This window comes from Cuculus canorus, chromosome 2 (assembly GCF_017976375.1).
Source record: "Cuculus canorus isolate bCucCan1 chromosome 2, bCucCan1.pri, whole genome shotgun sequence".
Taxonomy (NCBI): domain Eukaryota; kingdom Metazoa; phylum Chordata; class Aves; order Cuculiformes; family Cuculidae; genus Cuculus; species Cuculus canorus.
In genome coordinates, this window is record NC_071402.1 from 90,762,847 (window position 1) to 90,902,340 (window position 139,494).

The 139,494-nt window shown below is 43.7% G+C and overlaps 1 protein-coding gene and 1 long non-coding RNA gene across 2 annotated transcripts; one reads left to right on the plus strand and one right to left on the minus strand.

Moving 5' to 3' along the window:
- Positions 1-13,366: 13,366 nt before the first annotated feature.
- Positions 13,367-89,509, minus strand: LOC128851227 (uncharacterized). Its single transcript, XR_008448497.1, has 3 exons — positions 89,429-89,509; positions 14,459-14,600; positions 13,367-13,439 (listed from the first exon to the last, which is right to left on the minus strand). It is a non-coding gene; the product is annotated as an uncharacterized LOC128851227 (long non-coding RNA).
- LY86 (lymphocyte antigen 86) lies at positions 51,386-77,441 on the plus strand. Its single transcript, XM_009564124.2, has 5 exons — positions 51,386-51,623; positions 65,420-65,506; positions 66,951-67,079; positions 74,062-74,114; positions 76,726-77,441. The coding sequence occupies exons 1-5, from the start codon at positions 51,503-51,505 to the stop codon at positions 76,819-76,821; spliced, it is 486 nt and encodes a 161-aa protein (XP_009562419.1). The 5' UTR covers positions 51,386-51,502; the 3' UTR covers positions 76,822-77,441.
- Positions 89,510-139,494: the final 49,985 nt, after the last annotated feature.

The following is a 139,494-nucleotide window of genomic DNA, read 5'->3' on the forward strand; positions in this document are numbered from 1 at the left end:
TACATGGATGTATCTGAAGTTAGTACTTGCAAGGAGTCATATGAAAAGGGAAAAAGCGCTGTTTGTAAAAAGAGAAGGCACACAGCCAAAGTGATGCATTCACTAAGGAAACAAAAAAGCTGACATCTCTAATACTCTGACAAAGGCTTCTGGGTTGCCTCTTCCATCAGTACCAGGAGCACCTCCACTTTTCTTCACATTCGTGATTAATTTCCACTTTGTTATTCTGTCAGGCTGAGAGCTGAAGCAGTAACAGCTCAAAGGCAGTGTTGTCTAAGGCAGCTTTGGTTGATTCCCTTACTGCCACCCTGTCCAGGCTCAGCAAGCCGTGCAAGGAACTATGCTGGAATGGCTTGTGTCAGTGGCTTGAGGAAGTGATAGTCAATTAGAATGCTATAGAACCCCCTTGAAAAGACTTTGAAATTCAGGTTAAAAGGAAAATGGATTCAATCTGGGATCAGGCCTAATGTTTGAGACCAAACTGGAGGACTCTGAAGATGATGAAGGGGAACTTTTCACACATGTACCTACCACCAAAGCAGCAGAGGAGAGAAGTCTAACTTTTCTCCGCTAGTTCCAGTGATGAAGATATTCATCTAGGACACTACAGACCAGTGTTCTCCTTTGTAATGAAATAGGAGCAGGACTGGATCTTCTTGAGAAAATTTCTCATGTGCTAGATGACTTTGAATCTCACTTGATTCCTTTCAACTAATATTTAAACTGGGCATCTCTGTTCCCAACTGAGAGCTCTGGCTGGTACAAAACCAAGTTATTCTCACTCTCTTGGCTCCGTGAGTATGTACTTTTTGCCAAAACCCCAAAATGGTTTTCCATCTCTGTTTTTATCCTCTCGGAACAATGTGAGATTTTTAGATGCCTACAACATTTGGGAAAACAGAATGGAATCTCTTCTGAGAAATGTACTATTTACTTCTTTCTGTATAGTTTCTTTAAATCAACAATTTTTATAACAGAGAGATCTCAGAAGGAAAGGAAATAAGATACATTCCTAGAAAACTGAAGCTGCGTCACCATAAATATCATAGGGAAAAATAATAAAACCTCTTGGGTACCCTTCCAACCAATTTACACAGTCCATCCCCTTAATGCCGAAGTTTAATATTTCTGCCATTAGACTGAGTCCCCAGGGTATGTCACAGTAAGCTTGAGTGAGCACATATGAGAACTGTTAGTAGGATAAATGGCCTTATGGTCTCACATATGCTTATTTTCTTGCTACTTTTCTACAGCACTTAAAAAAACAGTCTTGTCAGACACTAATCTCCATACTGGCACTGTTTTGTAGCATGTGGCTTTGAACTTGTGAGGCTACTTGTCAAGGAAGGTGCTCAAGTTCAGGAGTAAATTCAGTCTTAAGAAATCATATAACCAAAGAGAGAAAAAAAATGAACCAAAGACCCATTTTCAAGCAGACTGCAGAGGATAGCTCCTTCCCTTTCAGAAAGGCTAGGCATATAATGTCTACTCCTCAGTCTGAAGAAATAAAGTGTTGCAAATTCTAGCCCCCAAAAGTCAGGAGATGTCTGTGTAAACCTCAATTCATTCCCATGGATTCTATACTCCAGGATCAAATATACAGTATTTTCCCCCAGTTTCCAGCCTTGTTCAGCATATAGGACGAACACAAAGAGGGCATATTAAAGTGGTCTCTAGTCTAATAAGACACACAACTAAAGAAGTCTGGAGATGCGTGGTGCTTGCCATTGACATAAACCTGGAGACAAGCCAGTTTCACAAGTAGAAGGCATGAGGGATTGCCTTCCTGCATGCCCACACAGGAGCTGGAGGCTCCACAGTGCAGACCAAGAGCCCCTCTTCTTGCCTTAAATCCCCTCCTGCAAGGTTATTAAGAGAGTCTATCAGATCAGAAAGCAAAAACTGCCTATGCAGCAAGTCCTGTAGACTGGAAACCCCAGGGCTGATGGTAAAAGCATGAAAGGAATGCACAGGAAAGATATGGAAATGCTTTAGATTTTGCAGAGGAGTTTCTCTGGTTCAGGCCCAGAGATCCTCATCCTCAAACTGTGCAATGGAAAGAGAGGCTGAAAGTAAAAGGTGCCCACATGGAGAGACAGGCACAGTCAAAACACCTGGTGTGGGGACAAGGTATAATTCCAATAGAGGGTTTGACAGAGAGAATGAGTTTTCTCTCATATTGTTTTAAGGGGTGGGTTTGTAGTAATGGTAATTCTATACCACCCTGGAGAACAAGATTTTCACCCTTCTCTGGGCATAGCTTTCCTACATCACTGAGTCACCCAAGACTTTTCCTAAGCCAGCATCTTAAGTGTACCAATGTTTTATTTTACATGTGCCCAGTTTGGAACATTTCGTACATTGACAGAGCATAAGAATACCCACCTCCCACTGGAGGTCAATGGGCACTGTATTTTAAATCCAAATACTAGAAGAGAACAAATGTTAAGTACACTGGTCCTCCATATCCTCGATACAGAATCCAAAAGGATTGGGTACATCAGGCAGTAATGGCTGTAACACCTGTATCTCAGGGATTCATATACAGGATGGGGCTTGCACCTCTACACCTCATAGAGTGCTGGCTGCAGGCAGAAATCCACCTGTGTTCACCAGCAGCTTAGGAACTATGCTCAGAGTATTTGCAGTCCCTGAGGAAAGTCTGTATTCAGTGCAGGTTCAGAGGCAATGCAAAGGAGAATAAATGGAAATGAAAAAGCACCATCCATCTTGACCGAGGTGAGAAATCCAGAGTGAGAAAATACAGCATGTTTTAAAGCAAAGACACACATAACAGAGGAAAAGGATGAAGGGACAAATCAGGGGTTTGGACAGCTGAATTTAAATCAGGAACATGTAAACATTTAGCTTTCAGTGCAAAGACATACAAACACACACATACCTACATTGAAAATTGATCCAGACACCTCCTACTGCCACTAGATAGAAATATATATTCATATGCTACAAAATATGCAGCCCAGGTTACTCTAGCCTTAGCTTCTCTCCCCGATGGATATAATTCATACATGGTACACTTCAGTAGCCCTCGGCAGTGAATTAAAAATATTGTTTTATTTACAATTCTGTAGCAAATAATTCACTGTAGATATACGTCAAGATTTTCATTAAATATTCATCATTCATCGGTTTGCTCCTGCTGCCATAAGGCAGTGCAGTGGCAGTACCAGTGCTTAGCGTGCCTTAGAATTACTGAGAGTACCTTTCCCTCTGCAATAAGGCAATAAATCAGAACTTGTTTTCCAGGAATTTTTACTTTGAAAATCACTTGATTTCTGTTTAAAGCAGCACTTTGACCTAAAGCTCACCACCGGGTACTGAAGCTTCTTCGATGCTATAGTCATAAATAATAGTTTGCTCCTAGGATAGGTCATGCTCCAATCTGCAACACTCCAGAGGTTTTGCAGGTGCTATGTATGACCATCAGAGATATACAGACTCTTTCAGAGGAGACATCCTCTTGCTTGAGGAGCCACTTTGAGTGAGATACTCACTTCCTACTATAAAGCACTTGCACATTTAAAAGTGTGGCTCAGATTTGCATACCATAATCTCCGGTTTTGCAGATCAAATATGTTCCTTTTTATGTAAAAAAAAGTATGTACTTAAAAACATACACTGCCTCTCTCACTACTGAAGTATTAATAAATTCATACACATGTCAGACTTTGGAGAACAAGTCTTATGAGGAGCGGCTGAGAGAGCTGGGGTTGTTTAGCCTGGAGAAGAGGAGGCTGAGGGGAGACCTTATTACTCTCTACAACTACCTGAAAGGAGGTTGTGGAGAGGAGGGAGCTGGCCTCTTCTCCCAAGTGACAGGGGACAGGACTAGAGGGAATGGCCTGAAGCTCCGTCAGGGGAGGTTCAGGTTCGATATCAGAAAAAAATTCTTCACAGTAAGAGTCATTGGGTACTGGAACAGGCTGCCCAGGGAGGTGGTTGAGTCGCCTTCCCTGGAGGTGTTTAAGGAACGGGTGGATGAAGTGCTGAGGGACATGGTTTAGGGAGTGTTAGGAATGGTTGGACTCGATGATCCAATGGGTCCTTTCCAACCTTGTGATTCTGTGATTCTGTGATTCTGAGTCTCAGTGGAAGATAGTGCTTTTGTGCTTGATTTGGAGTTAACCACGTAGCTGGAGAGCCTGCAAACATTAGTGCCAAGTTTTAGTTATCCTACAGAGATATGTTTTCCAAAGTTTTTTTTTTTCTTGTGGGGTTTCCTCAGCCATGCCCCAAACCAGGGAGCTGAATATCATGGATCAGATATGAACAAGGTCTTACTTCAGCCATTTAAGTACAAGAACCTTGAAGCAGTCATATCTGAAATCTCACCACAGACAACAACATAGCCTCAGTGACCTGGATTTTTCACTTTATATCTGAAGAGTCATATGAGGATTATTACACAGAAGACAGAGCTCACTTGGTCAGCCAAAAACCTAAAGATTTGCACCTATAAAGATATTTAAAGATATATCTCAAAAAAACAGATGCATAAGATGGTTAAGGACAATATTGGCTTTAACATTGTCTTCTAGAACAGCAAAGGAGGAATCTTTGCGTTTTCTAACTACTAGGAGAAATCAACTTATAACACTGTATTTGCTACTCTCGGGTAATCTGACAACACTTTCTGCTGGTGAAACCACTATGGCAATGTCAGATGACTGTTTTGACAATAATTAAAGGAATCTGGGTTAAAAATGGTCAACATATTGCCCTGTATATATATCTCTACAATTCTGAGAAAAAAGGGAAGTGCTTAGAAAGATCATCACCTGAGCAAACCTTGCCTGGGATGATTGCTCCAAGCTAGTCACATAGCCCTGTGCTGCAGCCTGCAGCCAAGTGTAAAATCATAGAACACCAGGCTGGAAAGGACCTCAAGGATCATCTGGTCCAATGGCCCAACCTTTCTTGGCAAAAAATATGGTCTAGAGAAGATGGCCCAGCAATTTGTCCAGCTGGATCTTAAAAGTGTCCAACATTGAGGAATCCACCACTTCCCTGGGCAGATTATTAAAATCACTGATTGTTCTTATTGTGAAAAAAATTCCTCTTGTGTACAATCAAAATCTCCCAGTAGTAACTTGTACTCATTATCTCTTGTCTTTTCTATGTGACTCCTTGTAAAAAGGGAGTCTTTATCTTCCTTGTAACCACCCTTAAAATATTGGAATACAGTGACAAGGTCTCCCTAAATCTTCTTTTCTCAAGGCTGAACAAACTCACTTCTCTCAGCCTTTGCTTATGTGGTAGGCTTCAAAGTCTTTTGATCATTTTTGTGGCCCTTCTCTGGATTCTTTCCAACCTGCCTACATCTCTTTTGTACAGCAGGGACAAAAACTCAATGCACTGCTCCAGGTGTGGCCTAACAAGCACTGAGTAGAGTGGGATAATGACTTCCGTTCTCTCTGCTGGTGATACCTTTGTTGATGCCACCCAGAATACTGTTGGCTTTGTCTGCTGCAGCATACTGTTGGCTTTTCTCTGCTTCTCTTCACTCATACTGAGCTAGTTGTTCACCAGCACTTTCAGGTCCCTTTCCACAGAGCACTCACAACCAGATAGATTTCAACCTGTGCGTCCTAAAGCTGGGTTATGGTTCCCCAGGGGCAAGGACTTACATTTGTCCTTGATGAACGTCATGTGTTTCTTGTTAGCCCACCCTTCCAGCCTATCCAGGCCTTCCTGCAGGGTGACTTTCCCTTCCAAAGTGTCCACTTACCCACTCAGTTTGGTATCACCAGCAGACTCCATCAGGGTATGCTTGATCCCACCAGCCAGATCACTTATGAAGATACTAAACCACATTAGGCCCAATATTGATCCCTGGAGAACCCTACTTATGACAGGTTGCTAGTTTGAAAAGGAGCTATTTACTACCACCTTCTGGCTTTCAAACTCTCAAAGAAATGCTTTCCACTTTATTCCTGAAACCAATCAATATTGTAGTATCCACAATTATTTCTAATACAACTGCCTGAAGAATATACATATGCACTGGGTAAGATTTACCCAAACTCAACACCTTTCCAGTTGGAACATAATGTTTTTCTGCCCAGTCTGTTTATCTTTCTGCTTCAGCTTCCGAGTACACTGCTGGGATTGTACTTCTGTTTCACAAAGAGTCCTTACTGAAGGGAGAAATCATGAAATCAGATAGTGAAAGTTGGCCACATACTTTAGAAAACCACTCTGAACCGAATGCTTATGTTATGCAGAGGTTTCTGTTTCCAGAAACCATGAAGAGGTTTCCTTTAACTCTTGTTTTGCTACACAGTCCCAATACTGTCATTCCTGACAGACGCAACCATTTTGTAAAGGGGAATCAAATAGTTGACTTGGTCAATCATTGAGATTTATCAGCATGAATTGAGAGGCTCAAAGCAATAAAGAACCTGTCAGTCACAAGCAACACTGACTCCAGAACCTCAGCCCCATGTCCTTGGAGGCCTGAACTTTTATTAAAATTTCTTCACGTGACAAATTCTACATACTGCAATTGAAATTCACTATAAAATGTTCAAATAATACCCTTATCTCCATGCACTGGAAAATATAACCACCTTGCAGAACTATCAGAGTTCCAAACTACATTGTCACATCCCATCCATGGGAACACGAGGCACTTGTACAAAACCCAGTTCAGAGGACAGAAAAGGATGAGAAGTGTTATGGCATCCAGCCAGGCTGGACCACGAGCTGGTAGCAGGGACATACCAGAGACCCAGGTCCACAAACACTACAAATCTTGCACGATTTGAGCAAACCGCTATGGTTGGTAAGGGTTTTATATATATATATTCATCAAGAAAAAGCATCCCCTTAGTTCATGAACCCATACATTGCATCTCATCTCAGGCAGATCCTGCTGGCAGGAGGTAAATAGCCAGGCAGAAGCACCACTGAAAACAGCTGGCCCCAATCTCACACATCCTGATCCCTGCCCTGGCAGGAGCAGCAGACCTGATTTCCCGGAGTGCTGGCAGAGGCAGAGCAAGCAATGAAGACATGACCATTTTCCTATGCCCTTGGCAGGCTGTTGCTGCCCAAGGCAACAGCCTGTATCACCTATGCTCCCAGCTGGCTCTGTTTTGCAGTCAATTCTCTGTTATATCTTCAAATGACTCTATTAACACCTCAAAATAAGTCATTTGAGCCCCACCTAAGGTTCAGAGAGATTTTAACAGTTGTCTTGACTCATAGATCTGCAGACTAATTGCAAGTACCATCCAGGAAAATTAAAACCCACACACAATTGTGACAACTTTGATATTATTTCTTAGAACAGTGCCCACTTGAGTCATGCTTTAATTCAGTCATTAGTATTTTCATGGAAAAAAGCATATTTTTCCCCCAATCCCATTTCACAGAGTGGGAAGCACACAGGAAGGATTTATCTGACATAAAAATAAATTGCTGTTTGCATGTCAGAAAATGGTTGTGGAAAACAGAAAAACATCAATTATTCAGAGCAGCAAATAAATAAAAAGGGAATTTTTCCAATTTTTAAAAAGAAATAGGTTATCTGCAAGCAATGGCTCCATTTTTCCCCCCTCACAAAGCAATTGTTATATCCTCCTCTGTATGAGCATACTATCAAGTCTGACACACTGGTTTGATTACTGTGAGAATGGGCAAAACAATGGGCTTCTAAAGCCAAAGAGCCTTGGATTTGACCAGATGCCGATTCAACCTACAGAGAGATATTCCACTGTGTCTTTGAAAAGTTGCCCCATCCCCACCAAAAAAATATAGTCTTTCACGCTTTTTTCAGAGAAGGGAGGTTTTCCATTTTAATCAGTGACATGAAGATGTCAGCTCCACTATTAAACATTAACATGCCATTAACATGTGAGTTCAGGGCAATTATCGTCTTGATTATGACTAAATTCAATCTAAGACACCACAATGAGAAAGAAGCCCATACATCTCACTGTTAAATTATTTACATCACTGTTGCAGCCAGACACACCAGTTGGGCTGGGATGAGGTTGCTGCCATGCTGCCTGCAAGCTCAAGTTGTGAACATAGGTCAAGGTCTCTGCTCCTCTATCTTTTCCACCACTGTTTCCCATATGAGCTAGGATAAGCAAATGCCTACTGATATGCCAGGGTAGCTATTTCCAATCTTGCACCCCAGCCTTGCACAGCCACCATCAGAGGAGCAACAGTCTCCCTGCTCCCAAGACAGAATGAGCTCACTGCGGATTCAGCTCATTTTTTTTTTTTTTTATTCCAACAGATTTTAGTGAAGATTGGAAAAAATAGTGAGAGCAGATAATGAAAATGGTGTTTTGTGCAGAGAGTTCAGTATTAGTTTGACGGAGGGATAAAATAACAGACTGTGGATGGTGGGGTTTTCTGCTTCATCATCTATTTTTCTTAAGATGGCAAACAGCTAGCAAAGCGCTCATTAATGGATAGTGACAAGTAGTTTCCTGTGGTCTTAAAACAAACCATCAACTACAGAGAGTGTTTTCAGTTCTAGAGGCTAAAAAACACTCAATACCATTCAGCTGATTGCAGGTTTTCCAGATGATGAGGAATATAAGAAGTGAAAAATATACAAAAAGAGTAAAAGAGAGAGACTATTGTGCTTTCTCCAGACCAGTATGCTTCAAAATAGCTTTCAGCTGAGGCCTAGATATTCTGTGTCCCCGCAAAACAAATGTGTCTTCAAAGAGGCATATCTTGATCTTCATTTGACCTGACCATACTTGTTCAGCAGGTCAGTACAGGCTAAGGTCCCAGAAAGCAAAGCATGGAGTGGCAAGAAGGCCAGACTGTAGCTTTAATGGATACTGCCAAGAAAGTTCATTCTCATCACTTTTTCTTTCCACTGTAACCTTTATGCACTGACAGGTCAAGAAAGAGGAGACTCAAAAAGAGAAGACTGGCTACACAAAAATATCACTTATGAAAGGCAGGAAAGTTTTCTTCCACTAGAGTGGAAGAGAACACTCCATCCTCCTAAACCAGCTCATTTTTTCCTTCACTTGAAATTATCTTAGTGAGAAAACAGAAACTCAGCTCCTCACTGTAATAGGGAGAGAGGGAAACCAGTTGCACCACTGGAAACATACGAAATAACAGCAACCTAAAGCTGTATTACAAAACAGAGCATTCAACTTTATAGGTCTGGACTAAGAAACCTTCCTGGATGTCATTGCAGGAAATTTACAGGGTCTCAGGAAAAACACAGCTACTGTATCCAAAACGGTGACAGAAACATGCTTCCGAGCAGTGGCCACAGAGTGAACTATCTGGGTGTTCAAGTACATCTATACCTTTTATACAAGGAAATAGTGATTTGTAAATGGTGAGATGGAACTTCAACTGCAATGTGTTAAAACAAGATTAAAGACTAAGATAATGATAAGAACCCTTATCTCCCCATCACCCAGAGTCATTGAGATTAACCACTCAGATATGGCTACGCCTTAACAACTATGGGTGGGATTGATTTCATACCTCATGGATATGCGATGAGGTTCCAGGAGTAAGGTGCGTTTGTCACTTCTTGGAAAAAATATGAATATGAAAACACCTCTGTGCATATAAAGTTCTCTGAAATCACTGTTGGGTATAAGCACTCTGAGGACAAAGACCGAGTCTTCTCCAGCACTGTATAAAGTGTACCTGGCTTAATAGTTAAACTACTCTATTGAGTGTAAGTTCCTTTGTTTCACAAGAGATGTGAGATTTGGACAATGTGTCTCTGAAGAGCACAAGGTCGTACTCAAGCAAGCTCTGTACTACAAAATCTAGAGAGCATTTCCCACACAAGATCTAGTTCTGAGTTTTCCTTCATAAGTAGATTGCAACATATTACAGAACCAGTCTGAGAGGCCTCTGTGTTAAGCATTAGCTAGGGTCATACCATTCAAAAACAAACTTGGACAGCACATTTTTTTTGTACATCTATCCTGTAGCTCAGCATTAGAGCTGCCCAGCAGCCACAAGCCAGAACCCTAGGGATCAATATGGAACTTAGACATTTTTCAAAGTTTCATGGGGGTTGAATCCAGAGGTCCAGTTTAGAACCAACCTCTAGTCACCCATCCCCTTCTTAGAATCATAGGATCACCAGGTTGGAAAAGACCCCTGAGATCATCAAGTCCGTACTTATGTGCCACTGAACCATATCCGTAAGTACCTCTACCCGCCTTTTAAATACCTCCAGGGATGGTGACTCAACCGCCCCCATGGGCCGCCTGTTCCAGTGCCTGATGACCGTTTTGGTGAAAATTTTTTTCCTAATGTCCCACCTCCCCTAGCGCAAGTTGAGGCCATTCCCCCTTGTCCTGTCATGAAGAGACCAGCACCCAGCTCTCTACAACCACTGACACACACAGTACAACTGTAATCTAAACTACCATGAAGAGGGTTCAATACAAAAAGCTGTAAGCAAGCAAGCTTTTTCTGACAAGCGTAAAGTAGATATCTTCTTTTTAAACACACTACATTCAGCTCCAGCAGAACAACTGCCTTGCACCCACCCAGGGCACTCAGAGACAAAAGTCCTGCCCATATCACAGCCAAGTGCCACACAGCTGTTACTGACCATTACCAGCACAAAAGAGTGAGCATCACTCAGCCACGCTGGTGTTGGTGAACTCTGTATGAGGCAGCTCATCACTTATGAAACTATTGCAAGTTGCTCCCATGAAGCTACAGCAGGGACTAATTTTGTCTTTGCATGTGTATGCTTGTTAAATCTAGAGAAATTGTGAGAACTTATGAAATAAAGCAAAAAGTGGCTTTCTGCAAGTCAAAAGCTCTCTCCAGAAAACTGACTTCTCACGAAATGCTTGTTTACTTGAGCTGTTGTGTTTCCATTGCATGCTGAAACGATCTTCCCCATCCCAGCTGTGTGGTCATGCCATGACTGATAAAGTAAGACCTGTCAAGCCATTTCAGATTCAGACCACCCTTAATATTCACCCCAGCGGATATTGTGTTAGTTAGATAGACCAGTGGTTTCACAGCAACTGCATGGTTTATCTTACTATTGTATAACCACCGTGGCAACCACAAAGAAAATATTTCCATCCATATAGTTATTTGATACAAGCATTATCTTCATGTAGAAGGACAGTGGGGACCCATTTGAGACTACCCTGAAGCATGCTAACTACAACAAGTACCAACTCACTTTAATAGAAATTGTTCATACCTGCTATTTCTCACAGACAAGACTTATTGATATAAGTTTTGTAACCATATTATGGTGAGTTTACTCAAGAAAGAGATATAAGGACTCCTAATAATGTGACCTATGCATATCTTGGGTCAGATCCCAGGAAAAAAACCCGTCACTCCCTTTTCATGGATAAATTATGTGCTTAATTATCCAAATGTCAAACTGTGCTTGTAAATAACTAGGAAGGTCAGATCAAAGTGAATTAGACCTTTTAATGCCAGTTTCAGGAGCCAGTCCTTTCCATGGCTGACTTCCAAGTACATTACAGTTAGAACGCAATGTCACTTTTTGCAAGTTCCTTCTAAAAAGACTGCAAAAAAATAGGTGAACTCTTCTCCCCACTTGGAGCAGTTAAGGAGCCTGTGATGCCAAGGTCTGTGTTGTGCACTTGCAAGCAGAGAGGATTTCAATTCCGGGACTTCCCTATGTGAACATTTAATCCTACAGAGCAGGACATAACCAACTCACTCTCATTACGGAGAATTGTTCAGACTCCTCATGACCAACATGTTTATACTCAGAACAATCTCAACCCAGAGTAAACTCAACAGAGTATAGAACAGAGAATGGATTACGGCCTGGTCTTTCAACTATTAGTCACAGTAGGAAATTACTAGATCAATACTGGATTGCAAAGGGCTTCAGGCAGGGACCATGGGTCAAATTATCATGGCTAAAGGCAGAGACACACTAAACGAAATTCATAATGGAAGTATTAGAGTACAAGGGAGGCGCACTCTGAATCTGGCTTTCTGGTTTTTCATAGTATGTGGCTATAAACAGGATAGGTCCAGCTTCTCAGATTCAAAAGAATTCTATTGACTCCAGTGTGATTTGGATGGATTCCAAGGTGTTTATAAAAAACATTAACCAACAACAGAAAAACACGCACGTTTCCTGACTTCGTCTCCTGTTGGCACAATAGGCCTGGAAACAAGCTGGAGGAAAACCACTGGTCAGATGCATTGGTTTTGGCAACAGGGAGACAGCCTTGGTCTCCACCCTGGTGTAAGCCTAGGGAATTGAGACTGCTCTGTGCATGCAGCATGGTCGGAACAAGGAGCAACCAGGCAATCACTGGAGCAGTGATGAGATGCACTGTAGATCAGGGCTGCAAAAAATCCCCAGATCTTCCATATGCAGGTTTCACATTCACTTTGCTAGATACACTAGACATATGCAAACACCAAGAAGTCCATTATGCAGTAACAGGAAGGCTTCAACATGAAGCTTCCCAGCCCTAATAGCTTAATAGAAGATATAGCTTCCTTGCCTGGATAAAGTAAAGCCAACTAGTCCCACAACAAACAGCTTCACATCTCCAGAAATCATGGGTGCAGTTGCCTGTCTGCCTGATGTCATTCTTATTCTCTTCCCTCCTCCCAGGGAGGCATTACTCCCGATTATTCCATTAGCACAATTTTCTTCTGCTCTCTGCCAGAGCAGGTCACTACATGATGTTCTCCACATCTCTAATAGTCCACCAATTTTCTGTATAACTGTCTTATTCTCTCCAGGTTGTTCCTTGTTCCCACTGAACTCAAATGCCACACTTTTTAGCAGCAAAGATAGCAGGAGACCCCAGTTGCCCCAGCCCGAGCACTCTGCAATCCTAAAGAAGTAACCATTGAGATTTGCATGCCACCACAAAGAGGTGTACCCGTTGCCCCTGCAGAGCAGAATTGCTTTTGGCACCCTGAACAGGAACGGTGTCCGTATTATCTCTTCTCCAGTATGAGCACTGCTCCCCCCTCTCAGAAAGAGCAAATCAGGTCTCAGTGAACCCAAATGAAACATCCTGTTTCCCAGGTGCTACAAGCGGTCATATTACTGACTGAAGGGATTTCCTCATGACTGAAGTAAGAATAACACTAACTTCTACCATTTCAGGTGTAAATAGTTGCATCCTTTGCTTCCACCAAACCTCAAATCTCATTACAGATCTAAACGCTAATCCATGAGAAAAGCCCAAAACACTGAAACATGGCATGGAGATGTTACAGCTTTAATCCTTCATAGGATTAAATCATTTAAATTTTATAAGATAGAAGGGAAAATAAAGGATACACATGAAAAGACACCTGCCTCCATCACCTCATCAGTTCCATGAGTGTGTTTTCTAGTACTTTATTCTTACCTTTCTTTTTTAACTTTTCTAAGGATCTCAGGTGAGTCAAAGCATCCTTTACCCTCTCATGCATGAGAGAATCTGCAAAACATGTCACAGAAGTTACGTCTTTGAAGAACTTCACACAAAAAATACAGATTCTGCAGCAGCATTAAACATAAAATGCACAGCACAAACCTCGGGCTTTCCCCTAGAGTTGGCACCTTGCTTTTCTTGTCTCTGAACACACAAGCAACACTTGGATGTGTTTTGTGCACCCCTGTCATCCATCCTGCAGGAAAAAAAAAGATTAACTCAAAGGAGAAAGTGTTCATTTAACAAATTAATAACAGAAAGAAGGAACCTGGTGAGAATGCTAGCATCAGATATGGGAAAATAAGAAGCCAAAAGGGAAGTATTTTGCAAAATGCTTTTGGGTGTCCAGGAATAGTGAAGGAAAGTTGTGCAAGAATAAAAAGCAGGAAGAAACATGCAGTCCCTATGTGTGCTGTGAGAGGAAACAGATGATGGTAAAAAACACACACGCAAACTTCTGTCAAGAAGAAAGAGACTTGAACTCCTTTAATTTTTTAAAAAAACTTTTCATTTCCCCTTCCCACTATGAGTTTCCATATGTGTGTGCTAGATGACTCAGTCCAAAACCATAGACGTGTGTACTTACACTTCACATCTATGTATGTAACCCTTTTCTCATAGGTGCTGGACATACAACTTTCCCTAACTACAGGCAGAGATGCAGGTGTTTGTGGTCAGTAAAGTCACTGCTTTTCTAATTAAACTGAATGTGGTTGCTCACCTCTGAAAACTTAACCGAGGACCTTTCATTCCACCCTCAGCCCTCCCCTCCAATCAAATGGCTACAGTGAAGAGATTCTTCAGGGCAGAGTGTAGCGGTGAGGAAAAAAATAGTTGGATTTATCACACCTTTCTTCACTTTTTAATTAGGGAAAAATGAAGGAAAGACACTGGAAGAAAAATCAATTTGCTGCTCTTCATTTGGCTTTTTGTTTAGTGACAATTTGATTCCTAAGACCAAATTATCTCTGGGGAAATAATTTCACTTACTTCAAGGCAATTTCTTCAACTGATAAGTTTCTTACCTTTCTCCAGTCTGTGTGCTTCCCCTCTTTGTTCTCTGAAACTGAAAACATGTTTAATTTCAGGGCATTTCTCCATCAGCCCTTCAAACAAGATCTTCAAAGTGAGGAGTTTTTCTCAATATGACTAAGCTTCTCTCCATATCTATAACAAGTTTTAAAGAAAATTAGGAATTACTTTAGCTGCAAAACACTAGGGAAAAGAGATTTTTGAATATTCAGCATTATGATTAGAAGAAAGAGCAAGTGAGACACACTGACTGATTTGAAGTCTATGTGTTAGGGGAAAAAATGACCTTTCATCAAAGCCATAATTCATTCATACATTTCCTCACCTCCCACCTGGAAGCCAGTCATATCACTGGATATATTGTGCATCAGCACAATTAAGCATTCAAACCAAATCATGATAGAAAAATTGATGTTTATTTCTGTTATTATTTTCTTTACTTTTCCAGGGCTTTAACTTTATTTGGAACGTATATTGAAATAAATTCTGAGGATCCCGACTGTGGGTTTAGTTGAATATAAGCTGTTTGGAATATGTGTTCTACCTCTCATTTGCAGCCCTGGTATTTCTTTGTAAGACATCCCACTGGGAAGTAACCAGAAAACCATTTCCCTTTTTTTTTTTAAGTATCTTAAAAGTCACATAAGAAAGATGAAATGACCACCAATAGTTCCCAGGGGGAAGACTGGGAATAGAGGAGATTCATGAGCTGTTCTTAATGCATCAGCTTTTCCCACACATTCAAAATCCACATGAAAATTGGAACCTACACAGTAAAAGCCCTTATGAGCTCGTGCACCACTTAAAAATTTAAACAGTCCTCTAATGGAAAAAGATAACCTATTAAAGGCAACAGTGCCCATCTACCAACACAATGTTCGTGCTGCTTGGACTGCTGGTGCTCTCTGTTTTGTTGTTAAAGCCCTTTCTGCTTTTTTCTGTTTTGTAGCACCAACCAAGATGGAAGCCTAACAAAGGTGTCGTTTCCCAGGAGCGATCTCTACTTCCTCGTTTGCCTATACTGAGGGAACTGGGACACATCTGGATGTAACTGGTAGGAAATGGAGATGAAATGCTGATAGCATGGCAAGATTAAAGGGAGCTGATCCACTGGCATTGTCTGTCATACCTCTGCAGTCCTTTGCAATTTGTATTTGCTAATTCTATTTTCCACTTCCAACATGGGCAGTTCTCTTCTTAATATTTTCCTCTGACTAGCATCATCTCAAGGCTAACCATGGACCAATCACTATCAAAAAACCTCTGGAAACACAAAATCCACATCTTTCTTTACCCTGAGAAATCTCCTGAGGGAATACTCCCATCCACACCAAGGTGAGAAGCCCTCATCCTGATGAAATGTGGCTTGAGAGACAGCAGGAACACTCATCTCACCTGAACATTGAGGACAGTATTTCTGTGTGAACACATCCAGCTTTCACTTTTGAGGCAGGTTAGGAGTTCACGAACGGTGAGTTACTATGGCTCAAGTGATGAGTGACTCTGTCCTGGTGGAGAAGCAGCACAGGATGGCTGAGCCCATCCAATATTTTGCTGCCACTGTTGTAAAGGGGAAGATCTACACCCTCTACATCACCCTTAGGTGTGCTCTCTTGCCTACATTCCACCAGTCCTGGTGCTTGCTGGGAGCCTCTTGGGATTTTCAGAACACAGTGATCCAACAACAAATGATCTCAGAAAAAACAAGAGCAAGGCAAGGGAGGACAGGAAGAAAGAGGGCCTTTCCCCTTCTGAAGATGTAAGTTGATTTTAAGACTCAGCTATAACATGCAACTTCACCTTTGGGATCACACGGATATTGCCTCCCATCACTATGAAGGCATCCAAGCAGAATTGTGAGGAAGTAAGGGTAGAAATTCTTTGTATTGTACTCTGACGGAAAAAAGAAAATTGTATGTGAATAGAGCTGTCAAAACATACATTTTTGTTGAAGAAAATTGCAGGATGATTACATTAGTAGAGAGGATTTTTTTTTTTTTAATCTGCTTAACACTAATCACAAACAAACATTTGGCTCAAAGGATAGCCTTGCTAATGATTCAGTGCTCTGGTTCTTCCAGTGAGAGGAAGCACTGACATCCAGCATTTAGAGGCTGGATAACAAGCTGTTAACAGTAACTGGGAAAACTCCTAACCATTTTAGGGAGGAATAGAAAAGGGAAAAGGAAGGGGAAAGGCAAAGGAGAGAGAAAGGAATAGGCCATTATGCACCACAAAAATAGATCACAAATTTAATTTTTTTCTTCTTCATTCTTTTCAGATTGCTTTTCAAGTAAAAGACACGACTTTTAAAAAGCCTGTATCAGCACTGCTTTGCACTTTTAATAGGGACTTCTTAAAGACATTAACTTCAATGTGGCCCACAACCTTTTCCTATGGGGAAAGACATGAAATGGCTGTTCTGGCGGAGACCACCACTGTCACAGACAAACATCTCCCTCTTTAATCAAGCATAGGTGCATCTTCACCCAGGAGCAGTGCTCACAGGACTCCTGTTGTCAGTGTGACTGACTGGTGACGCATTGATGACCAATTGCTGCTACCACCACATCAGAGAAGTCCCCAGTAGTCATCCCTAACTGTGAAAAAGGCCTAGGAGGGTACATATTGCATCATCCAATAGTATACATCTACCCATACTTGGGGAAAAAATCAGCACAGTAACAGTTCAGAAACAGAGATGGGCGGCCAGAAGTTTCTCTCTGTATACTTGCTTCATGGATTTATATTGCTATATGATCTCCTGTATTTGTAGACCGAAAATGAGCTCTGCAACATTGCACAAAGTGCCTGTGGTGGCCTACAGGTATTTATTATTTACTGTGATCTCAGGAGGTCCATGCTAAAAGCAGCCCGGGAAAGCAGGCTATGTTTTATCCACCACATGACCCAGTTTCCAGCAGCTCTGTCACCAGTGACAGGGCTGAATAATGTTCAGTGAAGTAGGTGATGAGTTACATGAAACTAGCTTCCAGAGCAAATTAATTTCCACAGAGAGGCTCTGGCTACTTGAACTTTGTTTTTAAAAGCTGTGTTTTATTGCAGCCTAAGTTAATGAAGAAAGGTAGCTGACAGGCTGTTGTGCTGCCTGCATTATCTCTCAGTCAACTTCACTCCAGCAGCAGAAGCAGCAGCAGAATAGGAACATCACTGAAATGAACCTCGATTTGCACTTATTTTACTGTTTTTCTTCCTACTGCTGCAGATATTGCTCTACTATCGCCACGAGAAATAATCAAACCTACTTCTAATACAATATCATGCACATGGTATCTCTGCCAAGGTCATTCTTAAGCAGAACAGATTGAAAAAATACTGCACGCTCAGCCTTCTGCCTGGGAACCCAGGTAGGGGATAATATCTATATAAATCCCACCACTCCTTATGAGCACCTGATCTCCAAAAAAAATTATTTTTCTCCTTTTAGGCTACCAGACTTGCCACAGTGGATCTTCCTCCAGGTTTCTATCCCTCTGCCCTGTGCCTGACTTAATCTAGGCATGCTGGAAGGTTTTGGAAGCCCCCAGTTTAGGCCTTAATATTACCTTTATCCTGCAATCTGGACTAAGTCTATCAATCCAAAGAATGGATTGATATTGGATCTAATATTACATCCATATTACATCCATACTACAAAAGTTACCCCCAAATTTAGGATAAACTACTCTGTGGAACCTGTGTATGATAAGTATTGCATTGACACCCAGGTAGGTTGCCACTTCTAACAGCACTTACATCTTAAACATCTCAGTTTAAACATCTCTCAACATGTTAATAAGTATGACTTTGTACATTTCAAAGACATGTGGAAACACATGGGAAAAATGCAAAGGAGTCTTCTGTTTTGGAGCGGCTGCTCTTCCACACTGTTAAGCTTAGCACAGACAGTCAGGCACTCTCATCCCTGATCAGAATCCTTTGCACGAATGTTGCTTGAAAATGCACCTTGATGTCATCAGATGCCTCATAGTAGTTCCTCAGCAAACACATCAGGAAACAGCAAATGAGTTGAACCAAAGACTTCACAAGATGGGATTTCTTTGCAGTATTTTCTGTTGTTATTTTGAAAAAAAATAAAAATTAAGATGAAAAGACATTAGGACTTTGAAGGAAGTTTTAGTTTACATGCTTTTGAGGACCCATGTTCTTGAAAAGAAGCAGGTAAAAGCATTTTCAAACTGTAAAAAGAATTTTAAAAAGCAATACTCAACAATATCAGGAACTGAAAGCTGCTTAAACATATGCTTTAACCTAGACACAATCACAGGCAAGAACAAAAGGGGATCTCTCACCTCAGGTTTACTGTCCCAGAAAACACATAAGCAAGATTAACTACTTCTTGATCTTTATCTACCTTTACACTATTCTCTCACACAGTATTTTACATGTTTGGCTAGACATCATGAAAACATCCCACTCACTTCTGTAGCTGAAAAACTTCTCAATAACATAATGTCAGGGTTTCCTATAAAAAAACCCAAATGTGCAGCAGTTTTCCTTAACTTTTCTAGATCTTCTAATCAGTATCAAACTCAACCATATCCGATTTATTGGAATGCATGCCCAGTATTCTCACTAGTATTCACTAGCTATTAGCATTCAAAATTTACTACATCATTCCTCAGACTGCTTTAGAAATAGAAAAGGTTTTAAAACAATTCTGAATTCTGAGGAAATTTTCTTGTCTTCAGATTTTTTACATTGATGAGTTTTGATTCTCAAACTCTTCTCTGTAGCCACCAACATCAGAATCTTACTTTATAAAAATAGACACATTAAAGTTATAAGAAATAAATGGGGTCCAGAAGTTTATATTATATAGTCTAAATAAATGCATAGATCTTGATAACTTTGTTTACTTGTTAACTTCACACGCTTTGTAGATAGTCTAGAGCAAAATGTCAAGACGGTATAGGCTATTCTTGGTTTTTGGAGAGTCAAGAACCAGCAGCTGGGTGAGAGATCCCTGCCTTTGGGGACAGGAAAAGCAGCAGGTGCTACTGGAGCTGTGATTCTTCACTTCCACTGAGATGCAGGGGACAAGCTGCATCTTTTGCCACTATGGTGTGAGGTCAATAAGCATTACACTTAGTCCCTAAATTTCAATCTCAGCGAAGCCAGATGCCTCTCTTTAAGCGATGGACGAAATTTTGATTGTTGTCTCTGTCTAAGAAGTGGAAATGTGTACACGGACCTAAGTCTTGATGTCTCACAAGACACACTAGACGCACAGGTCGTAAAACTCTGCCACATAAAAACTAACTTCAGATCTTGGAAAAACTCAAGTTGCTATTCTTATTATTTTTGGTGTCTATCATCACACCAAATAATATATTCCTTCTCTAAGCAATTTTAGGTGTTAAAAAGCCAGAGGGTAGGGAAAACAATTTGTTTTAAATAACAAAAAAGATTTTTCCTTTTCCATTTTCCTTCTGTCTAGAGACATCTGACTGGTGTTGATCAAACTAGGCTATATTTACTTCCAAGAAAAAGAACAAGTTAACTTTTCACTAAAAGCATAAATGGCCTCAGAAAAAAATGCTTGAGTGACAGAAACAAAGTAAAAACTTGAAAAGACACAGAGGACTGGAATCAAAATGTTTATGTCACTTCAGACCTCAAAGTTTTCCCCGTTCTTTCTGCAGGTACCTCTTAATTCTCTCAACATTTCACTACAATTACCAATAAGCTGGGGTCTGTTTTGTGGGAGAATGGAATCATTGGAAAGTTAATTCCTAAGAATTTTAAAACTGATAAGAGAGGAGGTGCTGCTCTCCAGGCTGTGGTCCCACTGCTTGTCTTGATTGTCTACGGAGCAGTATTGGCAAGACAGCTTATAAGAGAACACAATTCCAGCTAAGCACTGTAACCAGGTGGGGTGCTAAGATAAAAATACTGACATGGCAGCCTAAAGTAGAGGAGTGAATGAAAACCCTGCTGCTACCCCGGATAGATCAGGGGGTCTTCTCTGTCACAAGGAAGTGGGTGAAAGCTCATGGCATACAGGTACGTGCATAGGCATCAGAAATAAATATGCATCCTAAAAATACCCTCTTCTCATAATTAAACTCAGCAAAAGTTCTTGTGTTTGTATGTGTGCTTATCTGCATAATATTACCTGCATTTCTGTGCTGTACATTGATTCTGGTCTGCAAAGCAGGGGAAGGTCACAATGATAAAATCCCTAACATTTTACAGCTCCTTTTAAAAGTCTGCATCCATGCAGGTACCATGAGAACGGCTGGACCAATGACCCCAAAGCAGCACTTTTCTGCAGATCAGAGCAGCTGCAGCAGTGGCCAGTGCTGCGTGTCACTCCTCACACCAGCCTGATGCAAAAGGACCTCAGCAGGTGGAACTCTGACTCAGAGACATTGCCTTTCTTACCTTCTCTACTGAAAGGTGCCAAATTTGCATCCATCAATTAATTTTATGTAGGGTTTCTCCCCCTGGGCAGAGGCAGGAGCCACTGCCTCATGTCACCAGCTGGTGAGTAGGCACCACAAATTTGTTCCAACAGTCAAGAAGTGCAAAGGCAGATTCTGCTCTCTCCTGCATCAGTAGAGGAGAGCTCTGATCTGCAGAGCAGCCTCAGCCTCTCCCTCTGATTCACACAGTTCTGAGAATTTTCTGAGAAGACAAATGTTTTATTTGCGTTTCCCTTTCCTGCCTCAGGTAATGGGAACATGCCACTGAGGCAACCAACTTCCAAGATCACCTTTTGTATGTTTCACAATAAAAATACTACAAAAATCCACAGAGGCACAGGTCATCATCCTCCAAGTAGAAGTATTTGCTAAATGAAGAGAAACCTACAGGGTCTCATGATGTATCATCCAGGGCAGATCTGGCTGCATGCTGGAAGCTTCCTTGGTGCAGTAACTTGTAAAAGAATTTGAGTGTTACCATGAGCTAAAACTGCAGTTTAAGTGAACACAATCCATTTTTGAAAATACAGTGCATATTATAGAGCCAGAATGTGCCACTATTGCACCTACCGCTCTTCTGTGAAAGGTGGGTAAAGGAAATAGCCTGACTGCCTGATCTAGCCCTCCAGCAACCTAGCAAAATCTTCATTTACCATGTATCAGGCTCCTACTTCTTGTTCTGCCTCCCACACACAGGACCACACAATCAAACACCTCTATGCCTGAGAGTCTGGATCCATCCCCAATCCCCTCTGCTTTGGGGACCTGTAGGATTCCAGCCTTGCCACAGCTGTTATGAAGGTCCTGCCTGTCCTTCCAAAAGCAGGCAGAAAAGCCATGCTTTGCCCTCTTCTCGCACAGAAGAAAGTTCTTGTGCTTCCCAGAAGAGAAGAACTTCGACAATTTGCAATGCCCAGGAAGCCCAGAAGCAGCTTCTCACCCACCTCTGAGTTTGATGCTATTAAAAATAGACATACCCTTTCTTTGCAGAAGCATAGGTTTGATTCTTGCTATCTTTTCATTTACCTCCAGTTCTGAAATTGTCCTATCACGTCAAAAGCTAATGGAGAAGCTGAGAGTGTGCAAATAGCATACATCCTCTAATATCACCTGTGAGCAGCTAGTTGGAAAGGAATCAGCAAAGATCTCCTGAGCCCAGGGATGTGTGTCTGAGAGAAAACCTAGTAAGATGCTTTCCAAAGGGTTGTTTGCATGCAAATTGGAAAGTATGGGGCTGAAAATCAGCATAAGCAAAGGAATCTCTTTTTTTTTCAGCATTTGCCAATATCTTCTTTCCCGTCAGTTGTGGAGGAGTCAAGATGCACTTTCAGAAGTGCTGTTGTGGCTTAATCTTCCTAAATTCCATTTCACAAGATGCCAGGCACTGTGCATTTTTAAGGAGATATCATGGACTGTTTATTTTAATATACACTCGCACAAACATTTATGGGGAGAGTTTTATTTAATGTAGTCTGCAATATGTATAAACATCACCATGGTATTAGGCTAACCAAGCTCTGAGCTGAACTGGAATTCGTGTGGGAGCTTTATTTGGGATATTAAAGTAACACAGTTCAATACATAATTTTATTTGCAGTAGACTGCTGGGAATTAGAGATTAGTCATATGGGGATTTTAACAGTTGTGTAGTTGAGAGGGTGACTCAATGGTTTTCGTCTTGTAAAATGTCACCCAACTGTCTTGTTACTTCAGATTACAAGATTAAGAAGTTAAATACTTAAAGCCTCAAAGAAAGTCTTGAATTTTGTGGTGGGAGGGCAGGAGAAATGCACAGAAGGAGGAAAGTAGGAAAATCTCTGCAAACACGGTTCCACACTCTTCTCACAAGTGACTAGAAAAATGGCACTGGTGATTCCAAATTTAATTTCCTCTCCATGACCCCATGTCAGATTAATTCAGTTTCCAACTTGATTTTATATTATTAATTGTCAGCCTTGAAAACTACACTTGGAATCCACAAATCAAGTTGTGTCTCTTTATGTCTCCTAAATCATTAGTTATGAAGATTCTGCCCTTTGCAATTTACTTGCCGTGCTTTGGAGATCCAGACTCAAATCCATCTTTCTTACCCCTGCAGTGCCTGTGCATGCTGGCTCTAGATCTTATCTGAAGAAGGGCTGTTGTTTCAAAGTATAGGTGACTAAGACAGACATTTCCCAGGTTGCCTCACTTTTTTTTTCTCTATTTTCTGCAAACAGCCTCTATATGTTTTACGCCTATTGCTGGGATGCACAGAGGATCTGTGAAAGACAGGTCTTAAGGTATTGGAAAAGATGCCCTAAGTGAAGGATCAGATGAGATTACTCGCTGCTCTGCCCTGATCTGTGTTTTAAGTATCTCAGTAGCAGAACAGAAAGAGGATGAAAACAGAAAAGGACAGGGACTACCTGACCATCAGAGCAGAGCTTAAATACACACTTAATTCACCGTTTTTTCACATGCACTCAGGAATCCAGGTTTCTGTGACATCCAAATTCTTTTGCCACCGGTAGCAATAACTACCATTTGCTATTAGAAGACAGCACTTGTCCTATTAGAAACCCATCCTTCTTCCCACTCTAGGCTTAGTATTGATTTCATTTTCACAATCACAGAGATTATTTAAGCTTGTACTTTAGGAAAGTGACAGTGCTTTACATTAGAAAGTGTCACTTGCTAGATTCACATATGGCAACTGCATGGTGAGTTGAAAAAAAGCAATCAAGGGCTGTGTGTGGGAGTTCCTGATTTGTGCCTTGGAGTTACTGCCTCTCTGCCAGGTATAAAGGCAGACACAGAACAAATTCTTCTAGCAAAAATAACACTATTCCTGATTGCTCGCAACATAGCCAGGATCAGAGATCAGATTTCTTATGTCAGTCATGCTATCTTTTCAGTCAACTCCAGACTCTGTGTATCAAAACCTATATTTCACTGACTGCAGTCCAGTTCCTGGTAATTGTTCTGCCCCAGAATAAGCATTCAGATGCCAGAAATTATCTGATCCCAGAATCTTCATATTTACTTCCTCAAATGTGAAAACAACTTCAAAATCCACTTATCAATCATAAGCTTAAAATATTGTCTTAGGCCAATTTGGAGGATGGAAGAACACCAGTGATCAAGGATTTTCAGTCTATTAATTCATCACATTCTTAGGATGGTGGAGCTGGGAAGAAGAAAATCACCACATAGCCATTAAACAAATGCCATTGAAAACTGCAACTTAAGACTTCAACAAATACTGAATGTAGTCCATTCTCTAAAGGCTGTCCTTGTCAACATACCTTCTTCTGAGCAAGTTGCTTGAAAGAGAACCTTGTACAGGATTTTTAAACAGTGGCAGAACTGAAGCATCATATAAGTTCTTATGATCTTGGTCTAAAATAGCCACTGTAATTGATTAAACAGAGCAATCCTGTTATAACTTTAATCTCAGGAATTCCCTAAGCGCCTGATTGTTGATGCAGGGGAGGTATGTCAGGGTAGGCATTAATCTCTGACACATCATAGCAGTTTTCATTTTCTTACAGCCTTTTCAAAAAGGTATGGTTATGATGCTACTCTTCCTCTAGGAGACTGAGTAAGCAAATATATCTCAGCCAGTGGTGGTTTATGCTTCTCCCTTGCTCTTCAATGCTTTCGCTTAGGAACCTAAACTGTCTAAAATGGTAGTTTGGCTACCAGAGACAGAGCCAGTTTAGTACCTAGAATAACCTAGTGGGTTATACAGTGATGCCAGCAACCACTCCTAGAAGGGAAAAGGATAATAACTTCTTATTCTCCCTTTGAGATGAATAACCCATCCTTACTTTCCTTATTTTCACTTACTAAACCTCTTAATTATTGCTGAACTACCATCAAGGTAATTGCCTTTGTCCATGTCATTTTAACTCCTTTTAAACATTTGGTCTTGAACATATGCTGTGGCAATGAGTTCCACTTCTTATTAATCGCTTTGAGGAGAGTTGTCCCTTAAAGACCTTTGAACCTGTTCCACCAGTGAATTTCACTTGGTATTCTTGCATTGTGGTAGCCCACAGCAGTTTGTTACTCACTTTCTCCATGCCATTCATAGCAGACCTCTGTGGCATCCCTCAACTGTCTCTCCACAGTCCCGCTTTTTTCCCTAGATTGGAGAACGTGACTTATTCTTATGCTATAAAAGCCACAGGATCTATCATCCTTCTTGCCCTTTTCTGAACACTTTCCAGTCCTACTGTATCCTATTTGAGATGGTGTGATCAGAACTGCACGGATTTATATAGCAACATAATTATGTTAGATCTCTGTTCCCTTTCTGGTTATGTCTAGCCTTCCATCATGAGGTCATGAGGGAACTGAAACAATAGCTCTTAAAATGCAGAGGCACTATCTTCTGTCCCCCAGCTGAAACAGCTTTGGTTACAGGGGATCCAGGCTCAGATGAATGAGAGGATGCCACCAATAAAAGCAAAAAAATAAAGTGAAAGAAAACGAGGCAGTCAGGTTAGAATTTATTTTAAAAGAGGAGATAGTGAGATAATAAAAAAGAAAAATGTATGCAAGCTTCCCTAGCACAGTGTTTTGGAGAGGCAAAAAAAAATATTTTATTTTCAAGCTGTGGTTTGAAAAATTGTCACTGAGGAAACCATACCAGAAATTTAGGGTATGTCTATGCTGCACAATGCTAATTTACCCAGCTGAGCTCTGTGCTAATGCAGCTGTATTGCTTACAGTACTTACAGCTAACTAGTTTAGAGCTCTCTCTGAAATCTCATCACCAAATTGCACTGAGCAATGGAGAAATATTTTTTAATTCTTCAGAACTGCGGGGCACCTTGAAAAGGCACGTAGCACACTCTTATCTCCCTTATAGCCTTGGAATAGTGGCTGTGGAACGCTTGCAAACATAGGGTGTTAAATATACCTTGCAGAAAGAAAGACCCCAGCCAGGACAACCTATGCAGCTTAAATGTATATGGATGAATATGCCTGCAAATTTCAACAGAAGTGCTCTCAGGCACAAAGTTAAATCCAGGCATACAGGTCTTCTGCATCAGTAGTGCCTAAACTGGTACTGCCCCCACACAATGAAAACTAGCTCTTCAACAGAGCCTATGCAAGATATTGTGCTGTTGGGGTGACAGTGCCAAACACAAGTGGGTGTTGTACCTTGGATACAGCACTTACTGCACACTTGAATGCACCTTACTCTACACAGGCTCAAAACAGAAGAGCTGGATTGAATTTTGCACTGTGAAAAATGTAGCTGGAGCAGCGGGACTTAATGTGTTAGCTCTGATGCAGAGAGAAAGGTTATTTCTGCCCATAACAACAGAGCAACAACGGCTTGTGCACAAAGGGTTGGTGCTCACTGAAGGTCAAGGTCTTCCTCCAGAGAGGAGTCCTGTGCTGTTACAGCCTGATTGCTCCTTTTACCTAAAGCCAGAAACAAGCCCATGGGGCAGTCCCACCTCACTTGTGCAGAGCTGCCTCAAATTCACAAGGAATAGGAAAATCTTGGTCTGCCAAGGCCCCTCTGAGAGTGTGCAATGACACTTAGTGTGAGTGGTGCTTGGAAGGGACAGATCGGAACATTTCCAAGGAATTCTCCTCTGCAATAGGCACAGAATAATCACACCTCCTGGACAATTGAGTAGCTGTCCCCACGGGCTGGTCTGGTTGAAATTCAGCATCAAATTAACAGCTACCCATGACACACACAAATGTCATGATGACTGATATATTTTTGGCCTGATTCCTGTCTGTCAGCTCCCTTTAGTGAATTTTCTCCTTAGCTAATTCTAACCAAATTTGAACGAAGGGCTGGAATCTCACAGATAATTATATTTTTATGAGTTTCAAGGATCTGACAGCTGGAGACAGAAGAAAGACCAAAATTAGTACTTTCCATTGAGGGAAAGCAGACAAAATTCAGCCATTACGTATTCCAGTGAGCCTGAGACAACAAACAAATCCGTACATGTTCAGCAGCAGACTAGCATAGCTGGTAATTTCTCTTGCCCAAGACAGTTAAGGAGGTGTGTTTTACCCAGAATATGGTTTAAGATACAAACTCATAGACACCCAGGTTTAATTGGTTCTGCTATTCTTGTAAGAGTTTCCATTGTTTTGTTAAAGTATTGGTAATAGCAGAGCATCCACTAGAATTAAGATAATTTGTGAAGTAGTCAAAAATACCTATTTTATTGTAGAAGAAAACGTAATGGTGACATTTCAGCAATTCTATTCCTGAGTGGTCTGTTTTTCAACTTTTAATCCTACAGTTATTAGAAAGTAAGATTGGACAGTGAATTTTGTAACTATTAAAAAAAGGAGTTCAAAGCACCTCAGGCCAATCTTCTGTTGCATGTAATATTGAGGGAAATTGTGTTTTTTTCCTTTAAATTAAAATGAAAAACAATTCTTGAGAAATAAATATGTCATTGTTCAAGGAAGAGTAATAAAGTATGAATGCTTCTCCTTCAGCAGAATGTCTTTGTAAATGAACAAGAACACTGAAGTCAATAAATTACCATCACCCAGGCTTCATAAATCCTCAGTGGTTGGATTCTACCACACAGGTTAAGTTACAAGACCTCAGAAAAGGCTAAGAGATATTCATTTGGTATATTTATAGGCAGAGATGAGGTCTCCAAACTTTTTCAATTGTTACTTGCAGGGTCAACATGGAAAAAATTGCTTATCATGGAAACTGGTGATTCCAAACCACAACACTCTGCGTGCAAAACCACAAAGGCCTATAGTTTATCAGCAGAATGAGAGGTTTTATCTGGTCATTATCAATCACAACTTTGCTAGCAGGTTTTCTGGAAAAGGTAACGAAATAAAGCTATACAAAATTAAGTTTAATATAAGACCAGCATAGACATAAATTGCAAATATTCCTGAAACTTGGAGCACAATCTAGAAAGTAAAAAGTGGGAGAGTTAATCAAAACAGGAGGTAAGATGTGACCATATATGCACTAAGCCACATGAGTCCTACAAGGAGGCATCAGAGGATCAGTAACTGCAGGTGGGTTCCTCCCGTAAGTATTCAGCCTCTTGAGGGAACAACATCCAGAACTGCAGAGGATTTATAACAGCACAGTTTGAAAGGGGAAAATTGGAGAAAATAAAAAGAATGTATAGTCTACACTATGAAATTAATCTACTGCTGAAAAGGTCTTTGTGCCTTGTGAAGGACAAGTGAAGCTTGTCTGCACTATCCTGTGATCAGAGAATGGGACAAACATATGCAATTAGGGACAGCATCCTGAAAAAAATCTAGGAGTCTAGTTTTCATTAACTGTCAGTGAAATGTGGACTTCTAGGTACCCTAACTCCCTTAATTTGGAGCCTGTGTTATTTACACAGTTCTGATGGTTTTTAACCTTTGAAACGTAAACCCAGGAGGCTGAGGACTGTCTTACATGTTTATCTCCTTAGCTGATGCCAAAATATTAATAGAATTAGTATTAATAGAAACAACAGCTCACCATTCATTTGTAGAAGGACAAAAAGAGAGATCTCTGTCTCAATGGACAAATGAGAGAAAGCCAGCGTGACTGAGCTCAAAGCTAGAGACCAGAGCAGAACAGGGGTTGTAGGAAAGCTGTTTGTTAAATGTTGCTTCCACTACTAATAGGTTGATGGAAGGCATCATTATCAAAAGGAAACATGCATCAGGTCAAACAAACTGTTTCTTACACTTGCTCAGTTAACAAGGAAGCCATTTGATTATGTCAGATTATGATTACTCTTATATGCTGTCAGGAGGGAGTCCTTGAAAGCAACCTATGAGCTTAATGACACACAGTACATTACAGCATTCAGGGCACAGCTTTTACTGTTCCTATGCCTTTGAACAGCATTTGGTGACCTTGCATATTCTGACTGGGGACACAGGAAGGCTGTATTAAGAGGGAATTATTAAATATTGATTTTTTTCTTCTTCTTTTGGCATTGGGCATCAAGATAAATGCCAGAAATCCATCTGTCCTGTTGAAGCTGACCCAGAAAAGGCGCTTCATCAAGTTCAAGTGTATAGTAAAGGAGACAGGGTCAAAGAAGCAAGAATCTTCTCCAGCTTATCAAAAAACAAGCTAGTCTCTGTCAGTATTCAGAGCAGATGCTTCAAAAAAATCTTCTGCGACTGGTGTTATCTCAGATACATTTAACCACACTGTTCTACACTCCCATCAGAGTTCTGTTCACTCATGACAGTGGTCCTAGTACTGAGACCACAAAAAGTTTGGTAAAGGGTAGTTTGGGGACTTCGCAAGTTCTTGTGCAGTGCTCTGAAACTTTGTTGATCCAAAACCTGGCAGCTTCTGGAGTCTCACAGAGCACAGGCCATAATCTTTCAACCAGGAATTCCTGGGTCAAATTCAATAACTTGGGGCATCTTTCTGCTAAGCTGTCATACACTGCAATGTTCCCATCTCACAGTATTTTCTGCAAAGAAATTTTACCATTAACATATCTTTGCATGAGACCTCAAACAGAAATCCTGAACTTTCTTACTCTACTACTGCCAACGAGACAGTGCCCTTCAGTGATTGTTTCTCTCATTCACTCCAAAGTAACAAAAAAACCCCCATGCTGCCTCCAGAGTTCAGCTCTGGATTTTAAAGCCAGTCTGACTTTGTCCAGAACTGGATAGGTTCCAAGGCTGAAGGCAAGGAGAGTGCCGGCATTTGTGATTACACTGGAGCTCAGCTGGAACTCAAATTAGCACACAGTCTTTCTGGCACCTCCGGTGCTACTGGATTCACTTTACAAAGGGAAAGCTGGAGGACAATTTAATGACTATTCAAGCCATAGTCAGGTTGCTTACAGTTCTCTGCTGACAATGCGACATATTCCTTTGAACTAGGGCTTCAGTTTGCCAATGTTTTTCCAGAAAATTTGGAACAACTGACATCTTTGGAAGAGTCATAGCCCAAAGAGGTTGTGCAGCTTTTATCCATGGCGGTTTTGAAGACTCAACTTAATAAAGTCTTGAGCAATTTGGTCTAACATTTGAGCAAGAAGTGGGACTACAAAATTCTCAAGATCAATTCCAAACTGAATTATCCTATGATCCTGTGAAAATGTGGAAGATTTGTGGATAAATAACCTTCTGTAAATAAGAGACGACTTTTTTTTCAAAACTGAAGTTAAAGAAAAATTCTTATTTGCCTTGTGTCCCATTCGGATATGCTGCTATGGACTAAACAGCATTTGACTGATCCAAAGCATGGATCCTCATTTCAGTCTCCTGAGATACCAACCAAGGTCTCTGTTTCATTTTAAATGTCGAAATGGTGGTTATTTGAAGTCTGTTTAAGTCTGGTGGCCTGAAACTTCAGAGGGAAAAAAAGAGGAGAGAGTTCATCAATGGCATTAATTGGTGAAAAGAGAAAGGAACCCTCCCTCACAAATCCCTTAGTAAGACTTGCTAGAGGAAGAAGCTTTCCATGAGAGTCTGTTGAGGACCACAGGGATATACCTGGGCTGAAGAAGGCCTAATTTTCAGCTGTGTTTTCTACTGTTTCAAGCTCTTTATTAAAGCAAAAGATGTCTTCAGCTGGAGATGGGTCTAATAGCCATTTTCACACACAGGAAAATACAGGCAAAGACAAAGCTCATTGTGCCCGGGGTGAGGAATCACAACCTGCAAAGCTGTGGCAAAGCTATTTCTGGTACGGAGAGTCCTGAGGCAGTTTTGCTTCTGAATGGGAGTGCAAAGATTCTTGCTTGCTTGGAAGTCTTTCTGGTGTAGTACAGATTGTGTAAGACACTTGGTCAAACCCTCCCGCAAAATCATGGAACTACAGAATAACGTGAGTATAAGAGGACCTCTGGGGGTCATCTAGTCCAACTTCCAAAGTTGAATACCTCTAAAGATGAGAACCTTCAGCGTATGTGGGCTACTTCTTCCAATGTGTGACTGCCTTGCCTATGAAGATCGTCTTCCTTATATGTAGCTGTAATTTCTCATGCTGTGATTTGTGTTTGTTGCTTCTCCCTCTTCTTTTGCTTGTCTAGTACATCATATGCTCCAGCTCCCTACATGTCTTAGTAGACTCACTCTAAGTTGCCAATATTCCTCCTGTGCTAGGCACTCAGAACTGTGCACTGCATGCCAGACATGGCCTAACAAGCGTCACATAAAGGAACACAACCATCTCCCTTGACCTAGTGGATAGGACCCTGCTAACACAGCTCAGTCTGCAGGTGGTCTTCAGTGTCAAACACAGAGCTGCCAGAGATGGAAGCAGCCAAGCAGTTTTGTATGGGCTGGTAACAGGAACAGAAACAGGAATTCTCCCACCACTATGTTTCTTTGGGGTTCTTACCAGCACCCCTGCCTGCACAACTACCATCCTGGAAACAGTCAAAAACAGTGGGAGGGCTTAGACCAGTTTATACCGAAGTTTGAAACACATTTGATGATTCTCGCAGTCCAGGCTTCCTTAAGAGATGCACAAGCAAGAACATATCTGGCAGATGGACTGAAGAGCATTCAGCATACGTCTAGTAAAAAAGGTGACTAGTGGAGGTCGTGGACAGGTACAGCACCTACTTTTTTAAGTAAAAAAGTAAAATCTGCTCTATTTACTTTCTTGTGAGATATTTGAACTTACTTAACTCGTGTTTGAAGTACTGTAAAATCATGGTGTGAAAAACTGGGAAATATCAGATATGCTGCTGAGAAAACCTATCCTGAATCAAAATTTAGACACTCTACCTCAAATAGCAGTTTCCACTGTAATTGTCTTCCCTTCAACAATTTTCTCTAGAAAGTTCTTCTCCTAGAGCATAAAACAAGTTCATTTGTTTGCTCTTAAGTTTGGAAACTAAACAAGTGTTATTAAAAATGACCCTGTTTGTTGCTTCTTCACATAGGGTTTCTGTCATTTGTATTTGCAGTCAGTTATGTTTTGCTTTGTGACTAGCCCTGTTTATTTCTTGGGTGACAAAAGCAGCAAATTTTGGCCCCTCTTTCTGTGTGCATCAGAAAGAGAGTGGAAAAGAGACACTGAGAAGCAATTAGAGTACCAAATCACCAAACACACACATCTGCACACCCACAGAAAAGAAATCTCACTCTACAAAAAGTTATTAATTATATTTTAATGATCTACAGTTTAATCAAGCTGTTCTGGAATAACTGGCTACAGAATCAGTTTCATCCTATCATTACAAATGACCAATTAAAAATCCAATTATATTTGTAAAAAAGATCTGCTAGGAAGCCAAATAAATACTATGATGGAGTCCAGGACGCCCTCATATCTTTTTCCACACTGCCTGCTTTTGTTGCGTTCCATGAATATTAGCATCAACTTCCAATGCACCTAACTTCCAGGTAATATCCTCCTTTTACAGTCTGACCTGTCCTTCAGCGATTTTCAGTGAGTACTTTGTACCACAGGATACTAGCCCAGAAACACATGAAGATGTTAGCCAAGTTTAAAGAGAAGAAAAACACGAACAGACCCATTGCAAGATCTCATTAAAAAATAGACATGAGGCACAGAGGGGTTTAAAGGAGTAAAAAAGGTTCATTTTCCCAAACTTGTAGGTGAAGCTTCTGGCAGAATGAAGATCAAAGTTTCCAATCACAAAAAGCCCATCCCAGCCTGTCCTATAACTGTACAGCAAATAGTCCCACTGTCCTCACTGAGTTTGGGCTCTTTCTGTGGGAAGCCAACCCCAGGAACTGGGGGACAGCTATGACGTTATATCTAGGATAAACAGACTTCTCCTGAGAGTGCTTCCAGCAACTACACCAAAACATCCAATAAAAGAAAACGTACCACGTATACAAGGTCTAACACAAAAATATGAGACTGTGCCTCTAACTCTTTTCATTTAACACATTAAGAAAATCAACTACAATCATTTTCACAATAGCTCCCTTCTGAGTTGACACACAGCTGCATATGTTGCTGCCAACATTCAAAGAAATTCCGTAGGTCATTATCTGAAAGGCCATTGAGAATCTCCATTGTTTTTGCTTTCACAACTACTAACAACAAGAAAATTGCTTCTTTTGAGCACCACCCTGATCTTTGGGATTTCTTCATCATAAGTCTCAGTCAATAACTGAAAAGTTTTTGTCGCAGATTTCTTCAGTTTCACAAGAAACTTGATGTTAACTCACTGTTCACTCTTGCACACCAACATTTTCAGACTGGGGGAAAGAAGGCTTCTATGTTTGAACATGTATACACTCGTATTGAGTGAGGCAATTCAGTTGACCCTGGTCTCACTGTGACAGGTTAGAACATGTTCTATAACTATCTTTGTCTCTCCCCTCTCATTCTTGGTTCTTGAGCTATAGGGTTAAGCTCTTTTTTGTGTCAGACCTTGTATGTATATATACACACACATACAGGCAGATTTGAACAGCACAGCAGTGGACTGTCCCTGCTATGGAGACTTTACAGCAACTTAAAAACAAAATAAAAGATACACCAAAGTAAAAACCCCACAAAGCATTCAGATTAAAGCTCCTTCCAGGCAGTTTGGTGCTGATGGTTCATGTACCACAAGTTCACACCAGATCCCTTTGAACAGCAATGAGTAGCCAGCGTCACCTGCACAAAATTCATGCTCAGTCCCAAAAAAGCCAGCAGACTAGGGAGCATCTATCCAGAGCCAGTCTCTGTTCTGGACAGTGCATGGAAAGAGCTTCACACAAAGCAGGGCACCCATCTAGGTTTGCAGAGTCTTACCTACAGTGCAGTACAAGAAAGCCCATTGCACAAGGGCATGTTGTACCAGCCAGACAGTTATGTTAAGAGCAATGTGAATGGTGTAACCAGACCAAGCTGAGATGGAAAAAAATAAAAGAAGAGGAGCCTATCTCATCTTTTGCCTTCAAGGTAATTGTGGAGCCTAATAACTGCCTTCCAAACCACCAGCCTTTCTCCTTTGCAACTAACAGCATTACTCCTTATTTCCCAGAGCTATCAAATTCGATATATTCACATCTTCTCTCCATTGCTTCAGCTCTGTAGCGCCTGATAACCAGTCAGCAATAATGAAAAGCAGGTACATCTGGCAGTCCATCCTTGTGGTCTGGACAGCAGAGAGAAACTTCTGAGCACTCAGAGAAGCAGGTGATTTGCAAGTGTAATTGGTCTCCTTTCCCTTTCCTGTGTTTGACATGGTTACAAAAACCTTTGTTTCTGACAGACTGCCATAGCTTGACTTCAGTATCACCAAGAGAAAGGGCTGAAGAATCTTGGATGGTTAAAGGACGTCTTTGGTTGGATCGTTTTCTCACTAGCAAAGTACAATGTGTCCTAGCACTCTCCATAGCACTAGTTTTCAGAGTGAGACATCATTCATTGTGAAAGCCGCGCAGAACAGAAAACACAGAAGTGCAACACAAACTGGTTTACAGTGGCATAAACAACACCATAACAGGAGAATTTTCCCCAGTCAGTGGGTGAGGCGGGAGGCACTGCCACCAGTACACCTGCTCCATCCAGCTGCTGCCACTGCACCACCATGGTACAGCAACGTCCTCCCTCTCAGCTGGTAACTGGTGGGTAAACTAGCTTTATAAGACCCCTGCTACCAGCCTTGGTACTCTATTTCAGCCTCTGTTTCCTTTAGTTGACTCAGCAACAAAATACCTAATGATGCTGGTGTCTGAATCATCATGGGCTCTGAAACAAATGGCTTGGGTCTTCCTCTGCAGAACTATTGCTCCAGGCTCTTGGAAGTCTCAAGCAGGCATTAACACCGGCATGCGTCCCCTGCACACTGTGCCCTGCTTCCACTAGGGTGTTTTGCAGCAAAATAATTTGGTCTCACCACCTACTCCACTGCAAGTACTCACTCTTCTGGCACTTAAGAGGGAGTCTTTCGAGTCCAACAGAGCCTCCCTCCTGGAGGCGTGGCACTGCAGGAAGGAAAGTCAGCCTGGGTATTGCTCTCACAGTGCACGACAAGAAACAGCTGCTCTTGTTTCATTGAAAGAGCACCTTTCCTGAGCAGCACTGGTTCCAAGGATATTTAAGTAGAATCAATGTGAGATAAAGAGTATTACCATACTAATATATGTATGTACTCCTCCCACCATCTTTCCCTCATCAACGTCAGCAATAAACACATCTGATGAGAGAGGCAGCAAGGAAATAATTTTAGGTTGAGAGCATCACATACCGACTCTCTGCCATGAAGCTCTACACTTCAACAGAATTCCTGGTGAACGACAATGAAATATTCATCAGTTCATATTTGTAAATGGCCCAGCACCATACTGAGTAAATGACCTCCGATGAAGTGCCTAGCATTAAAATGGAACAGCAGCCAGCTGAAGAGAGGGAGCTACAAACTACGCATGTTTTGTCAGCACAAACAAACAGCAAACACAAACAGAAAGAGATATAGTTGAACTCATCATCCTGACAGTGAGAAACAAATGAGGAGCCAGCTTGTTCACTTCAGAGGGACCCACAGGTGGTTGTGCCTGTGGCAGGAGCAAAGGTGGCAACCTGGGCTAATTTTTACTCCCTGTCCTCTTTCACCATCAGAAAATAAACTGGACCAGGCAGAAGGGTGAACTGTTTTGCTCTGCTTGCATTTTGGCCCTGCCTGTTCACACCAGACGCCGTCCTCCTCCCTCATCCCCTTCACCTACACTGCAAAGCACTGCACCACTACTCCTTAACTGAGGAGCTCAGTGCCTAAGGTGGCAAATGCAAGCATGCACTCTCCAGAGTAAACTAAGAGCTTGTGCCCTTCAATAGACACCTGGTGCTGGGCAGAAGCATTCACATTTGTATTTCTTGCTTTGCCTGAATGTTTTGATGCAAGCCCCCACAGAGAAGGAGCCAGGATTGTGAGGGGAGAAGGCTGTGGGAATGGGGGTGTCACCAAGTGCTGCTCTTTATCTGGAGTGGTGATATCAGGTGCTTATTTAGGTAGAAGAATGGTGGATTTTCTGTCTTGCCTTCAGCTCTCATCATTATTCAGGATGCATGATTTCCAGGGAGGTTGCCAGTGCTGCACTGCACCGCTTGTGACGGTTAATCATCGTACGGGAAAGCTCCACAATGGAAATTGTGAGGAGAATGCAAAATAAATTAGGAAAACCTAGCAAGCCATTATCAGCCTGCACAACACACAGAGGCACCTGGCCTCCCCCAGACCTTATCCAAGGCACTTTCTTGAAATCGAGCCTAAAAAACCTATCAGTTGTTGCCCAGGGGGCTGGCGAAAACGTGAGCTCCCACCACCAGAGCTAGGTGGGCGACACAGACCTTTTTTTATCATTTATTTATTAATTCAACGCCCCGTGATTAGGCAGCTCTAGATACAGGTCCACAGCTCTGCAGGCGTGGAACACCCACCGCTGCCGGGAACTTGAACAAACAGCACCATCAGGTGGCTTGTCTGGAAACAGATGTTCAGAGCCATCCAGGACGTCTCCAGCTGGACCCGGCCATCCCTCTGCTCTCTTCTTCCACCCCTGCAAGCAGGCAGGAGAGCCCACAGTCCCTCCTGGGAAAATCTGAGTACAAAATTGTAAGAGAAAGCTTCAGTGACAACAAGGCATATACAGGCAAAGCCCTAAGGAAAACTTCCAATGCACATCTTTTCTCCTGCTATGCAAGTCTTTTATGTGTCGTCCTTCCCATTGCTGACAGCTATATGTATCTCTGCTTTAACTACATAGTTTAACTGACTGGTTAACAGTCTACCTGCTCTGGCATTCACCGTCTGAGCAAAATACAAGAACTGATCCCTCCCTCAGCCTCCTCAAATTTTGGGGGCACTGGCAGATTGACTTTCTTCACCTTGAAAACTAACCTCAGCGTACAATTCCCCTTTGAGCCATTGCTGGCATCCACCTCCCCATGCCTGCACAGGGAAGAAGGAGGATACCCCATCCAGCCTCAAGCAGGTGCTCTTTCACCAAGGACTGCCTTTGAAATAACTTGGCTCTTTCAGCATCTTTGCTGCCTTCTCTTGCTGCTCACATACTTAGTGCAAACTGGGAGCAGAAGAATTTCTGACTAACGAGCCAGAACCTCTTCCATCCCCTGAGAGTCACAGACCTGAGACAGTCTCAACATATGCATAGAAACTGGATGAGCATAAAGATAATAGATAAGAATTCAGCTCCCAGATTCCAAACCTCAGGCATGTCACAACCTTTGCCCTCACTTTCATGCCTGTCATCCTTACCTGTCCTCTTAAAGACAGGAGCCTACTGGATGAGACAACCTGAGGGAAAACAAAATATTGTTTCATCCCAGTGCTGCAGTGACCACAAACCATACCCTCACTACATGCATGACTACCAAGGAAGGAACCTATACCATTAGTTTCAGTTGCTTTTCTCATACTTGTTTTTTAAAGATTTTTCTTCAGGGTGTTCTCCATTCCAGTGAATAATTAAGTGTTTCTATTTCTCCTAGCAGAAGTTAGGTCAGTTAATTAGAAATGCATATAAATAAGTATTTTTATATATATTTACTTGTTTCTATATTTACTTGTTTTTACATACATACCTTTATTTATAGAAGACAAATATTATGTCTTACATTATATGGGTATAGAAATAAGTAGACAAATAAACACACATACCGTCATGTTCACAAATTTAAAGCTATTCAAACATGTCATCACTCAGTTCCTTTAGGAAACACCACAACTCAGAGCTCCAGACCACAGTCCAATCTTACAGCAACAACCCCGAAAATCAGGACCTTCCATAGTTATGTTTGAGCTTATGCATATAGAAGGGTTGCTTCACATATCTGATTTCAAGCCTCTAATTTTCAAAAATTTGTGACCTGAACAGGAAGTTTCCCTGTTTTCAGTTATTGTGCCCCAAGGGGCACCTCTGTGCAAAGCACATCATCTAGTCATCTTGAAGGAACATTAGAGCGTTGCAAGTTGTTGACAGCCCATCTCAAAAATCTCTGCCTTCTGTAATAAAGAGACCTCCCTATTCCCTGATATGCTCAATGCAATAAAATTTCTGAACATCCCACATAAAGATGATAACAGAGAACCTAACGCAAAAGATGGGAAAAAAAAAAAAAGTAGAGGAAATGAGACTATATTTCCCATCATGGCATCTGCTTTAAGCTTGATAGCTGCTTACTTCCACTATAATTGTGCGAGATCCATTTTAAATTTCGTTTTCTTTATGCACCTTGCTCTGAAGCTGAGATATTCAGGGGAAAACAATGCACAAAATGGCACCTATATGCACATGGCAATGTCTCGCCAGTTACTGCTAATGATGTCAGAGGAGGTCAGGTGTGCACAGAAGTGTGAATTGTCCCTACCTTTGAACATTTTTTGAGTGAGTAAACAGCACCCTAGAGGACTAAAATCTTCTTAGGACAGCATGAACATAGAAAACCAAGAAGAAGGAATGTCTTTTTTTTTCCTGCCACCTTCATTTTTTTTGCTTTCAAGCCCTTCCACAGCCCTTGTCTTTTTTATTTTTCTGCAAAAGGAGAACGTGGTGGTAAGGAAAGTCAGCTTGCAGCAGCATTGGTTCATGGGAAAGTCTGCAGAAGCCACCTCCAGGCACTTCTGTAAGTATATTTTTTTCTACATTGGGCTGTCAGTTGTGTTGCTCTATTCTAAGCATAGAGCCATGGAGAAAGATGCTTGGGGTGGATTTGTTGGCAGATCAATAAGGACTCAGAATATTCCTGCCAAATTCATTTTCTCATGTGACCTGAGCTTGACTTGGAACATGGGTTTCCTACAGAGACAAGTTTGAGCAGTGCCAGAATTTTGAAGGCCAGGTGGTCTGCAAAGCTTCTCCCCAGGCTCTGAGATCTTGTTTCCTCACATCATTCTTTCCACCTAGCATGGAGCTCAGGCTGGGGTGCTCACAGCAAACTGAATCCTCAATACCAATGCAATTGCTCCGTCCTGCCACCACAAATCTTCTGGAAGAGATTGTGACAGAAGTGGGAGGAAAGATGAGCACGTTTCTGCTAGGAAACAGATTTAGACAGGCTTTGACCATGACTGCTAGTGAAACTTTACTCTGCCAGAGGAAACTAAAAAAAAAAAATCCCACTTTTTCATCTTAGCAGCATCCAAATTGGGTTTAGTTAGTCCAAACTGTCATGTTCTTCCTGACTCAAAAAGCCCGTGTTTGCCTACCTGGAAGGGAAAGCTATCATTCCATGACAGATAGATGAGTGTTTCTGAATTAAGCTATCCATAGCCACATTGGTCTCTTAGGACAAGAAGGTCCATACATTAATTTTAGATCTTTGGCAATCTGCATGCTAGAAATACCTTGTGGCTCTGATCCATACTGACTTCTATTAGGGAAGCAAAAGCTAGAATGAGCTGGAAGCTCTCCCAGATGATATTCTCTGAATATCCATTGAGAAAAAAGCAGCCTACCCTAATATATTATTTGCACAACCCCTAAGAAATTCTTACTAAATAAAGCAAGTTTGGCTTCCTGAAAGGCACAACAGGATTGTCAGTACTGTAACACGGTATCAGCCCAGGGCCTGGACCAATCACGATGCTCTTCTCTCTGTTTTCTCTTCGCAGCAACCAGGAGTAATGGACAGATTACACAGCTGTCTGCTTTTGGACAAATTCCTGTCACAAATTGCACTCAGCTCTATCCCACCCTCACATTAGATGTAATCCACACCAACCTGTGATTGCTGGAGTGCCTCATTGAGGTAGTGGGGTGGAGAATAGCTCACTGCACTGGCACCATCAGGAGACTGAGCAGAGAATTCAGATTTCAGTAATTCTGAAGCCCCCAACTCAGCTGAAGCCACCCCTGTACTAGCTCTATCCCTGGAGGGCATAAGGAAAGGATGGATGTCCCATGTCCTTCCGCTATCTAGGAAGGAGAAGCCTGAACCAGGCTCTGCTCCTTCCTGTCAGACTTATTCATTGCAACAGCTGAGCTCTCCTTGCAGAACTACAATAATGTTCAACACAGAGGGAGTGGCACCTTTCATCGAAGCAGCTCTTGAAACAACAGCACAAACCACCAAGAAAACAACCTGATTACAGTGTCTTAATTGTCATTGTGCTGATGATAAATGGAAACTCAGCCCACATTTTTGTAGTTAGAGAACAGTGGGATAAACTGCAGAATAGCTTTGCCCAGAGCATCTACAAACTCCCTTTGCAGACACACTTCTGCTAGAAGAACATCAGCAGCAGCTATGAAATTCATTTACACTAGAAAACTTTTTGGCAGTAGGCTGACTAGTCAGAAATTTACTCCCAAAATCCATCAGAATCCAGATTAAGCTTAGTCTTCATTCAGCTGTGGCTCCTTCACCTCTTTTTTCCCTGCATCCAAACAAATCCAGCCTCATTACCCATTAGAGAGAAAGGAGAGGAGAAATATAGTTTAGAGAAGGCTTGGGTACCATAAGTGACCCTCTGCAAGTGGCAAAGTAGGTTGATGAAATCCAGAATTCTTGCCTAATTTAGGCCCTGCTTTCTTTCCTGGAAGGGTCGAGCCTGCTTGTTCATAATGCTTGTCATTGGTAAGACAACCCCACTTCCAACTGTTCCCTGTTGCAGTGCTCTCAGAGAACACAATTCTTTATATACATCCCAACATGTAATTAAAAGAGCATTTTTTTAAGCTTTCATGTCAGACCTGTGTAGAAGTCAAATAGACTCTTTGAAGTGAGAAATACTATCAGTGTTAGGTTATCAGGAAGCACAAAGGAGGCTACTTTGTACATCCCTGTTTGCCTATGATTATTGAATCCAAACCCTGCTGAGCTGTCAAGTTCCCCAACAGGATACTTGTGCAGCTACAAAATGTTGGAGGGACTGTTGCACTGTGTGCATTTATCTATAGATACTTGATACCCCCTAGATATCACTTCTTGCCCCTGTTGAGTCACCCGTAAACAGAATTTGTCTGTAGGATGAGTGAAACTCTGTTCCTTAATCAAATATTAACTGGTTCTTTGCTGAGTCTGCTCTGTCACAAGGTTTCAGGCAAAGAACTAGTTAATGTTTGATTAAGGGACAGAGTTTTTTCTGGTCCTACAGAAAAATTCCTCTGGAGGTAGCTGAGCATTTCCTAGCTGGCGAACTCAGCTTAGTCTATGGAGAGAGTCACTTCCTCATGAACTCAGAGAAGTTCCGTTACCCAACGTGGAGATACCTATCTCCACCAGTTACAAAAGCTGACACAGTGCCTCAGTTCAGCTGTCCTGGTGTGCCATTCCTCACTGCCCAGCCAGCAGTATTGATTCAAAGTTGCACACTAGCACCTCCATGTTGGCAAACAAACTCAGCCCATCTGGGAGGGCCACGGGGTTTTAATAGAGGCCATTGATCCACTCTGATCACTGATTAAATACCAATTTAAACACATTGCCCTGCCAAAGGGCTGCTCACGAGCACAGCCATGAAGCAGCACAGGAGAGGCTGACTCCTGAGATAGGAAGAGCTGCTGAGTTCATGTAAGCCAGAGGCCATTTCCTTAGCTAATTAAATGTTGCTTACCAAAGCAGTTCCTCACCATATCAGAATCATAGAATCATTGAATCATTGAATCAGAATGGTTTGGGCTGGAAGCGACCTTAAAGATCATCCAGTTCCAATCCCCCTGCCATGGGCAGGGACACCTCCCAGTAGATATGGCTGCCCAAGGCCCCATCCAACCTGGCCCTGAACACCTCCAGGGATGGCCCATCCACAGCTTCCCTGGGCAGCCTGTGCCAGTGCCTCCCTGCTCTCATGGTGAAGAAATTCTTCCTTATGTCAATCCTAGATCTGCCCCTCTCCAGTTTATACCCAACTGCCCTTCATACTATCACTACAAGCCTTTGTGAACAGTCCCTCCTCAGCCTTCTTGTAGCCCCTTTCAGGTACTGGAAGATCGCTGTAAGATCTCCTCAAAGCCTTCTCTTCTCCAGGCTGAATATCAGCGCCATGCTGCCATGCACTGAGAGGCAGTCCACAAAAGGTACAATGCAGCAGTGTGAAACACCCTTTCTCACCTTTGAAGCTTGAGCTTTTAAAGCTTCTCCTGTTCTGATCTTCACCTAAACAAAAGGAGGCCACCCCCGTGGCAGCTCAGTGTCTGTTAGCCCAGGAGAAGTCGCTATAGAAATCCTTCCTGTGAACTCCAGCCTTGCAGGAAGTAAAAATGTTTCTCAACTGATACAGGCTCTTATGGAAGGGAAGCTTTCCGTTAACTGCAGTGTTTGCTCCTGGTACTAAGAAAACTCCCCTGCTGGCTTGCACGTTCCCACCACGTATTACCACCATTTCCACGAGAAGCTTTGGGCTCAGTGATGTGGTATTTTCTGAGGAGAACAGTACTTACTAGAAAATTCCCACTCACCTCAAAACCCGACTGCCACAACAGCAACTCCACAAAGCTATCAAGATCTGTTGGTGGAATCAAGGAGGGGAGATGCAGAAGCAGATCAATAGTTCTCTCTTTGCACCAAAGCTGGTTTTGTAATTCTACTCCTACTATGGTTTGAGATCATGTGACTCCAAGATTAGAATTTATTTTCAGTCTTGGGCTCATGCACATTTTCGTCATGAATATGAAATGCAAACCACAAATATACGTATGCACTTATCGTTAGTGTATCCACTTATCATGCATTTATCCCTTATTCAAAACTGCATGCTGCAGAGGAGTTGAAGAATGTGGCAATACTCATCCAAGAATAATATCTCAAACTCTCAGTCAGCCACTTTGCACATGTACATATGTCACCTTAGCCACCTCACAAGTATTGCCTATCCTCTTCAGAGGGCGCCAGAACAAACTCATCCTACGTTTTCTTCCTGCATGCAAACAAAAGGCAGAGGGATAGTGTATATACTAACCACTTTCCTGCTCCAAACCTACAAGGATGATATGTTTTCTTTGTCTCTGATGTTTTTTTCCCTAAGCAAAAGAAGGTGCTGAAGAGAAGAGGCCATACAGGAGACAACTTAGTTCTTTCCTTGGGGCTGAGCACAGAGTCTGTATCACAACAGAAGAGTCTCTGGCACAGCAGTACAACTGAAGGCAGCAAAAACAGACAGATAAGTGAAAGCTGGAAACCAGACAACGGCTCTTGCCTGGTTACACCCATCAACTTCATACCTATGTTTCAAATGCTTCTGCTACTAATAGAAGTCTACAAGCCTCAAACCCAGTATCTTTCCATCTTATCTTTCAGCACTTTATAAATGAGTTAAATGGAGTTCTAACAAATAATCTATGTTTTTATATAAAAACACTATATAATCATGGCACAGAAATTGCATATAAGTCTTTGAAACACTGGATATTATAAATGTAGCGATTCAAATGTTAAAATGTAGAAGTATTCACAGAATCATAGAATGTTTGGGAGGATGTTTAAAGGTCATCTAGTTCAACACACCCACAAAACACAGGGACATCTTCAGCTAGATTCGGTTGCTCAGAGCCCAATCTAGCATAACCTTGAATGTTTCCAGGGATGGGGGATCTACAGCCTCTCTGGGCAACGTGTTCCAGCATTTCCCCACCCTCACTGTAAAAAATTTCTTCCTTTTGTCTAGTCTCAAGCTACCCTCTTTTTGTTTATAGAATCATAGAATCACCAGGTTGGAAAAGACCTCTTGGATCATCAAGTCTAACCATTCCTATCAACCACTAAACCATGTTCCTGAGCACCTCATCTACTCATTGCTTAAATACCTCCAGGCATGGTGACTCAACCACCACCCTGGGCAACATTTGCCAGTGCCCAATGACCCTTTCTGTGAAAAAATTTTTTGTGATGTCCAGCCTGAACCTCCCCTGGTGGAACTTGAGGCCATTCTCCCTTGTCCTGTCCCCTTGGGAGAAGAGGCCGGCTCCCTCCTTTCCGCAATCTCCTTTCAGGTAGTTGTAGAGAGCAATGAGGTCTCCTCTCAGCCTCCTCTTCTCAAGACTAAACAAGCCCAGTTCCCTCAGCTGCTCCTCATAAGACTTGTTCTCCAGCCCCCTCACCAGCTTCGTTGCTCTTCTCTGGACATGCTCCAGAGCCTCAACATCCTTCTTGTAGCAAAGGGCCCAGAACCGAACACAGTATTCAAGGTATGGCCTCATCAGTGCCAAGTACAGGGGCAGAATAACCTCCCTGGACCTGCTGGCCGTGCCGTTTCTGATACAAGCCGAGATTCCGTTGGCCTCCTTGGCCACCTGGGCACACTGCTGGCTCATGTTCAGTCAGCAGTGGACCAACACCCCCAGGTCCTTCTCCTCCAGGCAGCTTTCTAGCCACTCTTCTCCTAGTCTGTAGCACTGCACAGTGTTGTGGCCCCAGTGCAGGACCTGGCATTTGGCCTTATTAAACCTCATACCATTGGTCTCAGCCCAGTGGTCCAGCCTGTTCAGATCCCTTTGCAGAGCCTCCCTACCCTCCAGCAGACCAACACTTCACTCAGCTTAGTGTCATCCGCAAACTTAGTTAGGGTGCATTCAATCCCCTCATCCAGGTCATTGATAAAGACATTGAACAGGACTGGACCCAGCACTGAGCGCTGGGGGACACCACTTGTGACCGGACTCCAGCTGGAGTTAACTCCATATACTACCACTCTCTGGGCCTGGACTTCCAACCTATTGGATCTTGCGAGCTTTGTTCTGCTCCTCTAGCTCCTGGATATGTACACACAGGGAACAACTTTCCTTACTATTAAAGACTGAGGAAAAGAAGGTGTTAAGTACCTCAGCCTTGTCCTCATCCTTTGTCACAGTTGTTCCCTTTGCATCCAATAAGGACTGAATATTCTCTCTGGTCCTCCTTTTACTATTAATGTATTTATAGAAAGATTTTTTTTATTATCTTTCACCGATCTCGTGAATTATCTTCGCCAGTCTGAGCCCCTCTTGGGCTTTAGCCCTCCTGATTTTTCCTCTGCATGATCTAACTTCCTCCTTGTAGTCCACCCAAGATGCCTGTCACTTCTTCCAAAGTTCATAGACATTCCTTTTCTTTTTGATGTCCACCCATATCTCCCTGCTCAACCAGGCTGTTTCTTTCCCTGCTGGCTCATTTTCTGGCACATTGGGACAGCTTGCTCCTGTGCTGCCCAGATGTATTTCTTGAAGAGTACCCAGCCCTCATGGGCTCCCTTGCCCTTAAGGACTGTCTCCCATGGGACTTTATCAACGAGCCTTCTGAACAGTCCAAAGTCTGCCCTTTGGAAATTTAATGTGGTTGTTCTGTTAACTCCTCTCCTCAGCTCACCTAGAACTGAGAATTATACCATCTCATGATCGCTTTGCCCCAGGTGTCCTCCAACCATTACATCCCCTACAAGGCCTTCTCTGTTCACAAACAGCAGGTCCAGGAGGTTGCCTTCCCTTGTCAGCTCATGCACCAGTTGTGTGAGGAAGAAATCTCCAGGAACCTCCTAGACTGCTTCCTCTCTGCTGTACTGTAGCTCCAGTAGACATCTGGTAGATTAAAGTCTCCCACAAAGACAAGAGCTAGCGATCTTTGGACTTCTCCCAGTTGTTTATAGAAGAACTCGTCAGCTTCTTCTTCTTAGCTGGGTGATCTATAACAGAGTCTCGTCACAATATCTGCCTTCTTGTGTGCTCCTCTGATTTTTACCCACAGACACTCAATCCTGTCATGACCGTAATCAAGCTCAAGGGTATCAAAGCACTCTCTAACATAGAGGGCTACCTCACCACCTTTCCTGCCTTTCCTGTCACGCCTGAAGAGTTTATATCCCACCATAGCAGCACTCCAGTTATAGGAGATGTCCCACCAAGTTTCCATGAAGGCAACTATGTTGTAGCCTCCTTGCCCTATAATAGCTTCCAATTCCTCCTGTTTATTGCCCATGCTGTGTCCATTGGTGCAAATGCACTTCACCTGGGCTGTTATTCCCTCAGCTCTCATGCATGGAATAGCGTTCATTCCCAAATGACTGGTATTTGGATTATCTAACCCATCAGTGCCAATTACATCTTTTCTGTCACTAGATGTACTTGCCCCCACTCGCTCTGAGCTGACATACTGGAGGTCCTTGCCAATACACCATCTCTCAGGCACTGGAGTGCCACTTCCAGGCTCACTCCTGATTAGCCTGGCTTCATATCCCCCAGTCTGTCTCAGGCTGTAGACTCCAGCTGGAGTCCAGAAAAGGTGTAACAGCATACAAGCTTGGATAGTTTTCTGAACCTTTAAGATAAATGGTAAAGAGAAGGTTCTTTCCTTTTCTCCATCCCAGTGACTACCCCCTTTTATTGGAAGGTTTAATTTTAAACATAGTTATTAAAAACAGCAAGGTAACACCATAGTCTGCCAATATTTAAGGTGTCAAGGTAATTAAAACCTAGCCTGTATAAAACAATATAGGCTCATGGTATATACAAAGGGCACCAGTGTTTCCCAAGGAGCTGGTACTCCTGAGCAGCAGTCCAACCCCAGACAGCCACAGGGGGCTTGTGCTGAGAGCATGCCAGAGCTCAGCAAAGCTTGGCTTTACGGTGCTCAGAGAAAGCATGAAACAGCAACCCCATCCACAAGTCTTCCTTGCGTCAAATTTTGTCCCTTTGCTGCAGTCTCGGCCCCAGCTCTCAGTTTGTTCCAGGAGCACTTGAAGAGACAAGGAGTGACTGCAGGAGCTGGATTCTCACCCAGGAACAGCCCTGTTGGACATCAAGAGGACTGGTGGCTCCTAGAAAGTTTCCCATGTTGTGAGGGGTTCAACAGCCTACCGATCTCTGCTCCTGCAGGGCTTATGCTGTGCAAGAACCCCGTCAGGCATACTGATGACAGTGCAGAACTTCAAACACCCCTAGCACTGCAGAAATCTCAAAAGGGAAAACTCACCTTCTCTCAGATGCAGCTGGAAAGGGACAGTGATGGCACATTAGCTCGTATTGCATTTCTAAGACTTGTTGCTTTTCAACTAAAATATTAAATACTTTATTACAAGCACAGTAGGAGAAGTCGATTTTTATGGAGAGTGAAGGTATCTCCTCTAAAAAGTCTCATCCATTTGCTGAGAAATTTTCACTTGCCATCTTTCACTAGCAGGAGACCTACGCTGAGATACATGAGGCAGAAAACCTTGGTTCAGAGAGAACTGCAAGAAAAAGGAAGAGAATTCAGTAAAGCTTTTAATGTGAAGCTTTCCCTGTGGGAACATTTCTTGTATGATGCAGGCACACACAGAGATGGCAAAGGCATGGAAAAAAAGATTTTGGCCTGAAAGAAAGAATTTAAACTTGGTTTAGGACTAACTTGATGTTGGATTTGCACAACAGAGAGGGGGAAAAGATCTGAAATAAAAGAAACTCTTAAGAGGAAACCCCATTGCTGAGATTAGATCGAGCACTACCCAAATCTGTATTTGAAAAAGTTTTGCAAACACACTACTTGGCTATGAACATAGGAAAACAACATACTCATGACTATTTTGGCAAAAGTCATAGTGTAGGTGCAGTCATACGCATGCGAGCAAGAGGCCCCACTGGAGCACCAGACCTCATGACTAGTTAAACCTCTGCAGGGAACCCAGAAAGTAATTAAAACAATTCAAGGGCAAGAATGCCATGTGAGCACAAAACAGAGCATGAAAAACACATAGCTTTTTTGCTCTGGTATGCAGGCTCTGCTTCAGATACAAAACTCCTTGCATCAGTTGGTAGAAGGTAGAGGAATCAAGGCTAGAGCAGAATAATTTGCCTTAGTGAGAAGGAGAGGAGAGGAGAGGAGAGGAGAGGAGAGGAGAGGAGAGGAGAGGAGAGGAGAGGAGAGGAGAGGAGAGGAGAGGAGAGGAGAGGAGAGGAGAGGAGAGGAGAGGAGAGGAGAGGAGAGGAGAGGAGAGGAGAGGAGAGGAGAGGAGAGGAGAGGAGAGGAGAGGAGAGGAGAGGAGAGGAGAGGAGAGGAGTTGCACAACTTGTGCAACTCTCTATCAGGTCTATGTCTGAGAGACACAGTGGAAGCAAGTATAGAGGGATAGGCTTGCACTCTGGCACCAAGAATTATGAGTGGGAAGGGTGGCAGACTTATAATAAAATAGTTAAGTCTTATTTATAAGACCTGAGAATGAAAATTAGTTTTATATTTGGTTGAAACTCTGCAAAATTATACTATAGTAAATTAATGGTAACAGTGTATCTATTAACACTATATCTATAATTAGGCTACTTAATATTATGTTGTTTAATCAATAGATGTTGCTGTCTATTAAATCAGTTATGACTCAATATTGACTGCAATCTAAAAGGGAAGAATTGGACCCTGAAGTAACAAGGAAAAACAAAAAAACAAACCCAAAAATAATGCAAGCCAAATTTCTCTACCTCTATGCTTTCTCAATGAAGCTGAGACTGGCTATTAGTTATAGGTATGAGAGGCTAGTGGTATAAGCTATATGGGAGTGGGAGTTGTGATTTGCTAATACAGCTATGTCAGCAGCTTTGTATCAGCCAACCCAAGAAGTTATAGACATTGATGCAAGAATTTACTGCTTACCAGTCTGCTATCTTTATATCTTTTAAACTTCCCAAGTATATTACAGATAAAATACTCTTCTTGATAAGGAACAAGAGTCTTTTCCACTCTCTAATACTGCAGAAGCATCCAAAAAGGTGAGGAGTGTTCTAGATATATGAAGTCACTGCCCCTCTTTAAGTAAATGGCTTTCTTTACAGGCATTTTTGAACTTCTTATCTCCATGGTCAAAACCTTCAATCAGACAGATAAAGAAACATGCTTGTTGGCTAGCTAAGCAACCTACCAAAACAGAATTGCCACTGCCAGTACAGATACCACTTCATTTAGATGTAGTGTCTCATCCCACAGGCTTTGGCTGTTTGAAGGGAAAGCAGTTCTCAGAACAGATGGAGTTGGTAATAAAGCTCTTTCTAGGAGATACAAGGATTACACAGGGAAGGAAATGGTGAAACAACGTCTGGAGTACATGTTGCAAACTTGAACCACTCAAATTAAAATTCTCTTCCCACTGAGAACAACATGGTGGGGGAAAATGGAAGCAACAGTGAAACTTTCCCAAACATTAGCTACCATGGTTGTTTCCCCTCAGAACACTGGCTATCCGAAAATTACTTGAGATTCAAGTTCTAGCCTCATATCCACAAAAAAAAAACCCTTGTGACTTGTCATTTTGAGTTAGTGTCAGGAGCACTGCCAAAAAAACAGGATGAAATAGCTGTCTCAAAAGAGCAAAAGAGAGTCTACGCACCAGACGGGGAAATGGTGCAGTCATTTGCCTGTGTGTAGCAGAGCTCTTAAGCTCATCTACAGAGCCACAATTGGTTTCCACTAGGAGATCTACCCCAGCCATCCTGGTTTCAGTGAAGCAGGAACACTTGTATCCTCAAAGTTCAGTCTTGTTCCACTTTCCTGGGCTGTCTGCTTGTGCTTAGACTGAAATCCCTGCAAGGCGAGGCCCGGACTCATGGATATCTGCAGAGAAGCTACCACAGGACTTCTGCAAAGATGAAAGACTATGTAGAGTCAGCACTTTGAAAGCCACAAGCACCAGCAAGAGTGTTCCAACAGAATGAGGTGGGAAGAAGGAAGAGAAGGTAAAGAACAAGTCCAATATCAAACTTCTAGTCCAGAATAAAGCTCCATTTAATCTGGTAACCTCTGACCAGCAGTGTGGACACATAGGTGTGCAGACAACAGTAAGAGCAGGGCAACCACTTATGGTACTTCTCCCATGTATTTTCCAAGCTTCCAATGATTTTCATCTCAGGAGAGGTCCTGAGCCTGATTTGGTTTATTTAGTGATCACCAGTGGCTCTCTCTTTGAAGAATTTGACCCATCATTTGATTTGTTTTGTTCGTTGTTGTTGAGCCTTAAGCTGGTATTTTAAATGAAGGACCATGAAGATGCCATTCCTAAAAGAAAATCTGGAGGTTATGTTCTCACAATCCTTATCTGAAGTATTTGTATTTTGTAATAAATCGTCACTGTCTTTGTAGACCTTAGCGGGAAAGGATTTTTACTTTACATTATTCTATTTTAAATGCATTACAGTAATGCTAGACATTGTCTCTCCTTACTATTCTCTTTGCAATTGCCCTTGCTTTCATCAAGTATCAGCCAGGTACAACCAAAGCCCAGTCAATCGAGACAGATCTGTAACCCAAATCTGTTTACATGACTTATACATGTTCTATGCCTAAGGACAGTTGCCTGGATTCTCACCCTGTCCCTGGACATATAATTTACTATTACAATTGCATCCAAAAACATGAAGCAGGCCTGAGCCCCATTATTCAATGCAAGGTCTCTCGGATTACATCGACTTGGCTTTTGAATTTAATATTTTGTGGCTGAATTCTTGGCCTCCTCTTTAATCTATAGGATTACTTCTATTATCTTAGTTCAGGCCAGGGTTTTGCCTGAGGAACAGCTCTATTAGTATAGTAAGGTTTGGAAGGGACCTTAAAGCTCTATTGTTTAGCATTATTTCATAATTGTCTTGTTAGGTGTGTTCCTGTTTGCTAAAGTACATAGGCTCTCCCCCCTTCAACTTTATTTAGTGGCAGAGTAAATGATGTTTGCAGCCTTCATAGCAAGAAAGACAGAAATGGCCAAAGTGATCTTTTCTCCAACTCTGTTGTGCTACAGAGCCAATTTCTCCTTGTCTCCAGCTCAGAGAAGATTATTACAGACATTTGCTTTAAGATTGAATTTAGCTTGCAGCTTTTTTCCAGTTAGTGTTCTGTCCAGGAAAGACCTTTTTGGCAACGGCAGTTTGACATTCCATTCCAGTCCTGGATCATAAGCTGAATTGAAGGAGTTTACTGGAGATACTTTTCCCTTCTTTCCTTATGGATCATTCCCTGCTATTTGCAATGGCTTCTGGGTTTTTTCAGAAAGCACAGCTTAAAAAAAATCTAGTGTGAATAACAAGTGCACAGTGTCAATAGTGGGCAGCTAAAGAACCAGAAAGAAGGAAAAGCATTGAGTCTATGTCTCCATGATTGGATATACTGTTAAATAGTACATTCCTAAGAACCATTGAACAAAGCGAACATTAATGCAGTGTTTAGCATAGTTAAGTAGAAAGGATTAGTTTCTAAAAGTTTCAAGGCTTGTGTTTTTGCTGTCAGCTTCATCAGACACACTTCCCTTCAGCAGACAGATTTGTTACTAAGAACATAGAAACCAAACTGTCAGCCTTGCAAAATTTATTCTGACTTTGTCTGGTTAAAATGGGGCAATTTGGATCGTAACATTTTGCAGCCAGAGGGACTAAATAAGCCTGTCTGAAGTCTTGACCCAAATGCTTTGACTTCAAGAGGAGAAACTGGCAGCAATATAAAAACTGATCAGCATTGTTCCAGCAGGCGCTGAGGCAGGGCTATGCTATGCAGTGTGTAGGTGTGATTAGCTTATTCGCCACTAAGCTAACATGAAACAGAAAGCAGAAGTGTTAAGCACACGGAAATAGCACCCTCCAATCCTGATTAGCCTCTTGTTTATACTACGTTGTGGTAAACTAAGGCTTCATTGGCTCACTTAGCCCTTCTGCAGGCATGAATGTAGTACTTAAACTGCCTTGGAAAAAGGAAGGAACAGAGGGTTAGCAAGTGAGAGAGAGGTAATCCTGCAAACTACCACTACCGCCATGAAGACATTGAATGTTCTCCTTCTCATCTTAGTCCTGTTTCACGTCAATGACAGCAGAGAATGGCCTATGCACACAGTCTGCAAAGAGGACAACTTGGAAATATATTACAAAAGCTGTGGTGAGATTTTTTAAATTTCCATTTTCCTTTTAGCTGGGCAGCAAAGTTGTTCTTACTCAGTGAAAGAGACTTATAAGCCAGGCAATGATTGAAAGAGTTACACTCCCAAGCCAGCACTGGGTTTTGCAGCTAGAATATTTTTAGTCTTCCCAATACATACGGCTTGGTTGACACACACACAAATCTAACTGTATTTACGTAAAAGATAATAAAGAAGAAATAATGTAACCTAATTCAGAATAATAAACAGCTATCAAAAATCCATTTCAGCATGAGAGTTGAGTAGGATTTTTATCTTGAAGTTAAGTTAAAAAAAAAAAGACCCTAGATCTTTGTGGGTTTTACCCCTGGGATGACAAAGACGCTTCAATGCATTGATCTTCTGTTTTCCTTACCTGTGGCAGGGCTGTGGTGATGAGCTTTCTGTCCTCCCACTTGGAGTGACAAGGGACCCAGTGTGACAGTGGGAAGGATTCGTGTTCTCTGCCATTGCCACCCTGTTTATGGAAACTTCATCAGCAGCACTTAACAGTGGCATTTCCCAGGGACCATAAGTTTTGTTTGTTCTTTAAATCTGCAGAGAACCAAAGGAGCAAGCAGCACTAGAATGACTGAAAGTGAATTCAGTGAATGATGCCTTGCTTTTTACCTCTTGCTTTGCTGGCCTTGCACCTCTCCTATTGTGCTGATCTGCTTTACAACTGGGACAAAGGCAATTAGATTCACAGATGCCTCATTCATTTTCCACACATGACATGAAAAGAGATTCATGGGAAATGAGCATCCTAGAGTTTGTTTTTCCAATTCATCCTGATACAAAAGGTTTCCTGGGGGGCTTTTTTCTCCCCTGTAGCTTTCATGTGGTTTTTCACACCCATTAAAATAAAGCCAGTGAGGGACAAGAGAAGTAAATAAATATTTGTGATGCTATTCTTTACTGGCCTGCTCCCAAGAGACTAAAGTCAGGCTTCACATATTATAAATGTTTAAACTGCATTAGGAAAACATTTAATTAGATATTGAATGCAAGCTTTGGTATTACCTTTATTTTAGTAAGAATTCATTGTGTAAGTGAATTCTGTTCCCTCAAAAGGTCTCGGTTAGCATGAGATATCTTGACATAGAGACACAGGCTATAGTTTGAGTCAATGCACATGATGATGAAATTTGTCTGCTGGGCACGTGTCAGTCAGACATTGCTTGTTAATGTGCACTCCACTGGCCTAGCTAACAAAATACATTTGTTTAGAGCGTCTGTATCACTTATTTTGGTTTGCCACACAGAGAAAGGTAAGAGGTACATTCATTCAGGAGGAATTCACAGCTTGAGAAGCATAAACCAGAGATCATAAAGGTCAGGTCCGAACACTGAGAGTGGTTTTTTGTTCTCCTGGGCACAGCTATGGGAAATGAGAAGATTACACAGGCGTGGAAACAATACAAGAATTAAATCAGATTCCTTGTTTTAAGCCTGATTCCTCATTCCCTTAGAGCTTAGAAGATTCAGTTGTAGCAACACTCACACCTGCTGTCACAGTGTTCTGCCCTGCCTTTTTCCAGAGGCTACACCATACCTGTAACATCAGACCAGGATGCACCACCTACATCTATGCTGACCCAGGTCATTGTCTGGTAGCTTGCATAAAGCAGAAAAATACAAAGTGTTTGGGCTGAGATCAAAAATCTACAGCTGGGAAGGATAAACCTGAATACACTGGTCTACATTCCCTTCAGAGGAGGCACTACTCTTACTGAGATAACTGGCAAGCCCACAACAGTGCCAAAGGTGCTGAGCACTCTTTCAGGAGAGCAGAAGATTTGTGTCTGCTTCACTTCACTGTAAACCACAAGTAAATTCGCAAGACATGGCTTCATTCTTTAGCTGTGACATCCCAATTGTTCTAACGCCAGGAGGGAATAGACACACTAGTGCCTAGGTTTGACAAGACCATTTCTTAACAAATCTTCTCATGACTACTTTGCAATGACAGCGAGCACAGAATCAATGCTAGACAATTGCCCATACTCTTTAGCTGTTTCAGAGGAAGACTGCCCCACAGGTCCCTCCAGCCTGAGAAATCCCGGTGCTACGCCTTGCTCCACTGAACATGCCAGAGGATGACATATTTTGGGGATACCTTTGCCACAGTGAGGTATCCTGTATGAAATCTTAGGTAAATGATTCCCTGTTGACTTCAAGAGGGTCTTGATTTCACCTCTATTGGTGTTACTATAAACACTAGGATATTATCAGTGAGTCAGGGTTGAATCAAGTAAAATTTAAGGAAGTTAAGAGAAGTTCAGCAAAAAGTACTTCACAATTTTATTTCTGGAGCTGAATGCCCTCTATCAACAGATTAATAGAGTTCAGTCTGAGCATTTAAAAATGAGCTAAGTGTTCATTTTCACCTTGCAGTCTATCAGACTCTCTTCTATAATGCAGTAAAAATCTGACTAAAGCAAAAGATATGAGATAATATAAACTGTGATAAATGTAGCAGAGGAGCTTAGGTGGATAACTGAAGACAGACGGAGAAAACACAGCAAGTCCCGATTCCCTGTTGCAACCCTGTTGCTCGGGTTTGTATCCTGCCCCTATAGTACATAAGATACAGGCATGCATCAAGCCCCCGGCCTCACTCCATGCTCCGGATCCTTTAAAAGGACCCCAATTCCCACCCAGCCATTTCAGACTAGATGTTCAGTAAACAGGACTCTCAGGGATGTATAAAAAAAAAGGGCCGGATAAGACCCTAGTTATCAATAACATGCACTTGTAAAAAAAAAGGAATTTAAAAGAAATTGGACAAAAAAAATCTCAACGGCAAGTCCATAACAAGAAACTGTCTGAGAGATGGGTGGTCTAAGAGTAAATTATATAGGCAGCATGCTGCCTTCTCTATATAACCACAACAGACATTACACTGAGGCAGTCTATAAATAGCAAGACATTTGCCATCATTGCCACTGTTCCTCCCAGGAACAAGTGACAAAAATGAAGAAAGATCTCAAATGACCACAAATAGCTTTAGAAACCTGGGCAGGGATCCTGAGATAAAAGCAACACAGGTTAACATCTCTAACTGAGAAAAGAGAACCATAATTGGCAAGTCTATGCAGAGACATGAAAAGAACCTGCTACACAAATGGTTGATTCCTATCCCTTTTAATTTCACAGCAATTTTTACAGTAATAACACTTTTGATCTTTCCAGCTACATTTTAAAAGGCAATTGTCTGGGAAGGGAAAGGTGGGAAGGCAATGGTAGCAAAGTGCCCCAAGCAGATTCCAGTGCTATTCGAGTGTCAGTCACCCACCTTAGAGTGCAAAGTGCAATACAGTGAGAGACTACAAAATACAGCTCTTCAACACCTCTACCAGCAGCTGCTTCAAGACCATGGATGTAAGCCTGTCTTAATTAGCCATGAAAACATTCTTACAACGTAATGTTCTAATGGGGCTCTCTTCACAGGATAAAGCAGGAGATGGCTGCTGTAAATGCATGAAAGATGTTTTCCAACTCTTTTTACAGTTCTTTCTTGAGATGTTAGTTGGGCCTACATGAACAAATCAGTATTTCATAGAATCATAGAATGGTTTCAGAATGCATGGTTTTGCTTCAACCAGCAAACCCAGACCAGTATGCTCCATGACTAATAAAGCTCTACGTTTAGATTAGGACCTGGGAGATTTCAGAGCTGCCTGCTCTCTAAAAATATAGATTTCCCCACAGTGTAGAAAAGGTTACTGGTAAGGCAGATTGTTCTTAGAAAAGGCCAGAAGAGCACCAACCATTAAGGACTTTGCCTTCTGTGCACTGGAGTAAACAAACAACAGGAAACTTCAGCGAGATCTTTAAGAGAGTCCAAGTAGTAGTATTTGAAGATGACATCTTGAGATATATTCCCTAGGCTTTGTGAAACACTGTTCAGACCACATGGAATTTTTTTACTAACATCAACAAACACATTTCCCAATCCATGTTTGACTGTTTGATTTTTCTTCTTTTTTCACCTGAAACAAAGTTAATAGCCATTAGCTGAAGATTCAGGAGAAAGAGCAACAAATCACCATTCATTTCAACCTGGCTGCACCCTTCTTCACAAATTCTATATCTGCATGTCTACAGATCTAAAAATAATAAAACATATTTAGAGATATGCATAACCATTTTCTTTAATAATGTCTCTGCTAGATAAAGAAGCAGGGCCCTACAGTCATGTAGATAATTATTTTTACATGCCAATGCCTCATCCTAAACTGAGCAAAGTCACACTGAACTTAACGTCCACTGAGCTACATGACTGCTTGTATTGCTTAATGTCACACTTCAAGCAGGGTCATTTCTATAAAGGTTTTTTCTTGCCCAACATTGGTACAGTAGAAGAGAGTAGTGCTGCCCACTTCAGAATAGGTTTGCACTGGATTGCATTTACAGATAAACTTTCATTCGTATGGCTTTTCTTTAAACTTGTGAATTCAGATTTGGATCTCTGTTAACATGGCCCCTTGAAGTCAACAGGGTTACTTGGGTGTAGAGCCTGCTCTGTTCAGATAGTGCAGTACAGACACTCTCCTTTTAAACTCAGCTTTGAGGGAACTTTTCAATGCTTAAAAAAAAAAAAGAAATAGAAGTGGAGACTGATAGAATTCTTAGATTACCATTTTGTGATAATTTCTCTGTCCATGCTGAACAGTTTCAGTCTTGCTAGGGTCTTCCTCACACACTCAGCCCATCATATCTTTTCTCTTACATAGTGAGAGATCAAATTTTGGTATTTCTCTTAACATCCTCTTTTTCCTTTTCTAAAAATAGAGCTGCAGCACCCATCCCTGCTCAATCAGCAATAACAGCTTGTAAACAAACCTGCTAAACTGTCATCATTGTAGCACTAATTTTACAGCACATCACTTTGTTTTCTATGTCAACTAATTCTACTAATCCTTTTTCCTCCCTGGCCACATGTTTACATCCTTTAGTTAAAGGGTATAAGTAATCCAATAGCTTCATCTGGCAAAGAAAATCTGTAAAAACATTCTCACCTCATGCATCTTCTGGGTAAATGTTCTTCTAGACTCTTGGTAAAAGAAGGTTCTTTTTCCATTAGTCTTCCTAGTTTTTGGCAGACAGATTGAACCAGCTGCTCCTCTGGACTTATTTATTTATTTCCCTCAAGCAGTCTCCAGCAATCGCTTCTGCTTCTAAATTATTTAAAGCCACATGACACCAACTACCCTCTGATCTTTTGTTGCATAGATCGCTAATGGGCAAGCAATCAAAGAACTTAAGAATCTCACTTGAAAACATTTTTGTTTGGTTTTTGTTCTGTCCAAGCCATCTTAGTGTGACAGCCTCGCTGCTATACTCATCCGGTATAGTTTACTCATTCCAGCGGGGAAGGCCAGATGTTGACACGTATATTTCTGGTGCTAGATCCTAACAAACCAAACCTATCACCAGAATCAAGGTAGCATAGATATGAGGCCACATACAAATCTTCTTTTAAAGCTTTGGTCCCTCTATAAATTAAAACTACCTTATGTGTTTCATTCCCCACTTCATTAGAGAGGGTTAAATCTTTCTTTTCCTATCTGATCTCTTACAGTGGTTCTGATTTAATCTCACCTCTCCTTTCAGACAGGGGAGAGTACTTAGTAAGTTTTAAAATGTAAATGGTAAAGAGGAGTAGGAGATCATTTCATACCTACAAGGTACTCTGGCAAAAACATTATGTTCAGCATCTAGACTTTGAACCATTTAGCAAAATCAATATTAATGTGTTCATTGAGACTAGTAGTGGAGAGAATTAACCTCAGCTGAACTTTTCCCACCTTGCTTTAAATTTTCCCATCCAATTTAGTTCTCAGAAGTTTCTTCATAGTATCCATTTGTTCACCAAATCAATGAAGATCCTGCATCATGGACTGCAAAAGCAGGTTGTATATGTGTGGCAGCCCCTCTGGCTTATCTCCAGCTGCTAAATCTAAACTACCAGACACACTTTCCACTTCTCGACATTTGCCATGTCTTTGGATGTTGTAGTCACTAAGGAGTCACAAGCAGGAAGGGTAACATCTTGCAAGGCAAGCCATAGGAAAAGGTGTTCTCCCCTTTGTAAACAAATAGGAGAGACCTACACAGAAAACTGTATATTGCATTACAGTCAAGAAGTACTGTGGTCAAGGCAGAACTTTCATTTGTTACTGCATGCTAAATTTGAGTCTCCGTGGAGGGAGAGGTCTTATGTACTAAACAGGTGAGTCACAGCTATGGTAAAAGTATGATGAAAATTTGAAATTAGGTTCCTGTATTACATAAAGTTGACATTATCAAAAGGCACATTCACTGCAGCAAGTCAGGAGTAAGAACAAACCATAATTGCTCCAAAGTGCCCCCATGTAAAGTTTTCTGTGTAAGCATAGGAAGCACTGCTAGGCTTTCTTGGCGTTGCCACATCATCTCTTATAGAGCTGTTATCAAGGCCTCAAAATAGTTCTGAAACCCACAATGCTTACAGTTTAGCAAAGCAAACAGAAGCAGATCAGGTTCTCACAGTAATTTAATGTCTATCAAGAAAAATATCCAGAATAAGCTAAGAAAAATTAATATACTCAGAAAAATACAAAAAGGACTTCAGCATTATTGTGTGTTGATATCATTGCACCAACTTCAAGGAGGCTTATGGCAACCTAAAGATAGGGAGGAACAGTGTCTTTCAGAGACAAGAAACCTAAATATCCCATATAGAATCACCATGTATCAAATACAAAACCTCTGATCTGTCCCAAATGCTGCTTTTAGACTCAGGAGAGCTTCCAGTTGCCAAAGGCTAGCACCCCAAAAGCTACCACAAATTAATTCAATGCACCAGTTTCCTCTTCAGCTGAAGATGGATGGATCCTGTCAAATGATCCAGCAGTGATTGGGCAGGCAGGAACCCAGCTAGTTTCCTCAGCAAAGAGAGCATGCCATTCTAATTATAGCTTACTGCCATACTCCTATGGTGGATTTCAACACATCCTGGAAAAATGGGAACATTTAGCCCATTTATATGCTGCTGATTACTGTTCTGTATAATCAGCGGTAAAGCCTGCTATCCCAGAGCATGGCATGTGTCTAACAGCAGGGCAGCTTCTAGTAATGTTTGTTTCTATTTCTGAAACAAGCCTGCAAGTCTGTTGTGAATCCCCAGTCATACTGGCAAGCACTGATGTCCAGGGATCTCTGTATCAAGTAGAGCAGTACAAAGAATGTTAAAAAAAAAAGAAAAAACCACATGAAGAGAGAAGAGACAGATCTGATTAGGAATACAGGCAGATACTGTATGCATCTTACTCGTGCAGCGCATGGTGTTTTCTCACCAACAGAACAGAAGAACAAAGACTTTCTCTCTTTAATACATTCCCTACTGGGCTCAAATTAATGCAGCATTTTCTTGTTACACTGCTCTAGCTGAAGCCTGCTCTGCCTTCCTTTCACTCTCAAGCTAAGTAGGACAAAACAGGATTCTCATATACAAATACAAATACAGATCTGTATGTCCTGTCTCTCAAAGCTGGCATTTTTCAGTTTTGTCTTCTCAAACAGGTTTATACAAAGATTTATCATACCACACAAAGCACAGAAACCCCACTTTTGAAATGTTATCGCTGGAAAAAGGAAGGAAAATCTCCATGCACCTTCAGACACTGGGCCTCCCCTCCAGCCCTGGCAAATAGCTCTAACAAGCCTGCTGTCAAGAAAGGTGGTTCTGGTAGGAAAAGGCAGGGGGACTCAGGTCAAGTCTTTGCCAAGGCTGCTTTATGCATGCTGGCGACACTCTCATCCCCACAGCCCTTCAGCTGCACAGAGCCCCTCACACTTGCCATTTTTACAGGGTCTTCCCTCCAGCTCACCGTATCAGACAGGTCCTTGCCCAGGCCACCAGCAGCTCCGTGGCCACAGGTGGCAGCTGAGTGACCTCAGCTTGGCACCAGGCAAATCTCTTCCTCTCTTCTCCATTTGACACACTTCAAGCCCTTTGCTCATGGGCTGAGCACACCATCCCACATCTGTTTTTCACACCGCAAATGCTACTACTATTGCAGTCAGTGTCCCAGGAGAAGGTTTGGAGAAGCTACCAGCTTTCTGAGTTACTGTTTATTAATATTTGCAGATTTAGACGTCAGTAATACTAAGCAATGAGTTTTATTTGAAATAGTAGGAGACAAAATCTTCATCCTTTATTTAAACCAATTTTGTAAGATATTGGAATTGCCTTGCTCTGAAACTAGGTCCATAAACGCAGGCAAGTAATGCCTGTGCTTCAGTCTAACCAAGCTGTACATAATTGCTCTTTGCATCACCAGCATTCTGTATTCTTGAGAGAGGAGTGGAAATGATTTAAATATTGCATAAACACTTTTTCTTAACTATATTTTAAGTTTCTCTTTGTAGCGTTCTGGGGATTTTTAGCTTATGGATTATACCGAAACCAAATCTTCAGAGTTCCCTCTATAGCCACATAAGTTTTATTATAAAGGAACTAGTTTTTCACTCCACTAGCCACCTCCAAGAGCTTCAGGGTTAAGCAGACCTCTGAGGTCACAAGCTGATACTGCTATTTGCAAAGGGGAATTCCCACACTCTGTACCCCTAGGACACTAAGGATACCTGAACTGTAATCCTCCTCATTTCTTCACTTCCATGACGCCTAAGCAAGCTGGAAAGGTACATGAGATAAAACATTCCACGACTTCTGAAAAGGAGGCCAGAGTGCCTGTCTAAACTAGGCAAAAGCCCAGCACTGGTAGTGTCTGAGAAGAGCATCTTGGGATGAAACATCCTCATGATAAACTAGCCAGAGCCAACACGACTCTTACAATTTTTTCTTCTCCCCTCTGAGCAGAGGGTAAATCGTCTTCTCCCAGCCATGTCTGGACATGGCAGCGGCACGCAAGGAAGGCAGGCCTAAAGGGAAGTTCATTAAACTGAGGGTGCTTAGGGAAACCTAAGTGCACAACTGCAGAGCTGCTAATTCAGCTGATGCTTCTTCTTCAGTACCTTATAAGCAGATTCCAGTGTCAGATATAACCTTGAGCATTCAGGTTAATTAATTTAAATAGACATTAAAGGGAAAACGTTGAGTGAATACATAAAGTCTGAGATCTCAAATAGTTCCTCATTCTTTCCCTTTCCTTTCATCACCTTGAGTGTTATAAGGACTAATTATTTCATTTTATTAAGAACTTTGAAGGTGAGCAGTGTTGGGTAATTACTAAATATGTTTCTTCCTTGTGTTAATTCCCAGCTCCTCTAGCACCCATCTGTCCTTGTATGACCCTAGCCTAGTGTAGCTGTGTCATTTGATGATGCGGCCTACCTGCTCCTAAAAAGTGTTATATTGAAATACCAGTGGCTTACCAATAGCCTTCCCACCACTTCAAGACTTACAGATGTGGACTCTTACAAGCAAAGCTTGCCTGCTTGTTGCTCTTATTCACTTGTAACACTGATTTTCATGCTCATTTGGAAATAATGAGATTTTAGTGTAGATTAGCATGACAGTAAAGCCCATAGAAGACAGTTAACGAGATGGGGAGGGAGAGAGGAGAATAAAAGACAGAGGCTATTGTAAAACTGCAGAGCAAAATTCCTGGAACAGGTGCTTCCCATCTGGCCATGCAGTTTTCCCAGTTCGTCATCTAGCAGCTCATACTCTGAGGGGCATAGCCATAGCAGGTCAGCACATTATCTTTCTCAACTGTCTGTTTCATCTTTCTGCTGGAGATCACCTCCAAGAGCAAAGGACACTGAACAGACACATGGGAGGTAAGGGCAGCACCAGCTCACATCCCTGTGGCTTGGTGCACACCCATGTCCAGCAGGAGTGTAAGCTGGTGGTCCCACAATTGCAGGAACAGAGGCATGAAAGTATGTTCCCTTCTGTTGTCCCTGTTGCTGGGGTTATTGTCTCCATCACAGGCACAAGGCTTGCAGCCAGGAGAGTCATGTAGATAAACCACTGTGAATATGTCTGAGCTAATTTACCAATTAACCTTCTGACAAGAACACGAGCAGAAAAATAAACTCTAGGAAGAAAAAGTAAGGAACTCTTTGAGCTTCTAGGCTATTCTACAGGTCTGCTCAGTCTTCTAGAAAAGCCCAGCCAAATCCATCTCTGTGAGTACCTTGCAATAGTAAGCCAGGCTGAAATCTTGCACTATGGTGACACTACAGGTCATATATAAGGAAAACCACATACCAAGCCAATATATCAATAGATCACTAGTGGGTACTTGGGTAAGGGTGAAAGGGGAGATAGGATGCGTGGGTCAGCTGACACTATGCCACGTAAGATGTGATCAGTGGCAAGATGCCAGGTAAATCACAAATTTACCTTTCACAAAGCAGGATTGTGCTACAGAAACCAGTCTTCAGCGAGAGCTGTTCATTCAGTGCTAGATACAACTGAGAGCTCAGCACTAGACACAGCATCAAGTTCAAATAAGTGGCCTAAGATATCTTATAGTACATTGATTGTTTATAAAAGCTGAAGACTTGCTTCTTTCTCCGGGAAGTTGCCTGAAAGATTTAGAAATGCCTAGAGAGAAACTCTGGATAAAATCCTGCTCTCTAGCACATTCATGCTAACTGCAAATATGTTGCAGCCCAAGACCTTCTCGTGTAGATACACAGAGACACAAAAAACATGACCCTTTTCCCCATCAATAAGCAGATTTTCACTGATAAACCTCAATGTGTTTGCAAAGTTTCCAGCAATGTTTTAAGTGTTAGTAATATATCAAAGCTGAACTAGAAAAGAAATACTCAGCAACGAGTTTAAGAGTTTCTAGTTTTAATTATGGAAGAGGGAGCAGATTGAAGGGAGTGGGTGGAGGGAAGTCTGGGAACATACAGTACTGCGCACTATCAAATGTTGTGGGGAAGTGGAAGGCTGAAGGGCAGCCCCACGTATTTTAGAGATTTGATGGTAAATGTTATTGCTCTGCACATGTGAAAGACATAACATGTATTTTTTTTTGGTCTAACCAGCTCACTTCAGATTAAGGCAAACAAGGAAGAATAAGTATTAAGCCTCCATAAGAGACACACAGTGACTCACAGTTGTGCATCTGTGATGAAACATTAAAATGGCAATTGCCTGGAGTGGCGTTTGCCACACAAGGGACTCCCCAACATGTAAAGAAAGGGGGATATGGCATGACACCATAGTTCATAGAGCACAGCTGAATTCACAGGCATCTTCATTTATCAAATGGTCAAAAAGCACTATTTTCTTTAATCTCCTTTCAGCAGCCTACACATCTTGGAATCCAGACGTCCTAGCACCATAGCTTTAGCAACACAGTCATCTTTTTGACTGATTTCAGCTAAAGATCCTGATGTACACTACAATATCTAAGATGTTGGATTGCAAAGTCATAGCCTGAATTTTCACAGGTCAGAAAACTAACTGGGTGCTAGTGGAAAATTTTACATCTCTCAGAAACAGAGTAACAACAGAAAATCCAAGTGCTCTAATTCATAAATTTTGCTGGATTTTCTCATGTAAGTACTTCCACTGTCTATTTCTCTGTGGACCAGACAATACTTCTCCAGAACCCTATGCTGTATCACTAGCAGTGAAGTAGAAGATACCCGTGGCTACAATGCAGTATGAAATAGATCATCTGGCAAAGGAGCTCAACCCACAGCAAAAAAATAAACAGGCATGAGATATTCAAAGTAAAACAACCCTGGAGTAAGGTGGTTCACTGAACATGAACATTCCCTTACCACCCAAACAGTTATTGATAAGGAATTTTGAACTAAAAGTTTGAAGCCCTAATACCACGATTTAATTGGTTGACTAAAGCGCAGTGTAGTCTCTTTGAGAAAAGAGGAACATTGTATATGTTGCAGCAGCATTTCTTACTGTAGCTCCCTCTGGAAATTAGAGGTGAAAGTTTTAATCATTTGGCAACCAACACTGTCTGTAGGCATCAATGCCCAAGTTGCTCTGAGTCTGAGCAACTGCTTCCTGAAGGTTATCATCACACCACTCAGAAAATGGAAATGAGAGTAGCCCTTGCAAAAGCCCAGAGGAAAGCGGAAACCAAACCCTGAGAGATGATAAAGACCAGAGGGGAAGCAGGCATTAACGGTCCTGGAGAGAAGTTACCTGCTTGCAACAGTTTCTGAAGCTGCAGCAACAAAGCAAGAATACGGTAAAGGAGGAAAGAAAATCCTTTGACTCTTGTCACACTTGAACTGATAAATAACTCCAGGCACAAATTCCTTGCCCCAAGCAGATCATTCAGTTGCAGAGACTGCTTTAAAGTGTGGAGGACAAAAATAAGCACAGGGACGTAGAGCTGGAGGAAATCACAGTGACTTTTATCCCTCTCCTTTAAACAGTTATTTTAACTTACCAGAACTTAGGACCCAGAAGCTCATTTTGGATCACACTGACAATCCATGTGCTTGCAGAGCCACCAGCTTCTCCCAGCACTTTCATTCATCTCCTATTCACCTCTATATACAATCAGGCTATGGCCACCCAGGCTTGCTCCTTAAGAGCTGCTACAGCTGTGGGGCACTGCTGCAAAAACAGGTTCAGACTATGGAGACACTATCTCAGCCACAACATGAAAGGAAAATTCTCCCAACCCTCTTATTTTCAATTCAGTGAGAACATTACCTCAAGCAACAATAATTTAGAAACAGAATTCAATTCTGAAGTTTGTATTTTGCCACCACCGGCTTTATGTAAACCAAGGAGCCTACAGCTGCTTCTCCGTGTGCTGCAGTCCCTTCTCTGGTTTCCACAGAGAAGGAAGCTGGATGCATAGGCTGGCTGGAAAGCTACCATGAGGGACAAACCTACGCCTAAAACAAGTCTTGAGGCTCAAGATTATATGCTTCCAAACTGGCTAAATCTTTCACCTCCAGCCACAGCTCTGGAAAACCCTTGCACATGCTGTTGGTTGAGGCAGCAGAGCTGTCAGTTGTTGCTGCCGGCTGTCACCAGAGTGTGACATGTTGGCAAGCCTTCAGGCACAGCATAGAGTCTCATGGAGGCTAGCAAGGAAGAAAGTGGAAGCGTGGAGAAAGGAATTAAGTTTGTACGAGAGTTTTTGAGCTTGATGTAGAGAAAGAGGTACTGTAAGGAGCAGTAAGAGCCATGTCAGTCATCAGCTGTAGGGCTCCCTTTGATCCTAGCTCTGCTAAAGTCTACCAGAAATGGAGAAACATAGAATATTTCCTGGGTTAGAAATACCACATGATGATGGACCCAGCATGAAATACTGCAGGATCTCAGTCATACGGTTTTCTTTTCATTTTTGGTCTTTTCATCCCAATTCAGGATTCAGTTTCCCAATCAGCTTCACCTAGCTATCTTGTCATATGAATTAACTGAAAACCATCGTCTCACAACCAATTGCTCTTCAGTGCTCAGGAAGGAATAGCAATGCACATAGCCTGCAAAGAACAGCTGTGCTGAATCTTCACTGTTGAAAGTGTATCGATGACCCACCACTGTGGGGACCTTACTTTCCCTGAACTTGGCTCACTTTCCCCCACAGTAGGTTTTAGCCACATATAGACTATTATCTGAATGTGCTTCATATTGATGCAGCAGGAAGGACAGGAGTAGTTCTTAAATGAAGGGCATGGGAGTTTTGATGACATCTTGAAGAATTTCTAAGGAATAAGCAATGTGGTTTTTAGCTCTTCTGTATTTTATTGTTTTATTCTATACAATGTGTGTATTAAAAGTACTTGTTACCCACTTCTTTTTGTCTCCAAACAGATCCCCAGCAAGATTTTGCTTTGAGCATTGACCGTTGTTCTGATATTGTAACCCGCACCTTTAACATCAGAAGTGCAATTGTCCTGAGTAAGTGAATTGCTATGTTCTCATGCCATAAACAGGTAATTCATATGAGTACTGGTATTAAGAAGCAAGCAAGGGTAATAACCTTCTATAAAATATGAATGGGCTTCATTTCTGAGAAATTTCAAAACCTGTATAGGGATAGAAAATTGTCAGTTCTGTTATCAGTTCAGACCATATATGTCACCCTAAGAAGGACATATGAGCCCTCAGCTCCTGTTCCTCTCTTACTCTTCATTTATACATATGGATAGCCAAGATGGGGGCTGCTCTAGAGCTTTTCTTCATAGCTAAGTCTCCTAGGGAGAGTATTGTTGAATGAGACAGCTGTAGCACCCACACTCTCGTGTCAGCACCAGCAGTGCTTGTCACATTGCCAAGCCTGATCCTTGCAGGTAGGAGGCAGAAAGTGGGGACATCTCTCTGCCCCTCCTGGGCAGAGAAGGATGCTGGGGAGTGCTGGGGAAGTGCTAGCATAAGGCAACACAGTCATGCAATCAGCTCACCACCTGTACTGGCTGAAACTATACCATTCTTAATTATTATACTTGACTGATCAGCAACAAAAGGTCAAAAGCAGAACTGCACTTGAGCTAATGGTCTGGGTGCACAAGTTAATATTAGCCATAGCTAATGTGACCCTTGTATAGGAGAGCCACCTTCTTATAACCTTGTTAGTCTCAAGCTCACCTAGAACCATCACCACCAGAGCACAGATATGAGAGCACTGATTTATGCTCCTGGTGCTGAAAATATGTATGAGTCAAATGTCTTTTAGCAGTCAGGAATGCTTCCTTGCATGCAAAGGTTTCCCTCCTGTGAGACATTCTGCCCTTTTGCCTGGGGAGCATCAGTTTTCAGGTGGCTGCAAAGTTAAACAAGCCTGCAAAATCACATTACAGGCATTTGCAAATACTTCTCCAACAGCTCAGAATAAAAGACCTCCCTAAATCCAGTAGCCTCATTGGCTTTGTCTATGTTAGCAAGACAGGTACAAGCAGGCAACCTTCCAGCACTGTCAAGCTTCTGTGCTAGTTTCTGGCACAAGTTTGGCTTGGGCCAGCTGCTCTTTCCCCAGGCAGCAGGTACAGGCTACAGACTGCTCCCAGGGCCCCATTAGATATGGTGCCTTTGCTAGGAACAGCAGGAAAGAATGTTTAGCTGTATGGACACAAAATTTACTATGTCAGTTGGCCTCAGAGCCACAGTATGGTCACAGGGATAGTTTATTTAACAATAAAGATATATGCTATTATGTCCCCTATCTTACATACCTTGAGGGACTTGTAGACCTGTTCCTGAAGCATGGGTTTCTATGTATCAGTTCTCAGTGAAGAGAAAATATTCAACGGCTTAAACAGCAGGGGGGAAATGGCATTATTAAAAAAAATAATAAACCTGTTTGTACTTGCACTTTCTCTGAGCTTTTCTTCTGGTTTGTGTGTAGGACACAGCATTAAGGAACTGTACCTCAAGGCTAACCTCATCATAAATGGAAAGACGGTCTTAACCTATTCAGAGACGATTTGTGAGCCAGGTCATCCCAAGCTTGTTTTCTGTGGAAAGAAGAAAGGAGGTAATATAGGTAGCACACTAAGTGTTTCATGGCTGCTGAAAACTCCAAGCAGGATGCACCCACTGTGCTGTTGAACACATGAATACATCGTAATGTTCTGTTTACTTCAACAGCATGTTAATGGATGAGAGAAACACAGTGGGACAGAGATGTTTTAATTTCAAATCCTGCTTTTCCCCCTAACCTGTTTGCTTGTTTTCCTTTAATCACAGAATATTGCATGCACATGGGATTTCCAGTCAATAAAAAATAACTGTGGTAATGTGGCCTCATTCAACAGCAGAGAGGTTCATAATTCCTATTTATATCCATGTGGTTGACATGTGAGCAAGAAGTATGACAAAAATAAAGGCCAGTTCTGTAGAAGAAATGGCTGAGCAAACAAACAAGCTATTCTGAACATGTTCTTCACTATTAAGCAAGTAACACTTCCTGTCCTTAATAGCAGTTCCTAACTCGCTTTAAGAGAAATTATGCTTGAGTAAGGATATTTGGACCAAGATTCTATTTAATACCATCTATGGTTTGCATCTTGTTTCTGTTTTACACATGCCTGCGTGGCAGTCAGATGATTTCTGTTCATATCGGTCAAATCGCCAGCTGATGCAGACTTGCTCTAGTTGGTTTACAGTGACATTAGCTGCTCCCAGAAAGCAGACATCTTTGGTCCCAAGTGAGTCTTGGTACTTCAGCCCAAGCCAAGTAGTGCAAAACTAGCCACAGTATGGCCAGAAGAACTACAGTCGTGCCTCTGGACTGTAATAGCCACGTATCTTAAATAGTTGTTTTGAAATCCATCTTACATCATGATCATTTCTTTAGGCTGGTTTTAAAACAAACAGGTAGAGCTGCAGGGAAGTTTCAGAGTTGTTAGAGCACCAGTTAGTTTCAAATGCTCTGCTTTCCTTCCGTTCGCTTGCGTCTGAATCCTGATAGTCCTGCAATAATTCATGTAAAAGGGCTATAAATTTAAAGACCATGCACACACTACTGCTAAGACAGGCCCTGGAAAATTATTAAGATATTTCACACAGCATAGAAATATCACACAGAATAACAGAGAAATGTTGCAAAAGCAACCAGTTATGCAAATCCTGTAAGCCAGATATACAAAAAAATTAAATTCAGAGCTTTCTTTAGTTGCGTATTGAATTACATGGGGGAAAAAACCCACAGACCTACTGAAAAAAACATCTTGTTCTGACAAAGTACTAAATAATGTCCTTTAGAGAATATATTAAGGAGCCTCTCCCAAGCTGAGCACAAACTGCTATTCACGCACTAAGCCACAAAGCCAAAATCTCCTGGGGTTTCCAAGTCCCTTAATCTTAAACCGACAGGTGATTGTTTCTACTAATTGAAATACATTATGATATAAAATCATAGTTGGTTGTTCAAATAATACTATATATCATCATTTAGAAGTAACCCCAAGTTAGTGCAAGAACCTCTGTCACACGGTTTTTTAATACAAACCCTCTTGTTCAGTAGCTGATTTTATTTAGTAATTAAGTCACAGAGGGGACAGAAGTGAACTTTCTCAGACTTATGTTCAAACTGAAAATATGGTATTTCTTAATTAGTTGACATTTGATTCTAGCCCATGTTTTAGGACACAGAATTGAGCTGAAGACCAATTTGAGGCAATTCAGCAGTCATAATTTACCACAGTAGCACACTCTAAATCTGACCTAATACCTATGCAGAAAGGACAACATTGTGAGTGGCCAAGTATGCTACCTAGCAAAGGCACAGAGGGGCAGATAGCCCTTTCAACTGAAGCTTTTCAAGCACAGTCACTTTTTCTCTGTTGTATAGCCAACATTTCCAACATTTTGCTAGACCCGACTTGAGTTTAAATATAGTTCCACACAGAATTTTCTTGCCTTCCACAAGGAGGCAAAAAATTGCCTGTTCCTGCCTCATATATCAAAATGAGATAGAATATAGTTCTGAAACAGCATTTGTTGGTCCATTCACACATGTGGTACAGCAGAGCAGAAGTTACAAGAAAAAGAGACTGAAGAGACAGAAATGGCAGTCTTGGGTGTTTGGTGGTGTGATTTTCTCTCCTATAATGCTATTACCATGACTAGAAATACTTTAGTAGACTTTATATAGCCATAGGTTTCACGTTCATCATAATCATATAGTAACAGCTGTTTATTTTAAGCAAAGGCCACATCTGGCACTACTCACTGGGACTTCGAAATAGGATTCCAAGATCTTTTTTTGGAGCTATATGACTGTTGTGAAGTTGCTAGCGCAAAGGCTGCAAGGAAATGTGTCATTTTCCATTTAAGAACAATAGCAGCAACAAAACCTGCTAAATTCTTTGTAGCAGAACATGAACTCAGCTCTTCCTCTTTTTTAGTAGAAAGTGCTGGTTATTTCCCATTTCCTCCTAAGTAAATACTTGGCTAAGATTTAACACATTTCCCAGTGCAACCACTGAAATAAGAGAAAAAATGACCTAACAGGGTAATATTTAGCAATGTGCCAGCCACAATTTGCAGGCATAAAGAAAACTTCCTGATAAAAGACAGCTGTACCCTTCACAGTTCCTCTTTCAGTCCCAACCGATAAAGGCTCCATCAGAGAACTTGCACAATTTCTTGTGTATACTCCCAAATCACACAGAATCCCCTCTTTTCTTTGGAACTCCATTCTTTATATTACTGCCTCTTTTGGTAGGTGTGAGCAAGTTTCTAAACTAGCGTTTGTGAATAGAAGTAGAGAACAACACATGAGTTACAGAACTGGGCATCACAATAAGTGTTCGGGTACGTGGTTCTGAGAAAGAAGTCACACCACAAAGCTAAGTATTTGGGTGGGTATGCAATGCTGTCTTGCTTAGCCCCTTCATCTCGCATTTTCCTCCCCAGTAGAGAGAGTAGATGTTTCTCACGCAGCTATGTATTTGTATACATTTTTCTCACTCAAGTATGCATCTATAGCTGGCAGTTATTTGGATCATTCTTGCATCCCTAAAACTCACAGAAGTTGCGTGTCAGTTGCATGGGTGCAAGATCGTGTCCTAGAAGAACTCCAACACAGAGTATTTAAGTTCTGAAAAGATTTAAAACAGAAAAAGGAAGAGGTGGGTGCAGATGTACAGGGCCTTTATATAGTACAAGAGTGTGAGAATGTTTAAAGATTTTCAGTGCAAGGAAGATTTGAGAAAGAGGAGTGAGAATTTCGTTATAGGTGTTTTGTCAGGAATGAGAGGAATCTTCATGATAAATAACTAGTAACTTGAAGCAATCCTCAGGAAGCTCCTACATATTTAAAATCTGTGCAAACTGCTAGAGGCCCACTCGCTGGCAGGGAAAAGGACTAAGTTACTTTTGGTGGAAACAATAGCTAAAAGTTGCAACAACGAGTATAATGGTATTATCTTGAATCAGTGGTGCATTAGAAATATTTTCCAGGGTGCTCTACAGAAGTCACCTTCAGTTAGGCCTTTAAGAAAAAGGACTGAACATAAAAGGTAGACTCATAGCACACCACTGACGACATCATGCCTGACATATATGCCCTTCTCTATAACCTACCACCAGATAAATAAAGAAAAAGGGGAAATCTTAATTGGAAAAATGCACTCTCGATTTATGCTGTTCCCAATGTTTGTAAATTTTTGCAACTACATCTGGGCTTGTTCTAAAAAGACTGCAGAATTCTTTCAATGAGCTAGGCTCAGTGCTTGTGGCAGCTATACTTACTGCAGCAGATGTGTTCATCCTCTTTCAATGGAGAAATGCAAAAACATGTGAATATAGGGAGAAAAATGTATATGAAGGATGCTGTGATAAAGTACAGTCCTTAAAGCCTTGGAGGATGTTTACACTTCTGGAATTGCAGCAGAAATACTCATGTGAGATGAACATTGAAAAGCCTGATCCAACCAGCACAGGCACTGAAGAAGTTGCCATGGTCTGAAGTGACTGTGAATGATAGAATTCAGCAGCTCTATGGATCCATATTATTTCCTGGCAGGTCTGAGTCTCAACTAGCTAAATATTAAAGCTGCCCTTGCTTTCCTATTGGGACACATTTTCAAAACAGCATCGTCCTTTTTCTATCCATTGAAGAAACAAGGACGGCCACAAGAGTTTTCTAGAGTCCTGGTTACAAAACCACAGAATGGTTGAAGTTGAAAGTAACCTCTGAAGGTCATTTTGTCCAAGCCCTGACTACTCAAGCAGAGCCACCTAGAACAGGTTGTCACATCCAGGTGGGTTTTTTGAATATATCCAAGAATGGAGACTCTACCATCTCTCTGGGCAACACCTGCCAACACTCAGTCACCCTCACAGTAAAAAAATGTCTTTCCTAATGCTCAAAAGAAACACTCCTGTGTTTCAGTTGGTGCCCACTGCCTCTTCTCCTGCCACTAGGCATCACTGGAAAGATTCTGGCTCTGACCTTTTAACACCTTCCCTTCAGGTATTTGTACACGTTGATGTGCTCTCCCCTAATCTTTCTGTTCTCCAGACTGAACAGTTTCAGCTTTCTCAGCCTCTTCTCATTGGAGAGATGTTCATCCTTGATCATCTCAGTGGCCCTTCACTGGACTCTCTCTAGTAGCTCCATATGATTAATAGCTCTGAACCACTGCAAGACTCCTGGACAGAAAGAGATAAATAAAGGCAATGCTGAAGCACAAACCAGTAAACATGGACCTCAAACTAGACAGACAGCACCTAGATCCACAGTTTAAGTCTCCCTAAAAGATAGTACAGCTCATGAGAGTGACTCCATCAATCACTCAGCAAAGGCATAACTACCACAAATGAGAACAATCATGTAAAACTTCTCAGAGAGGGCTGAGGCAGAGCCCTGAGACTGCATTCATCTAGCTCTGATGTAGTCAAGGCTTCCTCACAGCAAAGGAAGGCAGGGGGGAGGAAATAGCTTCTGCCTACACTGAAGGAGTGATTAGCATTACCATCATTTCATAGGCAAATTTATGGCCTGATGACTCCTACTTCATTTTAAAATACAGGCTTTGCTTAGCTTGAGTGCTGCAGCTGTATGTTAGATTCTGGATGGTTTGCTGACATTCTAAGTGAGTCCCTAGAGCTATGTGATCCAAGAGGACTTTGGGAAAAGATGGTTGTTCACAGCCCAGTTTCCTCTCCACCCTTGTTGCCATCCAAGGTTTGCTAGGCTCAGAGCTGGCTGAAGGAAAGAGAGTCAAACAAGGCTCTCCACTGAACAGAAAGACACATAAACCATGAGACATCCTATTGCATTGTTCACACCACCCTGGAGTGCAGCTCACAATATAGATTAGCATACATCAACACACATACAGCTCAAGTTCCAAGGCAGTCACTCATCACCCAAGTAATGCTGTCTGCAGTGCCTTTAACTCCCGTTTAGACTCTACCAAAGCTGTGAACTGAGGAGTGGGCTGTACTGTATTTTTAAAATTCTTGAGTCACCACTCTCTTCAGTAGAGATGTGTCAGACTCCAGAGCTCTTGTTCATGCACAGAAGCAACCAGCAATTGTCACTGCTCTTGGAAAAGGAAGAGACTTCTTGGTGTCCAAGTGAAGTAGCCAGGGATGCAGAGGGGAATGTGTATGGTGTAAGTGCTCCAGCATAGCTTATCAGTTTGAGAGTGATAAGCCAAAACCTACTTATTTTATTATCTATTTTGGTATTAGGTGTATCAGGGCAACACTGAGAAGCTCTGCATCTTCTCCACCTCTCAGGATGATAAGGGAATTATGTTTAACAAATTCCTTATTAGTACAAAGGTGTAAAACATCGGTGATGTCTCAGGTTTCTCCTACTCTTTTCCTAGTTTTCCTTATAGTCATGATTCTTATCATATAAGTTTGTTACAAGCCATTGACTAACATTTCATAGCATGAGTGGGGAAGACCTTCTGTGCACTCTTTCTAAGTCAGATACCTACTGCATGATGGAATGGACCATACTACATAAATATGTTCCAAACTTTTTGTACAACCTTTCACACAAAACAGTTTAAACCAGCACAGTGAGACTGGACTAAAACAACTCTCAAGAAGTAACAAGCATCAAGATGCCAGCAGATAGTCATATACATATGATGAAACACTTACTCCTCTGTCACTGTCAAAGTAAAGAATATTTCATGACACCTACGAAAGAGAATCCTTAAACAGTTCTTAGACTTTTCCACAACTCGTGGAGGGCAAGTTGTGCAAGCAATTCTGAAATACTGAAACATCTACAAATGTTATTTTCAGTCGAGTATGTACAGTTTGGCCCGGTAAGCTATGAAAAAGTAGGAGGAACTGCAGAACAACTTGCTAATTCTGTCCATTAGTGCCAAAGTTGCCCTTTCTTCAACAGCAAAGAGCAAGTGTGCCTCCCAGTTAGGGAGATGACAACTGGAAAGTGAACTCCTGGGCTTCGTTCCAGTCACTAGCACAACTCGTGGTGGATTTAGCACATCATGTGACTTCTTGGTGAACAATCTTTCAGCAACAAGATAGACCTACTTTAAGGTCATGTTCAGCAAGTGGCTAGAAGTCCACACCTACAGAAACACTCAGCTGACATTGGTTTTTCTTAAAGTTACCAAAACAGTGTAGTTCAGCTACGGCAGCTGCAGGTGTTTAACAGATAATGCTAAAAGACCTTTGTCTAGCAACTCTCCCCTCCTTTCATTTCCCATTTGCAGGATGTATGCTGGCCTAGGAACAGCCAGTCTGTTGTGCAAAGTCATGCCCCCTTTCCTCCACTCGAACAGGCACTGCAGGTCCTTCCTGAGCCCAGGCTCTGCTCTGCCTTCCCCATACAGCAGCACACATCTTGACATTTCTCAGGAGGGCTGTTGTGCAACTGTATAGAGCACTTCGCAGTTCCATAGCACTTGTCACTGGAGTACTTTGAAGAGCTATTACAAAAAAAGCTTCTCCAATCAGCTGCTTATTTCCTTCATGTGCTGCATGTCTAACCACTCATAACCATTTTTGCTTTTCAGAACAATTCTACTATGAAGGACCAGTCACACTGGGAATTGCAGAAATCCCACAGGTAAGTTGTCACAACTGTGCTCCTAAGCAGAAGAGCTTCCTGGTTGAGGTATGATCAGAGGACTACCAGCAATTTCATCAGCATACTCCAAGCTCCCTCACCTGGCACACTGGATCTGATAGTGTTTACATGACTAATACTTTGCAATAAGAAATTAAATGGCTTTGCTTAGAGTGGCTTTGCTTTTGCTTAGAGAACCACCATTATCCAGAGACAGACAGGTTTTCTTAGAACACCAGATCCCCTCTATCAGCACTAAGTCACGCAGTCAGACAGTTCTTTAGTACTATTACTCTTAAAATGGCAACAAGAGAAGTGGCTCCAAGGGTTCCTAAGAGACCAAGGCTGCAAATCAACTCATTCCTGTACCACAGTGTCTCTTAAAAGGGCACAACATAAATCTACACTTGACCAGTAAATAACAAAGGATTTTTAGCCACATACATGAAGAGAATAGATTGAACAGGAGAAGGCAAGATCTGGATCATCAAGGCATTTGAATGAGACTGTGGTGAAGAAAGGATCACAATCACCACAGCAAAAAGCGCGCAGTTCAGGTGGTCAGTCAAACACTCTTTAGATTTACTCACACAGAGAAGCACAGCATAAGTTTTCAGTTCTTCAGCAGCAGACATAAAAACTATGTGTCAGCCTCAGAGATGAGGTCTGGGACCTGCTCAACACTGGACTAGTCCAGGTGCAGGAAAAGGAAAAAACAGGATCAGAACAGGGATACTAAACAAGGGCATGAGAGAGTCATGCTTGCCAAGACCTGCAGAAGTGATAACAAGGATAGCTGGCTTTTGGGAGGATCAAACCTCCACAATATGTCCTCCATCTCATATGTCTGTATCTTCCTTTGGTAAGAGCAGCAAGTACAACCTTCATTTTACAAAGTTTTTGCAGAGGGAGTTGGACCCCCTTATGCAGGCTGTTATACCACCCTTACCAGCCTGCTTCCCTAAAGGCTACAGCTAGAGACACTGAGCAATGCCTTTTGTTCTCTAACGTTGGAGTGTTTAAGGTCATAGCAGTCAACATTCTGTTCCAGGAGCTGCTTTGCTAACACACTTCTGTAACAAAGGCTCTAGACAAACTGAATAACAGGTCTTTAGACCAGGAGGAAGCCCTAGGCACATCCACACAGACCACTAAAAATCCAGTTTCAGGCAGATTATGTGAATTTAGGGCCAGAAATTCTAAGACCATTCACAATCTTCTTTTAATAAGAATTTTTACCCACGAGCAAAGAAATATTCTGGAGAAGGAAAAAAAAATCTAATTACCAATGAGCAGTGGAAATGAGTTATTATAAACTCCCTTCCATGAATGAAAATTATAAGCTTTTGGAGAATTAACATGCTGGTGAGAAACAAAATAAGAAGCCCTTTTCATTAATTAATCAATCAGGCAAATAATTCCATCCTTCCATGCTGGCAATAAGGAGCTATTCTGTGAGGAAATTGCCACCTTCTCATTACAAAGAACAGACTCATCTGAGCAGCCCAAAGGACATTTGCACAGTCTGCATTGCAATTACAACAAGGCTGTATTCTCATGAGCATGTTGCCATTGGGTGTCTCTCTAAATTTGGAAGTTATACTTAGCTTGAACCTTTCTGTGAGGACACAGGTCAGTTATTGCTTTAAAAATCCCATGGTAAAAGGCCCATGCCAAGAAGTCTGACTCATTCTAGTTGTGTCTCTGTCTACTCCACAACCAAAAGAGTCCTGAGCAGGGCAAGAACTTTCTATGGTTTAAGGCTAGAAAGTGACTGTTGCCAGGCTCTCCTACCCTGGGATTTGCTCCCCTCCATACTCCAGAGGTTAAAAAAAACCTACAGAAAGAAATACTGCAGTACCAGCAATAATTCACCAGAGTGAACTAAATCTAGTTAACCTCTTCCAAATCTACTAAATGAGCCTTGTCACCTCCCCTGGCCAGCCTTTCTCCTTCTCCAAGTGTCTGGAAAGAGCAGTTTTAACCAATACAAAATACCTATGGCTTCTTTAAGTATGAGACTTTTTGCACTGCAATGACAAGTTCTCCCTGAAGCCTGAATTATAAGTACTTTTAACTACACAATTTGAAAATAAACTACCTCTTATTTTATTATATAGGAATTCCTCACAGATTTAGTCATCCATACACACACATTCCCCAAGGTACTCTCTTTTATAAAAATTTATATCAATAACAGTATACACACTAAACAACAAGGCCCAGGGAAGGGAAGTGCCAGACAACAGAAGACCTCTTCCCTTCCAGTTAATAAATAGCACAGCCCATACTTTGCTTGCTCAGGAGAAACACGAGAAGTTACACAGATTTGAAAGGAATTTTTATACATCAAAACAATTTCTTTTCTCCTTCCACTATTTTAATTTCAAAATTATGCTGTCAACATTGATACACCTGATGAGAGTATTTTGGCAGAAAACATAGGCAAGTCCTTTACCGGTTCTGAATCTTATTTGGGCAGGAAAGATTTTGGAGGAACTTGATGAGAAAAGTGTTATTCTGTTTCTAGGAAGAGGATTCCCTCATAGAAACAGAAGCAGTTACATACTACTTTTGGGCTAATCTCTTGCTTTATGTTTTTCTCATACAGGGAGATTATACTGTTTCAGTAAAGCTGACTAATGAAGATCATGCCACTGTCGCTTGTGTTGATTTTACAGTGAAAAATTATTCAGATTATTATTAGCAACAAACCAACTTCATGAAAGCTACAGACTACCAAAGCTGTTCAAGCCAAGTGAGCTGCTTGCATCCCACAATATTTCTGAAGTAATCCCTACATGGTAGTTCTAATGTTATTCCCCTTTATAATTCACTATTTTCAAGAAGTCACTAGACCCTCTAGTCGTAATTTTATCTCTAAATGCACACTGTAGCCCACTTTTGCTCCTAATATGTACAGCTGGAAGTAGAAATTATCTGATACTAACATCCTCATCTTACGATGAAAATAGAATGATGCAGAATAGGCAAGAGCCTAAGCATTTTTTTGAAGTTGGAGGTACCCATTTCTAACACAGGCTAAAGAAGACTTTCATATGTATCATACGTTATGCAGTTACAGCACACAACATTTTCACTGGGACCTGCCTGAAGCCTCCACTAGTACAGATTTTGTGACAATCACAGAACAAAGACCAACTGGGATTAAAGTGCCCTTTTGCCTGTGATCCATGCTCTGTCATTGCATTCATGATACTCAAGTCTTCTGGTGTCTACATGGAACTTTTTGTTATCTAATGTCTCTCTAGTGATGTGTGAATTATTCTAGATTTAAGACATGTGCACTTATTGCTTCTCAATAAATTCATAATGAAAGAAAATTCTTTTTCTCATTTTTCCTCATGATTCTAGGATTTTTCCAAAGCTGAAACTGGGAGAAAAAGGGTAAAAAGACTGAGGCAAACAAGTTAAATGAGACCTTTTTAAAAAAATATAAGAAAAGTCAATCATATTGACACACGTTTTATGTTATCACAGGACAAATTGTTCCTTGCTTTGAGCATGAGGCCCCAGAAGTAAACACAAATTACACTCCCAGGTGTGGCACCTCCCAAAACTCTCTCACTCCAAGAGACTTTGCAAACTGGCATAGTTGATGGGTAGGTAGATAACCAAGCATAGGGCAGCTCTTGGATTAGGATCTTCGGTTCCAGAGTGTGGAGACCTGTTTGGGGGACTGGAAGCGTAGTGGATGGATCAGGTGCAAGGCTGAGTTCTGGTTTGAAAAGGTATGGGCAGGAATCAGAGCCACAGAAATGGGGTCACCAGCAGGTCCAGGGAGGTTATTCTCCCTCTGTACTCGGCACTGGTGAGACCGCACCTCGAATACTGTGTTCAGTTCTGGACCCCTCACCACAAGAAGGATGTTGAGGTTCTGGAGCGTGTCCAGAGAAGAGCAACAAAGCTGGTGAAGGGGCTGGAGAACAAGTCTTACGAGGAGCGGCTGAGAGAGCTGGGGTTGTATAGCCTGGAGAAGAGGAGGCTGAGGGGAGACCTTATTACTCTCTACAACTACCTGAAAGGAGGTTGTGGAGAGGAGGGAGCTGGCCTCTTCTCCCAAGTGACAGAGGACAGGACAAGAGGGAATGGCCTGAAGCTCCGTCAGGGGAGGTTCAGGTTGGATATCAGAAAAAAATTCTTCACAGTAAGAGTCATTGGCTACTGGAACAGGCTGCCCATGGAGGTGGTCGAGTCGCCTTCCCTGGAGGTGTTTAAGGAACGGGTGGATGAAGTGCTTAGGGACATGGTTTAGGGAGTGTTAGGAATGGTTTGACTCGATGATCCAATGGGTCCTTTCCAACCTTGTGATTCTGTGATTCTGTGTGATTCTGTGATTCTAGAGCTGAGTGCAGACTTGTGAAGTATGGTAGCAAGCATCAGGCTACATACCTCATCTTGGAGAGATTCAATACCTATGACTAGGGCAGCTACAGCTCACAGCTGGCCACATAGGAGCCCTGGCATATATCGTCCATCCTATACACCCACATGTTTCAGCTCAAATAAATTCCCAAGCAGCAAGAAAAGCCCTGCTGCACAGATGACCGACACCACAGAGCAGCCAACAGCTAGCAGCAAGGGATAGTCCCTTGCTTCCCTTCTGTGCAACAAAATTCTCACCTGCCATTCCAGAAAAGTCTTTGAGGCCTGACTCACTTTAGGGAGGCTTACCACCGTTGAACATGAACCAACAAGCTCCACAAAGTGGCTTAGAGCACATTTAACACACTCTGATTTCAGCCCATTTCTATTACTCAAATACTTTACTGGCAAAAAAGCCAGCCTTTGCCTCTGCATAGTGTGGAGACTATCCTAGAGCATCTGTAACAGAAGCTCCTGTGTGAGGTTTCAGCTGCCCCAAGAAGCAGGAATTTCATCTCTAAAGCATCATACTCCTGGCCCTCCAGATCTTCCATGATGGATCCTTCACTGCCCAACTCACAAACAGACATTGCAGACTCTCACTCCCAGTGCCAGCTGAACAACACCTGGCTTCCTTCTGCTGTTTTTCTCTTGGAACTAAGCAGAAGAACGAGAACTAAATCTTAAACCGACACTCCAAAGCGGAGCTTTCTCTGTAGCAGGAGAAAGGTATGTTTGCCATTCCATAGAGCCATGGAGCTTCCTTGCTGAAAAACATTCAGGGCCTAGCAGCTCAAAGCCTCAGCTGCTCTCTAAATTAAAAAGGATTCTGCCCCTTCAGCCTAAGAAATGCCTGTTTCTAATCATTCAGTCAACATTGTGCATGGTCAAGCAACAAAACCAGGACTCAGCTTCATTGATCGCTGCACAGATAACTAATCTTTTGCTGTTTCAGAAGTTTTGTGGTGTATTCACACTACCGCACCAGGATTCAAATACATTTGGTAGCTACTGCAGGTGTCTTTCTGAAGAAGCCTCAAAAAACTTAGAAAGGGCACTGTAGCAAGATCCAGGCTCTGGACATAGCTCAGCTGTGCAAGAGTGGGAGCAATACCCTCCATGGATTTGCAGCCTGAGCAAGGAGGCAGTTGGGTTTTGCTGAAACAAGGATCTGCACATTTCCAGTCTCTGAAGTCAAGGGGATGAGGCACAAGTGAAACCCATGGCCAGATTCTGGGCCCTTAGCCCTTGCTGGCAAGATTGCCTGAAAGATGCTACTCTTTCCATAAAGATTGATTGTTTAAATTTCTCACACATCGCCTTCTACACTCCCTAGTGTAGCCCTAAAACAATCCCAGATTAGCTTCATTTTGTTCTTTTGATAGTGCTCTGTAGCATGAGAGAGGGGAGTAGGACATCTAAAGGATGTTCTTCCAACAAAAATCAAGTTTTTGTCCCAAAGGATACTGAGAAGGTGAAGGCTGAAGCTGTCTTTACCCTGTGGTGAAGGGTCTGCCTAGAACGTAAACTCCAGTCTCTTTTGTGGGTTATTGTGAACTAACTTTCCCAGAACTGACAAATCTCGGTGAGATGGATGGGATGAGGCTCTGGTCCCCTGGAACCCCCACAAGGCTCAAGCAAACACAATGATCAGTTAAAGCTGAGATTAAACAGTTACTACAATGTTTCTACTAAGTCATGCATAGCCCAGTAAGAGATTTCTGTACCTCAGCAGGCAAAGTCCAAGTTTACCACACATGAAGAGAGCTCACGCCACTCCTTTACAGCAGCACATCCCTAGATCATCATGCAGGTCCAGTCTAGCTCTTACCCACCCAGACTTGTTACATGACTGTACACTGCAGAAACCCTGATTTCTGTGTAACAGTAGGATGGGGCTCCCCTGGAGTACAGCTCTCAGCTTAATGTCGCACATGCTGCAGTGTTCAACCAGCCTTGAACAGGAAAGCCTTCCTGGACCTCACATGATGTACACAGTACCTCCTTCACACGGTGCAAGATTGCTGGCTGTGGCAGATATGAGGACAGAAAGTCACATATGGTTCCCTGGGACAGCAAGGGGAAAGCCTTGCTTTGATTGCCCTGCCAGCCTTCCAGATTGCTCCAATTCACCCTCCCTATGCATGCCTCCGAAAAGGGCCCCAAAGCCAAGTACTCTGACCTAGCTCTGCCTAGATAATGCAGAGCCATTGAAAAATAAGAATTGTAAAAAGGAAAAATAAATATGTTATGAAGCAATCCTCTGTAGACTAACACCCACAGGGTTAACTTCTCACTGTCTTCTATCTTCCCTTGCTGCTCAGCCTGTCCTCTTCTTTGAGGCAGGAATACTCTGTGGTTCTTCACCACTTCCCTTACCCAGCGAGGAGAGACTTGGTGTTAGCAAGTGCAGCTCCCCACTCATCTCTCAGGCCTCTCTACTGTAAATACAGTAGGAGCTGGTCTTAAACTGGGTCTCAACTCAACTCAAGCACACTGGTGTCTAAAGTCTCCCCAACACAGCACAAAAAAAAAGAAAAAACCTACATAAAGGACAAAAAATTATGAGAAAAGAAAACATGGAAAAAATGGCAGGAATTAAAGCTGTCTTTATTCTGCCTTTAACATATAAAGCGAGTACAAGAGATTTGTATAGAAAGACTCTGTTCATGAGGCCTTAAAACTTTCTCCACCCTCTGCCTCTCTCCATGACACTACTGTGTTCCTCACCCATGTTACCTCCTTCTAGAAGCTCTTTAAGTATTTCCCCAGCCAGCGAGAATACCACATTCATGAAGTAAGCCCTTCTGCCAGAACCTGAACCACGGAGCCTGAAAGGATCAAATAGGAACAATTTGTTTCAGCCAGAAGACTATTTGCCAAGAGGGATTCAAGCATCCCTTAGCTGGGGAAGAAGAGAGGAACCCTGAACAAAGGGTTCAGGCAGAGAAGAGGCTGCCAAAGGTCCCAGCCTGAGGCTCAAGGGGATTTCTGCAAGTGGGGTATTTTGCTGATAGGGGTTGCAGAGCTATTTAGTTTGCAAGGCATGAGCCTGCAAGATAGTAAAGCATTCCCTGTTGGCCACAGGATAATGCCCATACTATCTAGTTATACAATAGGTCATAGGTTGTTTTCCTAAACCAGACAGTGGCTGGGAAAGCCAAAATAAGCTACTGCTGTCTCACACTGCAGTAAAGCAACCTCATACATAACTTCTCTTCTCCACACCGACACTTTCCCTCTTCCACTCCCAGGCACAGAGGATACTGATGCCATCAATACAAGGGCAGGGCACTCCCAGACCGACCAGAGAACAACCTCAAAGGGGTTCAAACTCCAACTGCTTTGATCAGGAGAGTGGCTCCACCAGAGCCAAAATAAATGTTTGCCAATAGTCCCATGCCATCTGTGTGCCCGTGTGGCTCCCATTTTATTAGTTTTCCTATGGTAATTTTTACAGCTGGGGTTAGCAGAGTGATAAAATGCACAAATTATTCTTCACTGCTGCTGATTTTCTTCTCCACAATTTAATGCAGCTTTACCTTGAAAAACCAGATACTTTGATCCAAGATGCTCTCTTGCCTCTTGCAAAACTTCACCTCCTTCTACCACCTGACAAATATCAGTTTGGAAAACAACAGGTTGCTCCAGGGCAGTAGAAGAGCGAGTCATAAGCAGGTTTCTTTACTGAATGCTTAAGATTCTCTTCACTAGTCTACCCAAATCAAAGATCCTCCTCAACCTTTGCACTACTGTGCTGACAGTGATTTACACCCTTGTCCCTTCCAGCAGTTCTCTGCCTGAGTTCTCACAGCAGTTTTTGGGTCCTGAAACACAAATAATTGCAGGATCAGAACCACATCAAATCATAGGATGCAATTAATTTTTTTTTTTTTTCTCATTCCTTCATCCCCGGAGCAGAAGCTTCAGTGTCTGCACAATAAGTTTTAATTCAGCCCAAAACACAATGCCATAATATTTGTCTGTTCTTTCTACTTGATTTATTCAAGTTATGCCCCAGCTACTTCCCCTTCTGAAAGCCAAGAGAGAAGACGACAGAAAGAAGGAGGTGGTTTGTTTTACCTTTTTTTTTTTCCAAGTTCAAACTTCTCAGACTAGTGTAGTGACCCACCTGCATCACTTAGCTGGAGACATGTTTATTGCATCTAGATAAAAATCAAAGCTGAACCAATTTATTAACTGTGGCACAGCAAAGGCTGAAGAAGCTGTTAGTAGCTTTCTAGTCCCATCCTGGAATTCCTATTGTTTTGCAGCAGGATGAGAAATTACTACTCAGCCTTCACTGCTGAATTTTATGAATGGAAAGCAGTTTTTCCCCAGAGCTTGTATTTATTATTCATTTCTTGGTTTGTTCCCTAAGCAAGAGGAAAGTAGCATCAAGCTTGAAGTCCCTTGGATATTAGGGAACTGCAGATCCAGATCACAAATACACAATACTTTTCCATCTCTAATTCTTTCACCAACATCCCCAAAAGTAAACACGTCAAAAGAGCCATGAGAGTTCAAAAACACACCAGAACCTTGTGGATGATGAGTACAAATAAACAGACAGGCCTAGAGCCACTACTACAATGAGCTTTGGTACTAGAGTTGCAGAAGGTGGTAATCAACACTGCAGGATTTTTTCACCTCCAAGTCACTGCTTCTTGTTCACATAGCTCTCTCAGGTAGTAGTATCTACAATAGCAAATTGCTTCCACTGACCAGCCAAAACAAGCAATGTGGGCATAAACCTTAAGCACAACCAAGGTTAGAAATTTAGTCTCAAGCAGATTCCTGGGTATCTCAGAGTTTAACCACACTGGAGTATTCTGTGGAGAAAAAAAAAATACTAGTCCACCTGTGACAACGATTCATGGAAATTCTTCTATGTTGCCATGACTGAAATCACAGTCCCTCTGTGCAGACCTTTACACAATTGATGTCACCATCAGGACTGAAAGATATTTTCTCTCCAAATTTTCTGGGTTTTACCTTCCACCTGAGATGAAGCCTCAAACAAGAGAGACAGAGATAACAGTCAAATATTAAAGTTTGAATATCTCCTTCTTGATTGTCAGAGGATGCAGCCAGACCAAGCAAAGGAGTTTGTCTAGAAATTGTGTTGGCTAAAGGATGGATTAAATGGAAGAGCCTCTCAGACACAGACCAAGATCACGCAGCAGTGAGGACTCATCAGGAAGATGACTTGTCAGGAGCTATTTGGAAGCAATTCCCCAAGTAAACAGTTGTGCTTATATGATATGGAGACTCCAGCAGCCAAATTGGCTGAAGGAATTCTTAGTTTTGACAACACACTGAACTTGCACTGTAGCTTTCTTTACCTATTTTAGGCTCAGCCAGTTCTCTGACCTGGCTCACACCACAAATCCTTCAGCCCAACTAGCTGAAGGATCAAGGTTTGGGATGCAGCAGTCTTCACATCAAAAGCTTTGTCAGGTTTCTGCTGCATTGCCCCACCACAGGCTGATTTGTCACTTACTTCCTGGGTTGAAAACTGGTCCTGGGTTGAAAACTGGTTGGATGGCCGGGCCCAGAGAGTGGTGGTCAATGGAGTTAACTCCAGCTGGAGGCCAGTCACAAGTGGAGTTCCTCAGGGCTCAGTACTGGGTCCAGCTCTGTTCAATGTCTTTATCAATGACCTGGATGAAGGCATCGAGTGCACCCTCAGCAAGTTTGCAGATGACACTAAGCTGGGAGGAAGTGTCGATCTGCTGGAGGGTAGGGAGGCTCTGCAAAGGGATCTGAACAGGCTGGACTGCTGGGCCGAGACCAGTGGGATGAGGTTTAACAAGGCCAAATGCCGGGTCCTGCACTTGGGGCACAACAACCCTATGCAGCGCTACAGACTGGGGGAAGAATGGCTGGAGAGCTGCACGGAAGAGAAGGACCTGGGGGTGTTGGTTGACAGCTGACTGAACATGAGCCAGCAGTGTGCCCAGGTGGCCAAGAAGGCCAACAGCATCTTGGCTTGTATCAGAAATGGGGTCACCAGCAGGTCCAGGGAGGTTATTCTCCCTCTGTACTCAGCACTGGTGAGACCGCACCTTGAATACTGTGTTCAGTTCTGGACCCCTCACCACAAGAAGGATGTTGAGGCTCTGCAGCGTGTCCAGAGAAGAGCAACAAAGCTGGTGAAGGGGCTGGAGAACAAGCCTTATGAGGAGCGGCTGAGAGAGCTGGGGTTGTTTAGCCTGGAGAAGAGGAGGCTGAGGGGAGACCTTATTACTCTCTACAACTACCTGAAAGGAGGTTGTGGAGAGGAGGGAGCTGGCCTCTTCTCCCAAGTGACAGGGGACAGGACAAGAGGGAATGGCCTGAAGCTCCATCAGGGGAGGTTCAGGTTGGATATCAGAAAAAAATTCTTCACAGTAAGAGTCATTGGCTACTGGAACAGGCTGCCCAGGGAGGTGGTCGAGTCACCTTCCCTGGAGGTGTTTAAGGAACGGGTGGATGAAGTGCTTAGGGACATGGTTTAGGGAGTGTTAGGAATGGTTGGACTCGATGATCCAATGGGTCCTTTCCAACCTTGTGATTCTGTGATTCTGTGATTCTGTGATTACGAGGTGCTACTACACTACCAGGTTTTTCCATCATTTCGAGGTGTCCCTGCCACTCCTGCTTCTCACTAATAACTATACCCACAGGACACACCATAGGATGAGATGAAAGTGAGGAGGATGGGGAATACTGTGAAATACAGATATAAATCCAAAGAACTTGTCAAATTGTATGACCGAAGGAAGATTAGAAAGCTGGTCTGCTGCATTGTGCAAGTATATTTTGTACCATCTAGAACAAAAGAACAACCCCAAAACAACAAAACCCTATGCTGTTATTGGTACCTCTGCAGATTGTTTCTTTAGAGAGGGGAAATAGTGTCTATAATGTCCTGAGCATCTCTAAGTGCTCTTGAGAGTACGTTGAAGCAGCTGCTGTGCCCCAGGAAGTGCACCACGCTGCTTAATGCCTGCCCCAGCTGCACTGAAAGCCATCACAAGCACAGCATCCAGGCCAGAGCATAGCACCACAGCAACTGAGGCTGTGCTCATGCTCTTGTCACCTTAGCTATGTGCTCCTACCCCCTTCCTCTCATCCACACTAAGTTTACCCTGCTCTGCTGCACATCTGTTCATGAAATTGAACCAGCAGAAAGTTGCTCACTTTTGCCTTGTGCTTTCTGCTTGTTCAGCTCCTTAAGCTGGGGGTCATAGCAGTGCTGCAGCCAGGGGTGGGGAAACAAGGCAGGAGGTTAAGAGCTGCCTGAACTGCTGTGGAACTGCCACCAAATTACAAGGCAGTCCCAGATATTGCTCAGCTTCACAGAAACTCAAATACAGCAGTAAAAACAAGGCTGCAAACCAAATTCTTTGGGGAAACCAAAGTTTTTTCCAAAGCTGAGTCCCCATTCTGCTGGCCTCCCTAGAGACAGCTTTCTCCACAATACCTAAAGCTGTACCTGCTCAGTCCCAGTTAAGTCCTTGCTCTCATGCTGACATCCTGTCTTGAGGAGGACCACAGCCAGGCCACTCTCACATCATCCTGGCTTAGGAGGTATTTGCAGCAGCAGCATCCAGTGAAGCCCCAGAGGGGCTGCCTGACTACATGCACGCTGCCTTGTGCAGTCCTGTGCTAATAGGTATTAACAGATCAGGGGCCTAGAGGATGGGCCCCTCACGCCGGGAAATCCCAGCCTATTCCTAAGGACAAGGCTTTACATCAGTGCTACAGGAAGGGGCTTTTGATTTCACAATACCTTTTAAACTGTTGCCTCTAATTAACATTTTATGAAATCTAAATATCAGCATTTGGGCAATTGATCTGACCTTACTGAAGAGCATCTGTCCTGCCCCTCTATGAATCATTTGATATCATGAGCCCCAATCCCTGGGAAAAGAGGCAACATCAGGACGCCTTTTCATCCCGTGAACATGAGAAATATTGAAAACTTGTGGTGCTTACATGAAGCAGAAAAATCCTGCCTGGGCCAGCCTTTGCACACCAAAGATGTTCCTGGCTGCTGTGCTGATTAGGGATAAGATGCAGCTGATTTGCCCCTTTGCAGCCGTGCACTGTCCAATGTTTAGCAAGAAGTCCATGGGCGGAACTTTATGCCTACTGCTAACAACTAGTTAAGTGTGGGACACGTCAGTGCAAAGCTGGGACCTCCCTGCCTCGCACAGCTGTCCAGGAGGTGGCACTGTGAAACTACTGAGCCTTGCCACCAGACATCTATTTTTTTTTTCCTAACTCCCCCTAGTAATCTTTTTTCCTGCCTTGAGGATGGCAATACACCATTGCAAAAACTTGGCTGAAAAAAACCAAACATAAGTAAAAGCTCCTTAAACAGATGATGGCTTTATGATTGTATGAGTGTTTTTTTCTTGCATCACGATTTTAAAAGGCTGGCTAGCTGAGATGGAGACGTTACAAAACTTTCTCCCTCCAGCAACTACCGGAACTTTTCCATTTTAACCCTCTGACGCCTGGGCCCAGCCCATTCAAAGTCTCTTTTCTAATTTCTTTTAAACAGCCTACACCCTTAATACATGGCAATGCAGAACACCTCCCCAGCTCTGACCTAGCAGACAAACAACAAAAGCACTTTATCACAAGGGACATGTTCTCGCCCCAACTCCCGCTCCCTGAGCAAACAGCAGCAGTGACTGAGGACAGCAGCACTCCTCCGCCCAGTGCCTGGGCTTCCAGAGAGTGAAACAGCACAGACCTACCCTCCTCAGCAGTCCGCACCAAGATTTGCTGAGCCAAGAGGACGTATTCCTTCCCGATGGGACTCAGTAAGTCCCAAATCCCCACGGAGGAGGGATCAATGCTGCAAAGTCTGCCAGAACTCATCTGTCGGCACTTTCATGTTCCAGCAAGGCCCTACAGGACCGTGGCTTGTTCACTGGAAGGAGGTGACCAAACAAGCTGCTGCAGTTCACAGAAGTGCTTTGACTCTCTGTGAATCTGGAATAGAAGTCAAAGCAGGGAAAAAATTACATCCTGAATTTATCTTCACTCATACTTTGATAATGCAGGCACCAGCTTTCCTCACAGACATTCCCCATTTGCAACACTGCAGCACAAAGCCCAGTGACCGAGGAACTTCTGATATTCCTGCAACTATTTCATTGGGGGCTTTTGGTAGGAGAAAGATGGCAATGAGAACGTATTTGCTGGATTTTTATTTCTCAAACTTGTTTAGTAGCAGTGGAAACAACAGGTGGGAAGAAACTAGCCAACCATGACCTGCTAGCTCTCCATAAGCTGCATCTGGCCGTGGCTGGAGGGAAATCAGTGGTTGGAGTCTTAGCATGGGAACTGCTCACCTATACCAATTCTGCTTTCAGGGCTTCAGCAAGTTCACAAATGAGTACTTACTTCCTTGAGCAAGGAGGTCCACAACTACTCAGCCTGTCTTTTTCAAGTAACAGATCGGATGAGTCATAACAAAGATGCCTGTGTCTTTTTTTAGTGATTTAAAAGTTCTCATGGCCACTTTTTTCCTCCCTGAAACTCGGCCCTTCTCTGCCACAATTGTGGAAACTGCCAGCAAATGAGGCTTTGCAAGCTACATCCTCTGGTACAGCAGTGCCCAAATTTCTAACCAGACAGGCCACACGTTCTTCTCACTACACAGTAGACCTTCCATGAATATTGTATATCACACAGGTGGAAGATCTGATCTATGTACATTCATTCAGTCTACTCAACACCTCAGAAACACTACCTTTGCTGAAGGCATTCGCTCAAGCCTGTACACACCCTTCTTCCCACCAAGGACATCAGGAGAATGATCCCAAGCTGGTGGTATCAGAGCAAACCATTTTCCAAGAGCTCCTTGGATTCATTAGAGGAGCTACCCACAGACACCAGTTATTTCTGTAAACCAACCCAATTACCAGCTTTCCTGAGTACCTGGCAGTCCCCCTTCTCCCACAGAGAGCTCATGCCTGGCCTCCTGATACGGGGAAAAAACATCATGAAACACCTGTGCCATCACCAGCAGGGTAAGAGTAGCCTACCACCTGCTTTGAAGTGCCCTCCAAAAAGGCAACAAGGACAAGGTCATAAGCCTTATGAACTGTCTTGCTGAGCCCTCACTTGTTGGAGCACATCTAGTGCCACACACCAACATAGCACCATGAAATAGCAAGTTTCCAGTTAAGCAATCCTCTTGATTTTTATCAAAGCTACTTTCCTGGGACTTCACCATGTGAAGAGATACTTATCACTCAAGTGTCAATGATTTAAATATCACCTGTGTCCATAGTAAGAGATTATTTCAATCTGTGTTAATAAGGCAGAGGTCCCTTCTCATAACTAGAGCAAATGCTAACCCCAGTACAGTGCTACTGTTGTCCCTTCTGACCTTAGCAGCCAGCCAAAAATGTAGGGAGTGGTAAGTTCCCGTTACAAGTAGATTTGGTAGCTAAATAAGGTGTTCCCTCCATCCCTTAGGAAGAATGCATAAATTCCTTTTTTCTCCTCCCACCTTGTGAGCACAGCAGAGATCAAACAATGCAAACCAATGTATTTGCTCATGTTCTCATGTCTCATTTTGAAATTCATACTCGGTTTAAAAGCCTCTTCAAACCTTGACAGCAGCCCTGGCTATTTCTGCTGCAGGACTCAAAGGCACTACCAGTTGTGGGCCACTTATCCCTTTTCTGTCAGACATGACTGCCCTGCAAGAAGGGACAGTCAAGCACGGCATGTACTTGCTCCCAAGCTACATCCAGCAATAGGCTGGTGCACTATCAAATTTGTCAATAGCAGGCATTAATACAGCTGCCCATCCTCTGCAAGCAGATCCACAGCCACTTCATTAACAGCTTCTGCTGCCAACACAAGACTCAGCAGATTTTTTTCCTGAGAATCACCCTCAGATCGCTGCCTCTTACCTCCTCACAGCCCCCATCTGCAGCTGTTCTTCTCCCTCAGGCCAGCATGACCATCCTTGCTATCCTGCAAGCTAATCCAACTGAAAAAAAAAAAGAGATAAAAATCACTGTTCGGAGGGTGAAGGGTGCTGGATTTGTTTGTATCTCCCCAAGTAGCTTGCTTCAGAGTTATGGAGGAGGAATAGAGGAAAGGGGAGAGCTGGATGGTGTGTTTAGCAGTTAGGCATTAGGACAGCCTTCCTCTATCATTAAAAAAGCACAGTCATTATTCCCTGCTCTTCTCAGTCCTTTCACATTTGATAAGCCAATAGCCAGCTGAAGCCCCTGCCGCCTTTCATGAGCACATGTTTAGGGCAGGGGCTCTAGTATTCCACCTTTCAAGTTCCATTAGGGACCTTATCTGTTTCCTGCTCCTACCATAAAGAGAGGGGTGAGGGGCACAGGTTCTCTTTCCACCACCAGTTTCAGTGAGGTTTGGTCTATTTGCAATTCCACTAAGTCTATTAGTGTCTGCAGCAGCCCTGGATGAAATCGATAGGAAAGAGCCCATTTCACTGATTAAGGTGGGAATTAAATTCCTTCTCTTTCCAAGCAGTCTTGAAGTATCACTTTCTGGTCTTCGGCACTGTTGTGTCCTGCAAGCAGGGGATGAAATCACCCCTTCTACTTCTACTCATTTTCACAGAACTGAAAATAGAGGAGGATGAGTCTGATCTGAAAACTGTACTCCAACCTGGGTTGCCACAAACAAGTTCAAGGCAATATTTTCAAGGGGCCTAATTCTCTCTTCTTTTGTTGACACTGAGGGCTGCTTGCAAAAACATCATTATTAAGTTGTGTTTCTGTTCTCTTTGGGGGGAGTTTCTTGGGGTTTGAAATATACATGATGAATGGGGGAAATTAAGTGCGTTTACTTGCAATTCTAGGGTGGGATGGTTTTTTCCCCCCCTTCTCCAGATTTAGGAATACCAAGTAAGCTAAACATAGCTTCCTCTAGTTTTGCAGAGTTCAAGAGGTTTTTAGGGCTGAGTACTGAGTGCTCTTGCGACTTATGTGATAAAGAAGAGTACTGAATGCTTAGGAAAGTATCATCTCCTCTAAACACAGGCACCAAAAGCGTTTACTGCATTAATTTCCTCATTGCCACATTGCCTCTCAAGCTGGTCAAGCCCTCTGTATTAAGATTTAATAATAATAAATATCTCTTTACTGCATCCTAATAAAAAAGGGAACACCACCTCTTTTTTCCTGCAACTATGATATGAAAACTTTTTCAAAAAAATTCTTAATCATGCTTCTTCTCACAATGCTACAACAGCTCATGCAGAAGACCTTGAACTATGTTGTTGAGTGACTTGAACCCAGTAAAAGAACAAGCAAGCAAGCTACACGATGAAAAGTCTGTTAGATTATTCCCATTCCCCCCTGTTGCTAATAAAAAAAAAACACAAAACAAGTGATAGTCCCATGAATACTCCTTTAAGTAACGTTCAATATTCCTGAGCTTGAACTTCACGATGGAGCAATTATTAACCCTATTTTGTTTCTAGGGGAAGCTGAGGCCAGCAGCACAGCTGGCAATCTCCTACACTTCCAGACTCCCAGCCCAGCATACCTGCTAAGAAATTAGTTTTGCCTTTCCTATTTCTAACATGCCTCTGAATCCTCAATCAAGAAGGTGCCCCAAGAGTAAGCAAGGAGGCAGTCTGTGACTCAGCTGCCCCCGGCCTAGTTTCATCCATCTTCCTCCTCCAGCAAGGAAGGAGAAGGGCTGTGCCAGCTCCCCACCCGCACAGGCTGGGGCATCGCAAGACCTCATAGCTGTGCAAGCTTGCAGTTCTGCTTGTGGCTGAAGCCCAGGTGAGCCATGGACACACTGTCAGGGGGTTATGCCAGTAAACCTCAATGTCTTTCCCAATCGCTGCCGGAGCAGACAGCACCAGGTGTGCTGCTTAACCAGCCCGGGTGTGGCTTTTATCCATTACACTCAGTCCCCCAGATACTTTGCCTTGAGTCAGCCGCTGGCAGGGCTCCCAAGGAGTCAGTCTGCTTTTCATCTTCTATCGCAGGGCAGCCCTGGCAGCAGGGAGAGGATGGGCACACAGTGGTACACCTTCTTTTCACTAGTGTACACTTCTACAGGCAGGACTAAATAGTGTCTAAAAGTTGAATCAAAACAAGGTTTGAACTATTTGGCTAAGCACATACAAACCCATATGAATGCACTTATGCAAACTGACAACCATTTTTTATCTGGTTAACGCTTATCAATTAATTACAGACCAGCATGTCCACGCCACGGTGTGTCTGTAATTTAGCCAAGTCAATTTTCTGAAAAAAAAATTTAACTAACACAGTCACAACTGAATATGTAGAAACATATTTCATGATCTAGCACAGCAGAGTACAGTCAGGATTCTCAGGCACACAGCACACACAAATGCAGCTCTTTCAAAACCATTACAGTAATTTGCTGGGGCAGCTTGCAATATCCGTGCCCATCCCAGTTCCTTTCATAGGGACTACTGTGCTTCCCGGTGATGCTGGGGGAAAATGGTACTCTTAGTTGTTCCAAGTTGGAAGTTCCTTAAGCCTAAGATGCCAATGAAGAAGTGTGCTCAGACTTCAGCCTGCAAAAAGAAGGTAACAAACAGCTGAGGAGCAGTAGCATCTTAAACAGCTGCAGCTGTTTCCCCAGTGAACTTGATTCAGAGCCCCAGAGTTCAAGAGCCGAAGCTCAGAACATAGCAACAATTCTTGCAAAATATTTTGCTTCTTGTCTTTTCTTTTCTTTTTTTTTTTTTATTCCCTCTCTCCTCTACACAGCATTTTAACCTCTTTGTGCCTATGCTGAGTTCCTCCCCAAAATAGTTTTCAGGGTGGAACATACTTGCCACTTGATCCTGTGGGCTTGCTAAATTTAGCCAAACACAGGCTGCCTGTATAAGATGGTTCTCTTGAAATGTCAGTAGCCACACGTAAAGTTGCCAAAGTCATCCAGGAAGTGGGAAGCCACGGCAGTTATATTTCTTACTTAAAATAATAATAAAAAGAAACTTTCATACTCTGTGGAGAGGCAACCTTAAATTTTATTCCAAAAAAATAGAGAGAGAGAAGGACAAACTTCAACAAAGCTGCCCTTGAGTCAGAAGAAAACCTTTGTATTTAACATATGTGGAAGAGATTAACTCTTTGATTTTTACTAAAGTCACTGAAAGCTGAAAAATAGAACAACCTGTTTCAAATGGCTTTTAGCATTACACAGTTAAAGTAGAGAACAGACTGTTAGTCTAGAGGAAGGGAGGACAAGGAGGAAAAAGAAGAATACACCACCATAACATACAATTCCACCTTCTTAAGTTACTAGGTGTTTGATGTCAGCATCTGACCTTGTAAATATGTGACTTTTGAAGAAGTATTAAATACCCAGCTGCTCTTCTATCCAAGGCAGCACTGCGAGCCATGGAAACAGTTTTCCCAGGATCTTTGCAGGGGTAACACCACTGGCTACTAAAGAATCTTTCTTTTGTAGTCCATAGGAAGCTGTTTCTCCCTGTGTTCTTTGCAGCATCAGAGAGAGCCAAGATCTGACACTGAGCCTAGGTCTAAATATTTCTATAGTAGCTTTTCATATTTTTTTTTAAGCAGAAACAGGGACAATTGTCTATGAACTTAAGCCCAAATAAAAAGCTCACAATTTACTACTTTAAAATTTGCCTGGCAACCGTACTTTCAGAGTCAGAGAAGCTCCTGTAGACCGAGGAGTATCAGGTCAGCTTGTCTCTTCATGAAGGAAAAGGTAAGAACCTGCACTAGGAGCAATGTTTCCAGGCATCTTATCTCACATCTCCATCCCTCCTAAAGCGAAAGTAAGAACTGCTAGCAAAGCCAAGTCCAAACTCTCTTTCCTGATTGCTGGAGGGCCAAGTATAAAGGCAATGAAAATGGTGGGGTGCACCAGCTGCTCCTTCATCACTTGACTAAAAGCAGGTAAGCAACTTGGGACAGGCCTAAAGGCAAAAGAACTAACTCCATTAGCTTCACTTTGCAAATCCCTCCTTGCCTCCACAGAAAAAACTCTTGCCCAGGCTCTGTTGGGTCTTACGGCTGGAAATGATCCCAGCTGTAAATAAGCTTCTCTCTATCAGCATGTAAGACTGGTCGTCTGCTAAACATTCAGGCTCATGGTGAACCACATGCTGTAAACTCAGCTAAGCTAAACTAAACTAATCTAAGCTAAGAGGAGGAGGCATTTAAATGCAGGTGCAATTAAGGGCTTGTTAGCATGAAAAATAATCATGGTTCCTACCCAAAGCCTATAGCAAAGCTAAGCAGAAGTAGAGGTGGGCTGGCCCAGTGCTGCAGAGGTTCTCATCCCAGGCTGGCTGTACAAAAAAATGAAGGGACTAAAATCTCAGGAACATTAAGAAACATCTCTGGATGTGCGGTTCTGGGAGGAAGCTGGGGTATAGGTACACCTGGACTGGAGAACTGGCTCACTGTGTTGGCAGAGGCAGTGTCTTGTGTCTGACCAGTACAGCAGTCAGTAAAATGTGATATTGTGCCTTCTTGGTAAACACCAGCCTTAATGATGCCTTTGTGGAATAACCTGTGGCATCTCAAATTTAGTTAACTCTCTGGGCAACACAGAGCTATTTGCAAAACTAAGATGCCTGAACTTTTCCTCTCAGAGACTGAGGCAAAGGAATGAGAGATTAACTGTGAAAAATGTATGCATGTGGAGAAAGAGAGCTGTTATTCAATATCATGCAACGTCCTCCCATTTGAAAAGCTGCCTGACTCTTCAGATAGATAAACTTCTGGCTGTGATGAGATGGCTGTGGGAAGGGATAATGCAGAGTTTTGGATGGCATTGGGACAAGCAAATGTTCACTGTGCAACCCGCGGTACAGATGCTGCAGTCTTTTTTCATCAGCATTTTGCAGAACTCTTCATACACTAAACTGTTGACCTACTTACCCAAAGTCATGGGTAATTATCTTCATATCCAATATAAATTAGCAAGATGTGGGTGTCACTGATACTGGGATGGTGTAACTTGCATCATTTCTGGTATCCAGTGATCTGTAAAATAATTCTAACTACACACAGAGGATGATTAAAGCAGCAAAAAGGGGAAGATGCATGATTAAAACAGGTGGGAGGAGCCACTAGCATCAAAATGTTGCTGATTCATCTTCCCCACGTTTTACATTTTAAACTTAAGCTCTTTTCCTCTCTCTGCTATATGTCCCTATGGTCAACTGAAGATCCAGCAGGTAAATAGTTTCTAGTCCCCAAGGCAGGAACATAAGAATATTCCTCTTTTTTTTTCAGCTTATTTGAAACTTTAGCAGTCCTGATGACTGTGGCACAAAAAAGAAAACTCAACTGAGTCCCAAAGAGACGTTCACCAGAGTAAAAGTTGCAAGCTTAAAGGGAAGCAAGGCCTTTATTCTTAATTAATTCTTATTTAAGTCAAATATCTAGCAATCAGTTGGATGAAAATCTTTCTTTGTTTAACATTAAACAGCTGCTGTTCCATTAATGCCTGCACAAGCTCCTAATCTGGATTCCCCAAGGAAGACCTCCAGCAAGAAAAATTTGAAAGAAATATTCGATGTTAAAAAACGTGGGGGCGGGGAGTGAGGTGTTCAGAAACATTTTTCTTTACAAAGCTCTCAGGGACTTTGCACAGTCAGAGTTCTTGGCCGGTGGCTTCCACTTTTCACGGTTAACTGCAGCATCAAGCTGAATGGATGTAAGAACTGCCAACCACCAGGAAGAGGGTAAGCCCAGCAGGGAAACATAAGACGTAGTTTGAGCAGAGACTGTCATATTTGTAGACCTGCAGACTTCCAGTAATGACAGACCTGAAGCATCCTGGACCAGAGTTCCCCCAGGTGCTAATGGCTTTGAAACTTGATGCAGAGCCTTTGACTGCAAGGCTTATGGTGTAAATCTCACTATCTGTTAAGAAAAGAGAGAATTGCCTAAGCCATGGCAGCATCAGTCAGGTTACACTACTGTCTTGGCTGACAGTGGGGTAAAAAATGCATCATTTAGTCCAGTGCAAATGTTATCCTCATTAAGCCTCTGCCAAGTGATTTGCTAGTTCAGCTAATCTGAACTGGCTGTGGGTATCCCAATGCAAAATAAGCACTTTCCCCTCTTTAATTATAGTCTTTATGTTTCATGATTTAGATTGCTCCTGTCATTGTTTGCAAGAGAGGATGGGGTTGCATAACAGTGCGTAACACGATACAGCTGCAGACAGGGCTGCTCAACCAGCACAAGCCCAAATAGAAAACAGCTTCTTCTGCTAACCAACAGCTGAACAACAGCAGGGAAATCTCACCCATCCCTTTTCCACTGGCAGGGGCAAGGGAGGGCCTGTGGGCTGTCCCTTTGCCCTGTTTATATCTAGCTTATTACAGTCACCAGCATCTTGGCAAGACTTGACAAAATTCGACAAAATTCTCTCTAGTGGGTCCTGACTAGAGGAGGAAGCCAAACTGGTTCTGTTCAAAGCATTGCATTTGATAGGAGTGTTGGTGGGTATATTTGAAGAAATTGGGAAGGTCACACCAATAATCTCACTTTTCATTCACCAAATGTCAAACCTGGTAGATCTCCATCCAGCAAAAATCCAACCTGTGTCAGCAAGACTGTTGAGTTTGTCTTTTTGTGTTTTCTTTTGTTTTGTTTTACAGAAGCCTATAGAATCCAGTCCAGCAACTCCTTAGCCATCATGTTTGCGTCCAGGATCAATCTGTACTTGACCAGATCCTCATTCTTCTGAGGCAAATTCTGGAAAGAAGGACAGTATTGCACTAAACAAACATCAGTGTTTGCTTTACATGCCTCTGTGGCCTATACGAGGTTCTGAGATCGGATCCTGGGACTAAATTTTCTTCTTGTGTTCTTCAATGTAGTTCCTCTGAAGTCACTGCTACCAGATAAGCTACAGAGCATAGCACAACCTTATGTGGACACTTAGACTGAGTGACTTATTTTTAGCTCAAAGCTCTACCTTTAGAGTTGCCTGTTCTTATAATCCAGAACAGCCCTTGGTGGTATCCGTGAAACTTTCCCTAGGCAAGGTGCTATGCTTGGGTGGTATGCTATTAAACTAAATTAGTTTTAAATCATACAATCCTTTAAAGTGTTGCAGATGTGTGTGGATGTTTGGGTTAGTTTTTTCCTGGCACTTTACATCCCGGTGTTTTAGCAGAAGAAGCTGCACAGATGTAGCCATTTTTTAAATCAGTGCAGCTTCTGGAGTCGAATCCACACTGCAAATTATTGGTTTCACTGTTCTACTCAAGATAGAAATTTTTTGTATGTATGTTGACTGTTATTCTGGAATATGAGATGTAGGATTTGTGAAATGAAATTAACAGCTGCACATGCTCTTTGCTGTGCAGACACAGACTGGGGGATTCAGAAGCTGATGAGTGCTGCTAGATATAGAAAGACCACCTTGAAAACCCCAGGGGTGCAAATTCACAGCCACAGAGATGAGACCTAGAAATCCTTTTCACACATGTCTCCTAGTTCAGTTGTTTCACTGACCTGTAATGGCAGCTTAGAAAACACAACCCATCTAACAGAACAGTTTTTTAACCTGATGCATGCCCAAACCTGATCTGAGCACATCCCGTAGCGCCTTGGCTTCCAAACACGGACTGCTATTAAACCGAGTGCTGCCTACATTAGTCAGGAACATTGCTTACTAAGTATGTTCAGACTTCTGGTTGTCTTGCACCCAGCTATTATCTGATCTTAAAAAGCTACTTGGCATTCCCCTGCTGGTGAAGGCATTGCAGATGGCTGCATGTCAAAATTGCAGCTCTCTACAGATCAGCTTGGGCTGTAGCACATCATTCTCAGTTCAGGCAGCAAGAAAGGAGATGGAGAATACAAAAAAAGCATCTAAGACTGCCAGCTAAACACACAACTTCTATGCCAGATCAATTTTCTTGGGACTTTCCCAGCATTTTTACCCCAACTGTTTGCAGCAGTGTTAAGATTCAAAATTTCTTTTTCTGGCCCAGGCATCCTAATACTTCTTCAGCCTGGCTGCAAAAGTACATAAACAAGGATGAAATTTTGGCCCATGCAAACCATGGAAAAACTCCCACTGATTTGAATGAAGCCAGGTTTTCACCCCCCACCTCCCAAAATGTACAAACACAAAGTTAAAATACATTTTATAAATAGACCACTAAAATTGTTCTTTTCAGGCTGGACAGAAAAGGGAACGTCAAAGATTGCAGCCTTGTTGTTTTCATTAAACTTTCACTAAAGCTGCCTAACTGTGATGAGACAACAGTTGCAATCCTGTTTTTGTTATCAAAATTAGCAAAAGTAGTTAAGTCAAAAGAGTGAGAAATCTGTGAATGAAGTTAGGCTGCAGCCTTTGGAACCTTCCTCCAAGAGCCCTCAGAGTGCTTGTTCGTCTGCTTAAATGCAATTCATCTTTCATGTTCCCCTGTTCCTCACGGCCTCCAGTCCTCGGTAGGATGCTAGATTCTTTGGCAAAGAGATTCGGTCTGTGTCACTACGATTATTCATACTCCACTGATACTTAACTCATCTGCAAAATTCCTTCCAGATATCTTACTGCTTCCCTTTTGCTTCTCCAGTATTGCAGTGTACCCCCAGACGGTCTTACAGATTTTGTTTGAGGGGAGAAAACCAGTATTCCACAACATTTGATGAGTACCAGGCTTTCCAGGGAGCCCATGTTGCTTCAGGAAATTCTCTTGAGGGAGCAAGACATTGTACCTCACCTGCAAATAAGCAGCAGCAAGCCATACAGCAGGGAACTGCAGGGTCCCCGCTTGGTAAGAAATGTAATCCCTCTAAGTCAACAAGGCAGGCAGGGCACTGATAACTTTCCCAGAACAGAACAGACATTATTACTCTTCTGGTAGTGAACTAGCAGTAGTTGACACTACGTGTCTGCGTTACCACAGTAAAGCATTTCACAAACAGAGCTGTCTGAACTCCCTCCAAGTGTTTGGCAAGTCCAGAGCAGTGTCTCTCCAGCCATGTTCTGCAGGTCTCCTGTGGTCTGAAGAAAGCTGATGGAGTTCAAGGGCCACACTGGTGTTTTTCTTCTTTGTCCACCCTCTAAACCACTTTTGAAGCTGTTAGGAAAGGCAAGTACTTCCATAAGTGGAATCAAAGCAGGATGGGACCTTGGAGAACTAAGGACTGAAGGAATGGGTTTGCACTGAGTGTGGGGAAAAGGAAGAGGCACATTATGCCATGAAGAGTACCGAAGATATCTCTCCACACTCTCTCTCTCTCCAGAGATTTGTCTTATGCTATGAAATGGCTGGAAAAAGCTCCGAGTTAAGCAGATTTCTATCACTGAATGCACAAACCCCCTGTTCCAGGGCTTGTAAGGACAGGCAGCCATTAGAGGGCAGCAGGTATCCAACACGCACGTTGTTGGGTCTTTCTGATACAGGATGCCCCAACCAACAGAACTTACTGAGCGAAGCAAGAGAAGAGGCATTTTTAAAAAAAAAAAATAAAAAAAATAAATAAAAACATCCTCTTAAAGAAGCACTGTCAGCCAAGCAGCCAAGCATCTACCCAGAGGCGGTACAGCCACATACCATCTTATGCCAGGAATAAAAGTGTTGTAATGTCTCATCCTGAATGAGCCATCCACCATCCTGCCCAGCTATTATCCTAGAGATGTAAGAAGGAATTACATTTCTGGCAAACATCCTGACTTAACAGCTGAATGGAAGTCTGGAGCGAAATATTCGTTCCATGTGCTGTCCTCAGCCTCATGCAATGAAAATAGAAAAGGGGGGCAACGCTGAAACACACAATCTAGGACACTTGTGACAGCAACGTTATTTGTTTTGCAAGGAGCAATAAAAGCCAACTCCACCAGACAGGTATGCTCTCCATTACTTTATGTTGTCCGGTCCTCAGACAGGTGGCTTGGCTGCTGAAGGTGAGGTGAGCTTGGAGCACTGTACTGGCAGAGAGAATCCCAAGTGCAAGCAGCAGCATCTTCCTGGGGAGGAAAGGCAGGGCTCTACTTCGACAGGAGGCATCACTGGCAGATCCAAAGGTGAATTGTCTCAGTGAACATATGGCACAGAGTGGAAATAAAACAGGACTGACAAGCCAGCAGCCACTCGTCTCCCACCACCGAGAGCAGCTCACTCGTCCACTCACACTGCCAACATTATTAGGCAGAGAGATCTGAAGCCCAGGTCAGAGGTTTGAAAGACAATATGATACGAGTGATTTCAAGTGACAGACAAGCCCAGAGAGAGCTTCCTGGCCAAAGGAAAAACTCCAGCAGCCAACCACACTTTGCGCCAGGAACAAAATGTCCACAGCCTCCTGGGGATGCCCTGTGCTGCTGCAGCACCAGCCTTGGTGGAACTGGCTGCACTCCCCTGCCCCAACCTCAAGGCCAGAAGCAGGCCAGGGCAGATACCTTCTTCTATACCCCAAAGTCCCCTATCAAAGCTGTTACAGGGAAACCTCTCTTCCCCCAAGCACGAAACAAAGCGAGCACCAGTGTGCCCCATCTCAATGATGCTTCCTGCCTTTCCAGGCAGGCAAACTAAGACTCCTGCTGCTATGGCTGTTGCAACCCAGGGGCTGGTGAAAGCCCTGTGGAGACCTGCACAGCCCTGCACTGCTCAGTCCCACAGCCCCTATAGGTCCAGGGAGGGCAGTGCCAGCCCCACGCACTGGACACCCCCCTGGGCATAGGGACAGGTCTAAGACCATAGGTGGGCTCATGCCTGGCCAGGACAGGGCTGTGCAGAGCAGAGACCAGCCCTGCTGCAGCATCGCTGGGGCAGGGGCTAACAGCCGAAGGGGCTGGCATGAGGTCCTGGACTGCGGGTGAGACCTGGGGGCTGGCAGGGACATCAGGACTGCCAGCGTACATACTGTGCAGGCAAAGTGGGGGTTACAGATTTGCTCTTCCACCTCCCTGGCACTCCAACAAACGGACTCAGGCAGATGTCTCCTGCTGGGGTCCTGCAAGCCCATGGCTGCTGTGGCCAGCCAGTGGCATGGGTAGCCAGAGTAATGCAAGCTCCTCACCAGCTGCCTGAGGCCCCCTGCCCTCAACCAACCTGTCCTCACCCTGCCAGCAGCAATGTCTTACATCCACCTGACTTCCCACCTCAGCTTCTGCATGCCAGGTTTATGATGCTCATTTGCTTTTGTGTCAGCATTGTCCTTTAACTGAAATAACTCCTCTTCCTCCTTAGCATTAACCTCCAGGATGTATTTATAGAGAGCGATCTTATCCCTCTCTCAGCCTTCGTGGTGCTGGACTAAATAAGCCAGGCTCTTTTAGTCTACTTTTATAACCTCAGCTCTCCAACACCCTAATCCTCCCACTGCCTTTCTTTGCACCTGTTCCAGCATGAATCAATCTTTTTTCAACGTGAATGACCACAACTGCCCTGCATTGTGCGGGTGGCATGTCACATCACTTTCTACAACGGATTTAGTAATTCCCTCTCTCAAGCACCAGTGCTACGCATCAGACAGCTGGGGACCTTGGCTGCCTCTTTCCTCATAGACTCAGAATCAAAACTGGGTCCAGAGAGGACCATGACATGCTGGGGCAAAATAGCACTTGGTAGCTGTCATATAAAGAAGCATATGTTATAAAGCCAGAGCACTGTATTTTAACAAGTAGAAAGATTTGTTTGGGTTCAATGCTGTGGATAAGATTTTTTATATATATATATATGTCCAAGAGCCAGGAAAAAATCAGAATTTTTTTTCTGTGACAATCAGGCACTTAAAAATCTGTGAAGTTTAATATGAAAAAAACATTGTGAAAGGGCTGCATGGAAAATAAGTGTCATGAAAACTGTTCACAGGCAATAAAATTAGTCTTACAACAGAAGAGCAAACCAAGTATGATGTTTGCTATAAAGAGTAAATGATGGCACTGTCCCACATGATTTCTGCAGCTCCTCTGAGTGACCAGATTACTGTTCCTGTGTGGCTGCTGTGTTTCTCTATCTTCCAGTATCCCTTTCAACGCCCAGCACGATGAATCCCAGCATTTACATCTTTGATGTTTTCACAGTCTGATTAGAGAAAGGAGCCAGTTTTCTCTCTGTAAGTGTAGGATCCCGAACATCCACACTTAGAGCAACTCTGGGGCTTCTCTGCGCTCTGTTTTTCTGTGGTGACCAGTAGGGATCCCAGCCACAGCCGAGATACCGCACTGGAGCTCGTATCACATCTGACCAGACAGCTTCATTCCTTTCTGAGCCCCCCAAACACCAGGTGCCAGCACTGATAGAGAAGGGTGACCGTTCCACACGCTGTCAGGTACTGTCTTTATACTGTCCATTACAACATTTCAAAGGACTCTCGTTTCCCAGTGGAGCTGGGGAGGAGGTGGGGCAAGGGAAGCTCTGCCCAGCTTCCCTGAGACTTCCTTGCCTTAGGAAATAGTCTTAGTGCCACCAAAAAAAAGTTTAAAGGTAGTTGTGCAAAGCCACAAATCTTCAGGCCATTCAATTGCATCATCAACCCAAGTTTTTTTTTCTTCTCCCATTTGTTTTCTGTACTAGATGGATCTTGTTTGTTTACCAAAGGTGACCCCCGGAGGAGTGTGTGCTGACCTCTGGAGGGGACACGGGTGCCCTCCATCCTGCCCTACAGATGTCCATGCCCAGCCTGCTCTGCTGCTGGTCACTAGGGGCCACTCTCAGAGCTGCTAAGAGCAGCCAGCAGCTGTCTCTTGTCACTGTTGTCCCCTCCCACCCCTGCCTGCTGCCCTGCTGCCCTGCTCGCTGGAGCTTAGCTGGGAACTGGAAGGGAGAACTGAGAGACAACTGGCAGGGATGAGGAGCAGGGCTGGTACTGGCTGGGAGCGGTGTAAAACGAAGGGGAGGGGGGTGAGGAAAGAGGAGCTGAGGCTGGGAGAGGAAGAAGAAAAAACATGCTGCTGCAAGTCTGTCCTCCATGGAGTCTGAAGAGAAGAAAGCTGATTGCTGACAAGGAAGATTAGGAGGCCCTCCCTTGCCAGTGCCAGCCCATCCCTGCAGAAAACGGCTGCTTAGGTCCTGTCCTGGACCTGTGACAGAGCAGAGAGCCACACCAGGGTGTGGGAACGAAGGGGCCTCCGGTGCTTAAACACAGACGAGGCACAGGCTTTGTACATCCAAGTTTCATCTTCCCCAAAATGCCAGCTGGATGAAGCATTCCTTGGGCAGTGCATCATTTTATGGCTTCCTCAGTGAGGGAGGATCTATAAGGGAGAAAAGAGGCAGAAGAGTAGGAGGTGCTGAGGAAGGCAGAGAGAGCAAGTGAGGCCAAGATGGGCCCTTCCCCTGGAGAATCCCAGCAGACAATTCTGAGATGCTCTCCTTAATATAGCACCATCTGCCCAGCTATTTTCTCCTCTGGCTCAAGCACAGTGATCTCCACATTACAATCAGCATGGCTGGCATACTTGAGCTAGCTGCAGCAGAGCAGGGTCAGGCAGGGAGCAATCACAGCAGAGGCACAGCAGCGAGGACTTCAGCCCTGGCTCACAGAGGCAGTCAGTTTTCCAGATGCCTGAACTGTTTTTTTGCTGAAGGCCGTGCTGCTCCGTGTTCCCTGCTTTGACCTGTACTGACTAGATCAGCCAGCACGTGCTGCTTTGCACCCATTTCAGAGCAGCTTGGTCCTTGGGGAGCATGGCTTCATGCAGCCGGGGCTGGTATGTTGGATAAAGAAGGAGAACAGGCATGCTTGGGCACTGGACTGAGAAACAGTTTTGCAGGTCTCCTGAATTTGTTACAAGTCACCTTATCCTGTATTTTTTTCATCACACCTCAGAGACAAGAGTTTCATTCTTCTGTAGAAACATCACCTTGCAAAGGGAGCCAGTGAGAAAAGTGCCACATTTGTGGGTTGCTGTTTATTTACTTTTCTGGACCTTGCAGTTTTGAAGGCAAATTCATTTTTCTCTGATTCAGAATGGTTGTAGCAGGAATATTGAAATGCATCACATCTGTTCTTGGAAGGTGTGCTTGCCTACATCTTTTTTATTTTTTGGGGGGGGGTGTCAACCTATGCAGTATTTGTGCTCTCTGATGCAGTACCAGATCTTCACCTGTTTCTGTGTTTATCCTGCATCTCAAAAAGTTTGAGCTGCTATGCGAATAATAATTGCAACCACTTATACGCTAAGCAAAAGACATATTTTTCTTTTCCCTAAAATGGGTGTGACACAGGGACAGACTGGGCAAAGTTTGCGAAACACTTTGTACTGTGTGCTGATTGCTCCATCTTTTTGACTGAGTTCTAACTCCTAAGAAATTTGCCAGGGTAGTTCCAGGGTAGTTCCAGCAAGGACCAGTGACTCGTCTGGCACAGGGGAGGCCTGTGCTTTCCCAGCAAAGATAGCACGATCTCCCTCTACGTACACTGAAGCCAAACCTGATGATAAATTTTCTCTTGTATGGAGTAATTCTATAGCACAAATCAAGATTAACTGACATCCTTGTGCCTACCACAGCTGCACAAATGGTCAGCACAGCACAAGTGGGGCCTGTTCGCTAGCCATGAAGTAGCTAAGAGCAGACCTTGGTTTGCTGTGGTCTACAGTAATATATTACTTTCCATAAAAAGAAAAGAACATTGTGCTCTCTTTCATAACACTGTTTCATCCCAGCTCATCAGTTGCCCAGCAATCACTCTCCTCTCCCAACACTTGCATGTCAGAAGGAGTGGATTTTAATCCCAAAGAAGTTCTACTGTGCTGAACTAAAGCAAAAGGAGCAGGGACAAGCAGCTGGGTGTCAGAGGAAGAGATTTTTTACAACAGGAAAAAAATTGAAGTGCTGAGGGAGTTTCCAGGCTAACAGAAGTCTAAAGGCCATTCTGTCCTTTCTAATGGCTTCAAAGTGCTCAGCTGCAGCAAGGACAAGGAGAATATCTGATGTAAGAGAGCAGACTCCTCTCTCCTGAGACAAATTTCATCTCTCACTGAACATTCAAAGGTGTTGTTGAGTTACTGCCCTGTTTCAGTTGCAGCAGCCTTTTAAGGCACGTACATTAGGTTCACATATTGTGAAACCAGTCATTTCACAAACTGGTTGAAGTTTTCAGTCATTTTGCAAAATGCCAGGAGATAATAGGTATGCATATTAAATCCTCCCCCTCTGGCTATTACTAACTCTCTAACTCAGAGAGATGCAAAACTATTCTTATGTTCATTTCTACAACCAAGCAATCTTTTGTAATTACTTCTAAAGCCGTGCATCAACACCCATCCCTCAACAAAGCTAACTAGTACTTTCACAACTGGGCATTGTAACATCCCCCATCACATTTCAGTCTTGCTTGTAACATCTGCCTCTGTCTCCCAATGTTCTCACCCACCACAACTCCATCATCCAAGCTGACCTCCCCCAAATGAACATTGATCAACTGTCTGAATCAATCATAAAAGTTTCTTTCCATTAACCAAAAGAAAACTGAAAAAGTGGTCACGGAGAAAGAGCGTGCCTTTCAAGCAGCCCAGCACAAAGAACCATGTGTCAGGAAAAATACATCAGTTTCCAGATCCAGGATGGAGACACCACTACCTCAGTACACAATCTGCAGGGGAGGATCAGGGTCATATGCAAAATGTCAATCAACAGTGAAACAACATTAGGAAAAAGGTAAATAACATGCTGGGTGTATAAACAGTAGAAAAGCCCTCGGGATAAGTGAAGTAATCCTTCTGCCCAGGACTATCCAGACCAGAGCTGGACTGCTGTCCGGTTTTTGGACACAACACCAAATAACCAGAAAGAGTCCAGAGCAGTGAGATAGATCAGAAGTCTAGAAAACATGTTCAGTATTGAAGGAGGAAAAGAACTCTGTCTGTTTGAGAACTTTCCAGTCAATACAAAGTTGCTGGAAGCTCAGTTGCCCACAGAAAAGCCCAGTTTTGATGGCCACAGTGCACTAGGAGGCCTACAGTGCCAGCATTCACACAAGTAATGTGACGACAATGCCAGGCATCTTGCAAACATCTCCAACTTTCCACCACTTGGTGTGGCAATGGAGGAGAGAAATCAAGCAGTGAGGTAAAACACCTGCAATTCCTGTCACAAAGCATCTAAACTTTTAGTCCCATCGTGAGTAAATCATATTGGAAAGTTAAAGAAAACTACAGTCATTCCATTAAATTATTTTACAGGATGACTAACCCACATATTAAAATACTTTTAAAAATTACTCTAACCAATTGACCATGCTGTCATAATACCTGAGCAGCGGGCAATTGTGGGGCCCAGTGGAGACTATGGAGAGCAGTTCACTTATTTTGCAAAAGGATAGAAGGCTCCAAAAGCTGGTTTACATGATTTGACCACAGAAACCACAGGAGTCTTTGGCTGAATCAAGATCCTAAACAAAATCTTCTGAGTCCAAGCCCACTGCCCTCTGCAACAGAGCCTATACACAATCTCTGTGTTCCGTGCTGTCCTTGTTCCCATTCACCCTTTAGGACAAGTAGCACTGTAACTATACATTGCACAGCATGGCAACTTACCTGCATCCTATTGGATGTAACACGGCTTATCCTCCCAAAATGGGGCTAAACCTTCGACCTTGCAGGTAAGTTAGGATTCAGAATATGAACTGGCAGCTGAAATCACCTCCCACCTCAGTCACTGCAAGGCAGATGCACACCCATACCGTCTGTGTCAGATTAGGGAAAGCCTTTCCTCCCCACTGACAGGTAGGCAGAAACAAAGCATGGAAATACCAAGAGAAAAATCGTGTTATCACAGTCCTTATTGTACAGGGCAATAAAGGTCTAGCTGCTTTCTGTTTAAATTCGTTTGGTTCAAGGCATGTGTGCACCCAACTTTAATTTCCTTTCCTCCACCTCTGTGGTTGCACAAGGACACATTTTCCTGGAACGGTGCTGCCTGGCACTGCTCATGGGGTTTTTGTTCTGACTACAACAAGCAATCTCTCTGATATGGAAAAAAAGAGTTGACTGGCGTCAGACTTTTCCTGGTGGCTCTTCTCTGGTGCCCCCCAGACCCTCTGACCAAAGGTGCTTCTACACGGCTGCCAGCACTGCACTGCAGTGCAGCGATACCCAGCCTGGGTGTCTGAGGTGAATGGACACGTGTAGCTGCAGCAGCACAGGGCAGCGCGGACTGCAAAATCCTGCCAGACAAGCTAGGTGAATGCTTCAGCGATGAGTCCGCACCCCAGCACTGCTTTGCCCTGGCTCTGCTGACAGGCAAGCCTGGGCTGGGGTAGATAAAGTTAACTCGGCTCCATCGGCACAGCCTGTGGGGTAGATTGATTGCAGTGCAAACACATCCTGAATTTCTAAGCCTGCTGGTCAGCCAGCCTCAGGTCTCAGCAGTGATGCATCCCCAGAGAAATCTGAAGAAATAACTGATTCCATAAAAGTAGCCTATCAGCATTAACTTCCAAAAGGCCTTTTCCTCCAGTTTATGCTGACAAATGCAAAGGCTCTCCCGCCCCTAACTATCACAACAGTCTCTCCGCATCAGGACCCACAGCTGCCGAGGCAGAGGTGTGGATTTATGGCACTGGCTTTTGCAAAGTATAATGCTGAGCCTCAGGGATCAAGGGTTATGACATTTTTATGGCCTCTCTTCTCCCCCCCCACGCCCTCCCCCAGTATACGAATATGAAGCAACCGTAAGGAAAAACATCTGGTTTCACTTTTCTTTTCTCCACCACTGTTCCCATCTGACAAAACCTTAAAAACTTGCCAGTGCTCTAGCGAGATGTGTGCCAGCAGCCTGCAAGGAGCCAAGGCTTTTTTGGTGTCGTTGCAAGTGAGAGTACACTGCCCTGGAAGGAACAGCTCCATCGTTGCTAGATGGTAAGACTAACCGGACCTCATCCCACTGACAGATGCACTGGCAGCCCTTCTCCATTGCTAGAGCAGACTGAAGAGTTGCTAAAAGGCTGCCCCTCCATCTTGATCTCATTACAGGCTGCATCTCCAGAGCGAAACACAGGCCACTGCTGAGAATGCCTCAAGAGGATGCAACCCCTGCTGTGCTCAGGGAAAGCAAGCTGTGAGTAGAAGTCCCGCCTCACCTCAGAGGACTTCTCTGACGTGGCAAAATGTGTTTGCTTTATTTCTGAGCAGCAGCACGCTGAGGAAGGCTTGTGCCAGACTCTGTACTCAGGATTAGTCTGCACCAGAAAAAAGAGATGAGACAAAAATCCAAGTAGAGGCACCCCCCCAGCTCACAGAAGCTACCTGCACCTCTCCTGATTCCAAGCAGGACCCACACTGCCAGGCAAGAGAAGAAGCATAAAAGACTACCAGCTCTGAGGCATGACTGGCCAAGGTGGCCAAGTGCCTGTTTCCACAGCTAGGCATCTGGAGGAGTGCCATAATCGGTTCCCTCGGGTTATCTTATTTACCTTAGAAAAGACAAAACTAAAATATTTCAAGGAATCTGAAAGCATTTCTGGCTTATCTACAGGAGAAGGAATCCCTGCAACAGGCAGTGTAACGGTTCTGGGAAACCTCCAGAAACCTCAGTCTCTTATCTCAGGATGTCCCATCTTCGAACTCCCAGAGGAAGCCAGGTGGACTATTTGGACACTTACAAAAGACACAGCTGCTGAGTGCTAGCCCCAAGGATGTGCTGTTGAGTACCACCAGCTGTCATGGAGGCCATGAGATGTGAGGGTGCTTTGCAGTGATGAGTTCCCAGGTTCGCATGGCAATGAACATCATATGTTGGGCATTAGAAAGAAATCTGAACAGTAGGTCATCCAAATAACAAAACAGGCTTCCAAGTAAGGTCTCTGAGGAGCAAAAGCCAAAAGTGCTCATGGAGAAGAACATTAAACATCAAGGTGCACAAAGAAAATGTCTGTTCTGTCCTGTGAGCTGCAAAAGAAGACCCAGGGTATTTTCTCCAGCTTGTTTCTCTCTTTTTGACTGCCCTTCTTGACTACGCCAATAAAAAAACACCACTCCCTACTCTTATTCTTTTTCTTTGTTTACTTAACTTTTTTTTCCTCATAGCAACTGCGTAAAGCTGAAGCCATCTGATATGTCCAAGTAACCAAGACCATTATTAACTGAAGGCACTGGCCTGTATCCTGATTGCTGCTGGTCTCGTACTCAACACAACTGTTGCAAACAGATGTAAAGACCTCTGTACAGTACTCCACTCATGTCAAGCTGACCCTAATTCCTACAAGTTCCCTGGGATATAAATAAAAGTTCATCAACACACCACCAGAGAAAATAGGTGTGCTAGGTATGCTGTGGAAGGATGAACAGCAGTAAGAAAGGAGACGGAGTAGAAATACAGCTTTATACCCATTTCTGACACATGCAAAGGGGAAACAGGTGAAAGGAGTCAGTGGTCACCAATATCTACAGGCACATGATGGGATGAAGAGCTGAATGAGCCTAAGACAAAGAGGACTTTCCAGATCATGTCCCAGTGCCTGGAGAGTGTTTGAAGAGGAGGCTGAAGCATCTGCCTCCCCACATTACCTTCCAAGTCTTTTTTCCAGGCATGCTGCTGTTCTGCTATTACCCAATTTCTTCATCCTGTTTCCCTTTATTCACACAAAGAGCCTGTGTTTCACACAAACCTTTGTTTAAGGCTAAAGAGCATCATAACTGCCAGGTAACAACGTTGCATTATGTGAGTGATGAGGTCAGTACAAAACCCTGGTAAGGAAGAGAAGTTGTCTGTGCTTTGGCCTCTCCTTGCCAGAGTCACAGAAAGGAAAAAAGTACAGGGCAGCAAAGCATGTGACAAAGTTCAAAATACGGTACTTTTGTTTTTAATCTACTTGTCTGCTATAACCAGAGGAATGCAAAGAAAAAAAATGGTAGTAGAAGAACCTATGTCATAACAAAAAAAAGATAGTCACTGAAATGCCTTTTGGGCTCTTTTCCTTTTCAAAATACAGTCCAAGTCAGAGATGTGAGGGGGAGGGAAGTCTAATTTCTTGCCAGGTCCAGAGAATTAGGCACTCATAACACTTTCTCAGACTCACAGAATCACGGAATGACCTGAGTTGGAAGGGACCCATGAGGATCATCGAGTCCAACTCCTATCCCTACATAGGACAGCCCCCAAATTTGCACTCTCACCTTTTATTGCCCTTATTCTTCAAATCCTGTCCATTCCCTGTGTGATTCTATACTGCCCTTCTGCTCTCTTTCCCATCTATCACATGGTGCCTCCCTTTTTCACTCTCTTCCTCCTCTTCTGTGATCCACTCATGCATTCCAGCTTCCCTCACTTTTCCCAGAGTTTGTTGGAACATCAGCATTCTTCTGATGCCTTCAGCCCCTCCTCCGACGTGGCTGCCTGCACCCTGCCAAGGGACTCCCATCCTGACAGAGGGACTGCAGGAGCCTAAACCCCCTGCTTCTCATGGCCAAGTCAATTCAGCTGTGCAGAAAAGCAAAAACTTTGGCACGAGATTTCAGCCTTGCTGGGGGAGGCAAAGAAGGTACAGTGTGAAAGTCCACTGCTACGTACCAGGAGATGGAAATCAGTACAACTGGTACTGTGTGTTCAGCTCTTAGCCAAAGTCCTTTCTCTCAAGGTTGTGCTGACAGACTATGAAAACAACGGCTGAAAGCACAGCATGAAAGTGAGTGATGGGGAACTTGCCCCAGAAGAAAGAACTCGTAAAGAGGAAGGTTTAATGTGTTTTGTTTAGATGCCAAGCCCTTGGCACGGACTTGTAAGGAGAAAGGATGAAAGGTGTTAATCCAATGCACACCTAATGCTTCTTGAGGCACATGTGCATTTATCTCAGCCTTCCCACATAAGTGCTTTCTTTAAGACACAGACCTTACTGACTGACATTTCAGAAGGACATCCTAGATCACCCATCTGCTCCAACACAGGAGATATGCTGCAAATTAAGACATTTTGTCAAGAAGATTTTCACCAGGAATAAATATTTGCCATTTTTCTGGATGGCTTCTGTGCCACACTGTATTCTTCCTGGTGCACTAGATTTGATAAATATTCTCAGAAAAGCAAGTAGATTTCTGCCATTGCAAATGACTAACAAACACTTCAGGCCTCTGAACCCTGGTTCTTCCCTTCTTCTTGTCAGGTTGGGGGCCCTACCCTGGGTAGGCCAACACACAAAGCTGGATTCTTATGTGTGCTGGTGGGACAAAAAGGCTAGAGATTTAGATAGATAATAGTTGTTAGAAAGCTGTGGACATACAGCATGGTGAAATATGTGTTAAGGACTGCAGACACATCCTCCCTGCTAACCAGATGCCTCTTAAGATCTCACAAGATTTCCACTTCCATTTCTTTTAATCTTTTGTTCAAGTGCCACGTCTACCGGGCAAACGAATTCCCTCTGTTCCCCTATGCCAAGTTTCACTCCAGCATGTCAAAACCACTGCCCTACACCACTGCATTCCTTTCCAAGTGAACTATTCCTCCCCCCCTGCAGGTCCTGCTGATGGCAGCTCGAGGTTGTATAACTACACGCTCCCTCCTTGATAATAGCGAGAACCAGGATTTCCTGGTATGCCAGAAATGGTTTTGCCACTCCTGCCTGTGTGAAAGGGGTGGGACAGGAGGTGAAGCAGCCATCGGGTGTTACAGCTCTGGGTCGTCTCTGTGCACCTTGACATCCTGCCAGGACATAATAAGAGAGACCTGCAGGGAGCAACATATGTCCAAGTTGGTAATTTTCCTTCCTGCCTTCTCTCCTCAAAACTGCCTCAACTGGATCAACGCCTGCCCAGTTCCTTCTTTAGATAGCCAATGAAGCATGCACACCACAGGAGCTGCTGCCAGCTCTGCTGGAAAATGTACAGACCAAAAGATCACCTGTGAGTACGCAGCCTTGGCGTGAGCTGTTCTGCACGTCTGCAGCTTGACAATGCTGCTGCAGCTTGGGGAGACAGCAGCAGCTGACCACAGAGCCGACCGGTCACTTGCAATCCACAGCCAGAGACACCACTGAAAACATGCTCCTTGCAGCAAGGAGACCTTGCAGCAAGGAGACCTTGCAGAAGCCTCTCAAACCTCCTCTCATTTTTAAGCTGAACTGTGTTAACAACATCTCATCTCCCTTTCCCTCCCTTAGCAATTTCCAGCTTCCCTTGGCAGTCACAATGTCAGTCCACATCTGGAAAGGGCATCCCTAGACTATTTGCAGCTGGATCAGAGCCAGATGCAGGAAAGTCTTGAAAGGTCCCTCACACTATCTTTCTTCAGGCTTCCTCAGAGCATGCCATACTCACACCAAGACTACAAGTGGCTTCAGGTGGTGCTTACTTGTACCTGCCTGTCACACCAGGCATTTGGCTGAGATGCAGCCATGGTGCTGGGGAGCTGGGCTTAGAGAAATAACTGGTACTGTTTTCTGTGCCCCCACATTTGGCCTCTCAAGCAGAATTACCAACAATTTCACAAAAGAGCCCCAGTCTCTTGAGGTTTGCAGAGGTTTTGATAACTTGTAAAGCTTCCAGATTGTTAACTGCTACTTTGGGTATAATTTAGATGCCACATCATTTGAGGCTGTCCCATCCCTCATCAAGGCCAAGTTGGCTTAAGGTTTCTTGGGAGGAAAACTGATAAACTTGTGTGGCCAGTGATCTTCAGCTCCCAGAGCTGCCCAAGTAGATCTGTTTTGCCTGCCCTTCTTCCCCCCACCCCCCCCCACCCCTGCCCAGCTCCTCACCCTGTTGTCTCCTCTCCAGCTACTCACAAATGCATGTGGCCCACTTCACACTTTCGAAGATTCCACAGGAATGAGGGATTTGCAGGATGTTATTCCTGTGATGTTGATTCCAGGTAAAACGGAAGCATCAATGTTGTTAACATGTTACTGGTTTCACTGCATTGTCCACATCGAGCTGGGCAGGTTTGCAACGCTGCTCAATGTTTGAATGCTTTCAATGCCAGCAGTGGAGAGTCCAGCAGCTCCTTTGACGGAAGCAGGAAAGACCACATACTCACACCAACTAATTCAGTTGACTTATTTTCACATGATCTATCAAGGCAGTCATGGCATGAATGGAGAAGTGCAAACCACACAGATCTAGAAGGCGCTCTGAGCTCTGTGTTGCTTTATGCCTATGCCTGCTTCTCAGTTACTTCTGCAAGTGATTCAGAAAACTCTGTTTAATCAGACTCAGGTCCCGCCATCTGTTAAGTGAGACACCATAGGGACTGGGTATTGTAATGTACTGCAAAACAGAATTGCCTTTGATTTAGTGTACTTTGTGCAGCATTTCATGTTGCATCATTCACAGTGATCATAGTGAGGCTTTAATGCTCCTTTTCTCTTTGGGGCGTGATGACTTGCTGCAGTGGATGAGCAGATCCTCCACATCCCCTGGCTCTGAATCACATGCTGGGTTTATAGGGACATGTTTAGGATTACAGATAAGAACTCTCCCAGGAACCTCCTTCTCTCCCACCTCTGTCAATATCTTTGCTAACAGAGGTTGTGTACTCGCTTGGGTGCAGCAGAAAGGATGAAAATTCAGGGAACTCACGGCCAGCCTGTGACTGTATAGCCAGGTATCTGATCTATCTGCTTGGTCAGTGACATCCAGGCACTTAAAAGTGGGATGACATGAGTCCATCCATCCTCGTGCCTGGAGGTCTCCTAAGAGTAAAACAAAAATATGCATTGGCAGGTGGCATAGGCAAATGTTTTGCAGAATACCTTAGACTTCTGAATGGGCCCTCCTGACAGCACAGAGCAAGGGCATCCTTTTACAAACCTTTGAGAACACGAGCTTTGGGCTTTTTGGAGCACTCATGTCTATTGTAGTGGGACGGCTACCTTATCTCTTGAAGACATCACTCACACCATGAACCCAGCAAGACGCACCCCAGCATGGCAGCTCAGGGCCAGATCCTTCTGCGTGCTTACACCAGATATGTCTGCAGGTATGGGAGAGGGAGCAGGCTCCAGGTGAGCCACAGCCAGGCAGCGCCATTGCTGGGAGCAGGACAGCATGCACCTCACGGCACTAGATTGGAGACAGTGGGGAAGGGGAGCCCTCCCCTACCAGATGGGATTGATGACTGCATTAGTCTGCTGGAAATCAGAGATTGTGGGAGCAGAGCTATGATTACTTTCCTTCTGACAGGGTGATTTCACTCATCTCTCACAAAACCCCTGGTTAAGCCATACCTGCCATTTTGGAAGAACATCTGCAGTGGCCCTAGGGGATGCATACCCTGCTTTGCTTGGGAAACATCTCACTGGGTGCTTAAGAGCATTGCCCAGGCTGCTGCTGCTGAAATACCTCACCCAGCTTTATGGGGATGCATACAGTCACACCCAAGCATCAGCATCTGGAAAGTGACTCAGGGACTCAGCTTCAGACTCTAATGAAATGCATTTAAAAAAAAAGGGGGGGGGGGAAGAAGAAAATGAAAGAAAAGCTGACATCAAAGTAAGCAACAGAGGACCCCAAAACCAGTGGATTTCACACTCAGTTGACTGAATTAATTACATGGAAGGAACTGTGAGAGTGCATGTACCAAACTACTCCCCCCTACACTGCTGGAAGCTCAACAGTTTGCAAGGCCATAGGAATCAGATGTTACTGAGGATCCAGTTACACCACACATTTCCACATCTTGCTCAGGCTCCCCAGGTAAGTGTCTGGGTTTGGTTTCTGCGGTACCACACTGGGTGCCCAAATTCGTCAGGGATGGGCATGTTCGTGCCTGCTACCAGCCTGATGCATTTGTCTCCCCGAGGGGGAAGCGGGGAGGAAGCAAAGAAATTGTTGGGTTTGCATTTCACAACTGCCTGCATAATCCAGGTTGCTGTGCACATCCCACGGCTTGGCCTGGAGGGAGTGTTTACACGGCTCGCACAGCTCGCTCGCTGCTCTGCAGTCACTATAGCAACCCCCGAGGGTGAGTTTATAGCAGGAGAGGAAGTTCACTTTTGGGGAGTTCAGCTTTCCAGCACCAGCATCAAGCATGGCTGAAAAACAAAAGGCCAGACAGTGGGAGGAAACACATTTAAAGCAGCTTCCTATGTGCAAAACCACCAAAGCTTTCTCCGTCACCAGGAGATGCTGCATTGCTTTCCCCTGGGTCAAAGGCATGCCGCCATCCGGCTGAGGCCTGTGCCAGAGGGGTATTTCCCCTCTCCTGCAGATGCCTGTGAGCGTTTGAGAGCAAAGCAGCCATAAATCAGTGCAATGGAGAACCATACTTCCAGAAATGCCTCCCTGCTGGCGCTCCCAAGCTGGTAGCCACAGGACCAACATCCGAAGCATACTGACTGCATGCTCTGGCTATGCAAAGGCTATTTGCAGACCTTCACAATGTCACCCATGGCTGTAAGAAATAATAGGCACTATTTTTTCTGGTCTGGAAGTAAACCAGTGGATGTCCATGCATTCAGTCTGTGTGCCCTACGTGGAAACACGTGGGATTTTTTAACTCACCATGCTAAGACTTAGTCTATATTGGTGCTGGCAGTGTTACACTGATTAAATCCAAAATAAAGGACAGATGCCTCAGAGAAGGTGCCTAGGGAAACACCGTCTTTTCAGGCAATGACATCTTCCTCAAACAGCTCATCTAGCTGTATAGCTCCTTTCTCAGTTGTACCTCACTACGAAAATGGCCTGAATACTGTCCAAGAGCTGAAAAAGCATCTGTCAGACATTGTTGTAACAGTGGGACAGTGTCAGAATGCAGTACCTCTGGGGAGTTGTATTTTCTCAGGGAAAGGGGTAATAAACAGAGCATCTCCTCAGCCACAAGGGAAAACTGCCTGTAGCTTGAAGTTGTTCTTTCCCCAGTCATTCCTGTCGCTGGGTCTGAAGCAGCAGAAGGGAGAAAGGGCTTGTTTGGGCACTGGGGGCTGGGGTCTACTTTAAAAGAAGGTCTACTTGCAGCTGACCAAGTCCAACACTAGATGGGAGAACAGGCCCCAAACTTGCTGAGCTTCCCAGCTGAGCTCACCTCTGTGCATCATGGTCCAGGATTTCAGAGCAAGGTTTCAGTATACCTCTGTGTGATGGATGTAAGGGATCCCTGCACCCAGCCGCTGCTGAAGAAAGGGCCATGTGGAGTCCTGTGCTTGGTTGAGGATGCAGAGGATGTGAAATGGATACTCGTGTGCCTGCCCTTAGACGCAGTGAGGAATGTAGAGAGAAGAAAGCCCTGTGAATCCCAGGGAGGTGTATTGACTGCAGAGTGTCAAGACTGAGCATGCTATGGCCCATATTCCCTTCTAAAATGACAAGTTCCATGAAAGGAGTTTTCCAATAATGCTCCTTCTTCTGCCCGTGAAGATCTGTCCACTAGCACTGGACTGCTGGCTGGCTGGGAGCAAAGCTAGGTAACAGCACGCTGTGCTGGACCCTGCTGTGCAGGCAGAGACTGGGAGGATTAGCATGGGTGTTTCCCAAAGGACTAAGTTCAGCAAAGAAGCAGCAAGCTGTTGCCTAGGGGAAGAGAGAGGGATAAAGAGAGGACGTGGGGAGGAGACACTATGAAGAACTGTGTGTAGAAAGTCTGGGTATTGCAATACTTTATGCCAGAGAAAAACAGGCAGAAAGACACAGCATAGTAGAAAAGCACAGGTTCCAAGGAGCAGAGACTGACTCAATGAGGCACCATGCAGCAGAAAGGACCACAGGTATGGGAAGGAGTGAACCACAGCTGAGGCCTCTGAAAACAAAGTGATGAAAAGAGAGGAAAGAACATGAAAATGAGCGTGGGTGATGCAGGGGAGGAATGGCAATGAAGGCTGTGGAGATGAGAAAGGTGGCTTTGCGAGTGAAGGATTTCATCTGCTTACATAAAGATGTCAGATCCACTGAAGAAACTGATATATTAAAGGTGCAATTCATGTTGTCCCAAAGCAGATGTCAGATGCCCCTAATTTGCTTCAAAAAGAGGATATATGGTAATGAGGCCAGAAGAAGACATCCGCATCATGCAGGTCAAATTTCAGTGAATGAATCCTTTATGCCTAATAATTCTCTGCTCTTGGGTGGCAAGCAGAAGGGCAGAGCTTTGGGATGAGGACTGTGTGCATGTGTATTTGAGGGCAATCTCCTGGAAGATTTTCCCCAGGCCTGGGAATTGCCCAAGGAAGTATGAGTAGGTTTTAGAGCTGCTTCACTCCTGAACTCGTCAGCAGGGAGGGCTCTCCCAAGGAAACTCCACAGGTGGGTGTCACTGTTGTTAGCAACACCCATCTTGCAGTTCAAGCCCACAGTCTTTGAACAGGGGCTACATATAGGACTGTCAAGCAAATGCTATGTCCAGGAGTAGTGAGAAATCCTGCAGGAAAACCATAGGGACCAGCAGCACACCCTGCAGGCTGGCACGAACCCTTACCCTGCCAGTGGCTACAGCACAGCAGGGATGCCCACAGGATTAGGCACTGCTCCTGTGTGGCTGTGGTAAGTGGGCTTCAGCATCTCGCAAACAGGCTGTCGTTCAGGGCGTGGCTTGGGAAGCCCTTCTGCCATTGCCCTCTCCTTCCTGCTCGCATGTGAGTGCGTCAAAACAGCTCCTGGTGACCTCAATGTCACCCAAGTCCCACACAGCCTGCTGCTAGCCCTGGTTATGGGATGGAACTGCCTGATCTCCTTACAGTGATTAATAGCAGCCCTTCAGATGCTTTAAGGTCAGGAGGAGTTGTTCTGCAGGCTAAGCTCACATCCTAGAGCAGTGAGATGTGCTTCCCACTCCTTTTCCCATGTTGATGAGCAAAGGGGTCTCTGCCTGCTGCCCTGGGTTTGGTCCTGCAGCACCTCTGGCTGCCTGCATCTGCCTTGCTGTACATCCCACATGCCAATCTTGGGGATGGTGCAATATCAGCTGAACCAGGCCACCTAGTATGGAAAAAGCAAGAGGACACTCAAGTGACTGAGACTCCAGCAATGCACATGGTGATGGCTCAAAACCTTGGCATGGGTGTTGGGAAATTATTGCCTGGGGGCAGAGGGGACAGGGTGGTGGAGGAAGTGGGTTTGACATTACTTTATTAATACTGTGTGAAATAAAAATACCCCAAAATTACAGGGTTAGGATTGGCAGTAGTTGTAAGGCGCTTGCCAGTTCCTCCCTGTGGTCCTCTGCACCCATGGCAGTTGGAAGCAAGGAGCAACAGTATCTCAGCAGTGGCTGTGTCCAGTATGTACTCTTTATAGGGCAGAGGTCCACGTGAAGCCCCAACCTGGGCAGAAATTTAATTTAGCTCCCAAGATGTTACATAAAGGTATAAAAATGTGAGCTTTGGTACTGGCTCACCATCTGCTTCTAGGTACATGTAACAACACAGAGAATACCATTTGCATGTATTTGCAGATTTAATAGTCAGATAAGTGGTAAGGATGGTATGAAAAATGTCTGCTGAGAAACAAGTAATGCTAAAAACAAGTATCTTCATCTTTGTTGCTACTGCTACTTTGTATGGAAATAACGCTTACATTAGACCATAAGTGGTCATCACAGATGGTAAAAATAATTAGGGATGAAACAATAGGGAGGATGTTGTTTAACATAATAAATGTTTCTATATCCTCACTGGTGCTTGAGTGTTGCCACTGCACCCATCTCAAAGGATGTTTATAGAAAGAAAAAGAACAGACTATAGAGAGTTTACAAAATTGGTATTGAAAGAGATGGAAAAGACTTGTGGAAAAACCTTTTACTCCATAGGCTCCTCTGGCTCATTAGAGAAGGCTTAACATCCTCTATCCTAGAAGAGGCCAAAACAGCACAGAAAAGGCTAGAGAAATGTTTCTCTTTGCCCCCTCTCATCACTTCTACCCCATGGATATCCTCACTATCTTAAACTGATTTTCGCACCCTGCAGGGTTAACCTGCCCCAAGGCACACCACATGCCATGGTCTTAGGAGTCAGCACAGAGCCTCAAGGCAGCCGAGGGACAGCTTTTCCAATTAGCTTCTTCTGAAAAAATGCACTGCGTACAAAAGGTTTTCTTATGTGACAGCATATGATAGATCACACACTTTCAAACTACAGTTCTCTGCACCTCACCAGATCTTCAGGGAGAGCATTTTCTTCATGTTGCTCTACGGGCTATAACTGGTGCCCGGCTCATTCTACCCCTTGTGAAACAGCTGCCTTTCCACGGAGATGGATGACAGTCAGGTCTATCCCGCGCAAGTCCCTTATAGCTGAAGTGCTCCAGAGCAAGAGGGGATGTTTTAGATTTTGCTTCTTTTTGCAGCTTTTTTATGATTGCTTCCTTTCATGCTTGGCTTAGCCTTGCTCCCAAATACCCAGGACCACTTCCCTTTCTGTTTGGGGGCAGTTCCACTTTCTCACTCTCATGTGTTGTCACATTATCAGTGTATTTAGCTTTCCAGATCTCTACAAGGAAGAGGTTTAGAGATTATAAGATGTCCCTGTGGAAACAGCACCACTTTTCAAACATGAGAAGATGTCAGTATTCATACCAGACAGGGAAGCCTTTACTAAAAAACAAAAATCCACTACGTTTTTGTTCCTTCTTCTTGATGGTGTCCCTTTAATAGCACTCAACAGCTGTTAAATGGGATAATCGCCTGTTATCCTCATGTCACTAATTCAAATGCTAATGGCTCTCAGTGCATGAGAGGTTATTCAGCCATCCGGCACCCCAGGTATGCTTTGCATGAGTGGGATGCTGAAGGATTAAGCTCCCTTCTGAGATGCTAGAAACAGTGGAAAGAAATGCTTCTAGATGAACTCAGAGAGAAGGTGATGTACAAGACAGAAAGAAAAATGGGGCAAGGAGGAGGCTCACAGGAAGGATTTGCATGTTTTAGTGCCTTGGAGGAGCTCCGTATCCACATTGAGAGACTCTGCATCCAGCCGAGCCTCTGTGCCAGCCTATTCAGCCAGGGCTCAGTTAGATCCTGAATAATGGCTACTTGTGCAGTGATAGTGCTCAGCAAGGCCAAACAAGGGTAATCATTTCACTGTTGTAGCTAAACCACTATCCCAGTAGTGCTATATTTGCTGTCTACATGGAAACAGAGGCCCGTTTTCCCAAGGGCATGTCACTGCCACAGAAGAGGAGCAACTCTGCTCCTGGCCAGGTGACACTAGGGTCAGTGAGCCTCCGGCTGTGCAATGTGGAGTGCCAAGCTGTTGGTACCCTGTGGGGCAAACTTTCTGGTACTCCTTGCCTCTGTGACAGCAAAAAGGCTGCAGAAGGCAGCAGCAGAATCTTTAAAATCAACATCACTTTTATGGAGCAGATCTTGCAAGTAGATCCATGCTTGTACGTGTGTGTGTGCTCACACCTGCATATGTGTACAGAAAGCAGTTCAAGGCATTCATTTGTTTTTCATGCATGCAATTTCCCCCAAAATCTCCGAGTCTCTACAAAAGTATGTATTGTCTTTTACACGGTAATAACCACAGATTGTATAGTCACACTGTTAAACAGGTCACACTGTTACCCATCAGTGATATCAGAACAAGGGTAGAGTTGGAGTTAAACCTAAAGCTCTTTTGTTCTGAAACTGCTGATGAAACATGGCCCGCAAGGAGGTAGGCCACTGGTGTCTGTCCTTCCCTTGCACAGAGCCCAGACAACGGGTATGTCAAATGAAAAGAACAGCGGCGTCCTTTCTTTCAACCACAGGCAATGGTGGATGTTCCTCACCTGTTCCTGTTGTTCTCAAAGGCGGGTACTCAGATCCCAGGCACCAGTTTCATCTGTCTAGAAAGTGTCAAGTAGGAGGAGAAAAGGGAAATTAACAGATCAGTGTAATAACCCAGAGTGGAAGATACAGAAGATGAGAAAGGTAAATGGCTTGATAAAAGGATAGGTCTTCCACAGCTTTTAACTATGATAACCTGAAACACTTTGTGCCCATATTCTCTGAAGTGTTCAATACTCATCAAACACCCAGTTTTGTCTCATGAAATAAGTTAAAACAATGGTGTATTTCTAAACCTGGTCTTAAGCCCATGTAGGGCACTATTATTTAAGAACATTCACTGGTCAAATCATCTTCTCAGCCTCAGCATCCATCTTTGGCTCTCTTTTTAACTTTGAAATGATCCTGTATCCAACTCTGCTTGCCTGGTGTTTCCAGTCCCCTTAGTATTTAATGCCTAATTCTACTTTCTCAACATCTTCTCCTAAAGAGTTACTTAGGGGCAGGAAAAGTTTTTCTGATTGCATATTAATATATATATATATATATTAATATATTTATATGTTGCCATGGCAGTGGTGTGGGTTACACCCAACCATTTTAGCCACACTAACTTTGAAAGAGTAACCAAGTTAAGAACTCTTTTGTTTCCTCCTGGGCAAGAAAAAACCAATGCAGTCAACTCAGTAACAAGTTCTGGGACATTTTTGCTCCTGCAGGCTTATGGTTGACCACCAGGCAGCCACAGCTGGTCCTCTCCATGGGCTGGAGGGCTGACCCAGTTTCTCCTCAGAGCTGTCATGGCAACCTCCATGGTCGCGTTTGCCACTTTGCATGGCAAAACCTTCAATTTCTGGTTACAACAAAGCAAGAATGCAAACCCAGTGGCAGTGCAAACTGGAGGGTGTCTCAGCCCACTCCCTAACAAAAACTGCACCCGTATGATAGCAAAAGATTTGGACACAGGAGGGATAGCTGTACTTCTTTCTATTCTGGCACTACTTTATTCCTCATCAAGAAGCATGTTCAGCCTGGGTTGATAAAGAAATTAGGCACATGCAGCCATTTCATGCATGCCCAGCGCAGGGCAGAACCCTCCCCTCTTCTGTCACAGTGCTCATGAACATGAGGCCATTGCCTATGCATTCTGACAGCAGCCTCAGCTCCATGAAATCCATGGGAAGAAGGACAAACAGGGGAGAGCGATCATGCCTCTGTACAGGGGAAGGTGACAGCAGGAGCTCAGCCTGTATATGATGTTGAAGAATCTGCACGAGACAGAGAAGTGCCCACCTGGGCTGCTCCCAGGACCTCCATCTCAAAAGTGGCCATGCATTCACCCCTCCTTTTTGTTACCTGGAGAGCTGGCTGCCTGCAGCAACTAAGAAATATCAACAGTTTACACTAAAAAAACATTTTCAGCCTGAATGGAAAAGAAAAATGTTCCACCTGGTGAGGCAGACACCCAAAAGCCACTCCTGTGTCACAGGGAAAGGGGGGTGGTGGGAGGGGAGAAAAAAAAATCTAGAAGGTTTGATTTATAAAGGAAAATTAATTGTAAGATAACTTAATGTAAGCCAAGGCAGGCACAAGAAAAGCAGGTGACAACCAGCAAGCACTGGAAGAATGCAGGTAGCAGAGGGAAAAGCATCGGCCAGCTCAGAGGGAGCAAGAAGTGCAGAAAGCACAAACTAAGTAGGAGTGCCGGGATGACATTTGAAAAGGGGAAAATTTAGGCCAAGTGGAAGGAAAGCTTCCTGACAGAGAGATGCACGTACTGATGCCATCCCATGGGAGAAGCCCTGGAAGCCTCATCACTTGGCATGCAAGGACAGAGCTGGAGGAAATCTGCAAGTCCTGGAAAGGCCTTATCCAAAGCTCTATGAAAGTCGAAAGCAAGGCTTGCATTAATTATGGGAGGCTTGGCTTGGAGACGAACTCTACTGCGAGGAACAAGCCTGCAGGGAAGAGGGGAACTCCCAGTAGGTGACTGGGTGGTAGTGGGTTCCCAGCATGAGCATCTCCTTCACCACAGGGGCTGGGAAATAAATGGGTAAGTATGATGGGGAAATAGATGGAAAAATAAAAAATCCCTTCTCCTTTAAGGCAATGATATCTGTCAGCAAGGAGATGCGCCACTCTGTCCAAGGCACAGGCATAGTCAGGGATCAGGCTTCTGTCAGTCTGGGCTGCTGGGAAGGTCAGCTGCTAAACAAAAGGGCAATTTTTCTTTAGTCAGGGGATAGAGCATGGGTGGGTAGGGAGGGAAGTGAGGAAGAGCAAGGATGTGTACACAAAAGAGCAAGGGAGAGAAACGGGACATCTACACTGTGTCTTTGGATGTGCAGCAAGAGCTCTGGTAAGATGAGGCTCAGGACCAGTGGGAGGAGGTGTTGGCTGGAGGCAGAAGCCAAAGTAGAGGCAGAACAGCTCCAGGAATGATGCTGTTTCACAGAATCACAGAAAGACCTCCAAGATCATTGAGTCCAACCATTCCTATCAACCACTAATCCATGCCCCTGAGCATCTCATCCACCCGTCTTTTAAATACCTCCAGGGATGGTGACTCAACCACCTCCCTGGGCAGCCTCTGCCAGTGCCCAATGACCCTTCCTGTGAGAAATGTTATTCTGGTGTCCTGTCTGAACCTACTCTGGTGGAGCTTGAGGCCATTCCCCCTTGTCTTGTTCCCTGACACTTGGGAGAAGAGGCCAGCACCCTCCTCTCTACAACCTCCTTTCAGGTAGTTGTAAAGAGCAATAAGGTCTCCCCTCAGCCTCCTCTTCTTGAGGCTAAACAACCCCAGTTCCCTCAGCCGCTTCTCGTAAGACTTGTTCTCCAGCCCCTTCTCCAGCCTCGTTGCTCTTCTCTGGACACTCTCCAGAGTCTCAACATCCTTCTTGTGCTGAGGGGCCCAGAACTGAACACAGTATTCGAGGTGCGGTCTCACCAGTGCCAAGTACAGAGGGAGAATAACCTCCCTGGACCTGCTGGCCACGCTCTTTCTGATACAAGCCAAGATGCCATTTCCCTTCTACCAAGAAGGAACCTTGTTCAACGAAACCTTGCTGAGCCACCAGCCCTCCATGGCACAAGAGGCAGGGGGTGATTTCCCAGATCTAGTGGCAAGTGGAGGAATTTACCTTGCAAGGGACTATTCCTGTGCTCCATCCTTAGCAATGCCACTTGGCTGGCTGTGCTCTGTTGGACGAGGTGAAGGAGCATCTCCATCAAGGCACACAGAAAACTACAGTATGTAGCCCCAGAGCTGCAGGCTGAACTTGCAAGGTAACCCGCACGAGCTAAGCATCATCCCACAGACTCCAGTGGCCTTCCTGGGAGGCTGCATCAGAGCATCTCCTCTACAGTGTGAAAATAAATTTCAGCCTCAGATCCCATGTGGGTTTCTTCTACCTAGAATGAAAGCATATGTGCACCAAAGGTATCCACATGTTCATGCAGCAGACAGACAGGAATGAGCAGCAAAAGCAACAGCTGGGGTGTGCACAGAGCAGCCTGTGAAGAGCTCATTACCTGTGCTATCTATCTCCCATTCCCACTTTACTGCTGTATTCCTTTATTCAGATATACCACCTTCTTCAGTTAAATAGCAAACCTAGCAGGGCAGGAAATGACAGCCCATGCTATTGCCAAGCCAACAGAAATAGAGCTGAAGTGGAAAGTCTGATTTAAGAGTAAAGTACAATATAGAGAGGTTACAGTTATTTCCAGATCAGATATTGCAAACTCGGGGAATTCAGAGTTAAAGTTATGCTTAAAATAAATTCAAACTTGTTGAAGTGTGGCAATGCCCAACCAAGGCATACAAACAGCCTTAATTCTGCCCTGCAGTGACACGTAACCATATGACTGTGATTAAAATGTATTAGTACTTGTGCTTCTGGACTAGATTACTCTGATAAACGCAATATTTTTCATATTCCTCTGATTTACCCCTCCTCCAAATGCCCTGTGCCCCAGATATTGCCACTAGCACAGTTTTCACTGCCTACCAGGAGAAAAAGATACATATCACAGGTCCTTCACATCTGTAGCAGGCGCCTCGGGCTAACCGTTGTCTTGGAAATACCCTCCCTCCTCACAGGATGCACAGCCACCCCTGCCCAAGGCTCTGGAGAGTGCAGCTTAAGCGTGCACCAAGCAATCATTTACTCCTGCTGAGGAGAAGGAAGTGCTTTCCTCACGCCTTTTATACCACTGTAATCTACACTCGTGTATTTATTTTACAAGCCTATTAAAACCTCGATTTTAAAGTGCAGAGAAAACAAAAGAGAGACAAAGAAAGATCATCTGGATAAACAATTATGGATTTTTGTCAAGGACTCAGGAGCTAATCGAGTCCAGATCTGTTCCACATTCACATTTATATGCAAAATTGTACTTACAGAGGTAGAAAAAGTCAGATTACCATCAAGAGCCAGCTCTGCCCTCAGCTACATAGTACATTACTCTGTGAAGTGAACGGAGGCACCTATGGCATATCAGAAAGCAAAATTTGCTCCCAAATACTCAAAGACTGTTTGGCCTAGATGCACGTGGAAGTGGCTGCTCTGTACTTCAGTCCAGTCTGAAATGACTCTCCAAAAGTTGTATTTACTTAAGAGTGCGGGTGGCCTGAATTGTCATGATGTGTTTAAATATTTGGCACTAAATCACAGCTGTCCACTTATTTGCACTTTTGCTGCCGGCCAGCAGGAACACCCCTGGAATTAGTCAGCATCAGACACATTAATGAGCTAGCAGATATGTTATAGCTTACAGTTTAAATTTCTTTTGTTCACATAAATACACACCCCATCTCCACTTCTTTCCCAGAACAGCCTATCTTTTCAAACATGTGGACTTCCTAAGCTTTATTTTATTTGGCCTTTAATAGGCCGAAGTTTTCTGTTATGTGGAAGAGCACCTTGCCCCATGCAGGCTTTCTTTGCATCACGCAGAATCCTGAGGAGACTTATTACACAAGGAGAAACAGTCCAGCCTCATGGAAATTCCTCTTCACAAGCCAAAAAACATCCTCTGCATGTGAAGATCGCAAGTAAATATGGAACTAATAACAACAGTGAGTGAAGACCTTTGCATACAGAAAATATTTACAGTCTGTGTTAAAAACCACATAGGCAGGAGGAAAAAGCTTGCACCTTTGCTGTGCAGAAAGCAGGCCATCTATTGCACAAAAGGGAGCAAAATCTTGTTTTCTGAGTTAACATGCCATGTCTCATTCATCCCACTTCTCTGCTGCCAGTAACCTTTTATAAATCACAGGCATAGTTTTGACTGTGGTTTAATAACTCGCCAACAAACTGTATCCAGTATAGGACTGCAGTGTCTGTATTAATTACGTGTGACTCGTATGCCTAACGGATTCTAATTGCAAATCATAACCATTTTTTATTAAACAAAACACTAGACATTTTACCGGGGTAATGCTGTAGCATGGACTCAGTGGGAGCCAGGTTTTGTGTGTGAATAAACCAGTTTTTCATGAAAAAAAAAAATGCTTATTTGCTGACACTGAAGTTTCTTGTGGGAATACATCACTTTTGTAATTAAATTTTCATCTGGAAGATTTTTCAGGTCAAAAATGGAATTTCTGGTCAAAAACATAGCAGAGAGGAACACACAGGAAGCAGGCTCTGAACCAAGCAGAGCCGAGCCTCTTGCATCCCGAGCACTTGGCTTAATTATGGAGCCAACTGCTTGTCTGCCATATGGCTGCTCCTTGCCTGGTCTTGCTCACTTTTGGCCATACTCCTGTAGCACTATTTCCCAGTTGTTCCTCCAACCCCACCAAGGAGCAGAAGGTGCAAAGCCACAGGCGGAAAACATCTGCCTGCTTTATAACTGTACTTGCCGGGAAGCATTGTTGAGCAGGTGGTTGCCCACAGCCAGAGGAGCATAGAGGAATGACCCCACCACCAGCAGCTGCTTACAGCCACGCAGCAAGATCTGGATGTCTGGCCATATCTGCTTTCCTCTCCATGTGTAGGGATGTGCTGTACCAGCAGAAAGCACCTTCAGTGAGGCATAGATGCATGCCCAGGCCCTGAGAAGCTGCACGGTTTTATCTGTAATAGTGCAAGGAATGGTGAACGCTGCACTGCTGGCACAGCCTCATCCTCCATTCACCTTAAGGAGGTTAAGTCAGAAGTGGTTCAGCTCAGCCACTGCAGTCAAATGAGTTTGAAATACTGTTAGGAGGGATCAAAATCACGTGTGTGTGTGTGCGTGTGTGTGTGCATGCGAGTGTGGTTTCACAACACCTCCCTCTCCCCACCACCAGCCACACGAGTTTCCTCAAAGAAAAGCAGAACAGTAGAGCAGAGAGTCAAAGCTACTCTGTGAAGTATTAAAGCCTTGTTTTTCCCACTGCTTGAAGAACTGACCCAGCCCCCTCAAATGTTCCCAGCATGTTTGAATTGTGAGTCAGAGACCACAATGGAGATACTTGCCTAACTTGACAAAGTTTAAGTATCTCCTGCCAAACAGTAATTCCTGATTTTTTGCTCTGTCACTCACAAGTCCTGTTTCCACTGCCCTAACTGTACAAAACACACTACCTCTTTGAGGAAGCAAGGATTACTCGGATGCTTACCTGTAGTATCTGCAACGTTTCATGGGTTTTTTTGTGCAGAGAGTTGCTAACAAATTGGATGGAAACTTGCAGGTATTGAAAGCTCACATCTCTGTACCCACAGTGGAAGCAAAAAAGATAGAGGGTGGAAAGAATAGCAGCAATACTGAAAACTGAGGCCAGGAAAAACTTCATCTATATATATAACATTTAAAAGAAATAATAATTCAGGACTGAGATTTCCACAGACTGGACTAGCACCTCACTTAGCAAAACATACTAAGGCTTAGGAGTTAATCTGTGATGGACCATCACACCCTCTATTGGGCCACCACCACTGCCGTAAGCTTTGGCAGAAAAGAGCAGTCACAAGTAGGAAGCACCAACCATGTCATTCACCGTAGCTAAAGCTACCAGCTGTCATGAGTTAGTATCCAAAGTGGCAAAATAAGTTTTCACTGTTCTTTCTTCCGCAGAGGCAACAGGGCTGCAATGCTGAATGGGGGTCCAGTTCTTCCCCCTCCGCTATCCAAACAATTCGTATGGCCCCACTTGGGGCAAAACAGTAGAACACAATTTCAATTATTGTTTTACTATAGGTCACATTCATTTCCCATTTCTAAAATTCCCTGCACAATCATGAGTGTTAGAAACTTTTTTTTCTTAATTAGCTGTTCCTCCCTCCCTCTTTTTCTTACATCGAAAACCAAGATTCTCAGGCAATCTCAGCACTCTGGCAGAGAGGCACAAGGGCTTCAAGAAAATTCCCAAGTATCACAGTGCAAGGCTTGATCTGCAGCAAGGAGAGCTCCAGCACTGCAGTGCACCTCAACACTCCAGCTGTTGCTCCAGCAGTGGAGCCATGTCAGGAGGAATCTGACAGCTAACAGCTGAGACAAAACTCAGACACAAGTGAAACTTTCCAACATTACATGAGGCCAAGGTTGTGTGTGTGTGTGTGTGTGTGTGTGCGCACTTGCTTTATTTTCGGGTTTTTTTCCCACTGCAACTAAACTAATGCTTCTTCAGAGGGTTCATGCTCATACATGTACAAAGAAATCCTTCTCATTATCTTCTCCATCGCCCAGACTGCAAGTGGAGCAAGGAGCCTGCTGCTATCCATCCCTGCTGCCTGGGATTTGGACAGCTGGGCTGCAAGGCTGGTGAGATGAGGGAGTTTCTGGGCTCCGAAGTGCACGAGAAGGTGAGAGATCATTTTGTGCGCTGCTAATCTTGCTCTGCAGGAGTGCTGACTTTCACCCCTTTAGCCCAAGCTTCAGAGTGGGACACTGGGGATAGCAAGAAAAAAAACTTCAGGCAAGATTTACTCACTTCCTTATCAGTCAATGCTTGCCCCAGAAAAATGATGCAAAGGCAGGAGGGTGAATAGGTCCAAATGGACTCCACATAACAAATGCAAACACCACACTTCAACATCTTTCTGCTTTTAGGAAAGGGTAGTCTTTTACTGAAACTGTGTCCAAAGGCCCAGACAAGGACCCAGGAGCTCTAGGGTTTCCTTCCCAGATCTACCTCAGGCTTGAAATTTCAGGACTGCGGTGTCTTGCTGGAAAACCTGAGCCATGCTAAACTGCAGATAAAATGCAGTGATCCTTTTAAACTTCCAATTCCCTCCAAACACACGTTGCTCTGAGCTGTGCACGTGTACTGACCTCTCCCAGCTCCGTCCTGGTGACAGGGTGATACACGGCCCAAACCTGCACTCCCCGAATGCCCCACGGGCTTTCGTCTAGCATGAAGCTAAGCAACAGAGGTGCGTGAGAGGGAGCAAGAAAGGAAAAGCAGCTGAACTCCGTAGTATGCAACAGATAGAGATCCTAATATGGATCTTAGGATCGTGAAAAGATATGGATCCAAGTCCAATTAAATCAATCAGTGAGGGTTTCTTCTGCCTTTACTAGGATTCAGCTGAAAACAGTAAAACCAGTAGTAAGCATGATGGCAGCAGGAACAGATTACAGAGTCCCAGATGATGAGTCAAACCCTGAACAGAGCACCAAATTTATCCACAGAGGTGATTGCTCCTGGACAGCTGGACTGGCAAAGCCATGGAGGGTAGGAGAAGGGAGCTTGTTCTCCCACTCCCTGCTAGTTGGTAAGCGACCAGGTTTCTTCACATGTCAAAGTGTGTTATTCTGACATCATCTGTAAGCATTAAAAAATGCCCACACCAGCTATTGATGGGAGATAGAAAGGGAAACAGAAGGCAAACAAGGCTACCATAAAGATAGAGCAAGAGGCCCCAAAACTCCTTGCCTCACATAGTTCAGATGATATCAAGCTAATCAAGCTTAGAAGGTGAGCTGTTCTTGCAAGGGTGTCTTCTGCAGCCATCTGCATGAGATCGCTGTTATTTGAGCTGAAAGAAAACCCCTGTTGTACGACCACATGAGGAGGATGGGCCAGCTACTGCAGGGGGTTTGCAATACACTTTTAGAGCATGCTGTTCGGGGCAAAAAGTTTTGGAAAATGTTTCTGGAGGCTGAGAAAGCTCACAGAGCCCTGAAAATATTTAACATGCCCTTCTTGAGAAAGGCATTTTGAAGAAATATGGATTGCAATCCGAATGCAAGCAGCTTCTTTCTGCTCTCCATCCTCAGAGACAATGCAAGTGGATCAAGCAATTCAAGAGGCGTAAACTGGCCCTGGAGGAGCTTCAGACCAATGTTTGGGCCTGCTCCCTAAGCCAAAAAGAAATAAGGTGGCTGCAAAATCATTGCTTAGTCACCTGAACAGTTTCTAATGCTGTTTGCCAAAGCACTGGCTGCCATCACAGGCACACCAGCTCCTTCTCCCTTGTAGTGTGCAGCCCCTGTGCCATCGGCTGAGCAGAGATTGTCAGCTGTTACTTAGCAGCCCAGGCTACTCACATTACAAAATCTGGGAGATGGAAGCTGAAACCAGAGAAGCTGCAAACATGGGCTAGCAGCTTCCTACAGCAGAGCATGAAAGGCAACCCACCAGGAGTAGCTCTGGCACATAGGAGAAGGCAGATTTTCAGTGTTAGGTGCTCAGAAAACCTACAAGAGCACACACATTTGCACAGTACCTGTGAACCACTGACTCTGGGTACGTGTACCAGCCCACAGTGCCTGGAATTCAGATGCTAGGACTTGCAAGGCTCTCTCCTGTCGCTGTTAACTGACAGCAGTTGTAAAGGGTACCAGAGCAAACGCCCCTCTCAAATGCACTGCTAGCATCTCCATCCTCCAGCAATCTGCCAGGCTGATACGCCTCTACAAACAGTCTTGGCAGAGCAGCTTCCTCAGCCAAAGTAAGTTCTGTATCAGTGGCTAAAGATCAAACCATATCTATCTCTGAACACACCTTTGTTAGTTTTGGCTGCACCTTTTCAGATATCACCTGCCTCCCCAGGCAAACACATTCCCATTCCAAGCTCCACAAAACTGCTTTCACCTGGCAGGTATCTGTGCACTTACTGCATCCACAGCAGTGGCAAGCAGCTGAGGGAGAGCCTCAGGACTAACACAGCTGCAGCAAGCAAGTTGCAGGGAGTAGAGGAAGGAGCTGGAAGCAGATTCACAGTTAGATTGCTGCTTGGCTTTGCTGGAAACAGGAGCGGAAAGCTGGCACCAACATCCAGCCGCTCCAACGAACATTGTGTTCATATGCAGAGTTACAGACCAAATGATCTGTCAGTTGTTCATCTGGAGAACAGGTTTCACCAGCCTGGATTAAATGATTACGTTGCCGCAGCATGTGCTTTTGCTGCTTCAGGAGATAAAGAAAGTAAGGCAAAAGCACCACAGAGAGAGGCCTGACCCTGCAACCAAGCTCCAAGCACTTTTATGCTTGGAGGAGGTTTGGACCAGCACAGAGCAGTGTGTTTAAAAGGAAGTATTTCAGGGCTCATGTGCTGAAATCACTAGTGCAGGAGAACATCTCATTCAAGTCTAGGACGTGTATGCTTTGCCTCATGTTACTGTCTCCAGATGTGCTGTCTTTCAGAGCCTTCTGCTTCAAGTTCCCACAAAGCTGAAGGCCGAGTTAAGTGCACTTGGAGGTCTAAGAGCACGTGCAGCAGCGACAGTCTCCGCCATAGCCTGTGTCCTGCCTTCACAAAACTCCGTTGAGTGACTCCCTTAGGATGTAACTGCAGTCGACTTCATTCCAGGCTGTAAGCATATATCTGGCTATGGCCATTACTGCGAGCACACGAGGAGAAGAAAAGAAACATAAAGGAGAAAGTATAAAACAACAGTCTTGCAATCCAAGTCCAGTTAGGATAACAGAGGTTTTCTTCTGTAGAAAAAGGTTACTTTGCTACCTTTGGCAGCTTCTCCTCATTAGTCTTTTACAGTGCAGAAAAGAGAGTTTGACACCAGCTTGGGAGACTCAAAAACATGACATTACGCCAAATACACGTCCCTCAGCAGCACCCCTTGAAGGCCTCTGGAGCACACGTAGGCAAAAAGCAGATGCCCAAAGAGGCAACACAGCAACTTTATGATTATTTGACACCAGGGAGCCAACAGCGTCTTTCTACACTCCGTGGCCTTTGGTGGGTCACCAGAGCTTCCTCATACCTCTGTCTCTCTGGAGAGGATGCATCTGCAGTGGGAGCAGTGAAAGACACAGGGACACAGCAACAGCACATGGAGCCACCCCCTCTGCCCCCAGCATGTCTCTCAAGATGAAAGGTAGCAGTAGCGCTATCACTTTTATACTTGCCTTTTTTTCTTTCCAGAATGAGCAAACTCGAGTGTCGGTGCATAGCCCACCCTCCAGGACAACACAAACACTGCTCTGGGGAAGCTTTCTAGAAATAGCCTGCAGCGAGCACCCAGCACCCAATGCTGCAGCCCAGGCAGTTGCAGGCTGGCAAATTTCTAAGCCATCCAAAGTAAGGTCTTATCAATGGGAAGTGTCAGGCAGGTTTAAGCAACACTGAGCTGCCTTCCCCACATCAAGTGGCCATGGAAACATGTGGGATGGCTCCCAGTCAGTCATTTGCATTTGTGACTCGTGGATGACTCTTTAAAAGTACATCCCAGTGCACGTATGGATGTACTCCAAGCACATGACCTACGAGGTGGGTTCAAACTAAAGTGACTCAGCCTCATGGTTACAGGAACAAAATTAGCAATGTCTTATGTCTCAGATGGGGCTAGATGGCACTGTAAGTTAGTTAATGTGCAAACACTTCGCCTCAGGAGATTTCATTTTGGCCTTATGAGCTCCCTAAGGTATATTTTCCAGAGCTGGGCTGGTAATTCACACTGACAGCCTGATTCAACACATTTTCTAGGTACCTTGTTAGAAATTGTTTCCAATAATTTAGTCATTCTCTGGAATTTACTTTTTTTTTTTTTTTTTTTGGAGCAAATAATTCCTGGCTTGCAAGCACTTGAACATGTAATATTTATTATAAAACATGTGTTTTGCCCCAATACTTAGCTTATGTTTTCCCTGCTTTAATTTATTTCTCCTCACTAGCCCTTGCCCTGCATACCCTTTGTTCCCGTGCTGGATCCCTCTACCTCTCCCAGGAGAACAGCGATGAAATGACACTTGCCTCCCAGGCCTCCTGGCACATCACCCCTTCTCTTTGGGATCAGCTCAGTGAGGCAGAGAGCCCTCTGGCCTTGAGCCCCTGAATCATTTAAGGATGCACAGCTGAAACAGAGCAAGGAAAACTGGTGAAGGGAGGCAAGGACCAGTTTTGCAGTGCAGGCGCCTGGTTGTATTCAGGTCAGAGCACTCAGGTCCTGCAGCCTCCAGCCTCTGCATGGAGCTGGTTTGGTGATGAACAAGTAAGGATCTGCCCTAATCTCACACCCAGACCATCCAGAGCCACCGCAATCCCTCCTCAGGCAAGCACGCTATGGCTGATGGCACCTTGCCACCACAAGGGAATGGCATCCACATGTCTGGAGGGGAAGGGGGATGATGTTCCATCCTGCTGGAGCACATCTGCCTCTGGAGCTGGGAAGAAGATGGCCACCACTTTAACAGAGATTGTATCCATCCCATCTAATATTCAAATGAGTATCTCTCCCATCATTTAACAAGGGGAGCAGCCCCTTGAAAAAAAACCTCTTCCTAGCAGAGAATCCCACCAGCTTCCTGACAGCCTAGGTCATTCGTGCCTGTGAATCTGCTTTCCCGTTCCTCAAGTAACAGATTAGTCACGTACATTTGCAATGGCAGTGATTCTGCCAAATAGCTGAGCGGTGGGGATGGAGGAGGAGAACGGCAGCATGACAAGAACAGGCAGAGGAGGGGAGAGGAGAAACAAAATGTTTCTTCCTCTTCTCCAAGTTCCCTTCAGTTTTCAACAGTGTTTGCATGCACAAGCTACAAAACAATTGCATCACATACTGGAGGTGAAATCCAGGCGTCATTTAGCTGAGAGACTCGGACATCCTTGTCTCTCCCCTTTTCTCCCCAGGCTGACAAGAAGATTGCAAAAACTCCAAGAGCTCTTCGGAGGCTGGGACCAAAAGCCTCCCTTAATATGGACCACGTTTGGCAATTAGAAAAATCTCTCGCTTGAGCTCCCATCTTGCAAGTGACTGACAAATGCCAGAGTGCAGCAGAGCTGACAAAGGCTCAGGGCTACAAAGCAAATCACTAGGGAAGGAAAACAAACAGCAAAAGGCCCCCAGAATATGGTTCCTGATTAATACGTGGCTTACTGCAGTTACTTACTTCTTCCAATAAGAAGCATGGAAAATCACCATCACCATTACAGAAGCAGCACATGGAGCCTGTCAGCAGGTCAGACTGCTCCTTCGTGCTGTACATGCTTATGTCAAATTGTCCCTGTGCCGACACACTTCTAGCTACAAATGCCCTGCTAGGTAACAAAGACAAAGACTAAACGTGAGAGCACCTGATTGATCCGGTAACAGTAAAAAAAAAAAAAAAAAAGCAGGCTGTTTTGGGTCATCTGAGGTGTGCACACATTCCTAGACGCCCAGTCTGTCCCCTGTAGCACAGGTAAATGCTAAATGGGCAGTATGGCCTAGAGAAACTGTAAAGAGAGGGAAAGCAGACAAGTGCCTCAGGGAAAGCAGATGAGCAAGTTTGCAAGACAAGTGTTGCTACTGCAATAAGAGATAGGGACACACGTAGGCGGTGCCTGTCCTGGTAATAAATAACAGCTACAAAACTCTTATTAACTTCTGTAAAACTTGTTGGTTCTGCCAGGGTGTCCATCACAAAGTTACCTCTCAAGTGTTAACACTGTGTACTCAATTTAGCAATCCCACACAAAGACAGAAAACACAGCAGGTCAGACACAGCATCCAGTATGCCAGCCAGGGGGAGTCACAATCTCGAAGGATGCATCTTTGTTATCATAAAAATTATGTTCCCTTCCTGTATCCTCCACCTTAGGGAACAGCTCTGAAAAAGGAAAATAAAATACAAGCAACCCTTCTGAGACAGGAACCTTGTTATAACATGAAATACCAAAGAAAACTTCAGAAACTTCTAGCTTTCCTTTGTAGAACAAGCGGGCATAAGGCTACACGTGAGCATCTGGGCTGGTGCACTCACCCGCAGTCCTACGCAAGCCTGGCTCCATTGACTAGTGGGGATGGGAAGCACTGAAACCCTTCTTCTCTCACTGTCCCACTTCCCAGAGGAAATTCAGGGCAGCAGTGGTCCAAAGCTGGTGGGCAGTCCTGACCCACATGCTGTTAGGCTTCCCCACAACCCCCTTTAAATGCTGTCACGTTTCAGAAACAACGTAGAGAGGAGAGGGTAGTGCATAAACTGGTGCTGGCACTACACCAGGACATAGATTAGACTAGTCAATCATTTTAATAGTCATCTAGCAGAAATAATCTATTTATGCAAAGTACACTAAAATGCACGTAGTACTCTGGTCTTTTTTTAACTCTAATTGGGGTGGTCTTGACCCAAACAACTGCCCTGGGTAGCAAAGCCATATATTTGGGGGATTTTTTTTTGGTTGGCTGTTTCCAGAACTGCCCTAGATTACTATTTTGCTTAGGATTTTGCTTCAACATATATAGCTTTGTCTCTTTTGACTCAGTGTCACGTATTTGGCAGACAGAAAAAAATATAGAGCAGTAACCGACACTACACATACTTAACCATGCAACACAGGTTTATTCTTCTAGGGCACCCATGTTTTCTTGTTCCTGTCCCGAGTATCTTTTCTTTTAGTTGCGTGAGGACTTGGCTGCTCAGGAAAGATGCTAGGTTTAGAATTACTGGACCTAAGGAACAGGAGGTACATAGACAAGCATCATGCTCATGGGAGAGCTGATGGTTTTACTAGGTCATCATCTAACCCACGCAGCCAGGGCTGCAGGATGACAGTGAAAGAGTCAAGCTGGCTCCAGGACAGATCTCAGCATACATCTGCAGGAGTTTTGTACTCCATAGAAGCACTTTGATTTCCCTTAAGGAAGAGAGGACATCAGAGAGAATTCTTCTCCCTCCATGTGCACCATTAAAGTCCCCAAAGTTGCATGCATGGGGAAGGATGAGTTAGGTGTTCAGAAGCTGTTACCTGCTATCTACTGAGCAAAACCACAGGGAAAAAGATGGTGCACCCTGTGCTCTGTGTCCATCCCACACACTGACAGACAATAAAAGAGCACTGAAAAATAAAACATACTGCTTCAAAAAGCCCTCAGGAGAGTAACTTCAATGGTATCATATTTTTTTTCCGCTTCTTTCTGATCCTTTTTTTACTGTTGAAGTTGACATCTTTTCCTCTTGCTGAACCAGCATTTCCTGACAGCAAACCATTGTCAGGAATTTTCCATCCAGCTCTTGAGTGGATTTCAACACTCAGTGCTTGTGCATACTTATGAGAAAAGGTTAATGTCAGTCTCAGAAAAATATCTACAGGATGTGCAAAAGGGTACCACCAGCGAGGAGCAGAGCATTCATTTGGAGAAGTTCAAACACTAGCCAGTTTCTCTGCCTCAAAACTGGGGTCAGCTCCTCTCTGTTCAGTTACAGCTGTGATGGTGATCCTCCTTCATGTGCTTACTGCCCAACTGATCTGTCACTTGGAAGAAAACCTTCCATGGGGAACCCTGCCTTTCATGACACAGCACATCCACTTTCAAATCCCCTGGGGATATCTTGATAGTTTTAAAACTAAACATTTCAGAGAAGAGCATTGCTCTCCCGATAGACAGCAGTACAAATAGGCCTCAGAAGCTAAAAAAGCGAGGCAGGTGCTTGTGGGAAGAGATGGGAAGAAATTCAGTAGACAGTTTCTTGAATCACTGCCTCTAATGCCTGATCGCCATCACCTTGTCACAGCTGCCCTAGTGGTGACAGGGTGGCTCTTCATGTTTGGAGGACTTTACACAGCAAAATCTTTCCAAAGATGAACATGTTCTGAAGTATAATCATACCCAGGTAACATTTTTAAAAGCTGGAAAAGAAAAATCCCCCTACTCCATCACAGAGCTGTTGGGCACGTTGCAGCCCAGCAACAGCAGCCCCTCATCTACAGTGGTTGTACTCCAGTGGCTGGGAGGCAGCAACCCAAAGAGCCATGGCTTTTTGGGGGACCGGCCTGTCCACATTCAGAATTTCTGCCTGCAGAGCATTCAGGCCAAAGCTGCCTTAAAATCCTCTTAAAGGCAGACAAATGACAAGAGAGCATCTTTCCCTTCAAAGCCCAGCACTCCTCCTCCGAGACACAATTGCTGCTGTCATCAGCTTAAAGGGCAAAAACTTCACCAGCAGGTTTATGAGGGGGAGCAGGAAGAGTTAACCCATATTCATCAGCCCACCCACTGTCATCAGCCAGAAGCTTTGAGCACACTCCTGGGGAGGTGGAGGGACACAACAACCCAGCAGTACTTCCAAGAGAGGATGTCTTCCCTAAAGGACACAGCTGATTCATCATCCTGCTTAAGCATCACGGCCCGTTTCAGCTGCAGAAGCCTGACCTGTTTGGCAGCAGCCAGCCAGCATCAGCTGTCTCCTGGAGAAGGGAAAGAAAAGGAGTGAAAAAAAGCATTGAAATGACAATATGAGCAGAGGAATGGGAGGAAGATGTGGTGGGGGTGAAAGAGGTGGGCTTGTAGTCTCTGGTTGGGTAACAAGCTAATTCCTCACTGTTCCCTGCCCACAACTCCGTCTAATTACCCTGTTTCCTCTGAGCTGATTGGAAAGTGGCCTTGTGTCTGGAAAAGGCTATAAGCATCTTACATGCATCTGTTCCACCTAATCCCTAATAACTAGCGCCTGTGTGTTCAGGGAGAGGAGGAGGTGGGGGAGGACTGTCCGGGAAGGGCCAGGAAGGGTTTCCCATGTGCAATGCCATGTGGCAGCAGGCAGAGCTGCCCTGCCACCAGGGCTGAGGGCCTTCAGGGAACTAACGCTGTTCCTCTTCTGCCCATTTCACAATCTGAAGGCCCTCTTTCCTCCTTCCCCTTGCAAGAAGAAAAAAATTTTATTTTAAAAAAGAAAAAAAAAAGAGAGAGAGAGGACCAGGGATGGGAAGGACATGTTTTGCTGAGCCTTGCTGCAATTTGGAACTGTTTAAGCCACTCATTTTCCCCTCACACTAATCCTGCATTATCCTTTAGGAATGACGTTCAATTCCTGAAGGGGGGTGGGAGAGTGGAAGTGCTCTCCAGGGCCCTGCATGGTTTGCCCAGGAATTTGGATTGCACTTTTTATGTGCAGCTCCGGGAAGGGGCAGAGGGACAATTATGCAGCCGTTTAGTAGCAAGACAGGCACATTTTCAGCAAGCTATTCCTAGCAGGAGCTAATTCAACGTGAGGAGAGAGCAGGGATAAACAGCTCAATTTGCCAGTAAAAGGATTGTCACATCTGGAATTTACACAAGTTACGAGGAGCCAGGAGCCACTATTTTGTTTCGCTTGCACCACATCATAAAACATGTTAGCACTTTAAAAGCATTATGAGGCAGTTGTCTGCACCCTCCCCTGCCATCGGCAGGGGATGCCGGGTTTGGCCCTACATCTTGCTCAATGTCCTCAACTTTGCTCCAGCCCCTGGGAAGGGAGGCTTTTGGCCTCTAGCACAACTGGCTGGCAGTCTCACGTCACATCTCCACGTGATAGCCTTGGGGAGAGGGACCCATTGTGTGCACACCTCACGGGCGATGCCAGCCTCGACCCTGGATCAACCCATGTGGAGGAGGACTCCATCACCGATTGCATTAAACTGATTTCGAAAAGGTTGGCTGCACCTCTGTGGGGTGTTCATTTCTATGCACTTTCTGCATTTATCCATCCAGCTTTCCACTGTTTTGCTTTGGGATTTTTGCAGTTGCAAGCCGTGAGTACTCCTCCTACAAGAGCCTCCTCACTCATCCCTCAGCATGCTAATGGTGCCAGAGGTGGTGATGAGTCCCACGGGCTGAGTTGCACCTGGTTTCCTTACGAAGTCCTCATTCTCACCCCAACAAAAATGCTGGGAAGCATCTTGCAAAATAATGGTTCGATACGGGTGTCCACAGGCTGAATCCATCCTATCCTGTAATGGTGGATATAAAAAATTAAGGGGAAGAAAGCTGAAGTCGATGGCATTAATCATGGTTAATGGCTAACAGCATTATTTGATATTTTTACCTTTTACACCTGCACACAGCCCTTAAGGATGAGCAAGGCAAAACCCAATGACTCATTTTTTCCAATTAGTTTTTTTTGCTCATTTCGTATCACTAGACAGCAGTTACCCAAGAAATCTGCTGCCCACCGGCTTTCATGAACAACTGAGCCAGCTTGAGTGGGAAAACAAGTACGAGCACAAAAGTCACCCCTCGGCCCACAGTGCTGGTTGCAAAACATTGTGCAGAGGTAAAGGCTTGCAGGTTACCATGTGGAAACCCAGCTGTGATTTACAGCTCCTCCTCCTCATCCTCCCACAAAGGGATGAAGGGCTGCCTCCAGGAGGCTCACATCACCCTCCAGAAGACTGGCAGTATTGCTGCTCACTTTGCCACCTGCCAGCAGGGTGGGAACCTGACTTTTGTGAGTCATTGGCCTAGCCCATCCATCAGCAAGACCAGAGCCCCACCAGTGCTCACGTGTGCCTGTCAGTGAGCAAAACTCATGCCAGGGATGGTTGTCCCACTGAGGAATGCAAGGCACCGACCCTGAGAAGGCAACGTGATGGCAGATGCCCTCTACTCCAGCTCTTGTGACCAGCTGGAAAAGTGAAGTGAAAGAGCACAACGGGAAGCTGCAAGGTCACGCTTCACTTCTAACACTCTCTTCTCGGTTCACAGGCTTTCCTTTTTTTAATTTATTTTATCATAAAATGTTATTTTTTATTTTCTCATCAAGATAACTAAGAAAGTCACACCAGTTGAACCTGAGCTTTGCTAGCATGATGCAGAAGGCACCCTGCACCACTCTCACTAAAATTTAAAGCCCCTTGAGTTAACTTGGTGGAACATTCCCATGAGCGCAGCCTCCTGTCACTTTAAGATTAGCAGCTGAAAGAGAAAAAAATTAAAAAGTGTCTTCAAAACCTCCATCTTTAGGTACTAGATAAGTGGCATAAACACTCTAAGTACCCAGAACCACTGACGGTTTTCTGTTAATTCAGCCGCAAGTGCTGTGAAAACAGAGTCCATCTTCTGCCCAAGCTGCAAAGACTGCTTCAGTGAAGAGTGCTGAAGGCTCCTGAAAATCAGGCTGTGTGCCCAGTGCCCTACATAACCCTCTCAGAGCCTGCTTAGATCCTTTCTTTTTCCCCATTCTTAAAAGAGAGAAAATAAACCCTAAAGCCAGAGCCCCTAAGCTGCAGAAGCACTCCTGAAAGAAGCAGGCCACTAAAAGTGCACTGTTTT

Coding starts and splice junctions, on each gene's coding strand:
- LY86 (XM_009564124.2), top strand. CDS start 51,503: ATGAAGACATTGAATGTTCTCCTTCTCATCTTAGTCCTGTTTCACGTC. Junction 67,080..74,061: donor CTGTGGAAAGAAGAAAGGAG/GTAATATAGGTA, acceptor TTTGCTTTTCAG/AACAATTCTACTATGAAGGA. Junction 74,115..76,725: donor GAATTGCAGAAATCCCACAG/GTAAGTTGTCAC, acceptor TTTCTCATACAG/GGAGATTATACTGTTTCAGT.